This window comes from Heteronotia binoei, chromosome 2 (assembly GCF_032191835.1).
Source record: "Heteronotia binoei isolate CCM8104 ecotype False Entrance Well chromosome 2, APGP_CSIRO_Hbin_v1, whole genome shotgun sequence".
NCBI classification, from domain to species: domain Eukaryota; kingdom Metazoa; phylum Chordata; class Lepidosauria; order Squamata; family Gekkonidae; genus Heteronotia; species Heteronotia binoei.
This window is the reverse complement of record NC_083224.1, coordinates 87,061,728-87,200,061: the sequence shown is the minus strand read 5'-3', so window position 1 is coordinate 87,200,061 and position 138,334 is coordinate 87,061,728. Positions and strand designations below refer to the sequence as shown.

General features: G+C 42.5%; 4 protein-coding genes and 1 non-coding gene across 12 annotated transcripts; 3 read left to right on the top strand and 2 right to left on the bottom strand.

Moving 5' to 3' along the window:
* Positions 1–14,488: 14,488 nt before the first annotated feature.
* ETV7 (ETS variant transcription factor 7) lies at positions 14,489–38,799 on the top strand. Its single transcript, XM_060233285.1, has 8 exons — positions 14,489–14,796; positions 18,874–19,003; positions 20,304–20,468; positions 25,129–25,251; positions 29,053–29,295; positions 30,950–31,092; positions 35,027–35,127; positions 36,837–38,799. The coding sequence occupies exons 1-8, from the start codon at positions 14,791–14,793 to the stop codon at positions 36,952–36,954; spliced, it is 1,029 nt and encodes a 342-aa protein (XP_060089268.1). The 5' UTR covers positions 14,489–14,790; the 3' UTR covers positions 36,955–38,799.
* A 5,530-nt stretch (positions 38,800–44,329) lies between these two features.
* NFYA (nuclear transcription factor Y subunit alpha) lies at positions 44,330–83,883 on the bottom strand. Of its 7 annotated transcripts, none has more exons than XM_060231500.1 (10): positions 83,722–83,879; positions 76,119–76,237; positions 74,978–75,064; positions 72,573–72,719; positions 61,176–61,307; positions 60,117–60,222; positions 53,927–54,093; positions 50,902–51,075; positions 48,527–48,628; positions 44,330–47,368 (listed from the first exon to the last, which is right to left on the bottom strand). In XM_060231500.1, exons 2-10 carry the CDS (start codon positions 76,191–76,193, stop codon positions 47,315–47,317), a joined length of 1,044 nt encoding a protein of 347 aa, XP_060087483.1. In that variant the 5' UTR covers positions 76,194–76,237; positions 83,722–83,879; the 3' UTR covers positions 44,330–47,314. The 7 variants fall into 7 exon arrangements, with proteins under 7 accessions (XP_060087483.1, XP_060087488.1, XP_060087484.1 ...); XM_060231505.1 differs by having other exon boundaries at positions 53,927–54,075; XM_060231501.1 differs by having other exon boundaries at positions 74,981–75,064.
* A 106-nt stretch (positions 83,884–83,989) lies between these two features.
* On the top strand, positions 83,990–102,546 carry OARD1 (O-acyl-ADP-ribose deacylase 1). 2 transcript variants are annotated; one of them, XM_060231509.1, is made up of 6 exons: positions 83,990–84,015; positions 84,671–84,742; positions 85,962–86,106; positions 93,223–93,281; positions 100,280–100,392; positions 102,004–102,546. In XM_060231509.1, exons 2-6 carry the CDS (start codon positions 84,710–84,712, stop codon positions 102,104–102,106), a joined length of 453 nt encoding a protein of 150 aa, XP_060087492.1. In that variant the 5' UTR covers positions 83,990–84,015; positions 84,671–84,709; the 3' UTR covers positions 102,107–102,546. The 2 variants fall into 2 exon arrangements, with proteins under 2 accessions (XP_060087492.1, XP_060087491.1); XM_060231508.1 differs by lacking the exon at positions 83,990–84,015 and adding an exon at positions 84,134–84,354.
* On the top strand, positions 85,580–85,650 carry TRNAS-GGA (transfer RNA serine (anticodon GGA)). The gene has a single exon. It is a non-coding gene; the product is annotated as a tRNA-Ser (tRNA).
* Positions 102,547–104,999: 2,453 nt separating the features above from the next.
* On the bottom strand, positions 105,000–131,373 carry APOBEC2 (apolipoprotein B mRNA editing enzyme catalytic subunit 2). Its single transcript, XM_060231499.1, has 3 exons — positions 131,036–131,373; positions 107,642–108,189; positions 105,000–105,170 (listed from the first exon to the last, which is right to left on the bottom strand). Exons 1-2 carry the CDS (start codon positions 131,161–131,163, stop codon positions 107,649–107,651), a joined length of 669 nt encoding a protein of 222 aa, XP_060087482.1. The 5' UTR covers positions 131,164–131,373; the 3' UTR covers positions 105,000–105,170; positions 107,642–107,648.
* Positions 131,374–138,334: the final 6,961 nt, after the last annotated feature.

The window sequence follows — 138,334 nt, the reverse complement described above, 5'->3', positions numbered from 1 at the left end:
AGCATTGGAAAAAGTCCAGAAAAGGGCAACTAGAATGATTAAAGGTTTGGAACACTTTCCCTATGAAGAAAGGTTAAAACGCTTGGGGCTCTTTAGCTTGGAGAAACGTCGACTGCGGGGTGACATGATAGAGGTTTACAAGATTATGCATGGGATGGAGACGGTAGAGAAATTCACTGCCACAGGAGGTGGTAGCAGGTACAAGCATAGCCAGCTTCAAGAGGGGGTTAGATAAAAATATGGAGCAGAGGTCCATCAGTGGCTATTAGCCACAGTGTGTGTGTGTGTGTAATTTTTTTGGCCACTGTGCGACACAGAGTGTTGGACTGGATGGGCCATTGGCCTGATCCAACATGGCTTCTCTTATGTTTTCTGTAAAGTGGAGGCCACAAGGGCAGTTGCTGATTTTGTCCATTTACAGGTTGGTGCCTGCAAAAGACCCTGTTCCAATGAGTGAAGCTGTCATGGTGAAACACAGGGGGACAGGTTGTCTTGCAGACAGGGTGCAAGGCCATGAAGGGTGATAGCTAATATGTTAATTTGTGCCCAGTAACTGATGGGCAGCCAGTGAAGTGTCTGTAGGATGGGAGTGAGATGAATGCTCCATCTAGCTCCATCTGTGGCATTCAGCACCAACTGGAGTTTCCAAAATGATTTTGAAGGGATACCAATATAGAGTGCATTGCAGTAGTCTACTATTGATGTTACCTGGTATTTACTTTGGATCAGGCAGCCTGATCAGCTGTATCATAAGGAACCATCTTTCAAGTTAGGCTGACTTGGAAGAAAGCTTTTCCCCCAGCAGCATTAACTTGCTTCTCCAGTAATAATGTTGGATCCAGTATAACCCCAAGGCTCTCAACTGAGTCAGCAAGGGTCAGCTGAACTCCATCAAACCTAGGGAGCACACTGCCACTCAAGGTCACAGCATCACAGTAATTGAACATAAGAAGAGCCCTGCTGGATCAAACCAATGGTTCATCTAGTCCAGCATCTTGTCTCACACCGTGGCCAACCAGTTCCTCTGGACGACCAACAGCAGGGCATAGAGGCCAAGGCCTTCCCCTGATATTGTCTCCTAGCTCTGGATTCAGAGGCATAGTGCCTCTGAATGTGGAGATCTCTACCTGAGACAACAAAGGCTCAGATTTCAACATCAGCAGTTGCTGAACTACCTTGAACAATGGTATGGTTGTGAGCTAGTAGCAGTTGTAACATTTCTTTGCCATCACCACTGCTTCATAGCTCTTCCAGGGGGTCTATAGCATAATATTTCAGATTCAGTACAGGTTCACCACCGGTGTCATTCTAGACTTCTCCCAGCCCTCTTCAGGACACCCAGTTCCATGGTAAACTAGGAGGCCAGCTTACGACCATGGTGGGAAGAAGAGAAGCAACTTTGTCAATAGCTTCAAGGAGCTTCTCATTTTACATTCCCACTGCAGCCTCAGCTGAGCATGTATTTGAAATTCTAAAATCCCCCAGGACATTCTGGAATCCAGTTGGATTCATGACCCTCCATGGGCAGATAATTTTAACCAGGCCTCCTTTCATACAGGGTGTTGGAGTCACATTCACCTTGGCTTTAAGTAAGTGGTGGTAAGATAAGGCTGCTAAGCCCCTATTGGGGGCAGGTTTCCCCCCAGTTTGATGGCCTTCAGTCTGCTGGCACAGAGCTGGCCGGCAGGGGGATCCCTGCCCCCAAAGAACTCCATCAGTGCATGATGTGCCCAATGCGATTACATCACTTGGAAGTGACATCATCATGCTGGGCACATCATGTCTGGGATGCTCTAGCATTCGGGTAAAAATTCTATGGTACCCTGCCAAGACCAAGGTAGAACTTGGCAACCCTATAGACCGTGCTGCAAATTGAATCTTTGACATCCAAACCAGGCCAAAACCAAAATGAAAATAAAATATGTGGCTTCTTTCACCTGTTGGGCCCATAAGAATTTGACAAGAGCCCAAGTCTGTCAAAGAGACTGAACCAGAAGGTAATCTTGGCATGGGTATTGAAGTCCTCCAAAATGTTTGGTCTAGGAGTCTTCAAACCACATCTGCCAACTCATGAAGTGTACTCACTCACTGGGGAACTAGCTCTTGGAATGCTGTGGAAGTTAGGCAGTGAGCATTCTGGACAAGAAGAATGGCTAATCTATCCTTAGTCCCTAATATAAGGAGCACACAGTCAATACCAGCAAATAGTTTGCATAAGAAGTCTGCGAACTCATGGAGTTAATGGAAGGACTCATGGAGGATAATAGCCACATCTTCCTGGTGGATAATTGTGCAGGGTTGCTGGAGAACCCTGTGCCTGTGCCTTGGTCGCTGCGGCCCGGGAAGGGAAATCCCCCTGCCAGTTTTTGACGGCGCGCCACTAACAGCGTCGGGCAGGGTTAAGAGCCTGGGGGTGCTGTTGGAGCCTTCACTGACAATGGAGGCCCAGATAGCAGCCACTGCCAAGTCCGCGTTTTTTCATCTTCGGCGGGCGAAGCAGTTGGCCCCCTTCCTGGAACGTGACGACCTGGCAACAGTGATTCATGCTACGGTCACCTCGAGGTTAGACTACTGTAATGCCCTCTACATGGGGCTACCCTTGTGCCGGACCCGGAAACTGCAGTTGGTGCAGAACGCTGCTGCCCGGCTGTTATTAGGGCTCCCAAGATGGGAGCACATTCGGCCGGGGCTCCGGGATCTGCACTGGCTGCCAGTAATATTCCGAGTCCGGTACAAGGTGTTGGTTATTACCTTTAAAGCCCTATATGGCCTAGGACCTGTCTACCTTAGGGACCGTCTTTCCCCACACGTTCCCCAGAGAGTACTACGCTCGGGTTCACAAAACCTGTTGGTAGTCCCCGGGCCAAAGGAGGCCCGTCTAAAATCCACCAGGGATCGGGCCTTCTCAGTAACGGCACCTTATTGGTGGAACCAGCTGCCGGAGGAGGTGCGGGCCCTGCGGGACCTAGGGCAGTTCCGCAGGGCCTGTAAGACAGCCCTCTTCCGGCAGGCCTATAATACTGACTGACAAGGAAATCTTTTGGATGGAACAAAATGCATCTGTCGACCGCCGGTTTTTATCTATCTTGCTTTTATTAATTTATGGTTTTAATTTTATTTGTAAGTGTTTTAAATTGTAGTATTTGAATTATCATGTTGTAAGCCGCCCTGAGACACTTCGGTGCGAAGGGCGGGGTATAAATCCCAATATAAATAAATAAATAAATAAATAGAACAGCATAACTAGGGGGTGTTAGCTGGGACAGACACACAATGTCGTTTTCTTTCAGTCATGTTCCTATTAAGCAAGCCAGGTCAATTTCTTCTTCCAGCAACATCTCATAGAGGTGGGCAGTTTTACATTTTGCTGATCTGTTGTTGCACAATATTAGTGTAGATGCGGGGGTGGGGAGGGCCCTGATATCATCAGCTCTTGGAATGCTGTGGAAGTTAGACAGGCAGTATTTTTTGCCAAACACTGGCCATCTTTGATTAATCCAAGTCTCATAACTACCAGCTCCTATTTACACTGAACAGTGCATTCCTCAAACATCCTTTTCCAGGTAAAGATTACTCCAAACTACTGCTAACAAAGCACCACAACAACTCACATTCAATATTCTAGTATCCACAGAGAAGCCATACAAGAATCCAGGGCATGATGTGCTGGAGATAGAGTTATTCAGCAGATATTATGGTTCCTGGTTTCCAGGTAAGTAATTGGTGTAGCTCTTCCATTTGAGGGACCTTCTACTTGTTGCATAAAATGCCTGAGTGTCACGTTCTCAGGGTGCAGACAGGCGAGAGTACAAAGCCAGTCCAAGGTCAAAGTCCAGGAAGTCAAACAGGGGCCAAGTCACCAAAGCAAAATCACAAACGGGAATCAGAAGTCAGTGTCCAAAAAGGGTCAGGGTGCCAAGGAATTCAAGCAGGTGAGGATCTGGAATCAGGAAGGAGGATGGATGCAAGTCAGGGAAACGACTTGTTGCTTCCATGAGGTTACCAGGTCCTGGGTGGGAGTTATATGGGAGCCTCAATCAGCCTGCTTCCTGGGTGGCAGTGACTTCTAGAACTCAGGGCTGAGAGATCTGAAGCATCGGAGTGCCTCATGCCTTCGCTCTGAAAGTTATTTCCAGAGCCTGCTTTGAACTCTTGAGATGGGAGGGGGAGAGCTTGGAGGAGATTGATTGTCAACAGCCCGCACTAGTGCCTGGAATGTGGGGAGAGTGATTGATAGGACAGCTGCTGGTTGTTCGACTGAGGAGCTGGTTTGCAATTCTTCCAGGTCTGTTAACCCTTCCAACTCCCCCTCATCAGGGCTCATGACACTGAACCCTAACCCGGTGCCCCAGGCAAAGAGCCAAAGGCAAAAGAGTCTTTGTGATCTGGTCCTTGGCACAAGACCTCCTGTTGAAATGGGCATCTGGAATGAGAAGGGCAGAGGAAACCAATGGGGGGGGGGCTTTCCAACAACCCAACTGTCCCTTATTCCCAGATCAAATGAGGAAATGGCATCTTAATAGTTACTAGCACAGCAATTCTTCTAGAGAGCAAGATCTCCTATTTAAATATGTACCTGGAATTTAGCATATTTAGGAATGAAAAATAACAATATTTTTTTCTATTAAAAAAATTGCAAGTATACCCAACCGCATAGTCCCCAAAAGAGAGGGGTTGTAGCTCAATGATATAGCATCAGTTTGGTGATGAGAGACAGTTTGGTGTAGTGGTTAAATGTATGGACTCTTATCTGGGAGAACTGGGTTTGATTCCCCATTCCTCCACTTGCACATGCTGCAGTGGCCTGGGGTCAGCCATAACTATTGCAGGAGTTGTCCTTGAAAGGGCAGTTCCTGTGAGAGCCCTCTCAGCACCACCCACCTCACAGGGTGTCTGTTGTAGGGGAGGAAGATAAAGGAGATTGTGAACCACTGAGACGCTGAGATTTGGAGTGGAGGGTGGGATATAAATCCAATATCATCATCATCTGCTTGGTAGACAGAAGGTCCCAGCTTCAAACAACAAAAGAGAATCATGGATATAAGGAAAAGTATATGAAGAAAAATTCCTTAAAAATAACTAAACTATGAACTATAAAAATAATATAAATTTATTATGATATTATTAAATCTAATATCTCATGAAAAACTCTAGAACAAGGGTGTCAAACTCATTTGTTATGAGGGCCAGATCTGACATAATGAGACCTTCTATGTCAGACTGGGCCATGTGTGTACCCAGGGCTTTTTTTTTGCAGAAAAAAACCAGCAGGAACTCATTTGCATGTTAGGCCACAGCCCCTGACACCAAGCCAGCCGGAACTGCGTTCCTGCTAAAAAAAAAGCCCTGTGTGTACCTATTTAAGATTAGGAAGCGGAGATATAAACTTTATAAAGAACACAGACAAACATAATTAAAGGGTTTTTTTTGTTTTTTAACATCTTAAAACATGCTTAAAACTTTACCACTTATTGGTCTTAAAGTTTCGTTCTTTGTATCTCTCCTGTGCAATCCAGAGAACTAGGCAAAGGAAGCTCTGCCTCTTCCTTCCCTCCTCAGGGGACAAGGAGGGGGAGGAGCTTCAGCCAATATAAGGAAGAGAGGCTTGACTGTGCAACTGCAAGCCGTGATGCAGAAGGAAGTGAGAGAGAGGGAGAAGGAAGCAGATTACATCCAGTTGCTCAGGGGACTGATAGGAGCCCTCCAGGGGTCACATGTTTGACACCTCTGCTCTAGAGTGCCACCACAAAAGGACCTAAGTGCTTATTAAAGAACTATATCTATAATTCATATCCTCAAAATTCTCATGTACTCTTATCATAATAAATTTATATTAATCATCATACCTTTTTGCTTTTTTATTATTCTTTTTTGTTTTTTTGTGTTTCACAGATTTAAGGGTCAGGTGGCAGTTTATAAATATCTGGGGGTTATGATTCATGCCTCAGGAACGAAAAATTGAATATGTCTCAAATTCTGTTCACAAGTCCGTCCAAGCCATTGTTAGATTCTTCTTTACAAAAGGAAGACAATTTATACCAGCAGCCCTCAAATTATAATGGTACCACAACTTATGTATGGGACCGTGCTGGGCCCAGTTCATCAAATTTTGCCCCCCTTGAGAAAATCCAATCTAAATTTTTAAGAGCCATTTTTTGTTTCCCAAAGAGTGTTTGTAATGCCATGCTAAGGCTGGAAACTGGTTTGTTAAAAATAGAGGCTAAAGTAAGCCTCACCTCAATCAACACTTGGCTTAACCTTAGCCATTGTCCCTCAGATATCACATATTTAATTCTTAAGGATAGGTACTGTTCTGCCTGGCTTAGGGCTATTCAACAGAAGGTGGCTATACTTGGCTTTTCACCTGAGTCTTTACAGATAATGGCCCTTGACCAAGCAAGGGCCATAGTCAAGCAGAGAATATTAGACACTGAGAGACAGAATGATATTGCCTAGGTCTTGAGATTTTATACTCCTCTCCAAAAGAGATATGTAGTTTCCCCAGCCCCCTATCTATCAAATCTGGTGATTCCATCCCATAGAAGAGCCTTTTCTATGGCCCGATGTAATACTTTTTCTTCTGCAGTCATAGAGGGTCGTTATAAAAAGGTGCCTATGGCTGAGCGTGTTTGTCTGTGTGGCACAGGTTAAGTAGAAACTTTCGAACATACTCTGCTTGTGTATAGTCTCTATAAAGAAATACAAACCAAATTTATCCAACCTTTACTGGTGAGATTTATGGGTCTTCCGGACTCTGAATTAAGGAATATACTTCTGGCAGATTCTGACTCCCAAGAAGGCTTGCCAATCCCCATGTCCCAACGGGGGTTCTTCTGCTTTCCCAGGCTCCCTCCCACCCCCAGTCAGCTGGCCGATGGGGCGAAGCCCCGCCCCTAGAGGACCATGTGCCTTTCCACCTCCGGAGGCTTCAGTCTCCGATTGAAAGACTTCCTCTTGGGATGGTGTGTCTGTGTTACTTTGAAGAAGGTGGCAGCAACTCGAGGGTAGAGAGGCCAATGCCTCGCTTCAGAGTCGCCAGAAACATGTGGGGGGGAGGGAAACGTCTGCTGAGCACTTCATTATTCCCTATGTGGAGATCGATTCTCATAGGGTATAATGGGGAATTGATCTGGAGGTTTCAGGGGCTCTGGAGGAGCTGTTATTTGAAGTAGAGGCACCACATTTTCAGTATAGTATCTAGTGCCTCTCCCCAAAGTACCCTCCAAGTTTCAAAACGATTGGACCAGGGGGTCCAATTCTATGAGCCCCAAAAGAAGGTGCCCCTATCCATTATTTCCTATGGAAGGAAGACATTTTCCTATGGAAGGAAGACATCACAGTCCCTTTAACTGTGATGGCCAGAACTCCCTTGGAGTTCAATTATGCTTGCCACACCCTTGTTCTGGCTCCGCCTCCAATGTCCCCTGGCTCCACTCCCAAAGTCTCCTGGCTTCACCCCCAAAGTCCCCAGATATTTCTTGAATTGGACTTGGCAACCCTACTCCCAAGTTATACTTGCTTGCTCCAGATATTTGGCTGCAGCCTTTAGAATTCGCGAAGACTACACGAAGGAGTGATAAAAATGTCCCTTAGGCTTTGCATTCTTCTTCCTTTATTTTCTTTCTCCCTCCCTGTCAAGAATGTTATAAGGTCCTCTCTCCCCTTAAATACCTCCTTCTTAAGTTCTTATATATTATACTATAATACTCTCTTTGGCTGTGCACTTTCTGTATTTTATGTAAATTACCGTATTTTTCGCTCCATAAGACGCACCTGAGCATAAGACGCACCTAGTTTTTAGAGCTGTTTGTGTGAATTTAGAGGCATTTGTGTGAATTTTTTGCAGTATTCGCTCCTTAAGACGCACACACTTTTCCCTCCACTTTTTTGGGGGGAAAAAGTGAGTCTTATGGTGCAAAAAATACGGTAGTTTGTTTTGATCTATGCTGGCCATGGGCCATAATAATAAACTGAAACTAAACTGATTTAAGAGTCATGCCATCTGGTGATAAAGTATTTGCTTATACAGTGCAGATTGAAGACTAAAACATCAAGCTAAAGGCTACATAGGCTAAAGACTGTACAAAAAATCTATGAACCTCTGACTTAAAATGTGATCTGTGAAGCATAGTACCATCCATTTAAAGGAACCTTAATTGGACTGTGTCTTATAAAACCTGTGCATATTTAGTACTTGATGTATAGGAACCTTTATATTCCATTATGATATACTGTCTATGACTCAATGAGAGTTTTGAGAATATAGATTATATATAATAATAATAATAATAATAATAATAATAATAATAATAATAATAATAATAATAATAACAACAACAACAACAACAACTTTTATTTCTATCCCGCCCTCCCCGCCTAGGCGGCTCAGGGCGGCTAACAACAACTTACACATTAACATAGATAATAAAACTTTAAATTTAACAATTAAAATTAAACATAAAAACCAGTCAGTTAAGTTAAAATACATGATTTTCATTAGACTAAATATATATGAGTATATCTGGCAGCGATAGAGCTGTTATGGCGCTGGTTCTGCCAGTTTAGGTAGTCTTATGGATGGCGGTTCTTTAATAAGCACTTAGGTTCTTTAATAAGCACTTAGGTCCTTTTGTGGTAGTACTCAAGAGTTTTTCTTAAGATATTAGATTTAATAATATTATCATGATAAATTTATATTAATTTTGATTGTTCATAGTTTAGTTCTTTTCATATAATTTTTCTTCATATGCTTTGCCTTATATCCAGGACTCTCTTTTGTTTCTTGTGTTTCACACATTTAAAAATATTGTTACCATGGCAACAGAGATAGGCAAGCATTGTAAAAACCCTCCTGGCAGCTGCTTGAGTTGTCCAAAACTGCACTCATTTTCAGTGGTCAGAGTTTACAACATAAGCAATAGGAAACTACTATAAAATATTATTATTGTTTTTCTCTGCCTGCTGATCCCTAAATTAAACCATTGTTATCAACATATCTAATTCTCAACATGGCCAAGTCAGTGGGTCTTATGAAAAATTCTAGAGTGCTACCACAAAAGTACCTAAGTCTGGAGACTGAAGCCACAGACAGATCTTTCTACAAACTTGAGAAACCCATGGGTTTGCTGGAGGGGGGGGGATCTATTTTAAAAACTACATTGGGTGGGTTAACTTCCTACCAAGTAATACAAGCAGCACCTGTAGCTTTAAGAAATGAATGCACTTTATAGCTGTTGCCAGGCAACTACAACAATATTGGCATCCTTCAAGCCTTGGTTTCTGGCAGTAATTGGCAGGGATTCTTCTACAGCTGTTTTGGCCTTTTAGGAAGGAGGCAAGGGCAGAATGGGAGTGAAAAGGGCCCTGCTATACAATACAATTGTCCCACCCAGCCTGGGCTGGGACTGCGTGGGCCCCCCCCACGCTTGCCAGCCATTCCCCCCCCCACCGACACCCGGGGAGCTCCCTGCGTCGCTGCCAGAGGCCTCCACAGCCGCCCCACCACCTACCTGAGACGCTGATGACACAGCGACGCCCCTAGCAGCACCCCTCAGTCAGCGCGCTCACCCGTGGGTGCGCAGAGTCCGGCTGATGCAGAGCGTCGGGGGCAGCTGGGGCCGGGAAGCAGAGCCAGAGCCCAGCAGCAGTAGAGGGAGGGGCCAGCAGGCCGAGCCATGGCAGCGCCAGCCACCACACCCCAACACTCCATGGGGGCCATGGATGACCCAGACACTCCCGAGAGGCCAAGCCCCAGAACGCCCCTCCTTGGCATCCGGGCTTTTGAACGGGGGTGGAGCCATAAGGGAGTGGGACCTAGGGAGCGGAGAGGGAACAGGCAGAGGCATAAAAGGAAGGGAGGCATGAGGTCGGGGAGGAAGCTGGCTGGTAGAAGGATGGGCTGCCTCCTGAGAGAGAGAAAGGAGCCCATACACAGCCAGAGGGGTAAGGGGGCCTGAGGTGCTGTAACCTGGCTCCCACCCCTAATTCTGAGACCTCAGGGGGGCACTTGCACAAGGCCCAAAAAGGGCAGACCCATCAGGGGGACGACGGCTGCACCTGGGGACCATGAGAGACGCCCGGGGCGTGACAACAATACTGAAATATCGTGGCTCTCTTTAATATGGAATAAATATTACTACAACCCAAAGGACCTTCAAAAATACATACATGTGCCTTTAACTGTAAAAATTTATCCCTTCTCACTAATCACCAACAGTGCAATTCAGTTTAGTGTTATATTGTTCTAAGCCCAATGATTAACTAAGAATGGGGTAACTGTGTTTAGGATTGTCTGTATGATACCTTCTGAACCGCAGGTTTTGGCCAGGGATTTTCAACATTTTTTTTGTTAGCTTTAGGGCCAACTCTACCATACAGGTAAACTTATACATATTAGGCAGCTCACAGCTAAAATAATAAGAGATTCTTGCATAGCTTTCAGCTTGTCTGGGTTTTTGTACAAATGCAGTCCAGAATGCCCTAACAGTGGATAATTCTCCATTTGCCCATGGATATTTTGTTTGCCCTGCTTCCTAAGAACAGCAAAAGGCCTTTAGCAACCCATCTTGAGCATCTAAAGAAAATAATGTCCCAAATTTGAGTATTACTAAGTATGAAGGGTTGCTGCTACTTTTGTCCATTTAAGGAGTGTAGCAGGATTGATCTGAGGAAAAGAGATTCATAGTTTTCTTCTGGATAAATGGAAGTGAACAAAACTCTCCCAAGAGAACCAAAAACAACTGCCATAGTTTCTAAGACAGGACACTGAGTTTAAGCTAGAAGATAAGGTAATTAGCTTCTTCTAATCTTTGCCTGTTTTTCTCAAGTTGCACAACCAAGTTGGTCCAGGCAAAGCTGCAAAACCAAGATTAAAATTCATTTAATACCTTTTCTTATGGCCAGCCAAATTGAAACAAAACATTGTGCAAGCTTTGAGTTCCTCAGAACTCTCCATAAAGCTGGATGTTACATTTTTTTAAAAAAAGATAGAAGGGTGGGGCTGGAGGGTAGGGTTGCTCTCTGTTGAGACTGAGAGACGGCTCAGCCAGTGGAATGTGAGGTGAGTTGTTGGCAACATATCTTGCCTTTTATATAGAAAGATATGAGAGGTACCCTGCTGTAGGGGAAAGCCCAGCAGGAACTCATTTGCATATTAGGCCATGCCCCCTGATGCCAAGTCAGCCGGAACTGCAGTCCTGTGCATTCCTACTCAAACAAGGCCCTGCCTGCTGGATATAAGAATGATGAGTGTTGGCTATTTTAATTCAAACAAAAAGGGGTAACTTCACTGTAAGAAGTTTAGGAAACACTGCTGTAGATGGAGGCACCATTCAATTTTAATTTTTTTAAAAATTTATTTACATTTATATCTTGCCCTTCCCAAATGGGCTCGGGGCTGTTCACATCAGAGATAAAAACTACAAAAATAAAACAAAAATCAAGTAAACCAGTTCACAATTAAGAATCAATTAAAGTTAAATAATTACAGTTTAAGATGGTGTCCGTTTCAAAGACCTAATCCCTGGCTGAACAATAAATACATAAATAGATTATAATAATCAAACAGCCCTGATTGGGCCAGTATGTGGCAGGAAGGTCATATTGATAGTCATGATGCCCACTGCCTCAACTTAAGGCCTGGCAGAACAGCTCAGTTTTATAGGCCCTATGGAATTGTGACAGATCCTGCAGGGCCTGTATCTCCAATGGGTGTCTGGTGCCTCTATCTGGCTCTAATTGAGGCTAGGTGGACATCCTTTGGGCCAGGGACAACCAGGAGATGCTGCACGGCAGAATGCCCATTAATATTTGTTCTATGTGGTCCAGGAGACCACAGTGGCATTCCTAGGCACATAATCCTGTGAGTTATAAGGCTAAGAAATTGCATGCCAAATTACATTACTCAGCTATGTAGCAACAAGTGTGGGCCTGTGAGTCTTGTGGGGGGAATTCCCTTTCCCCCTACTTTCTTGCTGGGCCCAGAACAACTCCCAAGTTGTGCTGCTCTGGCCCATGTGGCTTCTGGGCTTGCACTGTCACTGGCCCAGTGCGGCTCCCAGGCTGCCCTGCTGATGGGCCCAGTGCAGTTCCTGGGCACCAACCCTGCCACTACTGGCCTAGTGTGGCTCCCAGATTCCTCTGACAACTGCTGGAGGTAGGTGCATTCTCTGCAGTTGCACAGAGAATGCTATTTTACCTTGGGGGCAATTAACACCTCCTGTATATTCTAAGATTTCATATTGTTCAGCAAATTTTTTTTTTGGGGGGGGCAGTTACCCAAGTTTGCAGAAAAATCTGCTTGGGGTAGGTGTGGCCCCAATATGTGGATTTAGGCATCCACAGATGGAGGCCACACTTGCAAAATAGAAATATAGATTTAGGGTTGCCAATACCTAGCTGGGGGCAGGGGATCCCCCAGTTTGGAGGCCCTCCCCTGCTTCAGGGTCATCAGAAAGTGGGGGGTGGGGAGGGAAATGTCTGCTGGCCGCTCCATTATACCCTAATGGAGACAGATTCTCATATGGTATAATGAAGAATTGATCCGTGGGTATCTAGGGCTCGGGGGAGGGCTGTTTTTTGAGATACAGGCACCACATTTTCAGCATAGCATCCGCTGCCTCTCCTCAAAACACCCCCCAAGTTTCAAAAAGATTGGACTATGAGCCCCAAAAGAAGGTGCCCCTATCCATTATTCCAAATGGAGGCAAGGCATTTAAAAGAAGTGTGGCCCCTTTACATGTGATAGCCAGAACGCCCTTTGGAGTTTGATTGTATTTGTCATTCCCTTGCTCCCAGCTCCACCCCCAAAGTCTCGTGGGGCTCCACCCACAAAGTCCACATATATTTCTTGAGTCAGATCTGCCAACCCTAAGAGAGTACCATTTTTCTGACCTTGATAAGGTAGGTGGTATTTTCCACACAAGGAGAGCATTCAAGCACTAAATTGGGGGCAACTGAAATCAGGAAAATGGAGTGAGTGGATGGATTAGCTCTCCTGCCACTGCTGCTACAATTTATTTTTTTAAAAAAACCTGCAAAAGAAGCCCATCTCATCAAGATCTCCGGGAGTAATTCAGCCTAATGGACATTAGAACTCCCTCCCTCTCTGTCTCTGTCTCTCTCTGCACTGGTAGGTATAATGGACATGACTAGCAGGAGGTATCTAGCACTCTTATTTAAAGGAAAGGAGCAGCATTCTTACGGGGAAAGTTAGTGCTAGACATTTTTAAGGATAACACAGATATGGTAAGAATCACTCTCAGGGGTGTCGAACTTGTTATGAGGGCCGGATCTTCACCTTGTCAGGCTGGGCCATGTGTGTCATAAAATGTAATGCCAGGAGGGGAGATATAAACTTTATAAGGGACACAAACACACACACTCAGCCTAATCTACCTCCCTGGCTTGTTGAGCCTCAGCCAACAGAAGGAAGAGAGGCTTGGCTCAGTAGCTCTCGTGTGCAATTGAGAGAACCTGGCAAAGCTAGCTCTCCTTCCCCCACTTCCTTCCCAAGGGAGGAGCTTTGCTCTGTAGCTCCTGTGTGATTGAGTAAGCTTGGCAAAGTTGTGAAGCAGAAGGAAGCAAGAGAGGGAGAAGAGAGTAGATGACAGTGAGTTGCTCAGGGGCCTGATAGGTGCCCTTCTGGGGCCTGATTCGGCCCCCGGGAGGCATGTTTGACACCCCTGCTCCAGATATTATATGGCTTAAAAAGTAATAGAAAAAATCCTGAGCAGGAATTGGCCATGCTGAGTTAATTGAACTTCCAAGTGCAAAGTACAGAGCAAACAACATTAGAAGGGTGGCATATTCACGCACTTTTCTCTGGGGTTCCCAAATCTTCACTTTAGCTATACCACGCTGAGCTCCTTGTTTGGTGTAGTGGTTAAGTGTGCGGACTCTTATCTGGGAGAACCGGGTTTGATTCCCCACTCCTCCACTTGCACCTGCTGAGATGGCCTTGGGTCAGCCATAGCTCTGGCAGAGGTTGTCCTTGAAAGGGCAGCTGCTGTGAGAGCCCTCTCCAGCCCCACCCACCTCACAGGGTGTCTGTTGTGGGGGAGGAAGGTAAAGGAGATTGTGAGCCGCTCTGAGACTCTTCGGAGTGGAGGGCGGGATAGAAATCCAATATCCTTCTTCTTCTTCTTCTTCTTCTTCTTCTTCTTCTTCTTCTTCTTCTTCTTCTTCTTCTTCTTCTTCTTCTTCTTCTTCTTCTTCTTCTTCTTCTTCTTCTTCTTCTTCTTCTTCTTCTTCTTCTTCTTCTTCTTCTTCTTCTTCTTCTTCTTCTTCTTCTTCTTCTTCTTCTTCTTGTAAGAAGAGCCGTGTGAAAGTAAACGAACATTCTGATGGATCCGAGGAATTGGGCTGTCACGCACCAACCTCTGATGCACTTCAGTATCTTTCAAATACCAGCAGAGTCATCGCTGGTGAATGCTTTCCCTCCGATAAGGGGATTGTCTGGTACTCGAACCTTTTTTCAGGCAGCTTCCTGGCCGTGGCGCTGATTTCAGCTCGCGCTGGCCTCTGCCAGACTCTCAGTGCAAAATAGGCGGAAGCTGGCCGGCAGGCTCAGCGGAGTGGCGATCCCCTTGCGGTTATTGCTGTTTTGCGGTCCGAACTCCTGCCGCGCTCGGATCCGGCTAGTTTCATTTTCGTTTCCCGGAAGGAAGGTCTCAGAGCCCTCGCTGCTCGGCGGTTGCCCACTAGCAGAGCAAGGGGCTGGTGGGGCATTGGGCGGAAGAGTGCGTGGCATCCATAAGTTCCCAGCCTCTTGGAGCAGAGGCTCCACCTGTCATGCAGGTAAGAACTGATCGGAGCCGCTGGAGTCGTCAGTGGGCCCCCCCTCCCCCGCCAAGCTCGTTTCTCCTCTTCAGTCTCCGTATGAAACGTCGTCCTTAACCCCAACAGCACTCTCGCCTCTAGCCTGGCGCTCTTCGTTTTACCTGTCGCTCCCCACTCCCCAACTCACGCATATGTTTGAAGCTCTGCTGTCTCCTGCGCGAGCCCAGATTGATTCCTCCTGTTTGCCAGGTACTGTAACCGTGGTCTGCCTGGCAAGCTTAAACCTCTAGTCCTTTCTGAATTGTTACAGAATGTACACACTCTGGAATTCCCCATAGTCATTTCACAAGGAGGAAAGTTATAACGCAGCTGCTAATGAACTTTAAGGAGTTGTGGGGGGTGGGGGGTGAGGCACTTGAACCCTTTAAATTCCAGGGTTGGGGGAAAGGCACTCTTTGGTGTCTTGTGAAAACACCCATTAAAAACTATCAAGTTTATTCACAATCTTGCTTAAATTTTAAGGGTATTTTCTCAAGTGACACAAAGGATGCATGTTTGTCCAGAATGCATCATTTGTAAATGCCGAGTAGAAAGCGGAGAAGAGCTGTTTGGAAACAATTCGGCATCCTGCATAGTACAGATTTTATATTCAAATTACAGATGAATACCAACTTAGTTGGCCTAACCTGGATGGTCCAGGTTAGCCTGATCTAGTCAGATCATGGAAGCAAAGCAGGTTCTGCACTGGTTAGTATTTGGTTGGGAGACCATGAAGGAAGTCCTGGGTCTATATGTAGAGAAGAAGATATTGGATTTTTATCCTGCCCTCCACTCCGAATTTCAGAGTCTCAGAGCGGCTGACAATCTCCTTTACCTTCCTCCCCCACAACAGACACCCTGCGAGGTAGGTGGGGCTGAGAGTGCTCACAGCAGCTGCCCTTTCAAGGACAACATCTGCCAGAGCTATGGCTGACCCAAGGCCATTCCAGCAGCTGCAAATGGAGGAGTGAGGAATCAAACCCGGTTCTCCCAGATAAGAGTCCACACACTTAATCACTACACCAAACTGGCTCTAGAGGAAGACAATGGCAAGCAACCTCTGTTAGTCTCTTGCTTTGAAAACCCTATAGGTCTTCATAGGTCAGCTGTGATTTGATGGCACTTTACACACACACACACACACACACACACATACATGTGTTAGTTCCTAACAGTCACAGGATGTCTTGCAACCAAAGGCCAAACTGTTAGGCAAACAATTAACAATTAATACTATGTAACAAAAAAGGAAAAATGGTGCTGCACTGCTTTTCTTTGATCATGAGTTTTGTGTGAGTGTCAGTAAAAATATTATACTCCATTTTTTTAAACTACTTCAGCAAAATACTTCTGAAGTAACGGGAGAATATGTATGACCATCTTTCGCTTTTATTTTCACTGTAGCCAGGCCCATATGTGGAGAATGAATCAGAAACACTTTTTGTGCTTTTGTCAAAGCAGGGCTTACAATCTGATTCAAACTGAATTTTAACCACTAACTCTATGCAATTCCTGCCCCCTACCCACAAACTGTCTTTAAAACACAGGCAGTTTGCTTTGGAATATTTTCATTGGTTTCAGTGTTTTTACTTAAGCACAAAGCATTTGAGATTGTGACGTATGTTGCACACTCAGGATTATAAATTTGATAATGCATACATAGTCCATCTCTGTCTTGCAGAGATAAATGATCTATTAAATTATGACTGTATATATGTACAGATCTGAAATTTAACTGTGAACTTCCCACTTTCCAAGTATGGTTGTCTTCCTTAAGCCTTTTTGGAGTGTGAGTGAGAAACAGCCCATTTTTGAAGAGCTACAGGCAATGTTCCCTCTAAGCTGCAGAGTCTTGTGAGCAAAACTTCTACTTTGTGAGCTACTGGTATTAGTGAGCTACTGCATAAATTATTGTGTTCTGGGGCCATTTTTCCTGAGCTAAGACAAAAATGTGTGAGCTGGTGGCTAAACATCTGTTAGCCAGATCACGCTAACTCAGCTTAGAGGGAATACTGGCTACAAGACCATATTTATCTCAAGATAACACTTAAGGGCACAACTGTACTTAAATGAAGAACACTGATACATTTCCTAAGCATGCTTATTTGGGAGTAGGTGTCATTCAGAGATTTCAGATAGGCATGTTGGTCTCAAGACAAATCCCAAAGCCATGTAATAATTTTTATTAAGATGAAACAAAATAACACAAAACATTGTGTGAATGTTTTAATTCTCCAGAATTCGTCATCAGGTTGGATGTTGGCGTGAGGAGATGTGTGAGGGGCAGTCAGGGTCAGCGTTGGGGAAGAGACCACTTAAATTTTTGTCACCATCACCCAGTACCTCAGGCACACAGAATAAAATTTTGTAAGAAATAATGAAGCCCCAAACCTTTTTATAATTCAAAACCAAAACAGTATGTTTATTAATTTACAGAAGGCAAGGAAGGAGTAAATAATAATCATTGGTTGGTTATTTAAATCAGTTGGCAGGCAGAAATTCAAACAATAAAAGATCTCCTAACACGAGAGATATAGGCAGGCTGAAGTAATATCAAAATATACACGCAGGATGATATTGTAAAACAAATAACAAACAGGCAGGCAGTGTTTCCTTTACGCTAGAAAACACTCTTATTCAGAGAAAGATGTTTAAGATTATGCTCAGGCTTCTTCAGTATAAAAAATCCACATACTCTTTGTCATTCACTCAGAGGACTCTCAGAATTTGTGACAAAAAATATCCCCACGCAGGTTCTCTCCACCAGTGTACAGGTACACTCCAGACGTTGAGTAATACCTAGGACTAGCACCATTGAGTGCTAGCACACAAGCCCCTCAATTCCCTGTGTTCAGTCCCACACAGCTAGTATCCCTGTCTGACTCCTGGGATTTCTTCACAGCCACAAGATCTCTAGCCTCTCTCCCAGTGTGTTTGTGTATTCTTTATTTGAACCAGGAGTTTGCCCTGTAGCACTGACAGAACATCTCAGCAGAGCCTTCAAGTTTTCCTTTGCTGTAGTGACACAGTGTACACAACTCAGAGAGTTTCTTCCCTCAGAAAGAGCCTGGTTTTGCCCCTTCTCACAACAAAACTCTCAGACAGAAACTAAAATCCACTAGTTCTATCTCAAGGAACTGAGCAGACAAATTGCTCTTAGTTCCTTCCTCAGTCGTTCTCCAACTGAACTCACTGAGAATCAGGGCTTCTTTTGAGCAGGAACACACAGGAACGCAGTTCCGGCTGACTTGGTGTCTCGGGGTGTGGCCTAATAGGCAAATGAGTTCCTGCTGACCTTTTCCTGCAAAAACCCTGTGTGAAACAATGGTGACATCATGGTTAGGGTGTGGCCTAATATGCAAATACGTTCTTGCTGAGCTGCTTCTTCAAAAAAAGCCTGCTGAGAACTACGGTAACTCAGAACTAAACTGTGAGGTGATTTCCCTCACTGCTAGTCTACTTCCAATTGATACATTCCATATCCATGGTAGTGGCTTAGCCAATCAGAGTGAGCTTTACCACTCACCCAGGCTAACTGCTTTTGTCTATCACAAGATGTTACAGACCATAACCTTGAGGTTCTTTGTCTGTACTGGTTTAGACTGTCCTGGAGACTTCAGGCAGCTTAGTCTTAGTAGCATAGGATATTATTTATTAATCATAAGTAGCTCTCAGTAAAGACCCCTTCTTGCTGTATCACCAAATGAAATAGCCACATCCCATAAACAACTGAGAACAGAGAGATAAAACATGGTAGTCCTTATGAATATTAATCTCTACAGTATTGCTAATATAAGGACTACCATGTTTTACCTCTCTGTTCTCAGCTGTTTATGGAATATGGCTATTTCATTTGGTGAAATTCATACTGGACTCCAAAAAAGTGAGATTCACTTATGACCAAACAGGTATAGGATTTTAAGTCCCATTAATTTCAGTGGGAGAGATAGACTTTCTTGATTAGCTCCATGATGCCTAAAAATGTCTAATCCTTGTGCACTGGGAATCCAGATTGCGCTTTCTCTCTCACACACAACTTTTTAATTTTTTTTGAAGGGTGAAGTGGCAGCCAGTTCTTCAAGTCCAGTGACAGCCTCTATTTTGCCCCAGCATCAGGAGTCCACATCTGCGACAGTGTTACAGCCACTCTATGAGAGGCAAGTCTGCACATTACCGGGCCATCTCAGTGAGTACAAAAGGGATCATCTAAGGGACCACAGATCTGTACAAATTAAAACCTCAGTATCATTTCTTAGATGCGTGTATACTATTATGCATCAGTTGATTTTATGTTTCTTTGCATTGTATAGTAAACTGTAATAATAAGACATAAAAGAACTTGGGTTGATCACATATTGTCAGCTTCCCTTACAGGATTGTTGTGATGATGAAATGAGAGAAGATAACAACGTAAGCCACTTTGCGTCCCCACTTGGGGTGTGGGGAGAGACAGCACATAAATGAAGTAAACTCAAAGTGGCTTACAGCATTTTCACCTGTTGCCATTTTATCCTCACAACCACCTTGTGTGGTAGGCAAACTGAGAGTGTGTGACTAGCCCAAGAGGATGGCCTAGTGAGTTTCTGTGACAGAGTGGGCAAACCAACCAGCGTGGTGTAGTGTTCGGAATGTCAGACTAGGGTCTGGGAGATCCAGGTATGAATCCCTACTCTGCCATGCTGTCTGTCAATAACCTGGGCTGCTTGGCTGTATACTTTCCAGTGAGTTTATTACAGCCCCTGGAAGGAAAGTAGCAGGAACTAGCAGGAGCTCCCTAGCAAAAAGGCTAGGGAGAGGCTTAAATGCCAGCCCCTGCCAGTCTATTTTGTTCATCTCTTAGCTGCTTCTTCTACACCAGGAGATGAACTTAGAGTGTTTCGTCCAAAGCTGTGTTCCTAATCTATTGTAAGCTATCCAGGAGACTGATCAAAAGTTGGGGTCAACATACTGTAAATACTCTCGCCTTTCATTTTTTTTTAAAAAAAACCCACATTTTTATTTCTAGATCTTATTATTGCAAATCTGGTTTTGGAAAACTGTAGGAAGGCACTGCACTAGTGAAATTTCAGAAACAAGAGCATGAGTGGGGAGGGGGCTGGATGGGATGATTTCTAGTGGTTGGGGTGGGGTTTCGGTTCCCTGATCCATTTTTATAAGGAAATGCAGTGAAATGCACTCAGAACTTTTTTCCCAGTTAGGCATGGGTTTGATGTATGTTGCCTTCGTAATGGCATAGATGTTAGATACGTAATAAAAGAAAAATCAGCAGTCCTTGCACAGGAATTGGGAATTGTCTTTTTAAAACTACCAGACAAGGATATAATTGAGCCTGGGTGTGTACGTGTAAAATATGAGATAAAAACTTTATAACCTGGGCTCATGGAAATTATCTGCTTTCTGTCATATGTTTTGCTTTCAGTGTTCTTTCTGCACCAAAGGGGTTGTCTCATTATTTTAATCTAAATTTCACATGCTTTGTTTTTCAGGAATCCAGCCCTCATTATGGAGCAAAGATGATGTGATTCACTGGTTGAGATGGGCAGAAAAGGAATATTCACTGAGGGAATCAGATGAAAGTAAATTTGAAATGAATGGAAAAGCTCTTTGCATTCTCACCAAAGAAGATTTCAGATTCCGGGCTCCTAATTCAGGTTAGAGATGCTGCTACGAGTTCCTCAACTAGGCAGGGGTGGGCCCTTTTTATACCTGGATTTTTTACAAGAGAACTAGAAAAAGTGCATTTCCAAGTCTAGATTTCAGTAACAGTCAGAGTGTGGTGGCTTAATACTGTTCTTTCATTTGCTTTTGTAAGCTCCTAATTGTGAGGTTAAATTATAATGGATACTCATTATAATGGCTGAGTAAGCAGCTGCCCTGAGCCTGCATTGGCAGAGTGGGCGGGATATAAATCCAATAAAATAAATAAATAAATGGTGTAAAAAATGCCTCAGATAATTCTGTGTGTACGGAATTGTAAGTTAATTCTATACACACAGAATTATCTGAAGCAGTTACACTGAAGTCCCCCTGAATGAAATGAGATTTGCCCCTGAGTAAGCAAGCATACGCTTGACCTAGATGGCCCAGGTCAGCCTGCTCTCATATTAGATCTTAGACTATAAGCGCAGTTGGCACTGGTTAGTATTTGGCTAGGAGACTGCCAAGAAAGTCCATGGTCGCTATGCAAAGGAAGGCAGTAGCAAACCTTCCCTGTTCATCTCTTGCCTTGAAAACCCTATGGGTTGCCATAAGTGGGCTGCGACTTGATAGCACTTTCTACCCACCAAGCATGCATACAGTTAGACTATGCCACTCAGGCCTAGTTAAAAGGTGTATTTTAGCTTTGCTCCTGGAAGAAAGTAAAATAGGCATCAAGAGGGAGGGCATTCCAGACACAAGGTGTCACCACAGAAAATTCACTATCTCTAGTCCTCATCTGCCTTATCTCTGAAGGTGGGGGGCACAGAGAGCAGAGCTTAGCTGATGAGCTGGATGGTATGGGAGGAAACAGACCTTTTACTCTGGCCATAGGCCATTTAGGATCTCCAAGGTAAAAAAAACACCTATAAATTGTGTTTGGAAACAAAAGGGTAATCAGTGGAGATCTTTTGGCATAGGATGATACCATCTCTGTAACCAGTCCCTGCCAGGAGCCTTACTCTCAGGTGGTACCCTCTTTCCTGCATTTGGTATTAGATAATGGACTAGCATATCCTGGGGTTGGAGGGTGGGAAGAGAATATACTTCTGCACTTGCCATCATTTCCCACATGGTCGGGGGTGGGGGGGGAAAGCACCACAAATTTAGTTGAAGGTAAAGACATTGTAAAAAGAATGACATAGACTAGCCATTGGAGTGCACTAGATTCTTCTGAAAGGCTGAATATGATTTCTGGATGGCAGTGGCCATTCAACCAAGAGTGGCAGGCTGCTGACAAAATAGTTTGTAGGGGCCATCGCCAGCTGGCCAGACTAAAGAATTATTGCTGATTGGAATGCTCTGAGGTGTCCAAGGAATGCTGAGAAATGAATGCATTAGGAATTGTACAATCTCAGGAACATCTAGGGAACTTTCCAAAGATCTCACAAACAGCTCCCCCAGGTTACTCGGTCTTTCATCAATCGCCGACTAGCGGGCGGCGGGGAGGAGTGGCGCTGTTCATACGTGAGGCTTACTCTTTTAGGGTGCTCCCGGCCCCAAAGATCGAGGGTATTGAATGTGCCGGTCTGGTGTGGGAGGTTGGAGAGGGGTTGGCGATTTGGCTGGTGTACCATTCGCCTAGCGCACCGGCCAACACCTTACCGTTCCTGCTTGAGGCTGTGGCAGGCTGGGCGTTGGAGCACCCAAGGCTGGTGATCCTGGGTGACTTCAACGTCCATGCTGATGACCCGGCCTCTAGTCGGGCGATGGACCTAGTGTCATCCATGGTGATGCTGGGACTCTCTCAACTCATTACATCTCCCACCCACCAGGCCGGGCACATGTTAGACTTGATCTTTTTGGCCAGGGTCATGGTGGATGATATAACCACAGTAGCGGTGCCATGGTCGGACCACCTCGCCCTTAGGGCTCATGTGGACGTTCCACTCCAAACCTGTCTAGGCGATGAGCTGATTATGGCTCGCCCGCGGAGCCAGATGGACCTGGAACGGTTCCAAATGGCTCTAAGGGATCCCTAGCCCTATGGCAATTCCCTCGATGACCTGGTTGAGATTACACCTCTATGCCCTCTGCGACCTCGGACTAGGCTGGCTCCGTGGTATACCCCAGAATTACACCAGCTGAAACAAGGTCTTAGATGGCTAGAGAGGCAATGGCGGTGTACTCGTGACGAAGCGACTAGAGCATCTTATAGGGAGTTTATGAGGTCCTATGAGGTGGCAGTCTAGGCCACAAAGAAGATGTACTTTGCGGCTAAGATTGCGTCTACAGATTCGCGCCCAGCACAATTATTTAGGATAATTCGGAATCTCACCACACTGCCACAAGGCAAGTCAAATGTTAGAGAATTAGAGATAGGGTGTGAGGCTTTTGTGAAATTTTTTGCAGACAAAGTCCAATCGCTCCGCCACGACTGCCCTGCCATATTGGATGCAGTATGCGAACCCGAGGCTCTGTGCCTGTCTTCTGCTTTGATCCTGGATGGTTTCAATCCATTTGGCTTGGAGGAAGTTGACAGAATCCTCTCTACTGCACATCCAACAACTTGTGATCTGGACCCGTGCCCCTCCTGGCTAATTAAAGCCTGCCGGGAGGAGCTGAGGTCCTATACGGGACATCATAAATAGATCTGTTTCGGAGGGTCTTTTTCCAACCCCTCTGAAAGAGGCAGTGGTCCGCCCCCTCCTGAAAAAGTTTACGTCAGATCCGGCCGAAATGGCACATTACCGGCCGGTCTCAAATTTGCCCTTTTTGGGTAAAGTTATAGAGAGGGCTGTGGCGTTGCAATTGCAGAGTTTTCTGGATGATGCTTCCACCCTGGATCCGTTCCAGTCCACCTTCCGCCCGGGCCGTGGGACAGAGACAGTATTGGTTGCCCTCATGGATGATCTCCGGTGACATCTGGATCGAGGCAGTGTGGCGGTATTGCTGTTGTTAGACCTATCGGCTGCGTTAGATATGGTCGATCACCGGCTGCTGACCCGCCGCCTCGCCGACGCAGGGATCCAGGGGTTAGCTTTACAGTGGTTTTCCTCGTTCCTTGAGGGTTGGGGACAAAGGGTGGCGATTGGGGGAGAGCTGTCCCAGAGATGCCTACTTAATTGTGGGGTGCCTCAGGGGGCAGTTCTCTCCCCGATGTTATTTAACATCTACATGCGCCCCCTTGCTCAGATTGCCCGGAGATATGGGCTGGGTTGCCACCAGTATGCTGATGACACCCAGCTCTATCTATTGATGGACAGCTGAGCTGGCGATGTCCCTGTAAATCTGGACCAGGCGTTGCAAGCCATGGCAGATTGGATCAAGTTGAGTGGGCTGAAATTGAATCCAGCGAAGACAGAGGTTCTTTGTCTGGGTCGCGACGTTCCAGAGGGAGGGATCTCCCTTCCAGCTTTTGACGGTGTGTCACTGGTACCAGTGTGCAGGGTCAGGAGCTTGGGAGTACTACTGGAGTCGTCCCTGACGATGGAGGCCCAGGGGGCAGCCACTGCCAAGTCTGCCTTTTTCATCTTAGACGGGCGAGGCAGTTGGCTCCCTTCCTGGAGCATCGCGACCTGGCAACAATGATCCATGCAACGGTCACCTCGAGGTTAGACTACTGTAATGCCCTCTACATGGGGCTGCCCCTGTACCGAACTCAGAAACTACAGCTAGTGTAGAATGCAGCAGCCAGACCGTTAATGGGACTACTTCGGTGGGAACATGTACGGCCTAGGCTGCGGGAACTGCACTGGCTGCCAATTGTGTACCGAGTTCGTTACAAGGTGCTGGTTATTACCTTTAAAGCCCTATATGGCCGAGGACCTGCCTACCTTAGGGACCGCCTCTCCCCATATATTCCCCAGAGAGCACTGCGATCTAGTTCACAAAATCTTCTGGAAATCCCTGGGCCAAAGGAGGCCAAATTAAAAACAACTAGAGAGCAGGCCTTCTCGATACAGGCACCCCAATTGTGGAACCGGCTGCCGGAGGAGGTGCGGGCCCTACGGGATCTCAATCAGTTCCGTAGGGCTTGCAAAACCGCCCTCTTCCAACTAGCTTTCTAAAAAGAACCTGGTAGTAACATCAAGCCATCTTTGTATATACTGAGATTGTGGCACTATTAAGTTATACTGGTTTTAGACTATTTATTTAATATATTTAACCTATGAATTGTATTTTAACTGTATTATCTTGTTTTTATTGTTATAACATGGTTTATACCATGTCCTGTAAGCTGCCCTGAGATTGCTTTGGCGGGGAGGGCGGGGTATAAATAAAAATTTATATATTATATCATGGGGTCCTTCAGTACTTACAATTCTTCATCTGCCAAGAAAAAAAATTATTCTCAACATCCTCTGATGGTTGAAACCATAAATGAGAATATCATGGGCATAAATCTACCCTGAATGCATCCTGAGGTGTAAGTGCTGGTTTCAGTTTCCCTTATATATGTGTGAGATCAGGGAATGGGAATTCTGAACAGAAGACATGCACCAGTTGAAAATTTCTGATTGAATTCAGCCCAACTGGACTAAAATAAAATAACATCACAAAATGGGGGAGGAAGTTCTCCACACGTCTGTTAGAGGATGAAGGCAGTTATTACTAGTTTCAAAAGGATATCTATTACTAGGAATTGGTCTATCCTTGTTTCTTTTCCCACAGGAGATGTTTTGTATGAGTTACTCCAATATATTAAGACCCAGAGAAGAGCGCTTGTTTGCAGCCCTTTCTTTAACTCTCCCTTTAGGGATACAGACCATACACAGACCCAAAGGACCTCAGACGGTGAGTGCTGTGGCTTCATGGAAGTCGATCTCATGGCTCCAGTGGTGTGCCCTTTCTGGGGGAAAAAATTGAATAGCAAAATCTTCTGATGCCGGAAATGGAACATGATTTGATTTAGCATCTTTATTTTTACTTATATTTATTTTTACATATCTATCTATCTATCTATCTATCTATCTATCTATCTATCTATCTATCTATCTATCTATCTATCTATCTATCTATCTATCTATCTATCTATCTATCATCTTCCATCCATCCATCCATCCATCCATCCATCCATCCATCCATCCATCCATCCATCCATCCATCCATCTCTTCAGCTTATATCCAGCCCTCCCTGCCGAAGCAGGCTCAGGGTGGTTTACATTTCATAAAAGTCACTTAAAAACCAGTAATGATATAAACCTCAATAATAAAAATAGTATTTGGGTTAAAAATAACGATGAAGAAGATACAGGGTTGTGCACTATTGAATGTATGGAGGCTGCATTCTCCATCCTGATTTATGTTGTTGTTTGTTTAGTTCTGTTGTCGTCGTGATGGTTGTTGGCTTTGTTTGTATCTCATTTGTGTTTTTTGGGTTTTGGAGAGAAAATAAAAAGAATAATAATGCAAGAAAGCTTTGTCAATCTTAATAAAAATAAAAATAAAAATAGTATTGAGTGCTATTTTGATCTCAGAGAAGAATAGGTCCTAAAGTAGCGATTGTGCATTTGAGGTGTGGCAGATAGATCTGTTGTTATGGGGCCAGATGGTGTAGTGTCTGTTGTCATTGATCTTAGGTAGCAAATGCCTGGTGAAAGAGTTTTGCAGGTCCTGTGGAACTGTGCAAGCTCTTGCGGGGCCCTAACCTCCTCTGGAAGTTCATTCCACCAGCACGGAGCTACAACAGAAAAGGCCCTGGCTCTGGTTGCCTTGAGCCTGGCCTCTTTGAGAGCAGGTTTTGCAACCCTAACTGAAGTGCTCTCTGGGGAACATGCAGAGAAAGACAGTCCTGAAGGTATGCAGGTCCCTGGCAATATAGGACTTTAAAGGTGATAACCAGCACCTTGAGGAGAATCTGGAACGCAATAGGTAACCAGAGCAATGCTTTCAGCACAAGTTTAATATACTCCTTTAAAGGAAGCCCCATTAACAACCTGGTTGTAGCATTCTGCACTAGTTGAAGCTTCCAGGTTTGGGACAAGGGCAGCCCCATGTAGAGGGCATTACAACAACCCAGTCTTGAGGTGACCGTAGCATGGATCACTGTCACCAAGTCGTCGTGTTCAAGAAAGGGAACCAACTGCCTTATCAGCCAAGGTGATAGAACTCTGATTTTGCAGTGGCTGCTACCTGGGCCTCTATTGTTAGAGAGGGATCCAGGAGCACCCCTAGGCTTTTAACCTTTGGTGCCAACATAAGTGGCACTCCATCGAAGGTCGGTAGAGAGACCTATGGTCCCATAGTCCCAGCCCACAATGACTTAGATACAGGACCTTCGTCTCTGTTGAATTCAATTTCACTCAACCCAGTCCGAGCCATCCAGCCATGGCTTGTAAGGCAGTGGACAGATCTTCTTGGGAGGAGTCAGATTGGCCACCCATCAACAGATAGAGCTAGGTGTCATCTGCATACTGATAGCATCCCAGCCCAAACCTCTGGGCAAGGGGGCGCATGTAGATGTTAAATAACATTGGGGAGAGGACTGCCCCCTGTGGCACATCAGGTGTAAGTGTGTCCTCCAGGATAGTTCCTTCTGTATTGCATGTTAACTTTATGACCCAAAAGCAACAAATACTTGAACTGAAATATTTGATTAGGAAGAAAATAAATCAAGTGTGATTTAAACATTATCTTCAAATACATTGTCTTTAATCACTCAGTGGAATTTGTGTTGTGGAGTGCCACAGTGTTCTGTTCTGTTATCCATGCTCTTTAATACGATGAGGCTGCTGATTGAGATTACCCAAGGCTTTGGAGTTGCAGATGACACCCGGCTCTATATTTCATTATTCATCCCTCCAAGTGTAGCTTTCTTGGTTCTGAACTAGTGCTTTGAAGCTGTAGTCACATGGCTAAGGCAGAACAAGCTGAAGGTGAATCCAGAAATAATGCTGGTTGGGAAGGCTGATATTGTAGAGAGACTGAATCCACTTGTCTTGGATGGAGTGACATTGCCATTTTCAGAGCAGGTTGAGAACTTGGGGTGCTCATGGACTCTGCCTGAGAGTCAGCTTGGTGTAGTGGTTAAGTGCTCTTATCTGGGAGAACCGAATTTGATTCCCCGCTCCTTCATATGCACCTGCTGATGTGACCCTGAGTCAGTCACAAGTTCTTACAGAGCTGTTCCTCTCAAGAGCAGTTTCTGTCAGAACTCTCTCAGCTCCACCTACATTACAGGCAGTGTTCCCTCTAATCTGAGTTAGTGTGAGTTAGCTCACAGATTTTTAGCTTCCAGCTCACACATTTTTGTCTTAGCTCAGGAAGGATGACCCAGAGCACACTAATTTATGCAGTAGCTCACAACTTTGATGCCAGTAGCTCACAAAGTAGAATTTTTGCTCACAAGAATATGCAGCTCAGAGGGAACATTGCTTACAGGGTGTCTGTTGTGGGAAGGGGAAGGAGATTGTAAGCCACTCTGAGACTCCTTCAGGTAGTGAAGGGCAGGGTATAAATCCAATCTCTTCTACTGCTGCTTGAAAAGCAGGTTAGAATGGTGGCCAGGAGTGTTTTCTCTCAACTTCATCTGATTTGCTAACTCTCTTATATCAGGACTCAGCTGATCTGGCTACATTGATGCATGCTTTTGTAACCTCATAGTTGGGTTACTGCAACATACTCTGTGTGGGGCTGCTTGGGAAGACAACTCAAAAACTACAACTGATCCAGAAAGCAGCAGCCTAACTCTTGTCTGGGGCTAACTGCGGGGAATGTATGTTGCCCATTTTGAAACAGCTGCATTGACTTTCAGTCTGTTTCTGAGTTCAATTCAAGGTGCTGATCAAGACCTTTGAAGCCCTTCACAACCAGGGACCCACATACTTAAAGGACTGTCTCCTTCCATATATCCCTGTGTACTAGCTATGGTCATCAGGCAGCCATCTGTTGGCTGTCCCATCAGTTTGTGATGACACTCTAATTTTAGCACTCCTACATGTGCTGCGGACATGGCTGTCCATCTGTTTCAGCAGAATTTAACTGTCTTCTGTGGAAGTAACTGGAGCTCCTCATTACTTAATTCCACAGCAGACTGATGATTACAATGTCCCTTCCACCAGATGGCAGAAAATTCATTAATAAGAATTCCCACTTTGGTTTTGATTTGACCAGCACAGTCAGGTGAATTCATAACTTTATTTTTATCTGGATTATTATGTATTTGTGGTTTTATTCTCTCCCCTCATTTTACAAACCAATAAGCCTCACATGATATACTTTCCCACAAACTTCCCAGGCATAAACACTTGAAAAACATTAATTACAACTCTGAATTTGCCAAGCTTGCCTTAGTGTATAGGCAATGGCATTAAAGTTATGAAAACGATTAATCTGTAGAAATGAAGCATTCTCCATGGAAAAGCATTTTTTAAAAATATACCCCACACCTCTGTTCTTTTCCACTTGCTTCAGTGGAAGATGCTTGTGATGGTTGAAAGCACAGCTGTTAGTAGGATGGATCTACAGGATGGAACCCATGGTAATTATGCTTGGTTTGCACCACATGAATCTATGATTGGTTTGAATCTTGGGTTTACTTATTTTCTTGGTGTTCCATTGATTTATAATATATTAGATGCACTGGTCTCCTCACAGGCATGAAGGGCAAGTTAGAAGGACGCCCAGCAGTTGACCATCCACTGCCTATGGAATGTTTTTTTGTTACAATGAGACATCCAGGCCATGCAGAACGATCTAGATCTTCCATCAACACCTTTTATGATCCTGGGGCAATTAATCTTTCACATCAAGATTGTAGTACAGAGGTCAATTACAGCGCAAATGCTGTATGCTCTTTTCCTGTGACATCACCAGTGCCAGTCAGTGGTAAAATTGCAGGTAGGACTGGTCTCTCCATCACCTTCTAAGTTATCTTACATGTGGCTGTCTGACAAGAAAAGTGAATAAACAATATTTGACATTTATATGGTATTTTTCATAAGTCTTCAGATATTGTTGCAGTAATCCTTACAATAGCCCTGCCAGGTGGGTTGATCCACATATAAGAGTTAGAGGGCAGGGGCTGAGAGCAAATGGCCTGCCTATGGCTGAGCAGAGACTTGAACAAAGGACTTATAGCTCACAAGCTAAGATATGAAACCATCAGAGCCCAACAGCTGAGGGTCAGCTCATGGTACAAGTGGCTATTTGGAGCATTATGATGACGGGATGGTGGTGTGGTAGCCTTTTCACCTGATGGACCCTGGCTTTTGCCCTTCTAGCCATCCTCCCTCCCTCAGGCTGTAATCAGAGAGGGTTTTAGGTACCCTCAGGAAGCACTGCCTCATCCTGATTGTTAGGGACAGGGCAGCACTTCCAGAAGATATGACTCCCTCTGATTATTGCTGAAGTGTGGAGAGGAAAAAAGTGGCCAAGAGTTGCTGCTGTAAGCATAGTAGAGATAAAGGCTTTAGATATTTAAAAGCTTTTATCTATAATCTGTGGCTAAAAGACTGTCTTTTCCCTGCCTTCCTTCCTCTCCCTGGCTGTAATCAGACTGCCACCTCTGGACCAATCTTGGAGGCGAAAGTGCCTGTCTGTGCCACCTTTGCTGGAAAAGCATAAGAAATGGCCCAATTAGGGCAGCCAAATTTATTTATTTACCTCATTCACAGACCGCTTTTCTCACTGAGACTCAAAACAAATTGCAGAATTTAACTACACAATAAAAACAGTGATACACATAATAACCATGCTATAAAGCTGGCTCCACCAACTCTCTTATGAAACTGTCTGGAGAGTGTAATGCAGGGCATCAGTTCACATCAGCAGGTTTGGATATGATCAGAATCCAGAACCTATAAAGTCCACAGAAAATGTCAGCATCCCAGTCTTCTAGTTTCAAAACCATATACCAATTTTAGACCAGGAAAAAAGCTCAGTCATGAATTCCATACGAAAGCTGTTTTTTTTTCTCCCCAGAAGTTTGTAAAAGGTCCTTTGTATAAATAAGGACTGCATCTGTAATTGTCACCACATTACAGTGGAACTATATGTCAATATGGAAACAGAAAGATGACTCCCATGATCTTCTGGTGGAAGGAACCTTCTTGTGCTGGGGGAATTCAGTGGATCTAGTCCATACATCCCAAACAATCGTTTTTCTTACAACAAAAATGTGGGGAGAATTAGCAGGCAGGAAGGGGTGTTCAACAAGCACAAGAGGGATTAAGTGCTTCTCCCTTTCACGGATTCTTCCCTAAATGTTTTCCCCTCATCACTTCAGCAAACATGGGTTCATATGCTGAGGCAATGCCTGGTCATGCCATCAGTCCCCCCCCCCCCAAAGGGTAAATATTTTACTTCTCAAATGCTTATGGAAGCAAGGGCTGCTCCAGGCTGCGTAAGTGTATGTGCATCATGTGTACCAAGCCCTCCCTTTGTCAATCACTGCATGGTATGTGCATTCCTCAGCTGTGTTCACCTTAGGGACCACAGAGAACTGTCTAATCAAGGAGCACTGATTCTCTTTAAGTCTCCTTTCCTTTCTCAGACTGCAGGTTACTCTGGGATTATGTCTATCAGCTCCTCTGTGACAGTCGATATGAACCATTTATCAAATGGGAAGATAAAGAGGCCAAGATCTTTCGAGTTGTTGACCCCAATGGACTAGCCAGGCTTTGGGGAAATCACAAGGTACCCAAAAAGCAGTTCACTGTGAACTATTTAAAAACAAATTTTCAAGTTTTGGAAATGTTACTGTTGTAGTCAACTCAAATGAAGATGAAGTTAAAAAACATTCCAGTGTTGTCAAAATTTTTCCTGTTTTACAATCAAACAAAGGATTTTGATGTTAAAGTAACATCTGAATGCACTGTTCAGACCATGTTTGTGCCATGTACTGTCCCATTCAAAGATGTTGTTGCTCATAACAAATTTCAGATGAAGTTACTGGCGAGTTTTCTGCTTTCTTGTTTCTTGAAGTGAATTATCACTTTAAAATGCATAAACTGTGATTCAATCAATGGAAGCAATAGTTCCTCATATATTTAAAACCAAGCATCTGCTCAAATTTATGAAGTCTGAAATTGAAGTTTTCAGACAATTTTCATCTTAGACCAGTAGCCAATGAACTACAGTTCTGTAGTCAGATTCCACTGTATTCTTTCTTTGATAGCATCCAGGGGTGGAATTCTAGCAGGAGCTCCATTGCATATTAGGCCATACCCCCTGATGTAGCCAGTCCTCCAAGAGCTTACAAGGCTCTTTTTTGTAAACTCTGGGAGGATTGGCTACATCAGGGGTGTGTGGCCTAATATGCAAAGGAGCTCCTGCTAGGATTCCACCCCTGACAGCATCTAAATGTTTCAATTTATAGTCTAAGAAAAGCAACAATCAGTATTACAGTAATTATCTTTTGAACTTGCAGAACCGTATGAGCATATTTTTAATGTTTGTTTATTTCAAAAACCCCAGAAAAAAAGAACAAGGGGAAAAAATCTCAAAATCCAGTAACTAATTAAACACACACACACACACAGTTGAAAAAAATCAGCATTGGCAGATTTATGCACAAGTTTCTATAAACGATCACCAAATATCTAAAAATAAGTCCATACATAGTTGTTATCCATAGGCCATGAGTTCAAATATTGATAAAGTTGTTGTTGGAATTTGCAATGTTCTAAGTTCCAGTCATTATAGGGTATAAATCTGCAATTCTTCTTCTACTGTTTACCTTTTTCTCTATTGTCTTCCTGACCTAAGAAGAGGATCTTGGCTCCATGACAATAAAGAAGAAGCCTGGGAAAAGAACTGTTTGTTTGTGCTATTGGTCAGCTAGTCAGGTGACTCCTTTGTCTAGGTAGTCAGAGGTCAAGAAGAAAGAGGAAGTATCCTTACACTTTGCCATGTGTCTTTCATAGAAATAGGATGTAGCTCTTAGTGCTTTCTTGTTTTCCATCCCAGTTCTCCATCCCTGTAGAAATAAAGTTATGATTTTGCTTTTATATTAAAAGGCTCTCAATCTCATTTTAATCCAACGATCCACTGAACTGTTTTCTCTTAGTGATCCTATAATGTTCATAGCTCCTCAGCAGTGTAAGGTGGCAGTTCTCTCCCGGTTTAGATGTTGAAGGCCTGTCAGAATAGTTCAATTTTGCAGACCCTGCGGAATTGAGAAAGACCCTGCAGGGCTCTTATGGCCTCCGGGAGGGCATTCCACATTTCTGGTTCTGCCACCCAGAAAGCCCTAGCCTGTGTGGAACACAGCCTGGCCTCCTTTGGTCTGGGGATGGACAGCAGATTTTGTGGCCCTGAACGCAATGCTCTCTGGGAAACATGTGAAAAAAGGCGGTCCTGAAGATATGCAGGCCCCCGACCATAAAGGGCTTTAAAGGTCAAACCCAACACCTTGAAATGGACTCAGAACACAATAGGCAGCCAGGGCAGCTCTTTCATCACTGGCCGAATATGCTCCCAACTTGGGAGCCCCATTAACAGCCATGCTGCAGTGTTCTGCACTAGCTGTAGTCTCTGAGTTCAGCGTGAAGGGTAGCTCCAGGTAGAAAGTATTACAATGATCTATTCTCAAGGTGACTGTAGCATGGATTACCATAGCTAAGTTGTCATGCTCCAGAAAAGGGGCCAGCTGCTGTACCCGCCAAAAATGAAAAAAGCCGGATTTGGTAGTGGCTGCTACCTGGGCCTCCATTGTCAGAGAGAACTCCAGGAGCACTCCCAAGCTCTTGACCTTAGGGGCCGGTATCAGTGGCATCCCGTCAGGAGCCAGCAAAGGGACCTCCCTTCCTGAGCCACCCCGGTTCAGATAGAGAACCTGTGTCTTTGTTAGCTTCAGCTTCAACCGACTCAGCCTGAGCCAAGATGCTACGGCTTGAAGAGCCACCCATCAATAGATAGAGCTGGGTGTCGTCTGCATATTGGTGACATTTCAGCCCATACCTCCTGACAATCTGGGCAAGGGGGCGTATATAGATGTTGAATAACATCGGGGACAGAACTGCACCCTGTGGCACACCACATATAAGTGGGTACCTTTGGGATTATTTTTCCCCTATCATCACTTTTTGTCCCCGACCTTGGAGAAAAGAGGCCATCCATTGCAAGGTGGACCCCTGGATCCCCACATTGGTGAGGCAGCTAGACTAGGCAGTAGCTGATGGTCAACCGGGTCAACCGTGACTGACAGATCTAATACTAACAGTACCGCTGAGCCGCCCTGATCCAGATGTCGCATGAGGTCATAAATGTACATAAGCATCCTCAAAAAACAGTGAACATTCTAATTTCCAATACAGAATTGATATTAGTAATAATGTCCTTCCAGAGGAATCAAAGACTGGACACATCCAAAGCATATCTTTAAGGGACACAACCTGTGAGTAACAATACCAACAATTAGACATTTTACTCAGTCCTTTACTAAAGAGGCACTGTGGTGTCCAATATATCTTAAACACAATTTTTTGCTGAATAAGTTGCAGCCTAAGATCCAAAGGAGACTCTGAGACACTTAATGCTTAAATATTGCCATTCAACAGGAGATGACAGACTTATCTAGACCTCAGCTGAGAAAATTACTAAAACTCATCATCATAGTCTGTCAAATGGTCCAACAAAAAAATCCCCCTATCATTCCAAGCCTTCCATAAAATAGATATCTTCCCAGTTTTTAGATCTGGATTGGTCCATAATGTTAATTGAGTGTGTGAAAATGGATCAAATTGATATTGTTGACATTACACAGAAGGAATAGGTTCCACTCTAGCATAGACCCTAGTACATTCCACTTAGAGAGGATAACCAGACAAGAAGCTTCTGAAAGAGCCCAACATGGACTGTCCAACTGTGAGGAGCAATCCCAGTAATTAGTACAAGTTAACAGATATGCCTCATGATACAAACAAAGATCAGGAAAACCAAATCTTCCTTTAATAAATGGGAGTTGTATCCTCTTTAAAGAAATTTCAGGCAGTAAGGAACCCCTTATAAATTTCCAAAATAAAGTATTAATTTTATGACTATACCTACAATGTATAGTGAAAGAAATTGCATGTACAATCCTAGGTATACTATTCATTTTGAGTGTATTTACATATTGTCCCATAAAGAGAAGTTTATGGTGGACCATCTGTCCAAAGCAAAGATATAGTTGTTAAAATTTAGCATAATCATACTTGTAATATCTCTAGAAAATTATTCCAAGATATGTAATGACCTCTGGGCACCACCAAAAATATCCATGAGCAATAACACTCAATGATATATTGTTTCCCAGTGACATCAACTTAGATTTCATCCAATTAATTGAACATACAGACAAGTCTTCAAAGGTAATAATCATATTCATTAATGCAGTGGTTCCGAAGAAACAATAAAAGGCCATCTGCATAAAGAATAATTTTAAATTCCAAAGTGTTAGATACAAAGCTATGGATATTATTATTTTGTCTGATGGCATAGGGGAAAGACCTTGTTTAGTACCTATCTCAAGAGGGAATGATGTGGAAAATATGCCATTCAACACCCTGGATCTAGGAGATGCATAGAAAATTCTAATCCATTTCAAAAATTTGTGAGGAATTTTCCTGTGCATTTTGTTCTTTGTCAGAACCGGATGAACATGACATATGAGAAGATGTCAAGAGCTCTGAGACATTACTATAAACTCAACATAATCAAAAAGGAACCAGGACAGAAACTTTTATTCAGGTAAGGGGAAAAGGTGAGATCAGGGAGATACTGATTAGGAAAGAGCATGTTGGCAGAACAAGTGGGAACTCTTAGATAGGGAAAGAGGAGGAGTCTCAGCACACCCTACCCTGTTGCAAAGAGAAGTTCCAGGAACAGCAGACAACAGTGGCAGTTACCTGCCAGTCCCACATGTCCAAATGCAAACTGGTTGAATCAGAGGCCGTTCCTTGATGAAAAATACAAGGAACAGTGGTCAGGAGCTGACATCAGAGACCGTTAGTCAGGTGATTTGAGCCAAAACCTTCATCCCCTTTAAAGTTTAGTATATGCATGTGTGAACCTCCTAAACCTTGTTATGACTTGGATTAAAAATGTGAGGTCCCTCTGGACCACAGTGGCCTGGGAGTCGAATGGGAAAAAATGGATTGCTATTTGGAAGCAATCAGGAACCCCATGGGAGGAATCTGGTCATGGTTTATCCTGGTCAAGGACCAGGAGTCTGGTTTATTCTGGTCATGGACTGTAATAAATTTTGATTGATTGATTGAAAGGGAGGAGTCATCTGGGACATGAGCCAAACTACAGCATACAGTAAGATTACATTGTTGATATTGTGATTTGCCTTGTGTTTCAGCAAAAATGGGAGGCTGTAAATACAGTAAATAAATCAGCTACTTAAATAGTGTTGGATTTTCTCTACTAATCCAGGAAGATTCAGGATACAATCCTTTATCACACCAACTCTGTGATATCAAAAGATTCAGATTCTCTTTGTGTTCTTCAGAAATCCACAAACAATTTAAAATTCCTTTCAGAACAATTGGGTTGAAATAAATTTTTCAATTTGTGTTTATATTCATGTACTTGAGTACAGTTAAGGCACCAGGTCTGAAATATGTCAAGTATTCACAATTCAAAGAGAACCGGTAGCTTATTCCAATGTCGTATTTGCGTATCGTGCTGGGATAAACAGTGAGAGGCAGTTTTAACTTGACAAACAAAGCTATTTGTTCTGCAGATACTAAACCGGATTTATTTTTCAGGAGTTGCCAGATCTTCAGCATTAGAATCACAGAGTTGGAAGGGACCTCCAGGGTCATCTGGTTCATCCCCCCTGCACAATGCAGGAACTTCACAAATACCTCCTCCACATACATACATCCCCAGTGACCCCTGCTCTATGACCAGAAGATGGCAAAAACCTCCAGGATCCTTTGCCAAACTGGCCTGGAGAAAAAAAGTGTCAATCACCATTTCCTTGGGCATGTAAGAAAGGGTCACATGAACTAAGCAGTGATGCATCCCTTCCTGCCCTCCTCATGATCTGCCTAATTCACAGAATCAGCATTGCTTTCAGATAGCCATCTAGCCTCTGTTTAAAAATCTCCAAGGAAGGAGAGAAAGTCTGGTTCTAATGCTTTCTGGTTTTCTCTTTACTGTTTACAGATGCTGTTGCCAAACCAGGGACTAGGAACAGAGTTTAAAAATTAATAAATAAAATAAATACAGGATATATTTTACCAGTGTGGCCTCAGCTTAGCATCTGAATTTTTTACTTAACAGTTCATTAACTATTCCCATTCAGTACTCTACAGTGCAGAATTAAGTATTTGTATATGTATATGTCTTCTTCTCCCCAGTGAAAGTGTTATTTCAGCCTATGCAAGCATTGGATCATGAAAACATTACTTCAGAAGCTCATTGTGCCAATTTTTGTTTATTTCCAGATTTCTGAAAACTCCTGGAGAGATGAAATCTGACAAGTCCAATAAATTTGACCAGCTGGACAACGAGGAGCAGGAAGGGGAGGATTGGAAAGAAGAGGGGTTGGAAATCTCACCCTAGCCATGCTTAGCCATAGTTGTTACCAAGAGGCTGTGTTGTGCAGTGGAAAGGCTTGAAATGACAAAGTGAAGTAAAAGATGTCTACTACAAACAGATAGTAGTGGTCAGAGGATTTCTGTTGTTTCCTAGCTGACCATCTACTTTGAAAGTGCTCCTTGTGAGTTCATGTTTATACATAAGTAGGGTATTTGGGTCCAAAAAGACTGTCCCAGGAATTAGCTCCACATTCATACCTTGTGCCTGGGGATTTTACGCATCTCAGAGATCAGTCGATTTTAGAAAATAGTTTTTTAAAATCATAGCAAGTTGTACAGTTATGCAGCCACCCCCACAAACCTTTGTGCCCAACTGTAATGAAGAAGAGCAGCATCAGGACTGGCATGAAAAGGCACAGGATGGCCAATGTTAGCAATTGCAAAAGCTACCTATGTGCATTAATTAGGCTGTCAGTCTCATATTTGGTTAGTATAGCAGAGTTTGCTCAGTAATAGAAGCAAGATATTGTGTGCAGTAAAATAAATCTCCCAAGAAGTATATTGCCACGAGAGGAGATCCTGAGCTTTTTGCTTGTCATCTTTTTCTTAAGCGTTTACTTGCTTTGGTTTATCACTAGAAGAAGAGTTGGTTTTTATACCCCACTTTTTTCTACCCAAAGGAGTCTCAAAGTGGTTTACAATCGCCTTCTCATCCTCTCCCCACAACAGACACCCAGTGAAGTAGTGGGGCTAAGGGAGTTCTGAGAGAACTGTGACAGGCCCAAGGTCACCCAGCAGGCTTCACATTGGAGGAGTGGGGAATCAAATCCGGTTCTCCAGATTAGAGTCTACTGCTCTTAACCACTACACCACATTGGCTCTCATACTTCATACTATCATGTATATGGTGTCACCTTTGTTGTTTTCATTTCAAGAGCCTTACAATTGCTGTCTTTGCTATCCAGAGATCCACATCTGATTGCATGCCACTAGTTCCAAATGATGACTGGTGATCTTAAATGAGGATGTATCAAATGACGCATGCAGCAGGTTCACAGATAAATTGAAGCAGGTGCCCATCTGAATTTCATATGTTACCTTTGTGTACATAAAGCTTGTTTCTGCACATGGATCTACTGCTGTTGGATCCAGGATGCTGAATCTGTGGAGACTTTGGTTTGTTCTGGTTAAGGTTTCTTTACAGGTTACAGGGCACCTGCACAGGGATGCAGTTGTGGAGAAGGATACTGTTCCTGGGGCAAAGGGAACCTTTGCTTATCATCTAAGGCCAGGGTGGTTTGAAAGTCCCTGACTTACTGATCCATCTTGGATTTGGGGAGCTCACTATACTTCCCTTGCCCTTTCCTTGCAAACTAATTTAGAAGAAAGGGATCTCAGAAACAGCCCAACACCAAGCACATTTCCCTGTGCATAGTATGACCAGTCAGTCACAGAAGTCCTGTTTATCCATATTCTGATGCCAATGCCTGCGATAGCAACACAAGCCTCACATGTGCTTTGCCTAGAGCTGCTTGCAAAAGTCTCATATGCTTATTTGTGAATCACTTGGCTTGTGCTCAGCAGGGCAGAAACAGTTCAAGAAGCTTGAGAAATACTGTTCTGAGGAATGAATGCTAATCTTTTACTTGAATTTTAGTGACTAACTGAATGTATGACATTCTTGCATTATATTGAAGAATTTTGCTGCAGGAGGAGGAAATGTAAGTTGTACCAGGTAGACAGTAATGAGGTTTGCTGTGTCTATTTTTTCAAAATGGATGATGCTGTAAAATAAAATGAACATGAACATAAAAAATGGTTGATATTTTGTAAAGTGTCTTCTGAATTTGCAAATAAATTCGTAATTTATGCAGAGAGGATTTACTGTAAGTTTGCTGTTACTCTGTTTTTTTAGAACCTTTGCAGAGGTGAGCAGTGAATGTGTGTGTGTGTGTTAGAGATGCACATTTGGAAATTTATAGTCTGTGTATGTATTTAAAAAATAATCAGTATTTTTCAGATATATTTGAGTATCCAGACCAGACCTATATTCAGGTTTCCCGAAATACCAGGTTTCAGAATACCAGGTTCTGAAAAAATAAAGGAAAATTTGGAGAAGGTGGTATAAGACTCTGAAGCCTGTTTTTCTACATTTTACAGGTTTCGCAGGCAATGGGAAGGAGGCAGCACTCCCAAGCAATGGGATCAGAACTGCCTAATCATGATGATTCTCGTACAGTTCGTCATGGTTTTCTGAGCATGGGCAAAGAGGATAAAACATGGTTCTAATTTCCAGGCCTAGATTTTCTAGAGTAGTGTTGTTGTTTGCTTCTGCTTGTCTGGTTTGTGCTTTGGATATTTGCTGCCTGCTGCTGCTGCTTCTTCTTGCTGCCTGGGCCTTCTTCTTGTTCTGGACATCTTCAGGACTGTTTTGCCCACAGTGCACTTTGTTTTAAAATATTTTTTGAAATATTATTACGGGGGCTGTGTATTTTTTGTTTTTGTCTAGGCAGGTGTATTTGGGAGGGGGAGATTATCTCTTCCTTTTTTGGTTCCCTCTCCTGTTTTGTTTTATGCTGTTTTTAAAAGGGTTAGTTGGGTTAGATGGGTTCCCTTTTCTTAGCTTTTTAAACAACTGTTTTTAAATTAAAAAAAAAACATTTAAAGGGTTTGTGCTTGGGGGATTTTTCCAATTTTTACTGTTTTAAATTGTTTATTTCTGCATTCTTCTGATTCTGGTTTTAGAGTTGTTATTCTATAGCTGTTTTAAAGATCTTCCAATTTTATGTTTTGGGGGAGTGGTTTTGTGTAGTTTTGGGGTGTTCCTGTTGGTTTTTAGATTTAAATTGTTCTAGCAGGTTCTGGGGAAAATTTCTGGATAGGTTTTACTAAGTTATCTATAGGTGAGGGTTTAGATTTTTTTTTTTAAATCAAAGTTAGGGTTTAGTTCTCAAAAAATATGTAGGCTTTGGTTTGACTAACACAAAATAAATCAGGTGATTAAAAACAACTAATTGTGTGTGTGTGTGAGTGTGAGTGAGAGAGAGAGAGAGAGAGAGAAAAGTGCTGTCAAATCAGTGCCTTCCTCTGCAGAATCTTCCTTGGTGGATTCCCATCCAAGTACAGCTTCTGAGATCTGATGAGATTGGACTATACCATGCTGACTTCGCTCCCATTTGGAACACAGGATTTACTTCTTAAAAAGTATTATTCTGACCTTGGCTTCAAAATAATTGAAGCAAGGTGCTTAGGCATGAGGTGCATAATAAATCAGGCTTGGGTGGATGCAGTGGTGAGGAACTACCTTTCTGAGCCCTATCAGTTATGTGCCACAAATCCACTCAGCTACTGGGCCAGGAAAGAGCCTAGCTAGCCCTCTCTTTTGTGGTTCTGAGGGTCCTCTCAAGTCCTCCAGCAAGCATGCAGAGTGACTGTGTCCCCCCCCCCCCAGATGAGTGTCATGTTGCACCACTTACATCTCCTCGGAGAGCTGAGAAATTGGTCAGATCATCCTCCTGTTCCAACTACCTAGCTCTTGACTTTGTGATTCAGTGAAGTGAGCCTATACTTGTGCTTGCATCCTCTCAGTCTGTGTTTGGGAATCAAGGAAAAACACACTTACCGGACTTCTAAATCAGAAGCAGAAACAGCATGGAAGTTATGCAGTTCGATTGGCACTATAATATCCACATTCGAAATTGTATTTCTGTTTTTTTTTTAAAGTCCTACTGAACCCTAGTTGCTGTGCAGCAAGAAGGGGTGTTGGTGGAACTCAGCACCTCTTGGGGCAATTCTGTGCAGAAAATAGATATGGTGTGCCAAAAAATGCCACTCTTGCCACTTTTTAAATTCCACCTCCAATATCCTTGGAACAGGCGATGTTAGGAAAGTGGGCAATTACCACAAAACACACAGAACCCACAAAAACACCTAAAATGAAGTGCATGTGTGCTGAATGGGTGCTCTTTTTCTTCTTTTTGGGAGTGGGAGGGAACAGGAGTACCAGTGCTGAATGGCAGCTCCAGCTCCTGAGGAGCCTCCTGTGAGCCAGTGATGGTATAAGCTGCAAACTACAGAGAAAGAACTGTCTTCTTGCTTTCTGTGGTCTTCCTTGGGGAATTGATGTTAAAGTGTTTTTCTTTGTATCGGTGCCCTGCCAGGTCTGGCTGGCTGACTTGGTACTGACTTGCCTGGTTGAACTAGCTTGGATCCTCTAGTTTTAACAAATGTAGTGCTGGGACTAAAATTAGTAGTCACATTGGACTGTAATTTTGTCACATTGGACTGTAGTTCTGTTGGGATTCTCTGGTTTGATGCTGGTTCTGTGTGCATTTGGAGGCTTTTGGCCAATGGTTGCTCTTGTGAGTGTCCCTCTTGACTTCTCTGCCCTGAAGAAAGCACATGTGCAGAAAATGCAAAAACTTTCCTCCTCCTCAACAGTGGTGGCTAGGAGCCTCACTGGGCCCAGGAGTAGTGGCAAACTGGCAGTGATGGGGTGGGAACTGTAGCAGGCCCAGCTTCAGGGTGTGGGCTAGGCAGCATCAGTGGTAGCAGCAATGGAGAGCTGCAGTGGGTCCAGCTGCAGAAATTGGAAGCCTTGCTGCACCTGGGAGCAGCAGCGGTGGCAATGTGTGCGTGTGGGGAGAGAATAGCAAGAGGGACAAGGGAGTATCCTGAGTCCCACATGTGTATTCTAATAGTGATATTGGTCAGAGCTGAGGATACTTAAATCCAGAGACTGGACCAGTGAAGGGCCAAGATGAATCTTTTGACATGCTTGAAAAGTGCCCAAGTTTGCAGGAAAATAATCTCTCTCAAAACCCCAAGATGATAAAAGAAGTGCCTGTAGCTTTTTAAAAAGATGCCCTTAGTGGCCTTTGCTGGACAACCATGACAGGGCCAGAGCCAGTTTGGTATAGTGGTTAAGAGTGAGGACTCTAATCTGGGAGAGCTGGGTTTGATCCCCCACTCCTCCCCATGCACGTGCTGAGTGATCTTGGGTCACAGTTATTGAGAGTGCTCTCTCAGACCTACCTACCTCACAGGGTGTCTGCTGCAGGGAGAGGAAGGGAGATTATAAGCACTCTGAAATTCTGAGTGAAGGGCAGGGTATAAATCCAATCTCCTTCTCCTCTTCAGAGTTAGGTTGTCAGTAAAAAGAAAGAGGAGACAGGGTGCTGTTCAGGAATGTTTTGGCTTTTGAAGTACCTACTGGGGCCAGGCCTGGCGGAAACCACCGGGCCACACAACTTGCACACCGCACCTAGGTCTGGCTACTTGCTAATGTTCAGCAGCCTCATGAAAGCTAGTGTGTAGTGAAATGTCCAACTAGACTTTGAACAGCCACTCTGCCCTGACATTCTGAGTTATCTTGGACATTATACATTCTTAGCCTAACGTAACTCATAGGCAGGGCCAAGACTGACTGCTAAGAGCACCAGGACACCTCCTGGCAGTCCCGTATCCCTCCCACCACCTAGGCCAGCCTGCCGTCTGACCAAAGGGCTGAGTTTGACCCAGGAGAGGCAGCATCCAGTCAGCCCCCCCCCAAGAGAGGTGAGATGGGGGGAAGTGGTGGTGGTGCCTGGCTCAGCCCAAAAGAAGCAAGGCTGGAGGGACAGCTTGGCTGAGCCAGCTAGACCCCACATAGGGTTGCTAGTTTCCAGGTGGTGGCTGGAGATCACCCAGAATTACAGCTGGTCTCCAAGTTACAGGTATCAGTTCCTCTGGAAGGTTGACTCTCTGGCATTATATCCTACTAAGGTCCCTCCTCTCCCCAAACCATATCTCCCCCAGATTCCACTCCCCAAGTCTTCAGGAATTTCTTATTTCAGAGCTGGCAACCCTAGCCCTGTGTGAGGTGAAGGAGGTACCAAGCAAACCCTCCAGGTTTGCAAAAAAGTCTGAAAACATTAAAAAAAATTACAGAGGTTTAAATCCCCCCAAAGCATTATCTGTGCATGTGCAGACGTTGCCCCTGGGAGCCATGTCATACTCAGGGGTGGAGGCTTGGCCCTGCAGCAGAGGCCAGGAGCTGTGCTGGGACCACTAGCGATGGTGGGGGGGGGGGGGGGGGGGAGGACAGGGAATGACATCAGTTAAACTGGGGTTGTGCAGGGTGGTGAGGTAGACATTTTCCCCAAGGTTGGGTTGGGTGGACTTGGGAGGGAGTTCCCTTCATGACTTTTAAAGGCCTGACGTTTTACTAAACAGTGCTATTGAATATAAAGCAGGTGACTTGTCTGAAGGTCAGTTGTGTAAGCTCAAAAAGCTGTGTGCACTCTTTCAGTAACACATACTGATCCAATAAAAAGATAGTGTGCATCTTTTTCCATTTGAACTACATGAGAATGCTTAAAAACATATTTCAATTAGATTAAAACACTGTACAAAGCAACAGGACAATCTTTGTATCAAAGTAAGCAGCAGTTTGGATAAGGCTGTACATTCAAGACTTTCCAACTTTGAAATCTAAGAATACTTTTTACAAACTTTAAAATCCATCTATATTTTATGGTTTGTGGGATGACAAATCACAAAGGCAAGAACAGGTCACAATCTATAAAATGGATATATCCCCCATCTATCAAGCTGCATTTGTAACCCTTCACAAGTCAGACACATGATTAATGGCAAGATCATTTACTAGGCTCCTGTAAATATTAGATGTTGTATCAAAGTAGTATAGATATTGCAACTCTCAATACTGAGCTTTGATAGATATCTATGTTTTAAAGGACAGAGAGGGAGAGATTAATATCACTTACTCCTAATATCAGAACAGCTACTCAGCTCAGAAAATAAATACAACTAAAGGAATTAGTCACACTGACACTCCATGACAGAAAATCCTGTTGTGTACAGCCTTTGATAAACTGTACCACTCCAGACTGTGTGTGGGATTTTCATACTTCAGGTATTTTCCCATGCAAAATCTTCTCACAGAATCCTTGTCCTTGATGTATGTAATCATGTAACCTTGTCCTCACTCTGAAGTGGTGCAGTTCAGGAAACATTTCACCACTGGATCCAGCTGATCAAAGCTTGACTGGAAAATTTCATATGGAATGGAAGCAGAGGGCAACTGTTCTATTAAAATATTCTGCCTTTTCCCAAACAGGCTTAAGACAGTTTACAGCAAACATGCATTTCAGCATCATGGACAATTAAAATTCATCCCATAGACAATACAGCTAGCATGACTGAAAGGCTCTTGGGGGGCACAGCCTTGTGTTTCATTTGAAAAATCAATAAGGGGAACTTCCTCACCTCCTTTGGCAATCCATTTAACGTTTTGTGTTTAAAAATGAGAAAAGCCTGTACTCAGGTTACAAAAGATGACCCCAGTTTGGGTTCATTACCAAGTGAACAGCAACTACTATACCAAAAGCCAATGGGCATATTTTATAAATGTTTTATTGACTGAATAGTGTACACAGTACTTACAGTTGTATCTATTAAAGACAAAATACACTTCAAAATGCAGCATAAAAAATTATAAACTTTTGAACTATATACAAACTTTGTCTTACATTACACAAATATCAATGCCTCCCATTCACAACCCCCCAAATTAATTTCTTTACATGCAAAACATTTGAAAAAATTTAGCATCACTTGTGGGCTGTGACTCCACCCCATGAATGTCAGCCCTCTTTAAGTGGGATCAATATTCCAATGTTTTTAATGTCAAAAGAATGTATACTTTCCTCAAACTGACTACAGCCTTATTCTACCTCCAATTAACTATTTCATGGTTTGATTCTTCACTTCCAATCAGTTTGCTTTTGGCATTGTTTCTGCTTTTAGGTTTTACTTGGAACAGAAAATTTTGCAACATGTTGCAGTACAAGGCTCTCAATATTAACAACTATTCTGAAGAGAGGCTGACCTACACACATGAAGTCTAAAGCCACTGGTAAATAGATCCTATCAGGACATGTACACCATTACAGAAAAACCTAACCACAGAAATTTTCTACAGATCAAAAATTAAAGAGGTGTCTGTGCATAATCTACACATAGATATCACAAAGAGCATTTCTGTTGTTGAATGTGGGGAAGGATAATGATGGCTAAGACTTTTTGAAATTGCAAATGTATTCTCTTAACTTCCCAAATTTGCAGAGACAATCTGACAGACAAGAGGGGGAAATGGAAAAGCAACAATCTAAAGTATATCCCCTTCCATGCCCACCACTATCTCAGAACGTACCAATGCTCTTAATATTTACAGCAATGCTGAAGAACAATCATTCCAAACAATATATTCATTGTCCCTTAACTAGGACAGTTAACGTAATTCCGAAACTGGATATTGTGAAAACCAGCAAACAGAAACTGCGGTCAAGTGCTGTAGCCAGCTAAAAAATGCCATGGTGGAAACCCAAGATGCATTGAGAACCAATAATGAAAAGGAATTAACAGAAAGAGATTTAAAACAAACAAAAATAAACATGCAACTTGCATGCAAGCTTAAAGATGGACAGGAGCATGAAATAAGATTTTTTAAAAAATTGCTTCCAAAAACATAAGCAAGGCCAATGAATTGTTACAAAGCCACACTGTTCAACCTCTACTCCACATGCAGAATTGTATCTGGTATTGTTCTCTTGTTGCGTTAGAAAGCAAATACAACTTATCCAAAGCTTGACCATGGAATAACTTATCATTAAGAAATGAAACTGAAGCTTTAATAAACTGAGACTAAAGGAATGTCAATTCTTGTCTGCAGTTTTCATTGGCTGTATTTCATAGTTGCCAGAAAAACTCTAATTTGAGTGAATTAGGGGTAATCTTTATTGACTTACCAGTATTAATCACGTCCTTACCCCTGAATTCTAGTTTCCATTATCAGCAATGAAAACAAGGGCTTATAGAGGCCACCTTCTTCTAAATTTAGACCAATGCCTGCTTTGTATCATTTAACCTTCCAATGTTGTCACGGCCTTCCTACAGAATTCAGTAGTCAATGATCAGACCCCTTCTTCCCTCTGTATCTCAACTGCTTTGTAACTGCTTTCACTTCACACTTCACCTCTCATCTTTCTGTGATGGCCTGTCTCCAGTTCTGTGTCAATTGTCAATCATGGTGAGCAATGCAGGTTTAACATATGACTGTAAATACATAAGTACTAAACACAGCACCAGACAAACCACAAAACACTAAGTATGTAATGATAATGGGAGAAATTGGATGGTGAGAGAAACAACTGCATGATGCTTGTCAGAAAGAATCTCAGCCTATCTCCAAAAACTGAACTATGAACTGTGAAAACAAACAGCATTCTCATGCTCCTTAACATAACTAATTACCAGGCAGTTATAACCTATCTAAAACAGCCATTAAAAACAAAAATAAAAAGAAACCCATCATAATGGAAAATGGAAGGCTGCAGAAATGTTAAGTGCCAGATTTACAAAGAACATTACATAAAAAGCTTGAAAGGATTGCCCATACTAGTTCTCTTGTATTGAAAAGGATATAACAAGTTACAGTTTGATTAGGGCAATGGTGCAGGTATCTCATCTATCTTGGAGAAATAACAGCATCAACAAGACAGCCAATTTGAGTATCTGGGAATAATCACTGCCTGCATTTCAGAAGACCAAGTCAGTAATCTCTAATTGACTGAAACAAGATCTCAACTCACACACATTGCCATTCCCAATACCAGCCAGATTTTTGCTACTCCCCATTCCCTGGGTCACAGCGCAAACCCCTCCCTCAGAACATGAATATATCATCTCAGGTCTTATTACTTTCCTTGTACTTTGAAATAATATTTTGTTCTAGACAGATCATTGATGACAATTTATGTATGATAATTACTTCAAGAAAAACTTTCAGTATCTTATTGAAGTTCCACCAGAGTTCAATAGGAGATGCTACTACAGTGTGTTGCCAGCAAATATGAAGTCCAAGGCTATGAGGTGCAATCAAAAAGACTATATGAAGGAAACAAAGTTAAGGTGTAGGCCTCTCAACTACAGGTATTAGCTGCTCCCAATATCAGTCACATGATTGAAGAGCCATGGCTTCCAAATAGCTTAAAAGGTAGCCCTATTTCAACAAGCCAATTATTGCTGAGGCTGTGGGAGTTTCACACTGGGCTGCTGTCAAGGATGTTAAAGGCCTAAAAAGTGAGACTTTGAGCTCCTTGATCTGAACTGAAAAGGCATATACCCAAAGTTAATAGTTGTTTCCATACACTGAGGCCCCGGCAATTAAAATCCTAAAACCATTATTGAGACCATGGAATTTGTCCTGAAGAAGAGAACAGGGTGTGCATATGACAATTTCCCCATTTATAAGTTTGTCTGCTAGGTAGGACAGGCAACAGGAGATGCAGTATTTGTCAGGTGCTTTGTTCAATAGCTGATTGTTAAGATACTCTAATCATCTGTGTCATTGCTTCTTCATTTGCTTGGGATGGATCCTGTACAAAAAGGGAAAAATATAGGTTTATAACCTGCAGTCTTCTTTATTATTTATTTATTTATTGCACTTATATCCCGCCCTCCCCAAACGGGCTCAGGGCGGCTAACAAGTCACAATTTGATGACAATTCACATTATGACAAAAAACATGATTCTTCAGATCATGTTTTAAATACAAACTATAAGATCCCTTACTTTAAGGTAAATGCACAACTATTAAGTAACAACTATTTCTATTTAATGCCAGTACTGGAGGTTAAATCTTGGCTAAGTATTTTTCCCCCTTTCTGCTCAAATTTTGTGAAGTAGTAAATGAATATTCAAGTTCTGCACTAAGAAAATTCTAATTCTGTGTTCAGAATAGAGGGGTTTTGAAGGGTCCATGTTCTGCTTCCAGCATAAAAGATGGCTAGTCCAACTTATAATGTTCAGAGAGTTGATGGAGAAACTGACTTCCAAGGTGATATTATACATCATAGTTATTGCCACTTTTTGCTCAGTTTTATTTTATTTATTATTTTTGATTTATAGCCCGCTCCCTCCTGAATGGGCTCTGAGTGGGTAACAACAGTCAATAATACAAGGTTAAAATCAGGTACATATAATAAAATATGCAATCTAAAAACAATTAGGGTTTTTTTGGTATGCTACCTTGGTTGGTGGGAAAGATGGCATATAAATATTTATTTATTTACTTTAAATTTATATGCCGCCCACTCCATGTGGACTCTGGGTGGCTCACAGTCATAATACAACAATAACCATACCTTATAATTATAAAATCAAAACACATATAAACAATTTATAATTTAAACTTAAAAATGGTGCTATAAAATTTCCTACATAGGCGGTCCAGCTTCATTTTAGTTCTTAATTCTCTGTAATTGCTCTATTAGGTGTCTTACAGATGGATGGTAATATTTAGCGGCAGCTCCTCCCACATTAGTTACTGTAGGCCTGCCAAAAGAGGTCAGTTTTACAGGCCCTATGGAATTGGGAGAGACAAATAATAACCCAGAAGATTCTATAATAAGCAGTAGGGCAATTAAGGGCCCACCTACTGACAACAGGGCCTTTGGCATATTTGGGGAGAAGGCATAGACTCCCAGATATGATTAGATCTACTAAACAAACAAACAAATAAAAGTTTTGCTTACCTGCATATGAGGGCTATCCTTTTCTTTTGGTGAGAAAAATCGTCCACCTTCTCCCCGCTTCCTTGCCATGGCATGACGATGGCGGGACTCATGCAGGTATTTCTGCAAACAGGACCATATAATTGAAAGAATGAAAGGAATCTTCTAAGCCTTGCATGTTAATATAGACCATCCACTTTACCATGTGTCACAAGCAGAGAGTAGGCACATGAGCATGTGTCCCACATGAGGAACAACAGAAGGGCAGGCCAGGATACCGGGCTTGGCAGGAAGGGTGAAAGAAACAATGTGGGGAAGGAGACAAAGAAGTAAATGAGGCTCTTCTGCAAATCTCTGCAGCTTTTTCAATGTGCAATTGGGCTGGCCCAGCAGCTGGACCCTGAATAAATGGGCCACAGTTTTCCTGCGGAGAGACTGCCAGGGGGAGGGAAGGAAGGAAAGCGGAACAGAGAAGGGGCAGATAGAGGTTGATTGACTGGTGAGTAGGAAGGACAGAACCAAGCAGGAAAAGGTGAGAGGCTATATGGGCTTACAGGGGGAAAGAAGGGAAGGGTAAGAAGAAATAGGGAGAGGAAAATAAAATGACCCTTTGAGGGTGTGAAGCTTTTGGTTTCACCTCTAGCCATCTAAGCCTACAGAACTAGGGGTGTGTTAACCCCCCCCCCTGCTTTTTTTGGATTTGGGACCACTTGACCCCCAAAATATCATTATGTCCTGATATTCTCAAATCTTAGTATCTGTATGATATTGGGAATTGGGAAATAACTGAGATTGCCAAATTTATTCAGCATTTTAAAATGCCTTCCTTTCACTATCTGGGGTTGTGCCACCTTGGTGGCACACCTCCACAAATGAAGGGAATGCCTTCTACAAGCTGTACCATGGCACAGCTCAGCGATACAGCTGGCCTGGATAAGAGCCGAAAACCAATGGCTTTTGTTTGGGCCAGCTATATTGGTAGTTGAATAAGACTGTGTAATCTGCATTTGGCTGAATAAATACCTGAAAATACCAATAAGGGAGTTTTTTGTATTTATTTAGTTTGGTTTACATTGAGCACATGCCCCTATATGCAACTGCCTACATAGCTAGTTCCCAATGGGAGGGGTGAAGGAGGCAAATGCAATGCTTAGAAGAACAGCTCGGCTATCTAGAGCTCCCCCAAGCAGTAATTTGAATGGTCATGGTACTCCAAAGCAGCCACTTGTATTGCTTGTCCAGAGAACTGGCCCTGCACAAGTTTTCTTTACCCACATGAACTATTCCATCTCCATTCGCTTCAAGAAAGGTTTTAGGAGAGAGAACCTTCCAGTTCCTAGATCCTGGGTACCAGGAGTGATGCCTATATGGACAAACTGTTTAGCTGACTCCCTCAGATGGTGGCCTCCTCCTGCACCACCACCATTCATTTTGTCAGATGAGGGGATGGGAGAGCCTAAAGCTGAGGTATACAGATGCTTATTCTTTTCTGACACTAGCAAAATAGAGATTGTTTCAGAAGGTAGCTATGGTGGTTTGCAGTAGAACAGCTAGATTAGAATGCAGTAGCACCTTAGAGACCAACAAAATATTGGGTGAGATTTTAAGAGTCAAAGCTCCCTTTGACAGGTGGAAAGAGGCATGCCACAAAATATGAAGAAAAAGGGGATGTAAGATTTTAAGCAGAGATTTTAAGAAGAGATGTACAGACAGAGTCGGGAACAGGGAGACTGGAAATGGAACAGGAAGAAGTTTCCCCAAGAACAACCCCAGGAACCAACTTTCAAGGGGCTGGAAAGGGAGAGAACATGGCTAATTATCTGCATCCCTAAATATCGTCCACTGATAAGACTGCTGCATCCTGCTTCCATGCCGCAACCAGATGTTCACTATAAAGATATACTACCCAAGAGATACTTTTTCCTGAGCCTCACATATCAAATGGCTAAAAATCACTGGACTCCAAATGGTTCCTCTCCATGACATACTAGGAACTTCCATACTAAAATAATGATTTATAGGCTCTGACCACTGGGTCCTTTAACCTCTCATAATATAGCCATTAAAAGAATTAAAATAAAAGATGGAAACTATTTGTAAATGTTTGCCAAATCTGAGTCAGCATTTATTAAAAACAGGTAAGCAAAACTTGAAATATTATTCCAAATGGTCTCTTATTAGTGCCTCATATGGCAACTTTAATATTTCCCATGCTTGCTGGAAATGCCTATGCTCTGTATTTACCATTGTTATTTGCTTTCTTTATCAGACTGATAGGTCACAGACATCTGTAATAATCATCCTTTATAGTTCCAGTGGATGAATTAACTATTATAAACAGGTGGTTGTGAGGACATATGTACATCTTTTTCAAGTATATTAAATTGTAACCTCACCCTCCGCTCTTTAGGGATTTTCCCTTCTGCTTCCAGCTTGGCTCTTGCTTGCCGCCTCTTTAGAATCCGGTGATACTGTTTAGCATTCACATACAGGGGCTCCTCTTCAAGCATCTCTGCTCCAGGCAAAGGTATCCTCTGGATAGCTGGCACAGATCCAGTCCCTGGCACCATCTGTATCAAAGCAAGAAAACGCGTTACATGAATGCATTTCAGCTGAGTACCAAAAGCAGTTTTAAACATATATGGCTCTTGGAAATCCAACCTCTATGTCTACTGAAAAACAGTCTTGCAGTTAAGGGTTTCTTTAACCTCTGCAATAAAAACTTGGCAGAAAATCATACTGTCTCAGCATTTACTATACCAGATTTAATGCAATTCTACTGGGAGCCCACACACAGTCCCAACTCAACCTTGCTCCAGCTGTTCAAACAGAGGATAGGTGAGGCCCAGATTCATCCACACATGGAAGGCAAGAAGAGGGAAGTGGCTGGGACCCAGGCAGATTGTGCTGACACAACCAAAAATAGGGCAGGAGTCAACCAGAGGTGGGAAAGGGTGTGGTCAGAAGGCAAGGCTGAGCTCAGACTTGGGGAAGACCAGAATGGGAGAGGCTAAGAGGAAGCCCTGAGCAGCAAGGGAACAGAGTGGGGCAGGGAGACAGGCAGCAGTGGAAAGAGGCAGGAAAGACTTCCCTTTCCTTTTATAGTCTCCCAGATGGAAAGAGACTGGAGACAATCCAGGCGGGAAGCAACAGACAGAGCCCAGACCAGGGAGAGAAGAGAGCATGGAGAGCCAGTCTGCGGAAAGAAGAGGACCTGGATGTTGGAACCCTCTCTCCTTCCCAATTCTGAGGCTGATGGGCCAGCTGCCTCTTTGGGGGCAGGATGGTGGACTGCAGGGAAACCATCTCAGAAGTGGGGAAACCTCATAAATTCCAGATACAAATTACAAGACAGAAAAACCTTCTTCTGGTTTTGATTCCTTGTCAGAGAAATTCCTTATAAATAATACTAGTAATAAGGCACGTTATGGGAAGAAATACAATGGGTGCTAGAAATTTGCTATGGGTGAGTTTCATGGCCTTGGGGGGAATGGGGTGGGAAGTGAAGGATAGAGAGAGACAAGGTATGTCAAGAAGGCAGCTGTTGGGAAGGGAAATGAAGAAAGTGGGGAAATGTGGTGTAGGTTACTAGGGATGGGGACAAAAGAGATGGGGGTAGATTGCTTTCCATCTCCTCCCCCACTCCCTGCAGGCTGTATCTAGGAAAAGTGCAGTCTTCCTATGCAGTGGAGATCAAAGCACCTTACATCATTCTCCTCTTCCCCATTTTGATCTGAACAACAACCCTGTGAGGCAGGTTAGGCTGAAAGTCTGTGACTGGTCCAAAATCACTTTTAGCTTCCACAGCAAGAAACTGCATCTGGCAGACCCTGCTCTAAAGTGCCAACTGCCATCTCACACTGGCTGTTATAGGGAGGTGACCTCAGCAGGGTATAATGACCCAGTGTATCATTTTCTCCAGGGGAACTGATATCTGCCCATTTGGAGAGCAGTTGTCCTTCTGAGTGATCTCCATGCCTCACCTGGAGATTGGCAACAATGGTCCCCCAGGAGGAACTGGCTGGTTTGGGTGTGTGTTTAGAGCCTATGGCATTGTACCTGTCTGAGTTCCCACTTTTCCTCAAACCCCACCCTCTCCAGGCTTCACCCCTCAAATCTCCAAGAATGTCCCAACCTGGAGTTGGCAACCCTCTCTCCTTCCCAGCCAACCATTCAACTACCTTTATCTTTCAGCTTTTATCTCCTCCCCCCCCCCCCAGTCTTTCTCCACAGTGGGAACCAAAGCAGCTTACATCATTTCCCTTTCCCCCTGTTGATCCACACAACAACCCTGTGAGGTAGGTTAGGCTGAAAGCCTGTGTCTGGTCTGAAATCCCCGAGTCAGCTTCCACAGTAGGAACCTGGGTCTGGCAGACCCTGCACTGGAGTGTTGTCATGTCACAGCGGCTGAAAGGCAGGAGGAGGTTGAAGATATCCTGGTATCACAACCGAACTCCAGACAACAGATCTTTCCCCTTGGAAGAAAAAAACTACTTTGGAGGGTGGGCACTATGGCATTATATTTGGCTGGGGCCTTTCCCCTCCCCAAAGCCTGGCTTCTGTACAATCCACCACAAAATCTCCAGGAATTTTCCACCAACCTGGAACTGGCAGCCCTAGTCAGGACTGGCCCCAAAGGCCAAAATAGGTCTGGACCTCCCCCACTTTTACCGAAAAAACCAAGCTAGCCTGTGGGGTTGCCAGGTCCAACTCAGAAAATACCTGGAGACTTTGTTAGTGGAGCCAGGAGACTTTCCCATCCCCGCCCCCCAAATAAAAATACAACAACGCAGTTCCCCTGAATACAGCCTTAATTTCTTTGTCCCCCAGCAGCTCACTGCACTAAGTAAAAGTGAATACACACACACTCTCTCTCTCTCTCTCTCACACACACACACACAAAGCAGCCAAATAAACACTGTTTGTAAACACACACTTGTGATCTCACTCAATTTACTCACCGGAACTAATGAATGTAACCATCTGCTGTATTTCAACCAACTTCTTAAGATTAACAGGAAAATGAAAGCTGAGCAGCTCCAAACAGACAGGTTCTGCTCGCTTCTCTTCCTTTTACACACTCACCAGGAAGACCCAGGAGCCCCCAGCCAACTGGGGAAAGGCTTTATGTGGCTGTTTTCCTCCTACTCCCACCCTCAGCCAATGGAATGTAGCAGACCTTGACTGATAGTTTGATGGGCCAAAGGTTGATACAGCACTTTCCCAACCAATCAGGATGCTCCATTTGGCTACCATGAAAGGGGGTGTGTGTGTGTGTGTGTGTAGATAAACAAATAAGTTTCCTAAACACATACACTGTTGCCTAAGAACAAACTGAGATTCCTCTCAGAAGACTGAACAAGTTATGATTTATTCTGCAAATAAACCTGGGGTGGGGTATAAGAAAAATTTGGTACGCACCATCACCATTCCACCTGAATTGACCACATTTCCAGCAACAGGCAGCGTCACAGTTACTGTCCCTTGTCCACTGCTGGTTGTATTTGTGTTGGCTCCCGTCTGAACTATCTGGGCTCCAGCCAAACTGGCTGCTGGGATGGTGATCATGCCTGTAACAGGGACTGTAACTTTAACAAACAAAAATAAAACAAAAAACATACACAGAAGATGAAGGGAACATAATTAGTCCCACTTCAGATTTTATTCACTCTCCCCAGAAAGGCAATCTTTAAAGACACTTTAAAAAGATATGAAAAAACTGGCTTAACAATCAACTTGTGAAGACCAAGTGTCCTTTATAGGAGTTAAATTAGCCCTCTTATGGATTGATATGTATTAGGGAGGGACCTCATATTAGCAAAAGATCATATGCCATGCATGAGGAAGGCCCAAGGTTTAATCACTGGCATTTCTGATTAATAGAAACACAAGAAATTGGTGTTGGGAAAATAGACCTTCCTCTTCATGAAGCTTTGGAGAAGACTGTAAGCCTGCGGAATATTTAGTTAAATGTACCAATGATCTGGCTTCATTTTTAAAATATTAACTGGGCAGAAGGAACAGGCAGTTTGCTGCCAAACTTATTCATAAGGGATTTGGGATCAGGGATAACTAGTAAGGCAACTAATTTGTTGATGACACAAAATTATTCAGAATGGTAAAAATCCAAGCAGAATGTGAAAATGTCCTAAAGAACTTCCTCGTAGTTGGTGAAATGGCAGATGAGAATCGGTGTACATCTGTGCAAAGTGGTACATGCTGGGGGAAACAATCCTATTGTAATTTTTACATCAGTGGGATCTGAACTGGTGGTAATCAGTTAAAGTCACGATAATCAATTAAGCACAGAGTAAATGGTAGTTAGCTATACAGTACCAGTAAAAAATCCATCATTTTAGTGATTTCTAGAAAATAACGAAAATAAAATTGCTAGTATCACCATGCCCTATTACATACATCTATAATGTAACTACATACATTGGGGTGACCAATAATCACAGAATAAGAGCACTTTCACTATGATAGTATTTATAGCTTTCAATTGAGAAAAATGTGAAAAAGCAAAGGATATGACTCATGAGAACCTTTTCTCCCTCTCTCGTAATACTGGAGAGCTTTGAACCACTCATAACAAAAAAGTTCTTACTCACACAATTCATAATTAATTTACAGAACCCCTTACAGATGTTATGAGGAGCACTGACTCAGAAAGCTTTAAAAAGGGTCTAGACCAGGGGTGTCGAACTCATTTGTTATGTGGGATGGATCTGACATAAATAAGACCTTGTTGGGCCAGGCCATGTGTGTCATAAAATGTAATGCCTGGTAGGAGAGATATAAACTTTTTCAAGGAAACAGACAAACACACACACTCAGTCTAATCCACCTCACTGGCTTGTTGAGCCTCAGCCAACAGAAGGAAGAGAGGCTTGGCTTAGTAGCTCTGCTGTGCAACTGAGAGAGCCTGGCAAAGCTAGCTCTCCTTCCCGCACTTCCTCCTCAAGGTAGGAGCTTTGCTCTGTAGCTCCTGTGTGACTGTGCAAGCCTGGTAAAGCAAGTTGTGATGCAGAAGGAAGCAAGAGAGGGAGAAGGAAGCAGACAACAGTGAGTTGCTCACAGGCCTGATAGGAGCCCTCCGGAGGGCCTAATATGGCCCTTGGGGCTGCATGTTTGACACGCCTGGTCTAAACAACTTCAGGCAAGATAGGTCTATCAACAAGTATTATTCATAATCATAAAATGGGGACTCTATATTCTGAAGCACTGTACCTCCAAATCAATGTTCCCTCCAAGCTACAGAGTCTTGTGAGCAAAAATTCTACTTTGTGAGCTACTGGCATTAAAGCTGTGAGCTGCTGCATAAATTAGTGTGTTCTGGGGTCATCATTTCTGAGCTAAGACAAAAATGTATGTGCTGGAGGCTAAAAATCTGTGAGCTAGCTCACACTAACTCAGCTTAGAGGGAACACTGCTCCAAATACCAGTTGCTGGAGAACAAACTATGGAGGAATACTGCTGCATTTATGCCTTGCTTGTTCTTAGTATTCAAGCACCTTACTCTCAGATTATACTTTTCTTACTACACCATTTTAGCTACTTTGGTACAGATCTTGAGTTTTTAGAGCTACAGAGAATAGGTACTCCTGCCCCAAAGTTATATTCCTCTTCCTTATTTAGAACTGAAGCTAGTGTGGTGTAGTACCTAGTATATCAAACTAGGCCACTGGAGACCCAGATTCAAATCTCCATTCCGCTACAGAAGCCTGCTCGGTGACCTTAGGCCAGTCACCCACTCTCAGCCTAACCTATCTTACAGGGTTGTTGTGAGGATAAAATGTAGGAGAAGACAAGGAGGTAAGCTACTTTGGGTCCCCACCTGGGAGAAAGGTGATATATAAATAAAATTATTTTATTTAAAACACTTGGCCTCCCAACTAGAGATGTGAAGGCCCAGAAAAAAACTGGAAAAATTGAAGAAAAAAAAGATTATGGAACGTTTTATTTTAACATGATGAATAAAATATTTTAAGACAAGGTGTTCAAATATTTTCCAAATCATTTCTAAAAACATGTATGGTATCAGATTATTCTAATTTCTGTGCACTGGGGATAAGCAATTCCTAGGTCCTGCCCATTCACTGAAACTTAGTCCTGCACTCCCTTGTATATACTTCCTCCCTTTTAAATTCTTTTTATGAGAATGAGTTACTTTTTATTTAATACTGTGGAGAAGAAACATGAATAACTGTTACTTCTGGATTTTTAAAACTTGTTCTGTGGAGGTTTTTTGTCTGTTCCACATAAACTAGTAAACAGTTCAGGAGATTGTTGCTCCATTACAGATAAATATTATTTAAAAAGTAAATTCTGTTTTGAAATAATTGTTTGGATATACTATATTTTTAATATGCTAGTTGTGATAATTTCATGTCAAGTAAAATTGTCCATAGTAATATTTTATGTTTCTAAAGTAACAGAATGACTTTCAATTTGGAAAACAAAAAAGAAGTGCTAATGTAACTTTGTTTTTTTTTTTCAATTTTTCCCAAAATTTCCATTTCCCCCCCCAAAAACCTGGAAAAAAACTGGGGTTTTTCCCGAGGTTCAAAATTTCTGGAAATTTTACATCTCTACTCCCAACCTGTTAGTGCTATCAAGTTATAAAACCATTAAAATCAACTTTAAAACAGTGTATTTATAATAACAGAAATTAAAACAAGAAGGTGGGTCAATAAGGGAACACCAAACAAAATAGAAAAGTCTTCAGCCCTGGCGAGAGGGTTCCACAGTTTGGGGAGGGGGATGGCTCAGTGGTAGAGAATCTGCTTAGCAAGTAGAAATTCCCAGGTTCAATCCCCGGCATCTCTAGTTTAAAGGATGAGGCAGTAGGTGATGTGAAAGACTTCTAACAAAGACCCTGGAAAGCAGCTGCCATTCTGAGTAGACAATACTGATTGTGATAGACCAATGATATGATTCAGTATAAGGCAACTTCATTGATTCTACAATAGTTAGGTGGATAGGGAACTTGTTGGAGAACTGCACTCCAAGAGTAGTTGTCAATGGCATTTCATCTGAATGGAAGGAGGTATCCACTGGGATGCCACAGGGCTTGGTTCTGGGCCCAGTTCTTCAACAGAGGCATAACATCCAGATCACAAGATGTCATAGTCCTGCTGTACACTGCATTGGCCACACCTGGAGTATTGTGTGCAGTTCTGGAGGCCTCACTTCAAAAAGGATATGGACAAAAGGGAGTGGGTGCAGAGGAAAGCGATGAGGATGATCAGGTGCCTGGAGACCAAGCCGTTTGAGGAATGGCTAAGGCACCTGAGAATGTTCAGTCTGGAGAACAGGAGGTTGAGGGGGCACATTATTGCTCTCTGTAAGTATTTGAAGGGCTGTCACTTAGAGAAGGGCAGGAAGCTGTTCCTATTGGCAGCAGAGGAGAGGACTTTAAAATGCCTCCAGTCACTAATTCAAGATTACTACAGCCTCCCTGAGATCTGCAGAAAGCAAAAGATAGAGCTGACGGTAATCCACCTATTGGTGACAAGCCAGGCCAAATCTCCTGCTGACCTCACCAAGTGGTTTCACATAGATGTTAAAAAGCATTGGGGACATTACGGAACCCTGCAGGACCCTAAAGGCCACCTTCTGAAACCTACTTTCCAGGCAGGACTGAAACTGCTACAGAACAGCACCATCCCCTGTCCCAACCCAAAAAAGTAGTCCCAGAAGGATACTATGATCAATGGAATTGACAGCTATTGAGACAAGAATCAATATAGTCCATCTCCCAAAGCAGGCTATCCATCAGGACAACCAAGGTTTTTTCAGTCCCATAACCAAGCCTGAAACCACACTGGAAATGAGCTGAACCATTTGCTTCATCCTGAAATACCTGAAGTTGCCACTCATCACTTGTTCATTCACCTTGCTCAAGAAAGGCAAATGTGAGACTGAACAAGGTATTTAAATCTCCTGGATCCAGAGTAAATTTCTTCAGGATGTATCACTGCCTGTTTCAAGCCTGGGGTAACCAACTCTCATTTGTTGTCTCCCAGTCTCAGTCAATCAGCCCCCTCCGTGTCAAGTTCTGTCCAGCACTCATTAGCTCCACCTCTTTGATGTAAATCAAATTAGGCTTTATTTAATGATGAGCATAATCACAGCAAGGACTGGTCTTGCTAGAACTGACCTCCACAGGTCAGACTATACCTTTATATGTTACTGTCACCAAGGCCTTTTTTCTAGAAAAAGCCCAGCAGGAACTCATTTGCATATTAGGCCACACTCCCGTACACCAAGTCAGCCGGAACTGCATCCCTGTGCTATTACACAGGTAGTAAGGCATGAAAATTAGGAGGTGTTGATAATTCAAAGATAGACACTCTCCCCCCACAGTTCAGACAGTTTTCTCCAGAATCAAAAGTTAGTAATCTTTAGCTAGACAGAAAATGGATGACCTTCGCCACTTGTGAGAGGAATGCTTGGTGCTAGCTAGGGCAGAAAGACTACTTATAACAATGTAACAAAGAATGTAGGCATACAGACAGAGCCAAAGCAAATGTGTGAAAATGCAGGTTACATGATCTCATGGCAAGACCCAGATCTTGACACTCTGCAACTGTGTGTTTTTACGCTACAAGTTCCTATAGAACTCCTGTAAGCTGTCTCACCATGGCCTGTGAAAAAGATTTTGTTTTTATACAAATGAGAATTTATAGAGGTGAACCATATATGACTGATAAGTGATACGAACATACATTCAAAGTAATGCAAGCCTTTGGCTTCTTCAGAAAATCTAGAACTGTCAGTTTCAGAAAGAGAAAGAATGTGGTATTTCAGGAAAGCGGCACTTGTGAGAAGCCTCATAAATGCCACCACAGGAGGGGGAAAATGGTTGCCACAGGAATGGGCAGGGGAAATGACTGTTGCATTGGTAGGACCAGGAAAATGTGAACTTTCCCATCCCCACAGCAGCCAGGCTTTGCTGCGATCTTTCCCAACATTTTGCAGTGAAGTGGATTCTAGGAAAAATGAAAACCTGTGGAAAACCTGGAAAGGGCATGAATGTTCCACAACACTGTGGGAAAACAAGAAAAAACCTGCTTCCCAAACGAACCAGACCCAGAGGCAAACAACCCACAGGGAAATGTTTGACTTGGTATGACCTTCAGCATGTCACTTACAGAACCATTCTAAACTGAGTCACACTTTTCTAACCACAGTGACTTCCATTCACATAGTGTTTAACCATGCTTAGCATTATGTTGTCAGTCTCCCCTAGTTTATCCCCTCTGCCGGCTTTTCCTGAATGCTCAGTCAATGCATAATCCCACCCCCTCATGGATGCCAGTATTAGACTCAACCTTTTAGCCTGAAATTAAACAATTTCTGATTGCAAATAAATAAATGCCACCACAACATAAACACAACACACCTTACAATGTGTCCACAAAGTCTTTCAATGCAATACTAATTTCACTATCAACATAATATCACTGCACCAAAGAGTTACAAAAATAGTCACAAGAATGTATGAGTTTTATTTATCTTGATATCTAGAGGCAAAAATCAAACAGTGCATACTGTTTTGAAAATAGTCGATATTCCTTTGACACTCTATGGCATGTGGAATTCCTACCTTGTTGAAGAATTGTTCCATCAGCATTAACTGGCTGATAGACAATTGTTTGGCCCTCAGCTGTCTGTGCCACCTGCTGACCTTGAACGGCAATTTGTGGCTGGGTCTGACGAACACAAAAACATCCCATCAGAAAAAAAAACACTAAGCAAAACAAGACTATAATACCTTGAGATTTTCTAATGTTCCTTAAAAAGTACCACATTTCTTTTTCTTGATTAGATATGCTCAGACAAGCACTATTGCGCATTTCGTTTTACTTTAGTTCTTCATTGACCCAAGTAAAATCTTTGTGTTTTCTACAGACACATTTTCATCTCTCAGAAATGGGGGTTTCCAGCATCTTAATTTGTTGTTTCCTTCAAAATTACAACTTTGCACCCATACAGGAGTAGATGTAGGAACCTTAGACAAAATCATGAAGAAGCTAGAATGAACAGATAAAATTAGGTAGGTGTTTACAATAACTGAATGTACAGGAGCACTAACAAACTGGCAAGAGGATAACAGCTAGGTCACAGTTTGCTGTCTCTGGCTGTGATAATTCTGAATTTGTATAGCTTGTCCATTCTTAATCTGAATAGGTTAGAACAGTCGTTTTGGGGTAACATAAAATTCTCTTATACATGTCTTCAAGTAGAGAATAACAGACAACATGATGTATTATGAAAGTGCCATATCTTCATATGATTACTGGTAGAAGTTCCCGCAGCACTAGTGATCTGAATGCATCTCTGAAAAGACTTCAGTAAATTGCAATGATCTGACAATTAAAAAACACACCTGAGCCTAAATTTCAACAAACATAAAAGACATTATAATGGGGGGAGAGAGATTAGGACTGGGTAACTAATATATGTAAAATAATAATATACTTTCCTCACTAGGAAGATTGTAGTACAGATTAATATAGCAAGGTAAACAAACCACCTAGATAAATGGAATATTCTCCCCAATATATACATGAACCAATTAAATAAGTTAATTATATTCCTCGGATGAAGACCAAGCCTTTCAAAAATGTATACATAATTCAATTAAGCATTTTAACACTTTTACCTGTGTCTGGCCAGCAGTAACTGCCGTTTGGGGCTGCTGGATGATGATTTGCTGTGTCTGGCCCTGCTGACCTTGAACTTGCACAGCTTGTCCACCCTGAATCTGAATCTGACCAGGCTGAACCAACTGAATCTGTGTTGGGGGAAAATAATTCAATTACCTTGCAAAACCTCTGTACTTAATATTAGCATTATCTAAATCATTATCCGATAATCTCAAATTTCAGATGCCAAGGAAAGTTATCACCAAGACCATTTAATTTCTAAGTGAACAGAATGGAGGACTGAAACTTACTATAAAAGGTCCTTCTGCTTAGAACTTGGAAGACATAGATTTTTTTTGATGCTTCGGGGTACTTCCAGTATTCTTAGAGCAGGGGTAGCCAAACTGCGGCTTGGGAGCCACAAGCAGTGTTAAGGAATTCTGGAGTATAGAAACCTTTCCAATGACTCCCATTCCCATCAGGTTCAATAAAAAGGGTAGGGGGGAATGACAGACAAAACCTCATATGAGAGAGAGAGAGAGAGAGAGAGAGAGAGAGAGAGCGCTGTCCCAAAGTTAATGGGGCGTACTCCATTAACACAACGGTGGTGTACTCAAGATGAAGCGACTAGAACATCTTATAGAGAGTTAATGAAATCCTTTGAGATGGCAGTCAAAGCCACAAAGAAAACTTACTTTGCGGCCAAGATTGCATCTGCAACTTTGTGCCCGGCACAATTGTTTAGTACAATTCTGACTCCTACAACACTGCTGCAAGGCAGGCCAAACACTAGGGAATTGGAGATTGGCTGAGAGGCTTTTGTGAAATTCTTTGCAGATAAGATTTCGTCGCTCCACCATGACCTCCCCGCCACATTGGAAACAGTACGTGAACTCGAGGCCCCGTGCCTGTCTTCTGGACCAATTCTGGATTGCTTCGACACACTCAACCTGGAAGAAGTTGACAGAATCCTCTCCACTGTACGCCCAACAATCTGTGATCTGGACCCTTGCCCCTCCTGGCTAATTAGAGCTTGCTAGAGGGAGCTCAGATATCCTATACGGGATATCGTAAATAGATCCCTCTCAGAAGGGCTTTTTCCAACGCCTCTTAAAGAGGCTGTGGTCCGCCCTCTTCTGAAAAAAACCTACATTGGATGTGGCTGAATTGGCACACTATCGGCCGGTCTCGAATTTACCCTTTTTGGGTAAATTTGAGAGGGCAGTAGCGTTGCAGTTACAGAGTTTTCTGGATGATGGTTCCATTTTAGACCCCCACCAGTCCGGCTTTCACCCAGGTCATGGGACGGAGACAGTGCTGGTCGCCCTGGTGGATGACCTCCAGCGGCATCTGGACCATGGTGGCTCAGCGGTACTGATGTTGTTAGACCTATTGGCTGCATTCAATATGGCTGACCATCGGTTACTGATCGCCTTACCGATGCGGGAATTCAGGGGTTGGCCCTGTAATGGCTTTCCTCTTTCCTAGATGGTCGGGGATAAAGGGTGGTGATTGGGGGGGGTTAACTGTCCCGGAGGCACGTGCTTAATTGTAGGGTGCCTCAAGGGGTGGTGCTCTCCCCGATGTTGTTTAACATCTACATGCACCCCCTAGCCCAGATTGCCCGGAGGTATGGGCTGGGTTGCCACCAGTATGCTGATGACACCCAGTTCTATCTACTGATGGACGGCCAGCCTGACTGTGTCCCAGAAAATCTGGACCTGGCATTGAAAGCTGTGGCAGGATGGCTTAGACCGAGACAATTGAAGTTGAACCCAGTGAAGACAGAGGTCCTTTGCCTGAGTTGTGGTGGTCTAGGCAGGGAAATTCCCTTACCAGCATTTGATGGTACGCCACTGACAATGGCGCACAGGGTCAAGACCTTGGGAGTGCTGCTGGAGCCTGCCCTGACAATGGAGGCCCAGACAGCAGCCATTACTAAATCTGCTTTTTTCATCTTAGGCGGGTGAGGCAGTTGGTCCCCTTCCTGGAGCGCGGCGACCTGGCAACAGTGATCCATGCACTGGTAACCTTGAGGTTGGACTACTGTAATGCCCTCCACTTGGGGCTGCCCCTGTGTCGAACCCAGAAACTACAGCTAGTGAAGAACGTGGCGGCCAGGCTGTTATTGGGGCTTCCCAGGTGGGAGCACATACAGCCGGGGGTGCGGGAACTCCACTGGCTGCCAATAGTATACCGGATTTGTTACAAGGTGCTGGTTATTACCTTTAAAGCCATATATGGTCTAGGACCTGCCTACCTTAGGGAACGTCGCTTCCCACATGTTCCCCAGAAGGTACTTTGATCTGGGTTTCAAAATCTATTGGTAATCCCCGGGCTGAAGGAGGCCAAATTAAAGGTCACCAGAGAGAGGGCCTTCTTGATTGCAGCCCCCCACTGGTGGAATCAACTGCCAGAGGAAGTGAGGGCCTTGCGGAACCTTGCCCAGTTCTGCAAGGCCTGCAGGACCGCTCTATTCCAGCTGGCTTTCAATTGACAAGGAGCCTATATTGTAGAAAACTGAAGAAATACTGTCACCACTGAAACATATAACATTAATGTGATTAGCTCCAAACTAATTTTTATTGTTTTAATTATAGAATGTGTATTTTTATAACATGTATTGTTTCTAATTGTTTATTGTGATTTTATATTGTGAGCCGCCCTGAGCCTGCTTTGGCGGGGAGGGCAGGATATAAATCAACTAAAATAAATAAAATAAAACATTTATTAAAATTTAAAAAATAATCCAAAAACCTTCCAAACCTATAAGATTCTAGTATGCAGAATATAACATTAATTCAACATCCAATACTTAAATATTGTGCACAAAATTGAAGCCCCATCTCTTCAAATAACAATCTGTATATTTTCAATGGTATTCTCTGTGTCAAGGGGGGGACCATGGAGACACATCGATGTTATGACTGCAAAGCTGAAACAAAAAGAAGTCAACAATTCTTCTACAGCAGAGTGCACTGACAGGACAGGCTTGAAAGAGAGATGCAAAGTCCTTTGTGGAAAAGAACCAAACAAAAATTGCTACCAAACAGGAATTGGCACAATCTCACTTGGAATTCCACCACATGTGCTGCTCCCGGATGCTGAGAAGGAACTTAATGCAGGCTTATTCTCAAGTAAGCATGCTTAGCATTGGGACCTCAGCCAGTCTCTGCGTGCTGACCCATACGCAGGCAACTATTTCTGCCATGTGTGAAGAGGGGAAAGAGGAGGAAATAGGCAGGCTTGCAAGCTCTTCTCCTCCACCACAGAGGTCTCCCAGAGACCTAGAATAGGGAAAGAGAGCCAAGGGAGCCACTGGAAGAAGGGGCACAATTAAAGAGGGTGATGCAGGATTCCCTTAGTTTCATAGCTCTTGCAGGAGCTGTATTTACTAACCTTGGTGTCAAGGCAAAGAGATGCATAATGATGCAAACGGTGGTCCGTGATTTATATGGTACATGTGTGTATCCTTCTCTCACTGGAGCCAAAAATAATTCCCTCTGCTGGTCTCATGGGGACTGTTATTCCCAGCTTTTTAATAAAAAGACTCTTTTTAGCAAGGTCATGTTGTAAAGTGCATACATATGTATTTTATCTTTCTGTGCAGAGAAAGTATTAAGAGTTTTAATAAAGATATGTGTGTAATATTTGTTCATGTCTTGCAGCTTTCAAACATCTGATGTTTATTCTACGTGGCTCTTGCATTAAGCAAGTTTGAACACCCCTGTCTTAGAGGAAGGAAACTAATTGCAGACTGTTGTCTCTGCCTAAAGGAAGTGCTCAACAAATCCCTCATTTTGGACACCTGTAGCCATGTTTTGAACCATCAGAAAAGACTACCATCAGGAAATGGCTACCCTAACAAGAACCCTGTTGAGAGAGCCAACAGGTTTCCACAGGGTAACTAACATACTGTAAGTTTGCTAACGAAAACACAGAGAATATAGAAAACCCCCCAGCAGAAGAGAGATCACAAGTGAGAAAAGAGCAATCCATGCCTGCCCATGCATATACAAGGTGGAACAAAACGATGTTCCCTGAGTCTCAGGTAGTAGAAACTTAATGAGTTCCAATGTTCCATGGGCCCAGAAAACATAATGTTAATGACTGGAACATTATAAGGACACACAATTAAGGACAGAGTCAGTGCCAGTTACTCATTGATTTTATATATATAATTTGCTGAAGCCTATTTTGCCCAAATGCTGTATGGTCCAGCGTAACAGTATTTAATCTGTAGTGCCAAATATGTTGAGACTAAAGCCCAGGTTGCTGACTTATACATTCCAAAAACAAAGCATTTTGTTGAAGGCAGCATTTATGGCTTAGTTCTGACAGAGTAAACACAGATGCCCCCTGATGCATGAGGAGCATGTTGGTTATATGAATGCACATCAATACCACTTGCTGATAGTCACCTCAGAAAACATTTTGCGCCCTTTGTTATGGGCTGAAGAATAGTAAATATGTAGAGCTCTGAGTAAGTCTGGAGTATGCTAATCCTCTACTGGCTAAACTAGATTGGGCAGTAATATGGTAATGTTAGTTCCTGAGTCTTATGAAACAGTGACCACCAGTGACCACCTTAGGAACAAAAATGGAATGTAAACAAAGCATCACTCTATCCTTGCGAAACACAAACCACCTTGGTTTAAGACAAAGTATTCCCAATTCTGACATACATCTTACTGAAGTGAAAGCCACTCAGAATAAGACTTTGAGTGTGAAAGAGAAGAATGAGGCACCATAGCTTGCTTAGCTCAAAGCCTCTTCCAACGAGGCCTTCCAGGTACATTCATTTGTTTTAGTTTCTGTGAGAACATCACAACCCCAGTGACCTATTCTGAAAAACCATGGTTCAAAAGCATTTATTTATCAATTGCCAAGCACCTAGGCGGAGCCATGCTGGATCTGAATGGTGCATTGGACCCTGTGTTAGGAGATTTGCAGAGACTGGGACCTTCCAGAGTGGCAATATGGACAATTCCACCAGGTTGGAAAACCCTGGCTTCCTGGGCCACTGTGTTCAATGTGCTCCTCTCCCACTTTAGTTTCTTTATCAAACCTGGAGTAGTGGGGAAAGGAAGAAAGTCATATAATAGACCCAGAGGCCGGGTGTCCTGAGTCCAACGATTTGTTCTAAATCCAGGAAAGAACTGGCTAAGCTGTGTGTTCTGAGGAGATGCAAACAGGTCCCAAAGCATTTGCAGATCATCAAGAAAACCCAAGGACCCAATTTCCACTCCCCTGGTCCAACTGTTGCCTGATGAGCCAGTCCACCATTGTAAATGCCACTGACGTGCTCTGCCATCAGAGGCAGAGCGTGGTGAACAGGCAAACAGGATCTCTGCTTTCATTTGCAGCAGCAAGCACAATACTGATGTGGGCTTTGGTAGTGGTGGTATCCGCGGAGATTCTGAAGTCAGTTCTGAAAGTGAAGAACCACCAACATGATCACCCTCAACTCCAGATTTCTGCTTAGAGTTACTCTGAGTAGGACCAGATATCCTGCTCCTGACCCAGAGAGCAGTGAGCCTCCCAACCATGGAGACTTGCATTTGTGCTGCTGCTGTTTTTTTCCTTGAGGAATTTTCTATTGAAAAATGACACTCCTAAAATCACCATTGAGATCTCTGGTCAGTTTCTTTCTGACTTGCCTCTTCATAGAGATCAGGTTTTGAAAGCAGAATCTACTGCCTGCCCATTTTTGGACATGATTAATTTCCATTTTACTTTGGGGGGGGGGAATTGTATGATGTTTCCCCAAAGCATAAAAATCTGAGTGGTAATGAGATTTTCTTCCCAAAACAGATCAAGAACCTGAACTTCCTTGAGCTCTTAGTCAAGGTTCTGATCAAAGATCATCTAGGTACAGATGAAGATGGATTCTCAGGTTTGCCACCACTGCACTATTAATTTTGTGAAGATGCAGGGTGCTGGGCCCAAACCAAGTGCTGGGCCTTTAACCACTGCCATGAGTGAAATGCAGATACTACCTGCAGACAAAGATGGATACCTGTAACCAGGCCTCAGTCAAATCTGAGGTGACAAGAGAGGAGGTCTTACAACTGATAGACAAATTAAAAACTAATAAGTCACCAGGTCCGAATGGCATACATCCAAGAGTTCTGAAGGAAATCAAAGTTGAACTTGTGGATCTTCTGACAAAAATATGTAATCTTTCATTGAAATCTGCCTCCGTTCCTGAGGACTGGAAGGTAGCAAATGTCACCCCCATCTTTAAAAAAGGTTCCAGAGGAGACCCAGGAAATTACAGGCCAGTCAGTCTGACTTCAATACTGGGAAAGTTGGTAGAAACCATTATCAAGGACAGAATAGGTAGGCACATTGATGAACACGAGTTACTGAGGAAGACTCAGAATGGGCTCTGTAAGGAAAGATCTTGCCTCACTAACCTGTTACATGTCTTTGAGGGGGTGAACAAACATGTGGACAAAGGAGACCCAATAGATGTTGTTTACCTTGACTTCCAGAAAGCTTTTGATAAAGTTCCTCATCAAAGGCTCCTTAGTAAGCTCAAGAGTCATGGAGTAAAAGGACAGGTCCTCTTGTGGATCAAAAACTGGCTAATTAATAAGAAGCAGAGATTGAGTATAAATGGGCAGTCTTTGCAGTGGAGGACGGTAAGCAGTGGGGTGCCGCTGGGCTTAGTACTGGGTCCCATGCTCTTTAACTTGTTCATAAATGATTTGGAGTTGGGAGTAAGCAGTGAAGTGGCCAAGTTTGCAGATGACACTAAATTGTTCGGGGTGGTGAGAACCAGAGAGGATTGTGAGGCACTCCAAAGGGATCTGTTGAGGCTGGGTGAGTGGGCGTCAACGTGGCAGATGAGGTTCAATGTGGCCAAGTGCAAAGTAATGCACATTGGGGCCAAGAATCCCAGCTACAAATACAAGTTGATGGGGTGTGAACTGGCAGAGACTGACCACGAGAGAGAACTTGGTGTCGTGGTAGATAACTCACTGAAAATGTCAAGACAGTGTGCGATTGCAATAAAAAAGGCCAATGCCATGCCGGGAATTATTAGGAAGGGAAATGAAAACAAATCAGCCAGTATCATAATGCCCCTGTATAAATCGATGGTGCGGTCTCATTTGGAATACTGTGTACAATTCTGGTCACCGCACCTCAAAAAGGATATTATAGCATTGGTAAAAGTCCAGAAAAGGGCAACTAGAATGATTAAAGGGATGGAACACTTTCCCTATGAAGAAAGGTTAAAACATTTGGGGCTCTTTAGCTTTGAGAAACGTCGACTGCGGGGTGACCTGATAGAGGTTTACAAGATTATGCATGGGATGGAGAAAGTAAAGAAGTACTTTTCTCCCTTTCTCACAATACAAGAACTTGTGGGCATTCGATGAAATTGCTGAGCAGTTGGGTTAAAACGGATAAAAGGAAGTACTTCTTCACCCAAAGGGTGATTAACATGTGGAATTCACTGCCACAGGAGGTGGCGGCGGCTACAAGCATAGCCAGCTTCAAGAGGCGGTTAGATAAAAATATGGAGCAGAGGTCCATCAGTGGCTATTAGCTACAGTGTGTATATATGTGTGTATATTTTGGCCACTGTGTGACACAGAGTGTTCGACAGGATGGGCCATTGGCCTGATCCAACATGGCTTCTCTTATGTTCTTACTGATATCAGAAAGCCTTGAGACTGAGTGTCTTTGTAATATTCTTTAGGGTTTCCATCTTGAACCTCATGTATTTGACAAATCTGTTGGTGGACTTGAGGTCTAAGACTGCACTACTTTTTGAGGATTGTGAAGTAAACCCCTCTGTATTTGTGAAGCAGTGGCACTGGCTTTACCATCACCTGTATGGAAAGGAGATTTTGTATGATATCTAGAGCTGATCACCTGTGGAAAACCAGGGCTGAAAAGAACTTGTTTGGCATAAGAAAAATAAACTTGAAGTATCTTTCACCCAATGATAAGAAAAGGACCGAGCTCAGAACTGACAGAAAAACTGTAGGCAGTCCCCAACTAGCTTGTCCCTTGCATTACACACTGTGCTGCTGGGTTTTATTTGAACTAGAGAACCGTCCAGAGATTAAGATCCACACCTGTAATACTTCCTGTTCCTATGTCAGGAATAACATTTGAAACAGCTCTCTGAATTGGAGACAGCTCTCTGAATCCAAAGACTGAAAACAAGAACTTTTAGAATGTTCATCATTGTGCTTGGCTGAGTAAAGGCAGATATCTTTTTATCTTTGCTCTCAACCATGAGTTCACCCAGGTTATCCCTTCTGTAAGCTTAAAAAATGTCAAAGTGGCTTTGGAAGATACATCCATGGCAGGCTGTAAACCATAAATATCTACAGGCCACCACAGCCAAGGTAAGTGCCCATGAAGAAAGCTTCATGGCATCTAAGCTTTAATCTGCTGAGAAGGCTGCTACCTGTTCCAGTCTATTCAAATAATCTGATTGTCCAGCATTTAAGTTTGCAGAAAAACTAATGAGATTTCTCACCCGCTTCAGAGAAGCATTGTCAACTAGAGAGCTGGCTGCTGCAGCTTTAATACCAAAGGCAGTTGCTTAATGTATCCTCCTGAGAGTGAGTTCATCTTATGGTCTGTGGGATCCTTCATGGATCCTTTCCCATCCTTAGTGACTGCTGCACCTGAAATGAAAAATCGGCCTTGGTGCCATTTTCTGAGCTGCCTAAATTTGCGCTGTGGCTTCATGACAGCTAGAGCCTCCACTGGCTTAAGCTGGCTGACTGCAGTTGGTAAGACCTGCTTTCCTTCTGACTTGGGCAGAACAGCTTTCACAGCCTGATTCGACAACACCACAGCCCCAAGGCTATTGCAACAGAGTTTGCAGCCCATGTGACCTTGGCTAGACAGCCACTAGACAAGCCATTACCAGTGATAAAAAGGGTAAGGCATTTGATTTTTGTTTTTCTGAAGGGGAGGAAGGAAGGTAAGAATGAAATGAAGGCTAGAAAAAAGAAAGGTGTTTGCAATTACAGGCTCTAAAATGGATTTTTACTCTGAGTTTCCTTCTCACTATTAGAAGAAGATATTGGATTTATATCCCGCCCTCCACTCCAAAGAGTCTCAGAGCGGCTCACAATCTCCTTTACCTTCCTCCCCCACAACAGACACCCTGTGAGGTGGGTGGGGCTGGAGAGGGCTCTCACAGCAAGCTGCCCTTTCAAGGACAACCTCTGCCAGAGCTATGGCTGACCCAAGGCCATTCCAGCAGGTGCAAGTGGAGGAGTGGGGAATCAAACCCGGTTCTCCCAGATAAGAGTCCGCACACTTAACCACTACACCAAACTGGCTCTCCAGTAAGGCATGAAACAAAACCTATCGGCAGCGTTCGATATGGTCGACCATCGGCTTCTGGCGTGCCACCTTGCCGACCCAGGGATTCAGGGGTTGGCCTTGCAATGGCTTTCCTCTTTCCTTGACGGTCGGGGACAAAGGGTGGCGATTGGGGAGGAACTGTCCCGGAGACACACGCTTGATTGTGGGGTGCCTCAAGGGGCGGTGCTTTCCCCGATGTTATTTAACATCTATATGCGCCCCCTTGCCCAGATGGCCCGAGGGTATGGGCTGGGTTGCCATCAATATGCTGATGACACCCAGCTCTATCTGCTTATGGACGGCCGGCCCGCCTGCGCCCCAGAAAATCTGGACCGGGCGTTACAGGCAGTGGCTAGGTGGCTTAGGCTGAGCGGGTTGAAGCTGAACCCGGCGAAGACAGAGGTCCTTTGTTTGGGTCGCTGCGGCCCGGGAAGGGAAATCCCCCTGCCAGTTTTTGACGGCGCTCCATTAACAGCGTCGGGCAGGGTTAAGAGCCTGGGGGTGCTGTTGGAGCCTTCATTGACGATGGAGGCTCAGATAGCAGCCACTGCCAAGTCCGCTTTTTTTCATCTTAGGCGGGCGAGGCAGTTGGCCCCCTTCCTGGAACGTGACGACCTGGCAACAGTGATTCATGCTACGGTCACCTCGAGGCTGGACTACTGTAATGCCCTCTACATGGGGCTACCCTTGTGCCGGACCCGGAAACTGCAGTTAGTGCAGAACGCTGCTGCCCGGCTGTTATTAGGGCTCCCAAGACGGGAGCACATTCGGCCGGGGCTCCAGGGTCTGCACTGGCTGCCAGTAATATTCCGAGTCCGGTACAAGGTGTTGGTTATTACCTTTAAAGCCCTATATGGCCTAGGACCTGCCTACCTTAGGGACTGTCTCTCCCCACACGTTCCCCAGAGAGTACTACGCTCAGGTTCACAAAACCTGTTGGTAGTCCCCGGGCCAAAGGAGGCCCGTCTAAAATCCACCAGGGATCGGGCCTACTCAATAACAGCACCTTATTGGTGGAACCAGCTGCCGGAAGAGGTGCGGGCCCTGCGGGATCTAGGGCAATTCCGCAGGGCCTGTAAGACAGTCCTCTTCCGGCAGGCCTATGACATTAACTGACAATGTAAAATATCTTGGATGGAACAAAATGTATCTATAGGCCGCCGGTTTTATTCTATCTTGTTTTTATTAATTTATGGTTTAATTGTATTTTAAATGTTTTAAACTGAAGTTGTTTCAATTATTATGTTGTAAGCCGCCCTGAGACACTTAGGTGAGAAGGGCGGGGTATAAATCTTAATATAAATATATATAATATAAATAAAACTGAAGGACTTGGACAACACTTGCCATAAGGCAGAGACAGAAGTCTCCAATAAATTCCTGCCTCTCCAAGAATACTGGAAGTAGCCTATGCATCAAATCATGTCATCCAGTTCCAGAGGAGAAAAATCTGTCAAGGTAGGCTTGAATAGCTGTTCTTCCCCCCAAATTAAAAGGGATGTTCAGTGTCATTCAGTTTCCACTTTCATTTTTAACATGGTAAAATTTGTAATAGAGTTTTATCCATCAGTTTTGCATTACAAAAATTTCTCTTGAATATATTTCTATAGGTAAGAGATGAAATTTTTAGAACACATCAGTTTCTATAAGGTAAAGCACATTTTAGGTTTCTCTACCTGTAGTGCTTCCAGAACAATGTTCATGGTGCAAAAATGTATATTATACTGTGATAAGTTTAAAGAATCAAATGTTACTCTGTGAACAGGTCCTGCTCTGTCTAAGATGTCTATTAGCTGATGCCATGTCATACTTATGTAAGAAGCACTTTATCACACCGTGTATAACTGGCTTATGGAATTCTCAAACAACAAATAGATGGCTCTTAAAAGGGACTAGAAAAATTCATCAGCCATTGGTCTATCAACAATTATTAGGAAAAACAGTTAAGAATAGAATTTCTGCATTCAATAGCACCAGATTCCTGGAACATCAGATGCTGGAAATAAACATCAACCATGCCATGTTGGCTTATCTGTCAATCTATACTTCACGGAGTTGGGCATACAGACCTGTTGCAGTCCCTGTGATCCTGAAACTGGAACTTGCATAATAGTTTGACCTTGGCTCCCTGGTACAGCCTGTACCATGATTGGCTGACCAGTTGATGTGATCAGTTGACCTCCACTCACTTGTACCATCAATGGCTGACCCTGCACCTAAAGAACAGGAAGGAAAAACAACACAATGAAATAGAAATCCAATACGCTACCTGCGTATCAGGTACTGACTACGTTGACTGACATTATATAGACAAATCAAAACGTAACAGTAATGAAAATCATGCAGCAGCCTGAACTCAGACATATTTTTTTCTGGGAACTTTCCACTTTGCCCTTTCATCTACCAAAAATGCCAGATAAGACACTGGCCTCTACCTGGATAAAATATGGAACAAAAAAGTATGTACAACTAGAGTCCTAAACCCCTGAAATTAATTCACAGTTCACACAGCTTAGTAAGCCATTAAACTATTTAAAGCTCCTTAAGAGTAGTATCTTAAAAACTAACAAATCAAGGACTTTTAACTGCCATCTTCCAAAATCCTTCTTTGTACCCCTTTTCAGCTGAGGAACCTGAGCAAACTGGAAGCAGAAGAGAAAGAGGCATATATATAAGATGGAATAGGCATGCTATAAGCTTGGAGACGCGCTTTACATATCTGTACAGAATTCACAGTTTGCAATATGACTTATATCAAGGCACTGAAGCTTCCAGGCAGTTCATACAGCAGTTACTGAATAGGTAATTCCAGATTCTTGAAAAACTGAGATCTAAACACAATGCATCCATTAATCTTTCAGATACTGAGTATTGCATAAACACCCCTTCCTTTTTTCTTTCCAAGTGCACTTTGGCCTCCATAACAGCTATATATTTTAAAAACAAAGCTTTGCTATTAAAAAAAAATTGAGAAGGGTGGGAGCATGCAGATGTACTGCACACTCATGCATGCCAGCTGTGCAAAATAAGCTATGGCCTACTGGCCTTACATAAACATTGGTATCATTAACAGAGAGAATTTGCCCTATGCATGGCAAGGTAGATTTGATTTAGAAAATACATAAGAAATTCAAAGCAGAACGGAGTTTTAAAATGATGAAATATGAGAGACAGTTGACAAAATCTACTCCTACAACAGCCAGCTCTTCCTTTCTTATTGTCTGCAAGGGGGCAGTAGACATTAAAGTTTTCCATGGTGCTTAGAACATAAAGAGAGCTGAAAGAGGAGCTCAGTGTTAAATCTAGACTAAGCCAACATAATACAAGGGAGTCTTCTTTGGTATTAGCTCACTGGATATTAATTCATTATGTTCAGAATTACTGACTTTTACTTAAGAAACAGATACCAATTTAGCAAGAACTTCTTCATCAAAGAGTGATTAACACATGGAATTCACTGCCACAGGAGGTGGTGGCAGCTACAAGCATAGACAGCTTCAAGAGGGGATTGGATAAACATATGGAGCAGAGGTCCATCAGTGGCTATTAGCCACAAGGTACAGATAGAGCTCTCTGTCTGGGACAAGTGATCCTCTGTATTCTTGCTACTGGGGGGGGGGGCAACAGTGGGAGGGCTCTAGTGTCCTGGCCCCACTGGTGGACCTCCTGATGGCACTTGTTTTTTTGGCCACTGTGTAACAGACTGAATGGACCATTGGCCTGATTCAACATGGTTTCTCTTAAGTTCTTACCCCCCACTTCCTGCAAAATAAACTACAACAAAGCCCTGAGTAATCTGAAGAAATGAAGGTTAACATAAATCATAACATTAATCCCTGAAAAAGTAGAATATACCTTGAACAGCCCTGGCACAGCTTACAAAATGAGATGATGCTCACGATGACAGCCATTTCACAAGCGCACAAATCAGGGTTTGAAATATCCCTTCCCAACGGATTACAATTCTTTTTAAAAAACTGAACATTTAAAAACTATTTTAAAAACTGAAAAATTAACATTTTTCTGACGAATGTAATACAAATAACACCATCTAAACTGCATTAATAAGATTTTAAATTTCCTTGGGTTTCTTCAAATAAAATCTGATTGAGATGGGAGAACCAAGCATGTACTACATGCCATTGTTTAGGATTTCCTTCACAAAAACTGTAAAATGCTATCTCTTATTCCTTTGTTCCTATTCAAAATAAGGATTTTCTAACTTACAACAACAGAAATTTCATGGAACATCATGCAGTACATGGAACACTGCATGCAAATCAGCTCCAACCATTCTGTTAATTGTACTGTTATCCATCTACAGTTAGCATAAGCCATAGCAGTTGCAAAGCATTAAAAATGCCACTACTCTTCCATTCCTATTTCAAGCCCCGGTGCAAACACAGCATTAGACATGAAGTGATGGGGTGATTCATGCAGTGCTCACATATACATACAACAGATAGATCACCACTACCTGGAGGGTCTGGACTTGCTGGCCTGAGGCAGATGCCACCTGAGCCTCAGTCTGCAACTGGACAGCAGTGACACCACCCTGCTGCTGGGAACAGGAACAGGAAGAGCTTGAAACTTTGGAGGAGGGCAGGAAAAGCTCAAAACAAGAAACAGTCTTGCCACTGGCAAAAGAACAGGCCCTGCTTGGCCATTCTTGATGTGACAACCACTAGTGCTTGACTTGAGCTATAATTACAAACTAAAGACAGAACAGATACGGCTAATATCTCCTTATTAAAATCTGGAAACTTATCTTTTGCAGGTTGTATTAAGATCACAAATAAATAGCTAATTAGAGGCCAATGAAGTCCAAAGAACAACTCCGAATAGCCTCTAATAGGATGGCACCTAGGTCAATACAATGAGCTGTTAGGACTTCCCTCAGAAACAAAAAACATACCAATCTTAGAAAACAGAGGTAGGATAAGCCAAGCAAAGGAAATAAAGTAACACCTATCAGCTTGTAACACCTCATTCAGATCTGTATTATTAATATCTATACTGCTACACAGATTCTCACTGAACTGACCATTTTGCTCATATACACAACACTTAGATCTAGTTCAGCAAACTAGATCTAAGTGAGTCTCCATACTGCTACACAAGAAGAAACACAGCAAACTATACTAAGAGTGATTGATATCATGCCTCATCTGCATCATAACTGCCTGCTCCAAAAACTGAGTTATACAGAAAATAAAATAACTGATTTAATGGTGTTAAGGTTATCCATCTGCATAGGTGAATTAATTAATCCTTCAAATTTCTAGGCATTCCAGGATCTCTTTTTCAAACTATCCCACATCCTCATAAAAATAATCTATTAGTTTACACAGTACTGAAGACTATAACCATTTTAGGAAGTGGGACAAAAAAGCAAATCCAGCACTCAAAATGCTTTGCAATTGCATACTGCAGATTGAGTAATTATGGCACATAATCTTACTATTAAGACAGACAGGGAATTTCTAATATATTCAGGAAAAAGAAAGCTCAAGATAAAAAAACAACCAGTTAAGCAACATGTATTCTCATGGGCTTCTAAAATGGAAGAGAATAACCAAAACCTTCAGTTCACTCTCACAAGTAGCTTCTCACACCTGTTGCTGAATTTGTCCAGCTTGTACAACTATCTGTTCCGTTGAGCTACTGCTGTTTGCTGTGTATTGCTCCATATTTTTTCCACTGCCAATCGTCTATACGAGCTTCAACTGCAATCCTAAAAAGAAAGAAAAAATTATTCCTAAAGTTGATTAAAAATTAAGAAAAGTGAAAACAGTCAATTCTTCTGTTTAGTGTATCTTAACAACAAAGCCAGCCTTCCAGTTATCTCATTAAAAAATGTTGAATAAACTTTAAATAGAATACATTTTCAAACTCTTCTGTAGCGTTCAATATTTGTTACCAGAACTGTAAAAATTATTCTGTAAATGCAACTAATCTTTCTTAATATGGTGTGCTTTATGTTATTTCTTTATAGATAGGAGCTTAGTCCTACCAACTATTTGGGATTTTGACAGTTAAGAGTTTCAGAGATAAAAGACTGTATCTGAGGTTAACTATGCAAGAACATCCACAGATCAGTCTACAAATTCTGTCTACACTGTATGCTACAGAACATTGCTCCCAAAATCTTATTCTTCTTCAGAAGTCATCTCAGAAGTCAAGAAAGCTAAAGATCTGCTCATTTTGTTGCTTAATGTCTAGAAAACATACAAAGCAACATGCAGCATATGTGAGCTTGCTCCTGCTTTGAAAGCTAGCGATTAGCTGCCCTCTGGCTACTACTATTCTTCACAGATTACCGTAATTTTCAAACGCAGTTTCTAAAAATTGACACCAATATTCAGATTCCTCCCCTCCCCATATCCAATAAAAGCTCTATATCAAATGCTGAGCAATGGATAGTTGTCGTTTATCACTTATCACTCAACAGACAAAAGGAGTACAAAATATTTTGCAACTGCTAGAGTTCTTTTTGGATCTCTGTAAGAGAATATATGTCCAAATGAACTTGCAAACAGTGTAAGATATAATGCCTCCTGAGATTAGCATACAAAGGACACTCCAGAAGGATATGTGCTATTGTGTCAATCTTACCTAATGGCCAGGGGCAGAATCATTCTGAATAAGGTGAACACATGAACCTATCCTTCCTAACTGATGAGGAGTGAGCATTTAGTCTGGCCAGAATGAATGCCTTTAACAGACTTTGGGAAGACAATAGATAGTTATAGGAGGGAAGATATTTTGGAGGTGGAATACCAAAAACTTGGGATGAACAGATGAGGCATGCTCTAAAGGCAGATCTTTGGTGATCAATTGATTTTACATTTCTCATCAAAGCAAATACTGCAAGAAAACCCAGGATCTACCGTATTTTTCGCTCCATAAGACGCACCTGAGCATAAGACGCACCTAGTTTTTAGAGCTGTTTGTGTGAATTTAGAGGCATTTGTGTGAATTTTTTGCAGTATTCGCTCCTTAAGACGCACACACTTTTCCCTCCACTTTTTTGGGGGGGAAAAGTGAGTCTTATGGTGCAAAAAATACGGTAAATAGTGTCCAGGTTAACATCAAGAGCCAGCAGTTTCTCAAAGACAGTCTCAAACCACATTGAGCAGAGATGATGGATCAGAAAGGGTAACCTTGGGACAGTCAGGAAGAGGGCCATCAGGTTCATTTTGGGGATTCAGATACTGTCTAGTGCAGGTAAGTTACCATATCTCCAAGAATAATCTATTATGTTCTCAGAATGGATAAATCATCCCCAAAAGATGATTCAAGAATTACAGTGGGAGGTGATAAGCATTGGGATACCTACCACAGGCTCGGTACTAGGTCTGGTGCTTTTAACTTGTTCATTAAGTTGGAAGCAAGCAGTAAAGTGACTGAGTTTGTGGATGACAAGACTGTGAGGCATTCCAGAGGGATCTGTCAAAGCTGGGCAAGTGGGTGTCAATGTGGCAAATTAGGTTCAATGTGGGCAAGTGCAAGTAATGCACAGGGGAGCCAAAAAATCCTAGCTATTAACTATACATTGATAGGGTCCAAACTGGTGGTAACTGACCAGCAAAGAGATCTTGCAATTGTGGTAGATAACTTACTGAAGATGTCATCTCAGTGTGTGGCTGCAATAAAAAAGGCAAATGCTATGCTGTGATTAGGAAGGGGACTGAAAACAAATCAGCTGGTATCATAATGCCCCTGTATACATCCATGGTGCCTCATTTGGAATACTGTGTACAGTTCTGGTCACTGCACCTCAAAAAAGATTATAGCATTGGAAAAGGTACAGAAAAGGGCAACAAATGATTAAGGGGATGGAACACCTTCCCTATGAAGAAAGGTTAAAAGGTTAGGGCTCTTTAACTTGGTGAAATGATGACTGAGAGGTGACATGCCAGAGATTTACAGAATTATGCATGGGATAGAGAAGGTAGAGAAAGAAGTACTTTTCTCCCTTTCTCGCAATACAAGAACTCCTGGACACTCGAACTTATTAAGTGGTAGGGTTAGAACAGATAAAAGGAAGTACTTCTTTACGCAAGGAGTAATTAACATGTGGAATTCAATGCCACAGAATGGTGGCTACAAGCACAGATAGCTTCTTCAAGAGGGGGCTGAATAAATGTATGAAGCAGAGGCCCATCAGTGGCTATCAGCTACAAAGTATAGATGGAACACTCTATCTGGGGCAGTGATGCTCTATATTCTTGGCGCTTGGGAAGCAACAGTGGAAAGGCTTCTGGAGTTCTGGCCCTACTTGTAGAACTCTTCATGGCGTCTGGGTTTGGGGCACTGTGTGACATAGAGTGTTGGGCTGGATGGACCACTGGCTTGATCCATCATGGCTTTTTATGTTCTTATCTTGCAGTTAAAGATTTCTCATGAAGATGAAAAACTGAAGAATAGCAATATTTGAAGGCCACCATACAAAACCAACCAATACAAGACAACACATACACCATACTATAGTCAATTAAGAAATTCTATGAAATAAGAAAAATCCCCTATGCTTGTTTTATATGGCCTGCTAGTTGCTAACCTGAGTTCTTTCTCCTCACCACAAACTAAGACATCAGCTGGGAAAGAGTACAGTTTGGACATGTGTAGAATAAATTACATAAGCTAGGACTACTTGATGTTATGTGAATGACAGTGAGTGTGGAAGCTACTGAAGTAGGGCTTCTTTCTATGTTACTTGGGTTATATCAGAAACATGACAGGAGCCCACAATGCAGCTCCCTCAGGGTAGCACTGGCTTCTCCCAAAACTGAGTCACATCTGGTATACGAAGAATTCACTATGGACTCCACTCACAAAACAGCATGTAAAGGAGTTGCACTGCAATGGCTCCAAAGCTGTACAGGTAATACCAGAATGAGAACTTACTGATTCTGTGCTAATTTTTCCCTCTGTACTGTCTCCTCCCAAACATCCATGCCATTGTAACCAAACTCGTATTTGCAAATTATTCTACCTCTCTCCCCACAGCTGCTATTTGGATGTCATACAGAGCTACGGGGAAACTGTAAGGCAGGTAATGAACATAAGATGGTAAAAGGCTGCAGTCAGCAGAAATCTGCTTCATGACAAATAACATCTGTATTAGTTCCAGAAACAAATAACATCTGTATTAGTTCCAGAGACTATACTCTACTATGCTGCCTCTGTGTCAATGTCTGTAGTTAAGAATGACTGAAAAATAGCCTCCTTAACAGCCAAATTCTTAGAAGGCGGGTTAATGTCCTTAAAGAGTCAACATGGACTCAGGTGGGGCTAGTGCCATGCGCACTTGTTTCCAAGACTGGACTGAAGTTTCTGGAAACAGGGCTGTTTCAGCAACATTTTTCAAGGGTAAGCAAGTGGTTTATAACCTCCTATTGCTTGGGTCTTATGAGACAAAAGGAAACAAGGCATAAAAGGTGTAGAAGTTGTGAATACCTGGATCAATAAGGCAGCATTCCAAACAGATAAGAATGCCTACGTCACTGCTCCTTTTCTGCCATCTTTTCCAAGCCTAATTGAATATGCATGCATCAAATCCAAATGAAGGTACAAAGATATTATGGGTGGTGTCTTCACAACTGTGGAATCCCCTCCCCTTTAAGACATACACAATCCTGAGCATCTTCTAAAAGAAATGCAAATCTTTTGAGCTGGCTTTTCATGGCCATGTTTAGAACTCTTAAAATATGCAGGTTTCAAATGATAAATTTAATCTAATATTTTAATAAGGGCTTTATTTTGGTTCTACCTTTTATAAATTACAATGTGCCCAAACATTTGCAACATATTAGAATGGTAGGTATAATTTGTCAGAATTTATTTCTATTAACTAAAGAAACTATTTTTATAGCCTACTAAGGCACTGATTTCACACAAATTGTACTTTAAATACAGGAAAATATGGTGAAAAGTTCTTACAGGGTTTTTTGTTTGGTCTGCAATTGTTTTTACATAGCTCAGTTTTAAATGTATTCCAAAGCAACTTACTGAAGTCAATGCGACATGCTTGCATTTTCAAGTATGCATAACATTAAAAAGGTAAAGGTACTTGCAAGCACCAGTCGTTTCCGACTCTGGGGTGACATTGCTTTCACAATGTTTTCACGGCAGACTTTTTATGGGGCTGTTTGCCATTGCCTTCCCCAGTCATCTACACTTCCCCCCCAGCAAGCTGGGTACTCATTTTACCGACCTCGGAAGGATGGAAGGCTGAGTCGACCTGGAGCCGGGTACCAGAACCCAGCTTTCGCTGGGATCGAACTCAGGTCGTGAGCAGGGAGCTCAGACTGCAGTACTGCAGCTTTACCACTCTGCGCCATGGGGCTGTTATGCGTAACATTACAATAAGACAAAAAAGAAAGATATACTGACACTAATTTGCAACACAGCAACTTAAAATGTAGCTTCCAGAGTTAATAAATCTACCACTTTGATAGGAAATTGCTGTTTATAATTTGAGGCATCAGAATACATTTCTTGGTTTAGCCACAAATGTCACTATTTTATTTTAGCTACCATCCTTAAGGATTTTCTTTAAATTTCAACACCGTTTCTGAACAAGAAGAAGAAGATATTGGATTTATATCCTGCCCTCCACTCCGAAGAGTCTCATAGCGGCTCACAATCTCCTTTACCTTCCTCCCCCACAACAGACACCCTGTGAGGTGGGTGGGGCTGGAGAGGGCTCTCACAGCAGCTGCCCTTTCAAGGACAACCTCTGCCAGAGCTATGGCTGACCCAAGGCCATTCCAGCAGGTGCAAGTGGAGGAGTGGGGAATCAAACCCAGTTCTCCCAGATAAGAGTCCGCACACTTAACCACTACACCAAACTGGCTATGAACTAATGAACTAATCAAATAGATTATTCAAGTCTCAGACTGGTAAAATCATCTATTCATAAGCATTTATGGTTGATCGTCCTATAAAAAGAACAATTTCTGAAAGTTTTTCTAACTTCAACTACAATCCAGATTTAACTAACAGAAAATACAGCCCATTTTCACATAATTTAATTTCAAAAGAGGAATTATTACTACGTTGCACTCCCTTTCTTCAAGCTGCTGAGCAGTACACAAATCAAGTACATTTTTGAAACTTTACATTCAATACAATACCAATTAATCCATATGAGAGCGACACTACCATTAATTTCAACTGTGGCAGGTATTTTTAAGCTCACGTTTCAGAGGGGGGAAACTGCACAAGCGAATTCAGGAAAAAAAAAGTCATTATACCATAACCAATGCTCCCTCCAAGTCAGGGGTGTCGAACTCATTTATTAGGAGGACCAAATCTGACACAAATGGGACTTTGTGGGGTCGGGCCATGCGTGTCATGTAATGTGAGGTAGTGGAGATATAAACTTTATAAAGGACACAGACAAACACAATTAAAGGTATTGTGTTTTAACTTAAAATACAAACATGCCTATAACTCTTGCAATACTTTGTTTAAAACGGAAAGATAGGAAAATAGTGAGGTTTGGTAATGCAATTTTAAAAATAAAAAATCAAGAAAAAGCACAGCAGAAACTAAAAATATAAAATGCACTGAGCCTAGGAAAACAATGAAATGGCATTGCAAGCTTCCCCCCTCCCCCCCTTGGTCTACTCAGATCAGCAATGGGTCTCCAGTGTAATATCTCCCTTTGAGAGAGTACTCACTAGGCACCAGTTCTCAGATCCATTCAGCAGCGACAAAGCACCAACCCTTTATTTTCAAGGACACAACTCCAGGAAGCATGAGCTTCAGCTGGCTATAGGAACTCTGAAAAGTGAAACTGATTTCCATTCCATTTAAACACACTGCAGCACAAAGTTGCAAAGAAAATGGGGAATGCATTTTCCATTAAGGTCTCTGGGCCCTACCTCTCTGGGCACAGAAACTTTAATGGAAAATCCACACCACATTTTCTTTACAGCTCTGCTTCCTGCTGCAGCTGGTAAAGACAAGGCAGAAAGAACAGGGAACTTCTGCAGCCTTGGAGCTTCAAATGGTGAGGACAGGAGGGGGAGGAAGGGGAAGAAAGGAGCTCAGCAGGGCTGATTAAAGCCCTGGGCAGACCGGTTCTGGCCAGTGGGCTGGACATTTGACACTCCTGCTCTAGGCTGTGAGTAAAATTTCTATTTCGTAAGCTACTGGCATTAAAGTTGTAAGCTAGTATTTTAGCTACTACATAAATTAGTTTGCTCTGGGGTCATCCTTCCTGAGCTAAGACAGAGATGTATGAGCCGGAAGTTAACAAACTACGAGCTAGCTCACACTAACTCAAGTTTAAAGGGAACACTGTCCCCAACCTTGCATTTCAGAAAATGTCAGATTACTCTTCCTTATAAGAAATTTGATTAACATTCTTATCAACTACTTTTTTACTTAAATAAATTTAAATCTGGTCACAGAGTTGGTTTCTATGATTCTAGTGTAAATATCAATTTTAGGACAGGGCTGAACCAGGATTAACGGTCTAGTGTGGAATTAGTCTCTCAGTTCCTTAACGACTAAAGGATTTACTGCGATGCTAGTCTTCCAAAGCCCTATCCCAGTATGTCAGATGAAGGTTTTCAATATTTGTTGTCATTAAGAAACATTACAGGGAGAAAGACCGCATTAAAGATATAAGAATTTGTCGTAAGTAACATACAGGGCTCACTAGGGGCACTGAACTCTACGGTATTCATTTGCTAACCACGATTTCTACACTGCCCTGAATAACAGTCCTAAAACTGACCTCGCTACAGACAAGGTAACAAACCCCAAACTGGGAACAAACGCCTCAGTCTGGAAGAGGCCGACTACTACTCCTTCCTTCCCGAGAAGCCATGAGGAAACTTTTCTACAGGGAGCGGCCCGCAGGTTCCCTTATTTTCCCTTTCGGTACCCTCGCTCTCTTCTATTCAGTAGTGTCTAGAGGGCATTTCTCACACTCCTTGGAACCTTCTCACAGCGGACAAAGGGCCACCATACTAGACAGCCTTGCCAATACTCCACCCCCACCCCGGGGCAGCCCCGCGCGCTGGCCAGCCACCCCATCTTCACGTAAAGTCCGGGCGCTCGACGGGCCACAGCCACTAGCTGCCCCAGCGCTCGCCCAGCCCTAGCCCCGCGCGCGGCCTTCTGACTGGCCACTCGGCCCCGCCAATCCCGGCTCTTGGGCCGGCGCTCGGGGGCTCCATATTGGCTGCTCGCACTCACCGTGCCTTGCTCCCCCGGTTCGGGTCCCGCTCTGATTGGCTCCGCCACCGGTCCCCGAAACCCAATCAGCGCCTCTACTCAGCCGCCGCGCAAAATGGCGCCCAACCCCCGACGCCCAACAAAGAGAAGACGAGGATACCATGGCGCAGGCGCCGTACGAGAGCTCCTCCCGCCGAAGCTTGCGCTTGTTTGAAACTCAGCGCGCATGCGCTTGGAGTCTTAGCGCTCTCGTGCGTACTAAGCAATCCTTTACTTTTCACTTGAGGTAGTTTCTCTACGCATGTGCAGCCGAGGGTAATTTTTTTAAATCCTTTTTTCTCCTACGATAATACATAGCCCTTGCGTATCTCCCGCGAATACTTGGGCTGATACCATAGAGGTTTACGCCTAGAAAATCATATGCGGAAGTTACGACTTTGTTCTTTTTTTTTGGAAGGAAATAGGATAAATACTAAGCATAGAAATGAGATACCTAGAAAAAGTTAAAGACTTGAGGCTAAACGAAAGCTTTCTTTTGGACAATATGGGTGGGAGGTAGGCGTTGCTTATTCTGCGCAGTGTCGTATTATGGACGCTAAGGTTTCTGGGGGCATTGCTTTGAACAAGGGAAGCGTTGTGTTGTGGAGTCGTCAGGTACAGAGTTCGTTATCTGGGCTTGAAAACCTAGGGTTACCAGACCTTTGTTCTTTATCCCCGAGCATTGCAATCATAGAAAAACTTCGTATTTAAAAAGTTCAGTAACAGAAAGAGTACCCAGAAGGAACAATGCCCTCCTGTCCCAGCACCCCACTTCTCAATGCGACCCTTTACGTTTTAGTTCGTATTTATGTGTTTGGGGTGGCATCAGCTGTCTAGTTCGTCTATCCAAAGACCATTATAACGCACTCGTTATTTTTTATTGTAAAACTTACCCAGTAATATGTATGTTCATTTTGTATTTCCACCTCAGTTTTTTCATCTCGGGAACTTTCAAGGCTTCCTCATCATCATGGCTAGTATGCGGTCTGGAAAAGAAGAGAGAGTGTGTAGTGGAGTATTTTTATATGCTGCAAAGCATTTTATCGGTGTTACTTGTAGTTCCTGTTTCTGTAGAAGAAAATGGCTTTACTCTAAACATTTGGTATTATGTAGTTATGAAATTGTGGGACTTCAGTTTTGGGATTTGGTTCGTTTTGTATAATAAAGATGATGGCTCTAGCCTTAAGGGCTTACCTTGTGGTTCTCGTTCATTTTGGTACACCACAAATAGTGCTTAATATCCTTGAGTTCTGATATGGTTTCTTCGAGAAATCTGTGCTCTGTTCCTATTCCAGAGACCATTTAACAGCATTGTTCTGACAGTGCTATGGGGAATCTTAAAAGTTTTCAAGGTAAACTTCACCCATCTCTGGCACAAGTTGTGATTGCCACCTACAGTATTGTTCATGAAATGTCCACATAGCCACTGATAGTTTTCCCAGTATTGCTGGAAAATAAATGCATTTGGGATTTTCTTGTCACCAGCACTGACTGATGTTTTGGATAAAAAGATATCCTTTCCCATGCCATGTCTTCTACATCTGCTTAACTGGTTATCAGGAGGGCCTATTTTTCTACAAAAAGCTGCTTATTCGTTCAGTTTCTTGTACATTATGAGTTTTAACACAGTGGTCAGCGACCTCTGAAGTAATAAGCATTCTATCCTGCTCTTTTCCAGGGTGTTAAAAATACTGCCTGAACGTTTTATAAAGTGATATAAATAGCAAAACCACTTAACCAGTTTACTTCAAGATAGTGTGCCTATGGCTGCAATTGTTTGTTTATCAAGAGTAACTTCCACTGAGCACTTTGTGCCTTGACTTTTTTCTTAGCAAAAAAGGGACAGTGGCTCAGTGGTAGAGCATCTGCTTGGAAAGCAGAAGGTCCCAGGTTCAATCCCTGGCATCTCCAAAAAAGAGTCCAGGCAAATAGGTGTGAAAAACTTCAGCTTGAGACCCTGGAGAGCCGCTGCCAGTCTGAGAAGACAATACTGACTTTGATGGACCAAAGGTCTGATTCAGTATAAGGCAGCTTCAAATGTTCAAATGTTGTGTTGGAATTCTCTGTTAAATGAAGTTGGCAATTTCCACAATCCTATGTATTACTTGGAATGCATATTGCATCCTTAAGCTATAGCAGTCTTTATGATGGTGCTATCAGTTATGTTTTCTAAGCAAAATGATATTTCTCTCATTAAATATGATTTCTGTTTTGTAAACCAGATCAGGTATGTGAAGGGAGACCTTTTTACCTCTCCTGGAACAGATTCATTGGCTCACTGCATCAGTGAAGATTGCCACATGAGTGCTGGCATAGCTGCCATTTTTAAGAAAAAATTTGGTGGTGTTCAGGAACTCTTGAGCCAACGTAAGTGACAAAGCAGTGCAAACTTAGAGCTGTTTATAGAATGTTAAAAATGTTTTTAATTAATAATTTTTGTGGTTTTCCATTTATGAATTTACTAGATATACAAAAACAGTAATGAAGAATCATTAGTAAATACTTTTTGCATAAAGTAAAGATAATACTTAATCATTATTACTTAAGAGGAACTTTGACCTGTAAACAAAACAAACATTAACTAAAAATAAATCATATCTAAATACAAATAATTTTTCAAAATTATATTGTATTTTATTAAATATCCAAGTACCACACTGCCACAACCTTTTTTCATAATTTTAGGGGATAAATTGGAGCAGGAAACAAAAGTCATTTTTGAAAGAATGAAATAGTCCCATCTTTTTATTAACCACTGTTGGATCGTGGGTGGATTTTTATCTAACCATTTTGTTGCAATCAGAGTTTTGGCTATAGATAATAAGATAGAAATAAGATCTTTCTTTGAATCATATGTGAAGAGTTGTCCAGTTTTCCAAAAGTACCACTTCAGGAGTAAAAGGTAATGTTATGTTTGTAATGTTCTTTATTTTATTATCTGGTTCCAGAAGGTTTGTATAGATTAACATAACCAGTAAGGTGAAATCTGATTATCCATACGATGCATATATGTAGGTGGTAAATACCATCTGAATGTGAAAAATGTTGTTTCTTTTTTAATCCTCTGATGCTTATGGGTTAAGTACAGCTACATAGAATTTTACTAAAATGAAGTCTTACCTGTGGTCATGGTATCAAAACCATACTTTCCTGATGAGTTATTCTGGATCATTCCATTGTAAGGGTAGTATTAAAATACTGGCATCTCTGATATTGAACTCTTCTAAGTGGTAATGATTACTGATTATTTTGGAAGCAAAGGCAAGGTTTGGGATTCTGCATATGTTTGTGTTCATGTGAATAAATAAATGGACAGTCCTGTTAGTTTTACAGTATTGACAAGTTCTCTCTCTTTTCACATTCGAGTGAGTTCATCCTCTCTGTTGCTAACCACTGAAATACCATTATATAGGGCATAAACTGGGTGAGGAGCCAAAATCCAAACCTAACTTTGCCTGGCTCAAGGCTCTCAAGCCAAGGTCCATCACCTATGTGTTCACTGAACAAATCTGTGAGCTTTGGGGCATGGCTTGGAGCAGCTCAGAAAGCAAAGCCTAACCACAAAGTCCCACCAGGTAGTGGTGGGAATTGTGATGTTTTCCAGTCTTGGAAACATGAATAGGGACCCTCAAAGCTTGACAGGCAGTGCTTCCTACCAATAATGGAGTTCTCTTCCTATTGCTTTTGATGGAAGGGGACAATGTATATAAGTGTTGAATGAGTGCACATTCCCTTTGTTGGCAGGGCACAGTGGTTTGGGATGGAGAGGATGCAAAAGAGCTTTGCTACTGGACATGAGGGGTTGTTTAGCTTACTCAGTCAGGGGCTAGGGGGCTTAGCTTTGCCCTGGGTTCCTTTGTCATTATTCAGTTTTTGTTTGTTTGGTGTAGTGGTTAAGTGTGTGGACTCTTATCTGGGAGAACAGGGTTTGATTCCCCACTCCTCCACTTGGCAGCTGCTAGAATGGCCTTGGGTCAGCCATAGCTCTCTCGAGTTGTCCTTGAGAGGGCAGCTGCTGTAAGAGCTCTCTCAGCCCCACCTATCTCACAGGGTGTCTGTTTTGTGTGTGTGTGGGGGGGGAAGGTAAAGGAGATTGTAACTGCTCAGAGTATAGGGTGGGGTATAAATCCAATATCTTCTTCTGTCTTCTTGTTTGATACAAAGGGTGGGGAAGTATGGATTTGATTCCTCTTTCATATAGCAAACATTTTGGTTTAGTGGGAGTATGCTGCAGTCAGCTTTTTGGGGGGTTCCCTTTCCTTTTAATTATATCCCCTCACACACTTTGAGTTGCAGTGCAGGGACTGATCTTTGGGATTTGGGAAGGTGGTTCAACTCAGTTCTCTACCATTTTATCCACTCAACACCCACTAGTGTTGTGGGCCAGCCAGGACTCAGCAACAGCAAAGACTCCTCTGAAGTCATGAGCCAGCCAGGATCCAGCAACAGCAGGAACTCAGGAGAGGAAGACTCCTTGGGAGAAGGAGAGCCTCAGAACATCAGCTCTGTATCAGCAGAAACCAGTGAGCAAGAAGATGAGCTGCAGGCTTGTCAGTTCACAGCTGACAGCTGATGCAGAGCCACTGGCACCTTCCAACAGGTTCCAACAGAAGCAGCCCAGGTGGCTGTTAACAGCCCTCCAGGTTCACCCACACCCTTTGAGTGCTGGAGACAAAGGTTTAGAATGGAGCTCCAAGAGAGAAGGCAAAACGCACATCTCCTAGTCTTATGCCAGCTGCTTGCTGCTAAGTAGTTGCAGGGTTACTCCCAAGCATCTGGCTGCAAGTGACCCTTCCAGTAGACACCTATAAAAGCTAGTCAAGGGAGGAAGCAACAAGTCAACTGCTGACTCAGCGACTACAAGTCTGGATTCTGCTTTTCTTCTGTTCCTGACTCTGACCTTGTTTTCTCTCCCTCTCCTCCCCCCCCCTTGTGAGTGACTTTGGACTGCTAAAGCATGCTTCTGGACCACACTCTGAACTGCTCTCTGGTAACTGACTTTCTGGACTGAATCTTGACTCTGGTTTGGATTCTGATTGGCTTGTACCTAGACTCTGATAACTAGGTTGCTTTTTGTTTAGGGGTGGTGTGTGTTTGGCTTTAGTGCCCATTGACTTTGCTGCTCTTCATTTGACCACCACCCCTCACAACCACTTTTTCTCTTCTCCTTAGTTCTTGGTATTACTGGGTCCTGGCTGGCTCATGACTCCTGAAAAGTCTTTGCTGCTGCTGAGTCCTGGCTGAACCACTTCACTACTGTGCAGGGAGTGGACACAATGACAGACAACTGCGTTGAAACTCCCTCCCAAATCCCAAAGATCAGTCCCTCCACTGCAACTCAAAGTGTGTTTGTGTTGCTTCCATATCTGATCTGTGTTTGTTAGCCTGCCTCCCTGCACCCAGCTTGCCTTGGGGGACTTATTCCAGAGTTACTGGGGCGCCTTCCCTTTACTGCCAATTTCCATTTCAACCCTCCCCGAAGATGTTTCTATTTGGGAGCTGATCTGTGTGTCTAGAAGTGCTGGGGTGTCTCCTCTTTACTGTCAGTTTTCTATTTCAACCTCCCTGATCTTGTTCTACTTGGGGGGGGGGGGCATGATCTGTGTGTCCAGAGTTACTAGGGTGACTTCCCTTGACTGCCAGCTCTCCCATTTCAACTGCCCCCCCCCCCGACTTGCTTGTCCTTGACTTGGCCTCTGTGTGTCCAGAGATTTCCTGCGGTCGCCTTCCCTGCCAGCTCTCCCTTTCCAAAGCCCCAACACTGACCTGCTTGTTGTTGGGGTGGCATCTGTGTGTCTGGAGACAGGTTGGAGTTACCTTCATTGCAGCTCTGTCTTTCCAAAGACCCACCACTCAGCTGCTTGTCCTTGAGTTGGCATCTCTGTATTCAGAGACTTCCTGGGATGACCTTCACTGCCAGCTCTGTCTTTCCAAAGCCCCATCTGATTGCCCTTGGCATGGCATTTGTGTGTCCACAGATTAACTGGGATTACCTTCTCTGCCAGCTCTTGATTTTTAAAGTCCCATCACTAACCTGCTTCTCTTTGGGGTGACGTTTGTGTGTCCAGAGACTTACTGGGATGACCTGTCCTCCCCAGTTTCTCCAGAAAGCATTTTCCTGGGGGCATGTTCTTTGACAGGCTTTAACTCACCCCCCCCCACCCACCCACACAAGTCCAAACTTATAGAGTATGTGAGGGGCATCTTGGGGAGGTGTGCCATGGATTTGGTGCCTCTAGCTCACACAGGGTTTGTTCTGTTCACTTCTGGAACTGCACCTGAGAGCTCTCCTACAAGCACTTTCCTGGGGGCACCTTGTTTGGTGGTCTGTTACTTAGACCCCCCCCAAGTCCAAACCACACATAACTGGTAGGGCATGTTGGGAAGCATCCTGGAGAGGTACACTGCAAGTTTAATGTCTGACTCTCAAAGGGCTCATTTTATACACTCCTGAACCCACATCTGACATCTCTCCAAAAAGCACCTTCCTGGGGGTGCCTTCCTTGGGTTTCTGTGACTTGGACCCCCCATGTCCAATCTTCACCAAATTTGGGGGCAGGTAGAGGAGAGTCAGCTGGAGATGCCCTGTGATTTTGGAGCCTCTAGGACAGGGGTGTCAAATTCATTTGTTATGAGGGCTGGATGAGACCTTGAGGGACTGGGCCCTGTCGAGTTAGGCCGAGCCATGTCAGGCCGGGCCATGTGTGTACCTATTTACGATTAGGTAGCAGATATAAATTTTATAAAGAATACAAACAAACACAATCTGTTTGCAATCTGAGGTTCGCAAACCAGACTGGTAATTCACAAACCAGTTCGGGACATGGACCAGTTGGGGTCACAAACTGAACTGTGGTTTACCAGTTCATTCCCACCCCTAGCAGTATATTGTTTCAAGACTGGAACCTAAATCAGATGTTTCTGTGTTCACATCTGATTGCTTTTGAGAGTGCTGGTGTGCTTGTTAACCAGGTGGAAGTCTCCATGTAAGGAGAAGACTTGCTGCTGTGATTTGTGCAATTTTTATGGTTACTTTCAGCTGCTGCAGTAGTGCAGATTGCAGCAGCTGTATTCATAATGATATATGGAGATAGTGTTTTACACAATTGTACATGTTCCTGATTTACTTTGTAAGCCTGCTGGTAGCCTTCTGAGTTGTGCAGTGGTTGTGGCATGGCTTGGAAAACATCTCTTTAAATGGCTTTTGCAAGCTGTGCAGTCACCACATGAGTTGCAAGTGTATTGAGAAGGCGTTTAAATTCCTTCTCAATTCACTTGCAGGTAGCAGTGGTGTGGCTTGCAAAAAAACATTTAAAGTGATCCCTTTAAATGACTTTTTCAAGCTGCACCACTGCAGTAGTCGCAGCATCAGGCCCATAGCCACGGGGAGTCCCGGGGGGCACAGCCCCTCCATTCAACCCCCCCTTGAAGCTCTGTGGCCCCTCCGTTGGGCTAGACCCCAGGCAGACGCTGCCACCCCCCCCTGCTGATCAGTGGGTAAAACTTGCACACTGCCACCCCCTCTCTTCTGCTGCTCCGCACCCACCATCCCCTCCCCCCCCATGGCACAGAACCTCCTCCCTCCCTTTTTCACACACCCCCAGACTTGAGACCAAAAAGAGCTGGCAGGCAAGCAAGAGGGTCTCTTTCCTTCTTTCCCCACTTTTCCTCCTCTTTGCCTCCCTGTGGGTGCCGCCGCTGCCAGGTCCACTTGAGAGGAGTAGCAGCGAAAGCAGCAGTGCCATCTCTGGTGGGGGCAGGGAACATGTCTTTCTAGTTCGTGTGGGGGGAGAGAACAAAAGAGAACAACACTGAGTGAGAGAGCACGAGAGAGAGTGACAGCAAAAGCGACAGAGAGCAAGAGAGTGACAACGAGTGAGAGAGAGAGCATGAGAAAGAGCGACAGAGAGCACATGAGAGAGAGAAAATGAGAGATAGAGAGCAGGAGAGAGTGACAGTGAGAGAGAAAGCATGAGAGAAGGAGGAAGCACAGCAAAAGCGAGCAAGAGAGAGTGCACAGGAGAGAGAGTTGGGGCCCAGCAGCTGGCCACTGGAAGAAGCAGCCAAGCCCCGTGGCTCCGCCACCCAAAATTTTATGCCCTGGGCCCCCCCACCCCAAAATTTCTGGCTACGAGGCTGGGCAGCATGGCTTGCAAAAACCATTTAAAAGGATCCCTTTAAATGTTTTTTTGCGAGCTGTGGTACTGCTGTGCCTTCTGAGTTCACTCTGAGTTGCGCCACCACCATGGCACAGCTTGGAGAAGATATTTAAAGAGACTTCTCCAAGCCCCATCGCCAGCACCAGTGCTCACCAACACAAACCACACAAATCTAAACCAACCTGGGAGTTTCATGGGGGTGGGATAGCATAAACCAAAATTTGTGAATCATAAACTGGGCCTGGTTTGCAATGAATTTCAGTTCGTAATTCAGTTTTTGCACACCCCTAGTCTACCACAATCAACTCCTGGTCTTGTTTTACAGAGGGAATAGAATTTCTCCATCTTCTGCCTCCAATTATTTGGTTTCTGTATTGGCCATCCATTGATGTCCATGTATACAATTGTGTGTTCATTTGCTTGAAATGTTTTTGCAATTAACAGCTTGTCTTCACAGAATTGTGTGAGTCAGTCTCCTGCTTCATTTTGAATTTTTAGCCCAAGTGTTCCAACAATATTGGATTCTACTTTGTTTTCTTTTTTCGTGTTCCAGTCACCTATGATTAAGCACATCTTGTTTATGTGTATGATCAATTTCTTCCTGAACACTTGCATAAAAGATTTCAGTTTCTTCCTCTTCATCATCCGTAGTTGGGACATAAACAGATAAAACAAGTACTAACCTTCTGAATTAATGAATGTGTATCCTGTGTCTGCAATTTCAAAGTATTGGGCCAATGGAACAGGATTCCATCATTATCCAGTGAGCTTCAGGTTTGATATTTGATTTTGTGTATTTTGTGGAATGTGCTTTTCTATGCATTCTCTTACCATTAGTTGATTTTTAGTAGCCTGTTAATTTTACCAAGGTGGAAAATATTGCTTGGTTAAGAAGATGTGGCATGCATACATTATAATACAGTTTTCAGAATGAACTCTGTAAGTACTTATATGTTTAGAGTTTATCCTTCAACTGCTTTAGTAGCTCTGTTCATTTTATAAAGGCAAGACTGTGTAAGAGCTTGGGAAATTAATTTCTGTAATAATTATTTTAATATTTATTTCCAGATAAATCTCTTAGACCTTCTGTGTCAAAGAAAGTCACACGGCTGTTATTTCACGCACACACATGCACATTCATAGCTATATATTCATATATAGTTGCAAAGATTTGTTTAGTGAATCAGAGCACTGTAACATTGGTCCAGTATGGTAGTTTTCCCCACAGCTAGCTCAGGCATTGTTGAAAAATAACATACATTTCTTCAGTACTTTATGAAAACAGTTAATTGCAACATTTTAAGCTTTCTTTATTCCACCTTAGGAAAAACAACTGGGGAGGTTGCTGTTCTGAAGAGGGAGAACCGATATGTGTACTATTTGGTAAGAGTCTGCTTGAGGCGGAGGGGGGATAGAAGTGTAATAAAATAAACAGGCACACAAATGAGTCTGGGCAGGTGAACTGATTATAGTAGTGATAGATCTATATGGTACTGCTGCATTTTCATTTAAGAGTGGTGAATCTCTCCACCTCAACATACATAGGGGTTTAATGTGGGGAGTGGGGTACAGAAGAAAGTGAGCTGTTGCCTGCAAGTAAGTTCTTGTGGGGTTCTCAGTGTGCAACTTTGCCCAGCCCAGTAGCCAGCACTGGTGGCTGGTAGGAACCACACAGAGTTTTCCCGGGGAGAGGCTGCAGGGAAAGGAAAGAGGGAAAGCGGAAGACAGGGCAGATAAAAGTAGGTTTGATTGGTGGAAAAGAGAAGCTGGTAAATAGGGTTAAAACAATTTTATTGGTAACATGGTAATAAATTTATTTCTTACATCTTTAAAAACTTCTTTTATCTACCCCATATATTACTTTCTACCCACCCTTCCCCCCATTACTTGACCCCCACCGGTGTTATTTACTTAAAATGCCAATATTTAAAGGTACCCTTAACTATTAAAACAAAAAATTATATTCTTCTTTTTAAAACTTAATCATTATCAAAAATTGTCCAATGTGTTTTTATTTTCCACTCTTTTTCTACATATCTTCTAAACTTTTTCCACTCCGTCTTAAAAACTTCTAAATCATAGTCTCTTAATATTCTTATTAATTTGTCCATTTCACTCCATGTCATAACTTTTATAATCCAGTCCCATTTCTCTGGTATTTTTTCTTGCTTCCACAACTGCGCATATAATGTCCTAGCAGCTGAAAGCAAGTACCAAATTACAGTTCTATCTTCTTTTGGAAATTTTTCCATTTGTAATCCCAATAGAAAAGTCTCTGCAACTTTCTTTAATTCATATCCCAAGATCTTAGAAATTTCTTGCTGCATCATCTGCCAATACTTTTTTGCTCTTTCACAAGTCCACCACATATGGTAGAAAGAACCTTCATGTTTTTTACATTTCCAACATCTGTCTGGCATCTTATTGTTCATCTATGCCAATTTTTTAGGAGTCATATACCACCTATACATCATTTTAAAACAGTTCTCTTTAATACTACGACACGTCGAGAGCTTCATAGAATTCTTCCACAAGTATTCCCAAGTTTCCATCTGTATTTCTTTATTTACATTAATTGCCCATTTAATAATTTGAGATTTCACTACTTCATCCTCCGTAGACCATTTCAAAAGTAATTTATATATTTTTGAAATTAATTTTTCATTATCTCCAAGTAGAACTTTTCCCATTTCTGTTTATTCTTTTCTTATTCCTTCAGTTTTGATATCGTTATCCACCAAGATCTTTATTTGTTGCATTTGGAACCAATCGTATTTATTATTCAACTCTTCAGCAGTTTTCAATTCTATTTTGCCACCTTGTATTTTTAATAATTGATTATATGACTACCACTTTTCTTCACCTATCTCAGCCATTATTTTTATTACTTCAGCTGGCACTATCCATAACGGTCTTCTCTCATCTCCATATTTCTTATATTTCATCCATGTATTTAGCAAATTATTTCTTATATAATGGTGAGAGAAAAAACGGTCCATCTTCTTTTTTCCATAATACAAATAGGTGTGCCAGCCAAATTTATTTCCGTGACCTTCCAACACTAAGAGTTTTTTGTTTAACAGCGTTATCCATTCTTTCATCCACACTAAACAAACTGCTTCCTGATATAATTTTAAATTCGGTAGTTGAAATCCACCTCTCTCTTTTGCATCTGTCAAAATTTTCATTTTAATCCTTGGTTTCTTCCCAGCCCACACAAATTCTGAAATTTTCCTTTGCCATTTATCAAATTGTTTACTATCTTTCACAATGGGAATAGTTTGAAACAAATACATTATTCTTGGTAGACTATTCATTTTAATTGCAGCTATTCTACCCAACAGTGACAAATTAAGTTTATTCCATTTTAACATATCTTCATCCATTTTACGCCATAGTTTCTCATAATTATTTTTAAACAGATCAGTATTCTTCATTGTTATCTCCACACCTAAATATTTTACCTTGGAGGTGACTTCACAGCCCGTTAGTGTCTGCAATTCTTGTTGCTTATTTATTTGCATATTTTTGCATAGAAGTTTTGATTTTTCTTTATTAATACAAAGTCCTGCCAACTCCCCATATTCTTGTATTTTGGCTAACAACAAAGGTGTGACTTGTATGGGGTTTTCATTTATAAACATTACATCATCTGCAAATGCTCTGTATTTGTAAGTAAATCCTTTTATTTTTAATCCTTCTATTTTTTTTTCTTCTTGAATCTGCATCAGTAATATTTCAAGAGTCATTATAAACAACAATGGGGAAATTGGACAACCTTGTCTTGTACCTTTGCTGATTATCATATCTTCTGTAAGATCTGCATTTATACATAGCCTTGCACGTTGTTCAGTGTATATTGCTTTATCATTCTTATAAAGCTTTCTCCCAGCTCCATTTTCTCCATTACTGCAAACATAAAGTCCCAATTTAAATGGTCAAATGCTTTCTCTGCATCCGCAAAGAATAATGCTACTTCCTTTTCTGGATGTCTTTCATAATATTCTACAATATTTACAATAGTTCTGATATTGTCTCTTATTTGCGTTTTGGGAAGAAACCCCGCTTAATCTTTCTTTATAAAATTTATCAAATGTTGTTTAAGTCTTTCCGCCAAGATTCTTGTATATATTTTTTAGTCATTATTTAATAGCGAAATTGGTCTATAATTTTTTACATTCGTGACATCTCTATCTTCCTTAAGTATCAACGAAATAACAGCTTCCTTCCATGTGTTTGGTATTTTCCCTTTTGTTCTTATCGTGTTCATCAACTTCTGCAATTTCGGTGTTAACTCATCTTTAAGGGTTTTAAAATATTTAGCTGTATATCCATCTGGCCCAGGTGCTTTTCCGTTTTTCATTGCATTAATTGCTGCTTCAACTTCTATTTTTTCAATTGGATCATTCAAAACTTTTCGCATATTTTCAGTTAAGGGTTCTATTTTTATCTTTTGTAAATACTCATCCATCTTTTTTCCCTTTATTTTAACACTTTAAACAACTTGGCATAGTACTTAAAAAATTCTCTTTTTATTCCCTCTTGGGTAACCACCTCTCTTCCATCTACCACAATTTTATTAATAATTTTACTTTCTCTCTTTTTCTTCATTTGCCAAGCCAAATACTTTCCAGGTTTATTTGTTCCCTCAAAAGATTTCTGCTGCAGTCTTTTCAAATTCCATTCCAATTCTTTATTTCACAAATGTCTCATTTGCGTTTGTAATATTGTAATTTCCCTAATAAGTTTCTTTTTCCCTGGCCTTTTTCTCAACTCCCCTTCGTTTTTCTTTATTTCATTTTGATTGTCCAACAACTGTTTTTCTTTTGCTCTCTTATCTTTATTCAAAGTAATCAATATTCCTCTCATTACTGCTTTATAGGCATCCCAGACCCTGTGAAATTCTATATCCTCTGTCATTCATTTGAAAGAAACCTTTCGTTTTATTTTCTAGATATGTCACTATTTCTTTATTCTGTAGCAAATCTTCATTCAATCTCCATCTTCAATCTCTATCATTTTAGACAATTTTGTAATCCACATTATTGGGTAATGATCAGCCCCAATATTGGGTAAAATCTCTATTTTCCTTGTTATAAGACCTAAATCTTTAGTGCCCCATGTCAATTCTGGAAAAAGTTTTGTGTCTTGCTGAATAAAAAGTATAGTCCCGAACTTCAGGGTTAAATTTCCTCCATATATCTTCCAAATTTTCTTGTTTGACCAATTCAAAAAAAGACTTTGGCAATTTTCCTTCTTTGCTGTTATTTTTTTTCCCCCCAGACCTGTCCAATGAGTTCTTAACTGTTCCATTAAAATCTCCCATTAACAAAACTTGGTCATAAGTCAGTTCATCAAGCTGTTGTATAATGTCTTTTAAAAAAGCATCCTTTGCGCCATTAGGCGCATACAATCCCAATAACAACTTTTTTTTCCATTTAATATTATCTCTACTGCTACAAATCTTCCATCTTTATCTTTAAACACTAATTTTGACTCCAATTCTTGTTTAATATAAAAAACCATTCCCCTTTTCTTCTGTTCAGCGAATGAAAAAAATTCCACTCCCAATTGTTTGTTCCATAAAAATTTATAATCCTTTTGTTTAATATGCACTTCTTGCAAACAAATTATATTACAATTTTGTTTCTTAATCCAATGAAATGTTGCCCTTCTTTTTTGTGGTGAATTTAGTCCATTAACATTCCAAGACAGTAATTTGTAATCCATCATGGTGCAAATTCATTATTTTCTTGAAAAAAATCTATGCTTATCCTGTGCATTTGTAATTGTGATTCTTTTTCCCTGGAGTTCAAAACTCAAACCTTCAGGTATTATCCATCTAAACCTCATTCCATTGTCTCTCAATTTTTCTGTCAACTTTTTATATGTTCTTCTATCATTTATCACTTGCCTTGGCAGTTCTTTCATGATTCTCACTCTACTGCCTCCCACTATCAGTGTCTTTTCAAAAGTTTTATTCATGATTCTTCCCACCATTTCTTTTGTCATACATGTTTTTAGTCATACATGTTTTTAGTCTCTTCAGGGTTTTCCTCTAAAAATTCTGCAATTATTTTTATTATAAATTCCTTTAAATCACCATCCTCCTTTTCAGGTACTCCTCTCAGACGTATCTGAGTCTCCATCAATTTGCAATCATGGATTGTCAAATTTGTATTGCAGTTTCAACAAGGTGGAATCATATACATTCATTCTGCCTTCTACCTCCTGCACTTTCTTAGATGTTTCCTCAGTTTCCTTTCTGAGATCTTCCATGTCTTTTCTAATCTCTGCAATAATTTCTTTTTTCGATTCATTTATCGTCTCTCTCACCCCTTTCATCATTCTGGCCTCCATTGCCTCTAGTTGGTCCTGCATTTTTTCTAATGAAGTAGCCCTTGTATGGGGCTGCTTGTGTTCAGATATTTAAAAAACAGCGAAAATTTGGACCTCACCAATTTCCAATTCGACTATCAGGTTCAAAAGAGTAGGACTTGCCCTTTACAACAAGCCCAATTTCACCGTCCTCGGAGCTCCCAAAGTCAAGATATTTATTTTTAAAGTTTTTAAATCTTCCAAAATGGCGGCCGCAACTTTTTACTGCTCCCTACAATTTTTTTCCCCTTTTAAAAACGTCCAAGGTCCACACAAATAATATGACCAATAGTATTTATCTTCTTACCCTCTTCTCAGTTAACTCCAACATTTTTTAATGTCCCGAATTCTTTAAAAACATTGTTTTGTTTTTGACCTCCCAGCAATGGCTGCTGATGTTTCTCAATGGTATATATTCCTAGAGTAGGTTTTCCTTCCGCTACTTCCTGCTTTTGTTGCCACGAAGTCTCATTCACACTGGTAAGGAGATCTCACGATACTTGACGTACTTCCTGTCTTGCTTAAATGTGCTGCAGGTCTGTGACGATGTGACGATTGTTGCTCTTTTTTCAAAACCGCAAGTAGACTAAACCATAAATTCCTTTCCACTTTTTAGCTCTTTTTAACACTATCCTTTATATTTATAAAGTCCAAATTTCATCTCTTCCTCCCCTCTTCTTCCAGACTTTCTAGATTTCCTTTCCCACCTTTTAAATTTACTCCATTAAGCTGTAAAAAGTTCCAGAATGAAAGTAATCTGTACCTTCTCTTCCAATTATCCAAGTTCTCACCGGTCTTTCAAAGCTTTAGATGTTTAGCAGAGTCCAAGAAGGTTAGGATCCTGTCGAGCTTATGTCAAATAAATGACTCTGAAAGCTTCTGCAGATGATGAAAATGCAACTCTTCCCGGAGACTCCTCAAAGCCTCAAAGAAGCCCCCCCCCCCCGGACTCCCTTTTAGCCAAGGTAAATCTCCTTAAAGTTTCCTGTGCATAGCTTGGACTAATCTCTAACAGAGAAAAATAGGCAGTAGGCATTGAATTGCCTTCTACTACCCTGAACAGAAGCTCCAGCCTGCTCCCGTTATGAGAAGCAGCTCAGCTCGACATTTTCCTCCCCCGGAAGTCAAGAGAAGCTGGAAAATAGGACAGGCTATAGGGGCTTTTAGGGAAGGGAAAGAGGAAATAGTGTGTGTGGGGGGGAACAAAATGCCCCCGTGGAAGTCCTTGGGGGACCCTTGCTTTATATTTTTAGGTTTGAAATCTTATCAGAAATCACAGATCAGAATACTTAATTATGGAATTTCTCTTTTCTTTTTTTCTTGGTAAAGCACAGGCTTCAGTGTAGATATAGCTGTATGATGCAGTCCTTAGTGAAGTTATACCCATCTAAATCCACTTACATCAATGGGCTTAGAAGCGTGTAAGCACTGTTAATGATAGTATTTTCATGTCCACTGACTGATACAATTTAAAAATACGTAACTTTATAGACTCTGTCCAAATTATAGCAAGCCCTAGTTCATTGTAATAATTTATTCCAAATGATAGCAAAAATTAAGAAAAAAAGATAGTTTTATACTCTGCTTGTCTTTACGTTAAGGAGTCTCAAAGCAGTTTACAATCATCTTCTCTTCCTCTCCCTACAACAGTCACCTTGTGAGGCAGGTGGGGCTGAAAGTTCTGAGAGAAGGTCACCCAGTAGGCTTCACATGGAGGCATGGAGAATCAAATCTGGTTCTCCAGATTAGAGTATCACTCTTAAGCACTACACCATGCTGGCTCTAAATGACACAGGATATAGTATTTGTGTGATCTTTCCTTGATTCGTTGTTAGAAGAACACTGGATAAAAATATGACTATGATAAAGGACTGTTGCTATCTTTAAGTCTTAATACAGTTGAACTCAATGGGAATTTCTTGTAAGTACACATAGTTTCCTACTTCAAAGGAATCCAATATAAAAAGTATCTAATCCATGCTTGACCTTACACTTTTATTTAGATTACAAAAAGCAAATACTTTCACAAGCCTACATATGACAATCTACGGAACAGTTTAGAAGCTATGAAAATCCATTGCCTGAAGAATGGTGTAACTTGCATTTCTATGCCCAAGTAAGCATAATGATGCTTATTAACTGGAGGTGTTCAAATACTCATTTTAATGTTATGTGCAACTGGAATATATGAGATAAGGCAAAGTTCATAGTAAGAGGCAGGTCTAATTGTTTCCTCTTTTTTGCTCTAGATAAGAAATTTCTGTGGTATAAAAAGTAGCAGCATGAAAAATCTACATGCAGTAGTTTTAAGAAAGCTATTAGAAGTCATTAATCAGTTTATTTACAGTTTCTTTATGTGTGGAGTGAAAGACTTTTGTTTCTTGTTTCTTATTTCATTTTACCTTGTGGTAGGCATAATTCACATATAGCAAACCATCATGAGAGTAAATCTTGGAAACCCTTGGGTTTGTGAACTCCCTTCTTCCCTTCACATAGTTCAGAAATTACTCAGTTCTTGATGACAAGTCACAGTTTGTCATTTTGTCCAAATTGTAAACTATTAAGTTATTTCTTCCCTTCAAACCACAGTTTAATCCTTGTTGGGAAACAAGAAAACACATTATAGGAAGAAATGGCAAAATAATTTCCAAGCTATGTAGAATGGGTTGGAACGCATGAACCTATTTCCAAGGCTTGTTCCCATAATGACAGATCATAGATAATTGTTCTGTTACTCAGACAATGGAATAAATGTTGTTGTGAGTTCCACACAGAATGCTGTATTTTCTAAGAACCAACCTCTGACCATCTTTATGGTCCAAACAAACAAAAAACCTCCTGTGGGGGGAAAAGCCAATAGCTGATATTGTTACAGCCAGAGCCTGGAAAATTGTACTAATCTTATACTGAGAAATATAAACTTTGATTTAGTGATGTTTCTAACATGCCAGTGATATTTTAGTTTGCTGACTTCCTTAGTAGCTGAAGACATATTTTATAATATTACTGAATTCACCTTTTTAATTTAAATGTGATAACTGTCATGCTGACTATATTACTTGATATTTTATTGGCTCTGAATTTTCTATCATTTTAAAATTTTTGTTGCTCCTTATTCTTGTTTAGATTATTATATTGCTTTTTGATTGTATATTGTTTTATTATATATATCTGATTTTTAACCTTGCGTTATTGACTGTTGTTAGCCACTCAGAGCCCAGTTGGGAAAGGACGGGCTATAAATTGAAAATAATAAATAAATAAATTTTAGTTTTGTTTTAGATCACAGTTGACTGCTGTTTTAGATTATTGTTGTTTTACATAAATTTACATTTTTTAATTTTTTTTAATTTTTTTTTCATATTAGCCATGTTGAGTATTATTTGTAATAGAAAGGTGGAGTATACCATTATATAATAAATATATAAACATAGACATTGTGGATTCTATTCTATGGCTACTTATTATGTACTATGTGTGGTAACATCTGCACAGTTTCTGATGTGAGATTTCGATTACAGTTATTAACGTGATTTACTTGGAAGTAAGCTTATGGCATTCTGGAATAAACAGGGTTAGAAATATGAGCAGGGGGAGTTGTCAGAATGTTTCTTTGGTGATAGATCTGATAAATATCATATTTTTATAGTGTTTTTGACACCTGCCTGTGTACTTTATAGGAATCTCAAGAAAAATGTCCTTGATGCTTTGATTCTTTATTTTTCAGAATTGGGTGTGGACTTGATCGCCTGGATTGGAATAAAGTTTCATTAATGCTTGAAGAAGTATTTGAGGATACAAATATTAAAATCACAGTTTATACACTTTAAGATAGCATTCTTGAGACAGTTGTTTCGTTTTTCCATTTGTTGTAGTTTTGTGTTTGTAACTGATTTGGTATAAGATGGTGGGCTGATCATAACTATGTTTTCTTCCACTCTTCCAGACATTTCTTATCACTGCTTTCTTCCACTCTTCTATACATTTCTTATCACTGCTAATGTTCAATTATATATAGTATTATGTAAAATGCATAGTTAGATTATCTAGGGATATACTCTTAGTATTATAGCCAACCACCATGTGTCTCTTTCTACCATTTGGCAAATGATGCAACTATTTTTTTTTTTAAAAACGTTTTTACGTTACTGTGTGTGGTTAATTTTTTCACTGCAATTTGTTTCAAAATAATATGGAAAACTATGACACTTCAGTAAAATATGAAAATGTATTTGCTGTTCTTTATTTTTACATAAATGTTGTTTTCAAACATAAGTGATTGTTTTGTAGAAGGAAGGGCTGCAGTATCTTGTTTTGCATATATGAGGGTTCATGTGTATTTGCAATTCCTCTGAAATTCATGAGGTATTCTCCATATGCTGGTACTCCTTGTGTATGTTGCTGCAGAGATGAAACTCTTGCTCATAGCCCCTGTGTTACAGTCATTTGTTTCACAAAGCAGATATTCACTAATAGCAATGAAAAATAGGTGCTACATAATTTAATTGAGCTACTATTAATAACGTTCTTTAAAGTGACCACTATATTTAACGTGGGAGTTTTCCATGTCTTGCCAAAATGTAGCCTTATCTCTTTCTGCAGCACTTGATCTTGTAGTATAACCTCAGTTCTTTCAAGGTCATTTCTGAATTGGTTTTCAGAGGTGCACAGAAAATAAAAGTTCCTGCTCAGTATGCTAAACTAAATATTCATCTAAAACGTTTCCATTGTATCTGAAACTTTCTGTTGTATCTGAAAATACATGTATATGCAATATTTTTATTTATTTATTTTATTTATATCCCACCTTTCACCACAGTGGGGACCCAAAGCAGCTTACCTGATTTTCCTCTCTTCCATTTTATCCTCACAACAATCCTGTGAGGAAGGTTAGGCTGGAGTGTGTGACTGGCCCAAGGTCACTCAGTAAGTTTTAATGGCAAGAGTTGGGATTCAAACCTGTATTTCCCAGATTCTAGTCCAACACTTTAACCACTACACCACACTGGTACACAGTTGGTATATTTACTTGTATAGCTGTATGCCTTAGAGTAACTAGGTACCACAGGAAGGAAAACTTCACGTGAATCTCCCCTATATTGAGACAAACCATTGGTCCATCAGACTCAGTATTATCTACCCATGCTGCCAGTGACTCTCCAGGATCTTGAACAATGAAAAGTGCTTTCTAGCAACTATTGTATAAGATACTTTGAAATGCCAGAAACAGAACCTGGGACTTCTACATGAAAATTGTTTGCTGTACCACTGAGTCACAGCACTTCCTTGTACATATGGAGATGCACTATTGAGGATATTCTACTACTTCTATTATTCTTTTATTGAAATTGTCAAATCTATTGTGGCTGTCCTCAGATTCTTGGATTGCCATGAGTTTTGTGACTGAGTATCTTTAAAATTCTGAATCAGTTGCTTTATCAAGGGGTCTGATGAACAGTTACATATTCCTTCTCATATTCTAAATGTAAAAGTACATTCCTTCTCATAGGCCATGAGATGAGAGCCTATTTGGACAAGAGCAAGGGCTTATGGGTGCATACCAGAGTTTCTCACACATACCCTGTAGCTGTCCCTCCTCCTATTTCAGAAGCTGGTTCTGAAGCTTTCCTGATTCTAGAGAGATAAGTGTGGGGAAAGTCATTTTTGAAAGAAAGGATTCGAATTATGATATGCCTGTTTAGACTGGAGCTATAGTTTTATCTCTAGAGTGTTCATATTCTTAAAAGGTGGCTTTATTTCACTGTTGGCTTATATGAGACTGAGATGTAATTTTTTTTCTCTCAGTTCAGATTTGCTAGACACAGGCCTCAGATTCAGTGGGAGCTCACAGGAGTGCAGCTCCTGAACCTTTCTGAAAGTTCCACCTTCTCCTTCCCACCTTGTCCATTGAATAGTAGGTGCCAGTAAGGTTAATATTTGAAGTGGTAGTTATCCTGTATTTGGAAGATTTGAACAGGACTGAGCTATGGGTCTGAATCATTTGTATGTTGGACAAGCTGCTGATTATGAATGGCTGCATTGCATCAATACAGCAGCAGCATTTTACTGCATTATTTTAGCCCTCATCTCTGCTTTGTGTTCGAAGTGCACAATCTTAGTATATTTGCAACTTTTTCATATCAGCAGCTCTGCCTTGAAGTGGTTACGTTCACTTTCTGGCCACATTTTGGCCACATTTTGACACACAAGTGTGCTTGTAGGATAAGAAATACACTGTTGTAATACCCTATCCACATGCCTGTGTTCAGGGAGCAAAATGGGAGAGACTTCTCTAACTCTCAAGGGTAAACAGTCTAGTCAAAGACGTTCAGCAAAGGCTATTTGTTTTATTTTCTTATTTGCCTGTTTACAGTATGAATACTTGTGATCAGAGATTCTGAGTATTACCTCTTACATTTGTTACAGAGAAGTTAACCAGAATATTAAGCCATGGATTTTAGTTATACATGGTGGAAGAAAGAACAACACTTTTTTATATACTTAACTGCCATTACAAAAAATTGGTATTGATTAAAAAACATGTTTCCTAAACTTGTTCAATATGCGGTATTGTTTTAAAAGAAAGCTTTTTGGTGTAATTTTTTTCCCACTGAAGTTTTAAATGATGAAAGAACTTTGCACTGCAGACCTTTAACTTCATTCCAGAACAGAATACTTTTGCTTTTCCAGCAGGGCAGCCTTATAGACAACCAAATGCCTCCATGCAGCATGATAAATGTATTTTTAGTCAGCACGACAGCATGTTAACTAGAGACGTACAGTAGTATGTTCTGCTTGAGAGTGAGTCTGGGGGACTGAAGAGAGTAGTCTCAGATGTCAGAGTATATCATGGTTGTCTCTCCATAGGACTGGCAGATCTTTTACAAGCAGGCCCTGGAGAAGAGAAATTGAGACTTTGGATTATTCTTTTAAAATGTTCTGGTGTTTTACTATTCAGATAAGCAATGTGTCCTGCAAACTGAATTATATAGAATTATTTCCTCTAATGGAGGTGTGAGTCGTTTGGTTTTCTTTCTCTTCACTCCTTCAAAGTACCTAAAATAAATTCCATGTGGCACATTTTATGTAGCTATAGAAAATTACATTTAGTCTTGTCTTACATTGCATCTTTAGACATGCTCCGTGGCAGTGGACATGACAGTTGGTATTAGAAGACTTATTTTATACTGTTGGATTTGTATTTGAACAGTGCTATGTGCCTGTTCCTGCACCATTAAATTGTGAAAAGCAAATGCTGTGTTGCCTGCTTTAAATTGATGAGATTCATGTCACTGAATTTGTACTGCAGGGAAGGCACCACTATTTGAAACGTGCATTTAAATTAAACCTGCTACATAATGTATTTAAACAACCAGTATAAATAGAGCAGGAGATATAGCTGGGTGCTATATATGCTGGTGCACATTTTAAAAAACTGCTTCTATGAACATAAGAACATAAGAACATAAGAGAAGCCATGTTGGATCAGGCCAACGGCCCATCAAGTCCAACACTCTGTGTCACACAGTGGCAAAAAATGTTATATACACACATACACTGTGGCTAATAGCCACTGATGGACCTGTGCTCCATACACTGTGGCTAATAGCCACTGATGGACCTGTGCTCCATACACTGTGGCTAATAGCCACTGATGGACCTGTGCTCCATATTTTTATCTAAACCCCTCTTGAAGGTGGCTATACTTGTGGCCGCCACCACCTCCTGTGGCAGTGAATTCCACATGTTAATCACCCTTTGGGTGAAGAAGTACTTCCTTTTATCCGTCTTAACCTGTTTGCTCAGCAATTTCATCGAATGCCCACGAGTTCTTGTATTGTGAGAAAGGGAGAAAAGTACTTCTTTCTCTACTTTCTCCATTCCATGCATTATCTTGTAAACCTCTATCATGTCACCCCGCAGTCGACGTTTCTCCAAGCTAAAGAGTCCCAAGTGTTTCAACCTTTCTTCATAGGGAAAGTGCTCCAGCCCTTTAATCATTCTAGTTGCCCTTCTCTGCACCTTCTCTAAAGCTATAATATCCTTTTTGAGGTGCGGCGACCAGAACTGCACACAGTACTCCAAATGAGACCGCACCATCGATTTATACAGGGGCATTATGATACTGGCTGATTTGTTTTCAATTCCCTTCCTAATAATTCCCAGCATGGCATTGGCCTTTTTTATTGCAAACGCACACTGTCTTGACACTTTCAGTGAGTTATCTATCATGACCCCAAGATCTCTCTCTTGATCGGTCTCTGCCAGTTCACACCCCATCAACTTGTATTTGTAGCTGGGATTCTTAGCCCCAATGTGCATTACTTTGCACTTGGCCACATTGAACCGCATCTGCCACGTTGACGCCCACTCACCCAGCCTCAACAGATCCCTTTGGAGTTCCTCACAATCCTCTCTGGTTCTCACCACCCTGAACAATTTAGTGTCATCCGCAAACTTGGCCACTTCACTGCTCACTCCGAACTCTAAATCATTTATGAACAAGTTAAAAAGCATGGGACCCAGTACCGAGCCCTGCGGCACCCCACTGCTTACCGTCCTCCACTGCGAAGACTGCCCATTTATACTCACTCTCTGCTTCCTATTACTCAGCCAGTTTTTGATCCACAAGAGGACCTGTCCTTTTACTCCATGATTCTCAAGCTTTCTAAGGAGCCTTTGATGAGGAACTTTATCAAAAGCTTTCTGGAAGTCAAGGTAAACAACATCTATCGGGTCTCCTTTGTCCACATGTTTGTTCACCCCCTCAAAGAAATGCAACAGGTTAGTGAGGCAAGATCTTCCCTTGCAGAACCCATGCTGAGTCTTCCTCAATAACCCGTGTTCATCAATGTGCCTACTCATTCTGTCCTTGATAATGGTTTCTACCAACTTTCCCGGTATTGAAGTCAGACTGACTGGCCTGTAGTTTCCCGGATCTCCTCTGGAACCTTTTTTAAAGATGGGGGTGACATTTGCTACCTTCCAGTCCTCAGGAATGGAGGCAGATTTCAATGAAAGATTACAGATTTTTGTTAGAAGATCCACAAGTTCAACTTTGTGGTATGTGGTATGTCAGTTGGGCCAAATGGTGAGGCTTGGCTTTCCATGTTGGAGGAGCTATGTGGGATCTATTGTATGGAAAGGGCTTTCTGCAGCAGTTATAGTTCCCATGTAACTTACAAAGCAGAACTAAATCTGGATGGTCTGAAACTAGGAAGGAACATGCTATAAATGTTTGTAACCATCCTGTGCATTGTCTTAAATTTTCGTCTACTTACTTTTCATTTGTCAGATTATGAGAAACTATGTCATAAAGAGTCTTTTAAAAAGTAATATACAGTCCTTAAAAATCATATACGTACTTGAACCTCATTGCAAAACTTCAGCAAGCTTTTCTTCATAAAACTGGAAGTTCTCTTGAATGTCCTCCCAGGGCGCAAATGCCTTTCCCTCCTCACCCTCCTCCTGCTCTACAAAATTCTTCCAGACATATTCAAAGTCTTGAGGCTTCATTATCCTCATTTTGCAGCCTGCTGCCTTCATTTTCTTCAGGGCAGCCTGGATCTCAGGCTCCTCCCACATGAAGAGACGGCCAACCAGGATGGAGAGATGCAGGTTCTTATTTTTCTTCAGAGCTGTAGTTATCCGATCAGCACAGGCCACACAGGGACTAGAAGAGACATACCATGTGACACTGTAGCGCAGACCAGACTCACATGTGGGCAGGATGTTATTGAAGAAGGCATCTTCTGCATGAGCTGCTGCATGTTCATCCTCCAGGTAACCCTGTAAAGTCTTCGACTCCTTGCCTTGAATCTCTATGATGTAACACAGGAAGGTCTTGTTTCTTCCGGAACTGTATTCTACATTTCTGAACTGGAATTTGAAAAAGAAGGCTGGTAGCCGTTCTCTGCATAAAATAGTGGAATTAAGGTTTCAGTTTTGTTGTTCAGTTTACAGTTGTAACATGGCTGTTAAAACAGTTCTTATATATTTTATAATAGGGCTTTTTTTGAGCAGGAATGCACAAAAACAATTCTGGCGGGCTTGGCATCAGGATATGGCCTAATATGCAAATGAGTTCCTGCTGGGCTTTCTCTACAAAAAAGCCCTGTGTGAAACAATGGTGATGTCAGGGGGTGTGGCCTGATATGCAAATGAATTACTGCTGGGCTTTTTCTACAACCCCCTCCCTGTTTATAATAGTGATGCCTTTCAAGAAATAATTTTAATGCCAGTTGTATAATTTTAAGATAATTTGATAATAGCTGATCAGTAATTGATCAACATTTAAAAGCGCTATCCAAGCAGCATTCATACAACTTCTGAACATCTCTCGCCTTGAAAACCCCATGGGCTGCTATAAATCAACCGTGACTTGATGGCAAAAAAAGTTACATCTAAGCCCATTGACCTCAATGAACTTGGGATGATGTAAATTTTTCCTAATGTGTGCAGTTTGGTGTGTAAAGTCCACTAATCATTTCAGGTAATTTGGGGGGGGGGGATGGTAGAAATTGATGGGAAAGTTTTTGTATAATGGCAGGAACTTATTCATGAAGAGCCTGAGGAAATTAGTTGTAACTTGTTACTGCTGTTACCAGCTTTGCCTTCAGTTTCCTCAGGTAGGTGGTATCTGATCTGATTATGCAATCCCTGCTGCCTTCTATGTTCTGCTCTTTGTGCTCTACTTCCTTATTTTTCTACTTCATTAAACAGTTACAAGCTCTGTACACCATTTTAAAGTTGTCTTTATATTGCACCTGTTCACCCATTTATTTTGATACCCAATTAATCTTATTTGTTAGCAGAAACTAAAAACTTTGCTATGTCATGATCCAGATGTTTTCTTCTGTCTCCCTGCCCGTATGGAATATTGTAAGATTCACTGGGGTAGGTATACACAACTTGACAAACTGTATATACTCAGTTAAAAAACTATCTCAAGGAGTTTTTTATAGGAGGAAGCTCAGTCACCATATGGCAAGGAGTAGATGAAATAGTGAAAACATACTGAATACTGAGTTAGTGGCAAGTTAATTCTCTCCTACATATCTAGAGAAAATAAGCATTTTCATGTCATGAAGACGTTCAAAGCCAGCCACTACTTCCCTTGGCACTCATTGAGCTTTTTAGAAAAAGGGTGGGGTCATTTTAAGGCAGGGCTTTTTATTAGCTGCCCTCATTCAAATGAATGTATTTTTGTTGGCAGCAATTGTAGCTTTTAAAAACAGCTCCCCACTCTCCTAAAAGGCCTTATTAATAAGGAAAACCTGAGAGAAATTTAGATAACACGTACACCCAGACAACACAGTCACTGGACCTAACAGCATTAATTACACCATCTCAGGCTCATTCACCTGCTCATCTTCCAACATTATATATGCCATTAAATGCCAACCATGCCCTTCAGTTCTCTACATAGGGCAAACAGAACAAACCCTCCACCAAAGGATAAATGGACACAGATCTGACATCAGGAATTACAGAACTGAGAAACCTGTGGGGGAACACTTTAACCTTCCAAAGCATTCAATGGATGACCCCAAAGTAGCTGTTTTATTGGTTTTTCATCTCATTACAGATGCTAAACTCACTCTCAGAACTTCAAGAACAGAATGGAGAGGGGAATTGCTGAATTACAAACTATTATGAAACTTGCAACAAGCACCTCCCCAGGACTGAACAGATGTTTTGTTTTTTGTTTTATCTCATTACATATGCTAAACCCACTTTCACCAAGTATGGTGATATATCCACAGTATTCCAATGTATTTCTCTTTTAGGATAGTGTATCAGTATAATGCTTTTGTATTGACATACTCAAACAAGGGATATTGGCTGTTTATCTCATTACATATACTAATCCCATCTTCCACTATATTTTAATGCATTTTTCCTAATAGCAAACTAGAATGATGTATATATTTATGTTACATGTTAAAAGGTAAATTAGTTGGACAGGAAAAATTTCTGGGAAAGAAATGCCTTCTTTTTGATCCAGGTTTATTAGCAATAGAATAATTAACAGGCATTCTCACATTCTGACATGTTACTGTTTTATGGTTTCCCACACTAATGCAACCCAGATCAAAGGTTTTCTGAATTTGTTAATTTTACTATTCTGCTATTGGATCTTCTTCGTGGTCTCTGTGCAGTCACACATGTGGGTCTTGCCACAGGCAATGGATCCATACCTCGGAGTCTTCAATAACTCGCCTAGAACGTTTTTTGGTGCGCTTTCCACTCGCTCTGGGGAGCAGGCATCGACTGCGCATGCCTGGAGCGAGCGGGAAGCACCATTCCCACTCAGTTTCTTCCTTTCTGCCGCCCGGATAACACCTACCTTGCTGCATTCCTCTCTCTCAGCTCGTCCTTCCCTCATCTCGTCTCTCCTGTTGGTATCGTATTTCTCCCTCATTCTAGATTTTTCTTCTATCATTTTCGTCCTTATAATTTTTTTTTTAAAAGCCCTTACTCTGCGCATTCCTTTTCCTTCTTCTCCCCTTCTTCCCCTCCCCCGTCCGGAGCGTATGGAAGGGAAAATCACGTTTACAAAGTGTCGGAGCTGTGGATCTAAAATCTCCACTTCAGACGGACATTCCTACTGTCTTTTCTGCCTGGGTGAATCTCACAGAGTAGATACTTGCCCTCACTGTGCCAGTTTCGGTAAACAGGCGCGAAAAAACCGAGCGGCCAGAGTTTTCTACTCGAGAAGTCTCTTCGGGCTATGCCCAGCTCTGATTCGCGGCCTCCCCCACAACGAGCGGGAGATTCGGCTGCGTCGGCTGCTCTTCACGCTCATAAGAAGCATAAGTCCGACAAGAGACCACCCAAGCACTCCGACACCGGCCATAAGGCTTCAAAGAAGTCTCGCCATACTGATTCGTTGGCCTCGACTCCGAAGAAATCCCGCAATCTGATACGGTCGACTCCCACGAATTCCCCGAGGGCTACCACTTCGACAGTTGTAGCGACTTCGATGGCGTCAACTCCCTTATACTCAGCTCCGATCGTGCCACCAGAGCTTTCGGCGCCCTCCGACGTCATTTGCGAAATGCCTCAGCTCATGCCTCACTCCCCAGCTGCAGTTGAGGTTATACCAATCCGATCTCGCTCGCCCTCGGTCCATAGCGTTGTACCATACGACATCCTCGAACCCGACCCCCATTCAGATCCGAATTTGTCTTGGGAGCATCACTGATACGGGCTGGATCCTTTCGAGACATCTGTGTATCTCTACTATATAGAGAGTCCTCTACTCAAGTCTCCACCCAACATGTTCGATCCCGCTCTCCAGTTCGATGTCGTGATCTCTGCTCATGCTCTCCATACCAGGACTATTACCATAGGGGCCGATATGATCATTCCTCGCTCTCCAGGTCACCATCTCCCAGACTCTGCTGGGTTTACCATCATTACTCCCATTCCCCTTCTGAGGAGAGTTCCCGTCGCTCTACGTACCGTGAATTCGATGTTGACCCCCACATTCGTGACGTATCGACACCTCGAATCCGAGACTTGGAATCTCCTCGGTACCGTGAGTTTTCTCAAACCCGAGACCACGCATCTCCTCAATACCATGAGCCTTCTTGTTCCAGAGACCAGGAGTATCTCTCTTCTCGGAACCGTGAGACCCTTCGACTCCATGAACCTCCTCGATACCGGGAACCGTACAGAGAGTCTTTGATGCCTCGTACAACCTCTGCCACCTTATCTGCTGCATCGGCTTTGACTTCAACTGCCGTACAGGCTAAGCCTTCCAAGGAACGTGCGTCCACCTCTGCACCTACCAAGCCTCCGATTTCGCCTGCAACTGAGGAATCTCATTCCGAAGTCGGCAGTTCTGACCCTTCCGACTCGGAGGATCCTCCTGCTTCGGATTCGACACAGCCTGCCTGTCTCTCCCCATCCGATGGTTCAAAGGCCTACCTTAACTTGATCACCACCATGGCTGAAGCCCTTAATGTCACTCTTCCTTCGGACTAACCTAAAGTCTCTGACATCGTCCACGATCTTGTTCAGGTAGATTTTCCAGCAGGGTCACTTCTACCTATGTTGCCAGTACACTTGGATGGTTTGCGTGAGGCCTGGGACAAACTTTCGATCCCGCCTATCTTGAAGCGCTATGACTCCCTCTACAGGGTGCACACGCCTGACTCGAAGTTTCTAGCCTCCCATCCAGCTCCAAACTCGATAATTGTCGACTCAGCAACGAAGGCCAAACCATCTCGGCACCCTACTCCACCTGATCGTGAGGGCCGGAAGCTGGATACCTTGGCTCTTAAGATTTACAGCCTTGCCTTCACCAACTCCAAACTCAATAATTACCTGGCTTATTTTGCGACATATACATTTAACCTTGCCAACCAAATTACTCCACACATTCCTTCCATGCCTGAAACTTCTCAGAAAACTGTGTCCAATCTAGTTTCTGAGCTATCACGAGTCTCGTAGCAGCAGATCAACACTGTCAGACATGCTGTTTCGCGCTCGTTTAGAGTTTTTGCCTCATTGGTGGCTTTGCGTCGTCACACCTGGCTGAGGACGACCAACCTACAACCCAACGTTAAGCAAAAAATCAAGGACAGTCGACCATCAGTTGCTAAAGCGCCGCCTCGCCGACATAGGGGTTGGGGGGCTGGCCTTGCAATGGCTTTCCTCCTACCTCTCTGGTCGGGGACAAAAGGTGGCTATTGGGGGTGAGCGATCCCAGAGGCACACACTTGATTGTGGGGTGCCTCAGGGGGCAGTTCTCTCCCCAATGTTATTTAACATTTATATGCGCCCCCTTGCCCAGATTTTCCGGAGGTTTGGGCTGGGTTGCCATCAATATGCAGATGACACCCAGCTCTATCTGCTAATGGACGGCCGGCCCGGCTTCGCCCCAGGGAATCTAGATTGGGCTCTGCAGGCTGTAGCGACGTGGCTCAGATTGAGTGGGCTGAAATTGAACCCAGCGAAGACAGAGGTCCTTTGTGTGGGTCGCGGTGCTCTAGGAGGGGAAATAGCTCTCCCAACCTTCGACGGCGCACCATTGAAACCAGTGCGCCAGGTAAAGAGTTTGGGCATTTTACTGGAGCCTTCATTATCAATGGAGGCCCAGATAGCAGCCACTGCCAAGTCAGCATTCTTCCACCTGAAGCGGGCGAGGCAGTTGGCCCCCTTTCTGGAAAGCCGCGACCTCGCAACAGTGATCCATGCAACGGTCACCTCAAGATTGGACTAATGTAATGCCCTCTACTTGGGGCTACCTCTGTGCCGGACCCGGAAGTTGCAGCTGGTGCAGAACACGTCGGCCAGGCTACTATTGGGGCTCTCGAAATGGGAGCACATACGGCCGGGGCTGCGCGAACTGCACTGGCTGCCAATTACCTACCGAGTCCAGTACAAAGTGTTGGTTATTACCTTTAAAGCCCTATATGGCCGAGGACCAGCCTACCTAAGGGACCGTCTCTCCCCATATGAACCCCAGAGGGCACTGAGGTCAATGGGTAAAAATAAAGTGACCATCCCTGGGCCGAGAGAGGTCAAACTTAAAAACACCAGAACACTGGCCTTTTCAGCCGCGGCTCCGGCACTGTGGAACCAACTTCCGGAGGAAGTGCGGGCCCTGCGGAACCTTGACCAGTTCTGCAGGGCCTGCAAGACCGCCCTTTTCAGACAAGCCTATGCTGATAACGACTGCTGAGTTGCTAAGAATAAAGAACCGCCATCTATAATACGATCACGGAACTATCTAAACTGGCAGAACCAGCGCCAAACAATTTTATTGCTGCCAGATATATTTAATGTAATTTGAATTATGTATCCTAACTTAATTAACTGGTTTTTATGTTTAATTTCTTTTTAATTGTTAAATTTAAAGTTTTTATCTATTTATGTTAATCGTGTGAAATGTTGTTAGCCGCCCTGAGCTGCCTAGGCGGGGAGGGCGGGATATAAATAAAATCTATTATTATTATTATTATTATTATTATTATTATTATTATTATTATTATTATTATTATTATTATTACTCTTTGATGGCCTTGACCTTTTCCATGCCTCTACAGATGAGGTCCTGACATCCGTAGATGATGGCCGCAAGAGGGCAAAGCGCCTTGGAGTTTCCCAGCCAGCCTCTCAGCAATTCAATCGACCCAAGTCTTGGAGACCGTCCTTCCAAAGGCGTCAGCGCTCTCCTAAGCAGTCCGATTATTGGAAGAGGAAGCCTTCCCAGCAAAAACAACCCTTCCAACAAAGGCCTCGCTCTCAGCCTACAAAGAAGTCTGCTCAACCAGCCAAGCAGTCTCTTTGACTCCCCTCTACATCTCACTCCACAGCTGAACCCCTGCTATCAAACACATCTTCTCCCGTTCTATCCATCCTGGGGCTCAATCACCACGGACTCTTGGGTGCTCACTATAATCCGTCTAGGGTACGCAATCGAGTTCGTTTTGCCACCGCACCACCACTACTTCACCGTTACTCCACCCTCCCCTCATCTCAAACAGGAGATTCTGGACTTGCTCCAAAAAATGCCATAGAACCTGTTCCTCCTCACCTTCGGGGGATGGGTTTCTACTCACGATATTTCCTGGTGCCCAAGCGGGACGGGGGCAAACGACCCATTTTGGATCTCCGGAGACTAAACAAGCAGATAGTCTACAACAAATTCAGAATGATCTCCATCCAATCCATCCTTCCTCTAATTCCGCAGGATTCCTGGTTGGCATCCCTGGATCTCCAGGACGCTTCTTTCCATGTGACCATCAGGCCTCAGCACTGCAAATATCTTCGTTTTGCCATGGGACATCATCACTTTCAGTACCGTTCAGACTGTCCACTGCGCCCAGAGTGTTTACGAAGTGCATGGCGGTGGTGGCAGCTGCGCTGCGCCTTCGCGACATTTGTGTTCCCATATATAGAAGACTGGCTGCTCATCGCTCCTACAGCTCCTCAGCTGGCGAAGAATCTCAAAACAACACTATCCCTTCTTGCCTCCCTGGGCCTGTGTGTGAATACTGCCAAGTCCCACCTCACACCAACTCAGGACCTACAGGTCATAGGTGCTTGTCTCTGCACATCCCCTCATCTAGTTTCCTTCCTGAGGATCGTGCCTGTACCATTATGTCCCTGGCTCAGGAGGTCATGCATACTCCAATGCAACCAGCAATCACCATTCAACGTCTTCTACGCCTCATGACTGCGACAACCTCCCTTTTGCGATTCGCAAGACTGCGCATGCGGCATCTCCAGCTTTGGTTTGTTCGTGCCTACCATCCGCACGTACAACCACAGAACACCATCCTTCATGTGCCTCAGAGGGCTCACCTCTCCCTTACCTGATGGACAGTAGCAGACAATTTACTTTGTGGAACGCCCTTTGTTCTTCCTCCTCTGTCTGTCATCATGACTACAGATGCCTCCAAGTGGGGATGGGGAGCCCACTTAGAGGACAAGACTGTCAGAGGTCCGTGGACTGCACCCGAGAGGGCTATGCACATAAACTGCCTAGAACTCATAGCTGTTCACAGGGCTCTTCAATCGTTCCTTCCGTCTGTAACCAACCGACACGTCCAGATCACCACCGACAATATGGCCACGGTCTTCTATGTCAACAAACAGGGCGGTACCAGATCTCTTCGTCTGTGCCGCATAGCCTTCCTTCTTTGGGAATGGTGCATTCAACACAATATTTACCTGACTGCCATTCATCTTCCAGGGATAGAGAATGTCTTGGCCGATTCTCTCAGCAGAATTCGCATAGACGACCACGAATGGTCTCTCAATCCTTGCTACTTGCATCGAATCTTTGCATGTTTTGGGACTCCCAAAGTTGATGTTTTCGCTACGAAGGACAACATGAAATGCCCCATCTTTTATACAAGGAGAAGTAACGATGCTTTCCTTCACAACTGGAAAGGTCCTCTTCATTACCTTTTCCCACCAACTCCTCTGATCACCCGATCTCTGCTCAAGATTGCTCGGGACGGTACAGACTGCATACTGATAGCACCATGGTGGCCACGACAACCGTGGTTCACAAGACTCCTTCAAATGTCTTGTCACGCTTATCGCTGCCTTCCCTGGGCAGGCGATCTCCTCACACAGGGTCATGGCCAGGTCTGGCACCTCAACCCACAAATTCTACGTCTTATGGCTCGGAGAATTTGGCCACATCCTTACCACTGAAAGTAGCCGAAGTTATCGTGAATGCTCGAAAGCCGTCTACCAGGCGTTCATACCAGTGCAAGTGGAAGCATTTCTGCTCTTTTGCATCCTCCCATCATCTTAATCTTGAGTCTGTACCTCTTCCTTTGATCCTGGAATACCTCCTGTCTCTGCAGGTGTCACGTCTCAGCTACTCTTCTTTGAGGGTTCACCTTTCAGCCATTTCTGCTTTCCATGAGCCTATTGAGGGTCAGACTGTGTTCTCCTATAGACTGTCCAAATCCTTTCTCAAGGGCATGTTGCACCTTCACCCTCCCATTAAACCATTTGTTCCTGGTTGGAGTTTGTCATTAGTTCTTTCACAACTCATGAAACCTCTGTTTGAACCCTTGGCTACCGTGGCCCTTAATCTTCTCTCTTGGAAGACTGCCCTGTTGGTCACTCTCACTTCTGGCAAGCGGGCCAGTGACTTATGTGCCTTCTGCTCTGACTCACCTTATACAGTTTTTCATAGCAACAAAGTAGTCCTGAGAGTGGACCCCGCTTTTCTACCCAAAGTCGTATCAAAATTTCATCTTTCAACTTCTACTTCGTTACCTTCATTCTTTCCTAATCCCAAGGATTCTGGATAAAGAGCTCTACACACTCGTGATGTCAGAAGAGCCTTGTCCTTTTATCTCTCTCGTACACAACCGTTCCGTAAGGACCCTAACTTGTTTGTGGCCTAAGGTAATCCTCATAGAGGACGCAAAATTTCTACCCAAAGATTCTCTAAATGGGTATCCATTGCAATCCGGTTGTGCTACGAAGTTGCTAAGCAACCTTTACCTGAAGGCCTTAAGGCTCACTTGACCAGAGCGGTCTTGACCTCCTTGGCCTTCCTGGAGGACGTCTCCTTTGAGGACATCTGTGCTGCTGCATCATGGTCCTCGCCATCCACGTTCATCTCGCATTATGCCTTGGACGTTCGTGCCAGACGGGACGCCTCCTTCGGCCAAGCGGTCCTCAGGTCCATCTTCCACTGAATTCACCCTGGTGAGTGCATTCTTATGTAGTGACTATTAAAATGTTTTTTCCTTGCCAGCACCCACCTTCCTTTTGACTTTCAGCTGGCTAGTCACCCATGTGTGGAACTGCACAGAGACAACGAAGAAGATAAACAGGTTGCTTACCTGTAACTGATGATCTTTGAGTGGTCATCTGTGCAGTCACACATGCCCACCCAGCCTTCCCCTCTGCTGGCTTTTTCTGCCTTGGTTTTTACCTCTGTAGACTGTCAGTAGCGGCTGGAAGAAACTGAGTGGGAATGGCGCCTCCTGCTCGCTCCAGGCATGCGGAGTCGATGTCTGCTCCCCAGAGCGAGTGGAAAGCGTGCCAAAAAACGCTCTAGGCGAGCTATTGGAGACTCTGAGGTATGGATCCATTGCCTGTGGCAAGACCCATGTGTGTGATTGCACAGATGACCACTCGAAGATCATCAGTTACAGGTAAGCAACCTGTTTTTTTTTTAACTTTGTACCACTTGGCATTCCAAACCCCACCAGCTATATGTGGCTCTGCTTACTGTACCTCATTCCTCGTCTGAAGAAGTGTGCATGCATACGAAAGCTTACGTTCTGAATAAAACTGAGTTGGTCTTAAAGGTGCAATCAATTCCTATTTAGATAACAAATGTCACTAAGAGATGACATTTGTTATCTAAATGTCACTATTTAGATAACAAATGTCACTAAGAGATGAGATGTCTCTCATCTCTTTGGTAGCTCTTGCATTTTTTTGCATTTTGCTGTTATTCATTGATCTTATTGGCCACGTGATCCTATTTCAGCTTGATTCATGCATCTTGGCCCTCCCTAACGGCTTCCCCCCACCCTCTTTCCTGTAAGCAGGACTTGAGGAGATTCTATTCCATTATTTGCAGGGCTTTTTTTGAGTAGGAGTATACAGGAACACAGTTCTTGCTGGCTTAGTGTCAGGGGTGTGTGGCTTGATATGCAAATGAGTTCCTACTGGGCCTTTTCTACAGAAAAGCACTGCAAAACAATGGTGACATCAGGGGGTGTGGCCTAATATGCAAATGATTTCCTGCTGTGCTTTTTCTATAAAAAAGTCTTGATTATTTGTATCTGAAGAAGTGTGCTTGCATACGAAAGCTTATACTTTGAATAAAACTTTGTTGGTCTTAAAGGTGCCACTGGTCTCAGACTTCATTCTACCAAGAATGTTTCCCACTCAGAATAGAGACAGTTTTGATCTTGATAAAACTGGTCATCTTTAATCAGCATCAGGCTGCTTCATTTGTTCATTGTAGAATAAATTGAGGTAAAGAGAGACAGAGTGATGAAGTTTGTGACATGGTCTGGGTTGTTGCAATAAGGGAAATGAATGTTCAGGAGTAGAATTATCTTTCTGCTTCTGCAAATTTGCTTGGTTGATCAATAACTTGACTCTGAATAAGGAGGTTTCATGTGTTCAGTATGGCTGCTATGTGATTCCTTTGCAAAGCAAAAAGGGATGTATTGTATTTGCTCCTGCCTCTTGTGGCAGCCATTTTGATATGGCATTCATGACTCCCTGAAAAATTCCAGAGTTGACTGCAGGCTCAAAACAGTTGAAGACCTGTTTTAAGTTGTACATGTAGAACAGAGTTGATCTTAGGTACATGTAGAACAGAGTTGATCTTAGGGTTGCCAAGTCCAATTCAAGAAATATCTGGGGACTTTGGGGGTGGAGTCGTGAGCAAGGTTGGAACAAGTACAATTGAACTCCAAAGGGAGTTCTGGGCACCACATTGAAAGGGACTGCACACCTTTTCAATGCCTTCCCTCCATTAGAAATAATGAAGGATAGGGGCACCTTCTTTGGGGGCTCATAGAATTGCGCCCCCAGTCGAATCCTTTTGAAACTTGGATGGTGTTTTGAGGAAAGGCATCAGATGTTATGCTGCAAATTTGGTGCCTCTACCTCAAAGAACATCCCCCCCCCAGAGCCCAGATACCCACGGATCCGTTCCCTATTATTCCTACGGGAATAGTTCTTCACAGGGAATAAAAGAGTGCCACTGAACATTCCCCCCCTCTTTCTAAAGCTTTCTAAAGTGGGGGGAGGGCCTCCAAATCGGGGAATCCACTGCCCCCTCCCTCTCTCTCACACACACACGATTACTGGGTCTGGTTCCTCCACAACTTTACTTGCTCTGAAAAGGAAAGCAAAACAAACGGAGGGTATTTGCTCTGACGAAACTGCTGCTGACCCTTCCCCATGAAGCACTTCCTGTTTCCTGCTCAACTTTAAAGGCACACATTTTTAAAATGGACCTGTTTGCAAGTTTCTAAACCTGCCAGGAGCTCTAGAGGTGCATGGTGACTTGGGGTGGGGCTTCCCCCCGCCGGCCAGCTGGCCTGTAAAACCGGGGGATCCCCCACTGGGACCTGAGAAGTGGGAAGCCTAGTTGATCTCCAATGTAGTTCTTCAGATGTGATCTACTATTAGCCTTTAGCCCTTTTAGTTGTGGAGTTGTTTTCAGCTGCTACTTTCCCATAATTCTCATAAATCTAGAACAAAAGAAGAAGATGATGATGATATTGGATTTATATCCTGCCCTCCACTCCGAAGAGTCTCAGAGCGGCTCACAATCTCCTTTCCCTTCCTCCCCCACAACAGACACCCTATGAGGTGGGTGGGGCTGGAGAGGGCTCTCACAGCAGCTGCCCTTTCAAGGACAACCTCTGCTATGGCTGACCCAAGGCCATTCCAGCAGGTGCAAGTGGAGGAGTGGGGAATCAAACCTGGTTCTCCCAGATAAGAGTCCACACACTTAACCACTACACCAAATTGGCTCTCCAAAAGTACTACAGACTAGTACATTTTTGCCATTAATTGTTATTGTTATTATCCACTAGCCAGGTGATTGTTTTCATCATAGCTCTGTCTACTTGATTATACTCAAGGCTGAAGAAGTTCATGTTTTAAAAAGCAAAAATTCAAAATGGTCCTGTAGCACTTTGAAGATTTTTATTTCTGTACTTAGTCTCTAAGGTGCTTCAAGACTCCTCTTTATTTTTGCTACAACAGACTACTATGACGACTACTCTAGATTTGTAAAAAATAGTTGGTCTTTAAGGTGCTGTAGCTTGGTTTGTTGTCTTTACAAAAGTAGCAACTAATATTGCAGCTTTTCTGGAATCTTGCAGAAATTCCACTTTACCATTAAAACTTATTTGTAAATGACTTTTAATATATACCAAGGCATACTGAATCAAAGAAGCCTAAGATTTTGTGGCTCTTTTAACTCATTGAAAAATTTTGCTTATTGTGGATACCAGTAAAACCAGTGTACATTGTGTAAGTAGTGCAACCATCTCTTTTTTAAAATTCTGTTTAAATCAGATAAATATTATTAAGGTACCAATGTATGGGTAGATTCTAAATTTCTCTGCTAAATAGACATTAACAGATCTTGCTTCAAGGCTGTGTAATCTCTGACCTTAGCAATTACAAATTGTACCAGATGGCTCCTGCACCCTGCCATTCTGAAATACTTAGTTATTCATCATTGAAAGGGCAAAGGAAAAAGAAACCTCACATACCATAAATCAGTACAAATACACACATCTCTGGCACACATGGCTTTCCACAGCACATTTATACAGGAAGAGATTGTGGATGCAGGAATGCCTCCTGAAATTAACCTATATGTGGAACTCTAAGCTGTCAACACTGCCTGATACTCACTTTTTCCAAATATGACTAGCAGTTGGCACTGCATCTCAGCTTTTCAATATGGGACATGCAGAAATTCAAAGTACTCTGTCATTTTTGTGTGTGTTCAATATTTTCTTTTTCTCTGCATAACACATGGGGATTATGAGGCCTATCTTCTTGTTTCGAATATGTTTATGCAAGATCTGTATTTATAAGAACATACTTGTTTTTAGAGTGTTCACGATAACTGATGCTGAGGATCATTCTGTTCTGTGGACTCAGACTAGCAAGGGTCTGCCCCCCCAGACTTTTAAGAAGGAATGCATCTTTAAAAGTTCAAGACCTAAGCAGTTTCTCTATCAACTTCTTCTTTAACTTGATTGATATCAGAATTGGAGCCACAATGTCACTTACTGCAGGGATATGTAATCACTATTTGAAAAATTATATGTGCTTAATAATGTACTCTGGAGAACTGATTCCCTAGGAGAGTTCATATTGTCTAGGACATTATACGTAGATCTTTTGGCATTTTATAGATTTCTTCATATGTAAGACCTGGCTTTCAGTGGTACCAAATGCAAGACTGTAAAAGACTTTCAAAGCAAAAAAAATAATAATAATGCATTAGAACAGGTGTGCTGAATCTTTCTGAGCCTTCTGCTTTTGGAATTCTGAAACAGTATAGTGGTGCAGCTGTAAAATGGTTACTGAAGGAGGGGCAGCCAGGCATAAAGTGGCTGCCTCAGTTTACAAAATGATGTGCTGTGATGGCAGCCACTGCCAAAGCAACATTTTTAAAAATCTGCACAGTCCATCTTATCTCTGGTGCCTGGTGGCCAATCAGAAGCCCTGGGCAGGAGCCACTTCCAGCCCCGCCCCTACTTTCTAAAAACACTTGCTGGACACCAGGAAAGGCGTCTGTTAAAGTATTTTATTACACTGCTAAGAATTTAAGCAAAGATTTAAGATTCTTCCAGTGACTTGATTTGAGAGCCTAAGGTTGATCTGCAATATTTTAGGATGCTTCCTTTCTCCCATCCTTGATCAAAAGTTTGTTCTTTAACCTGTGATTACTAAACAACCTTTTCTCAGTCAAGCGTCTGTTCCATCCTTATCTCCCATGAAAAATGTCTAAAGGACTTGTTTTCCTTTTCTCTCTAGAAAGAATATAAGATGTACTCTGAAAGGAAAATAAAAGTGAATTATGTTTAAGGATGTAATTGGTGAACTTTCTTTTGGAATGCTAGACTGACCTTTTGTTGGTTTTATCCTATAAAATAAGAACTTTGAATCTTGTTCAGTATGTCAGCTACTCTCTTGCTGGCATCAGAATGATCATTCAATTATACTGCATGCTCTGATAGCCAACCTTAAATGAATCTTTTTCTCTCCCCGATAAGATCTCAGAAAATGGAGGTGGTCTATACTAGTGTTTTGAAAACTCCCACTGGCACCATGGTGGTAGGCTTCACAGTCCCCAGGTCCCAGCTGGGGATCCCCCAGAAGCCCCACCCCAACAGCCACCATATGTCTTTTCCACTTCAGAAGGCTAGAAGAAGCTTGGAAACTGCTTGCTTTTTGGAAGGTGTGCATGCCTTTAAATTTGTAGGAGCCAGGCTGAATGGGGGCGGGACAAGCTGGCAGAACAACCTGGCTGCTCCCAGTAAACTGCTAGAAAGGAAGGGAAACCAGCACAACAAACAGGGGTTGTTTTAGATTCCTTTCAGAAATTGTTTGCACAGTAACGTAGAGAGTAAAGAGTAAACTAGAACCGTGGGTTTCCCTGTGTTAGTCTGAAGAACTTGGGTGAATATTCAGCAGATGGTTGCATTCAACAACTCTGAGTAAATTGCCTCAGTAAGATCACAAAAGTGTGAGATTTCAAACTGTTTATTTTGGCTGCTCTATGTGTAAGAGGGGGAGATGTGCAGCTGCTGGGGACTGAGGAAATGAAGACTATCATTAGGGGAACTGCACTGCTGTATTTATTTATTTTAGGAAATGTGAAAGTCTTCTGGCTCCCCCCCCTCAAAGTCCCCAGATATTTTCTGAGTTAGACTTGGCAACTTACATGGTGGCGCACCCCTGTGTGACAATCCCTTAAGTAAATTTCCCAAGTTTGTGTAAAAGTAACATCTGTTATAGCAATTTCTGATCCATGATAGGACTTTGAATTTCTTATTAGTGTTTGTCCATACTTAAAGCATATTTTTAAAAATTAGTCTGAACTATTGATGTAAAGATTATATATGGTTGTGATTATATACAGCTGTAATTAACTAAACGTGTGTGATTTTTTTCAGAGCTTGCAAATTTAAAAAGTGGATGAACAAACATATGCAAGGGGTTTATAAATTATGTGCCCCAAAAAATCAAATGATAGAGTTTCAAATGTATATTTAAAATTGTAATAATATGTACTGCTTTTCTAAGTACTCAAAGTAGTCCCTAAATTCTCAATAATCCTTACAAAATATGTACTAAGTGGCCTAAGAGGCTGAGGCTGACAGCTATACTCTGGTTATCTCATGCCACAGTAGAAGCACCTGCAATGCTGAGATTTCAACCAGGAACTTTCCAGCTCATTAGTCTTTCTAGAGGAACAATAGATATGTTATTGCCATTGGCTTGCTTACATCTACCTTAGAGTTTCATTCAAGGTTTCCGGAAGCAATGGTTTCTGTGCTTGAGTGCCATGTGTAGGTTTGGGTTGGAATTATACATTTTTTCCTACTATGTTTGGTCATCTTTTTGGGAGGGCTAATAGTGTATGTTGGACAGCCACTTAAAGGAACATCTAAAGCCATAAAAAAATGAGAGTTCTTATTTTATGGAGGGAAAAATGAGTCTTGATGGTGCTTTGAGCAGCTTCATAAAACAAGTGCAAATGTTTTGTCTCTTTTTCTCCCTGAGAAAATGGCTGCTCTTCATGAGCATTCCTGCTTTCCATTCTTAAATTAGCATCTGTGTTTTATAACCAGAGGCTGGTGTTTGCGTCATTAACCTAATTTGTTGTTGCCTTTTATTATCATAATAATTATTCCAGTTTATCATGGATAATATTTGCAGTACATTGGCATCTGTTATCTGAAAGGAAGCCAAAATTTCCTGCTTTAATTTTGTTATTGTAATCCTTTTCTAGCCTTTCAACTGTGATTCCCATACAGAGTCTGCTGATAAATTACAAGGGCTATAGGTAGGAAGGAGAACCAACTGACAATTAGATTTAATATAATCCTAGTTAGTAGATTTAGACAAACATGGCATACATGCTGTAAAAGGACTTTAAAAATACTCTGTGGATTACAAAGCAGTTTTTTTTTAATTATAGCACTGATAAAGCAGCACCATTTCCTTTTGTAAACAGCCATCTGAAAGTACTGCAAAGAAAGTTTTGGTTTTAAATATTTGGGAGCTATTCTGAAAAAGTGTACTGTGATGAAACTTTCTGTTCAAAAAGGAAGAATGTGCTCTTTTATTTAAGGTGGGTAGCTGTTGGTCTGAAGTAGCAGAACAAAGTTTAAGTCCAGTGACACCTTTAAAACCAGCAAAGTTTTATTCAAGATATTGTTGGTCTTAAAGGTGCCACTGGACTCAAACTTTGTTCTTTTATTTAAGTATTTTTTACATCAATACTGCTGTAAATTGAGTGTTTTTCCCCCTTCATTTACACAACCCTTTTCAGGCATCTCTTCTCTTCTGTACTGTAATCCCTATGAATTGCAACACATTACTTGGGTGTGCCATCAGAGACAGTATCCCTGGGTGAGATGTCAGTCACCTCTTGTGCTGAAGATGTAACACTTCTTCCCACATGAGATGCAGCCATTGCAAAGTGAATATTGCAACCCAGACTAGTGGTTGCCAGCCATGTAGTGCTAGTTTATGTACACAATCTAAAGGCACTGATTTAATGGCCCTGCACACAAATTGGTTTGCACTTTACTAGTACACTGATTAGCTGCCAACCATATGGGAGGAGGGAGAATATTCATGGCAATTATGCTAGACCAAAATCACATGTGCATTGTGAAGTATGGGAAAGCTGAAATCCAGTACAAGCACTGTCCTGTTTCACATGCAAGCCCAATGAGCTGCTTCTGGATAGGAGAAAGTTAAAATGTGAAATAAACCATTTCCAAATGTGAATGACTGTATGGGAAATAGAACATAATTGTGACAACTTGGATATTTACAAATATAAAACACATTCTTTACTGCAAAAATCAATATACATCATCGTTCTGAGTTATTAAACTGCTTAAGGACAAGGCATCACTAAACATAACACCAGTCGTACTTGGTGGAAATAAACATCACCAATTTCGGTGGCTGTTTCTTCCAAGTAAGTATGTTGAATATTCTGACCTGTTCTTTGAAACTGCCGTTAACAGTGTAAGGACACAACAGCATCATGACACTTTGCACAAATGATGTTCATAATTCCTCATAATATTTGGGTGGAGGAAATAATCTGAATAGATCTGAAGAACCAATCAAGTCACTTTTGAGTGTGGCTTCTTAATGAAGTTTGAGAAATAATGACAGGCATCCGCATGATTGTGTTTGCTGATGCTAAGGAGAAGGGAGCAGGATTTGCACTTGTGTTATTGCATGTTTAGTGCTGCAGTTGTTCATTGGTAATTTAATTCCAGAAATATGCAGTGTAAATGAATGTATCCATATAAATAATAAAACTGACATGCATACTTTGAGAAGGCCTTAGCTGAAAAAAGGGGTACGGGGTATTCATAATTGTGAAGACCAATCAGATTCCCAGCACTGTTTCCATGGCTTGCACCTGTTTGGGGCAGCATTAAACAAGAAACCTTGGCAAGACAACATGAAAGTTTCCTAATCCAAGGATAGCAACTGAAATGCTCGAACTTCATGGGGCAATTAGGAAAAAATGTTGCTATGTTTGGTGTTTTTAATTCTCCTAATTAACTAGATGACTATCCTCATCAGACTGAAGCTTGAATAAACAGAAAATCAGAACTGGTATTCCCCTTTATGATTGAAGTCTTGCAGCAATTCCTTTCTATGGGTACAATGTTTTTAAAATAATTGGAGGGGCATCCTGCTTGCCTTATGACAGATGTTTAAAGTTTTGACAATTTCCAGAGGGATAGTTGTGTTAACTGTGTCTTTCTATGCTTACATCCTCCTAAACTCATTGAAGGCAATGGGTTTTTAAGGGTGTAACTCTGCTTAGGTTGGCACTGTTAGTTTGTTACAGGAAATACATGTCCACTGCTATGGTCACTGTGAAGTCCCACAAGGGGTACTGCACCTGCACAAACATGCCACAGTACCAAGTGTGATTGCACAGTTGATGCCTTGATGAAAATCAGTTTACAGATAAATTCAATCATTTTTATATTGTCTAGTGATAATTTTTGTCTAGTGATAATCCTTGTAGGGTTTTCAGTTGGGATTATCTTTTCCCTAACATAGTCCTAATATAGGAAGGAGACGATAATCTAATAGGCATTACTGAAACTTGGTGGAATGACACAACTTGGAATATTAGGATTGAAGTATGCAACATGTTTAAAAGGAATAGACAAAGAAAGGGGGAGGGGTAGCATTATATGTAAAGGAGGTATATACTTGTGAGGAAATTTGTGAATCTGAGCATGAAAATTCAGTTGAGAGTCTCTTGAGTAAAAATAAAAAGTAAGAAATAATAGTGATATTATGGTAGGGGTCTGCTATAGACCACCAAGCCAGGCAGAGGACTTAGAGAAGATGTTCCTACAACAGACTGCAAAATTCTCAAAGAAACACGATCATGGGAGATTTCAGTTACTCGGATATCTGTTGGAAGTCCAACTCTGCTAAAAACAAAAGGTCAAATAAATTCTTGACTTGTTTTACTGACTACTTCATTTTCCAGAAAGTGGAGAGGGAAACGAGGTGATCTGCTTATCTTGGACTTAATTCTCACCAACAGGGAAGAAATGGTTGATAAGGCGAAAGTAGTGGACACCCTGGGTAATATGAACCTATGAAACTGCCTTATACTGAATCAGACCCTTGGTCCATCAAAGTCAGTATTGTCTTCTCAGACTGGCAGCGGCTCTCCAGGGTCTCAAGCTGAGGTTTCCCGCCGGCTCATCCTCCCAGGACATCTCACTCAGCTTGTCGATGATGATGGTCTCCTCCCCCAGGATCGAACTCACCGCCACGCTGCTCTTCGCCGCATCCATAGTGACCATATGATTTTGAAATGTACAGTCTTGGGGAAGGGAAAAGCTGTATGTAGTCAGATGTATAGTTTGGACTTCAGGAAAGCAAATTTTGGCAAAGAGTTATGCTGGGTTGAATCCCATGACCAAAAATACTTAAGAAGGGAGTTAAAGAGGGGTGGGAGTTTCTCAAAAGTGAAATATTGAAGGCACAATCACAAATGATTCCCATGAGAAGGAAAAAATGGGAGCCTAAAGAAGCCAAGGTGGCTCCATAAACAGCTTTCTAAGGACTTGAGGGCCTTATAACCAAGGATGAATATATATAAATAACCAGTGTTTGTAGAGAGAAAGTTAGGAAAGCTAAAGCTCATTATGAGCTGAGGCTAGTGAGAAATGTTAAAAAAGACAAAAAAGGGTTCTTATGTTCAAAGTAACAAAAAGACCAAGAATATGGTAGGCCTCTTGCAGGGAATGGAAATTGACATTGTAAAAGGTGATGGAGAGGGGGCAGAACTCAATTCCTGTTTTTCCTCAGTCTTCTCTTGTGAGGGAAGTAGTGCTCAACATGTCAAAAACACAACACATGATGAGGGAAGGAAGGAAGTTGCAGCCTAGGATCAGCAGAGGGGTAGTACATAAACACTTAGTTTATTTAAATGAAACTGAGTCCTTGGGTCTGATGAACCGCATCCAAGGGTACTAGAAGAATTTGGGAATATAATTTCTGAGCCTCTGTGCATTATTTTTGAGAATTCTTGGAGAACAGGTGAGGGGTGCCAGAAGATTGGAGGCGGGCAAATGTTGTCCATACCCATCTTCAAGAAAGGGGAAAGGGAGGATCCAAGTAACTACTGACCCATCAGCTTGACATTTATACCTGGGAAAGTTTTGGAACAAATCAAGCATTCCGTCCTTGAGCAATTAGAAAGCATGGCTATAATTTCTAAGAACCAGCAAGGGTTTCTCAAGAACAAGTCATGTCAGTCTAACCTTATTGCTCTCTTTTTAAAAGTTACTGTCTTGCTGGATCAGGGGAATGCTGTAGACGTAATTTATCTTGATTTCAGTAAGACTTGTGATCACATATTATTCTTGTATAGGAGCCCTATGGTGCTGAGTGGTAAGCTGCAGTACTGTAGTTCAAGCTCTACTTATGACCTGAGTTCAATCCCGGCAGAGGCTGGGTTCACGTAGCCGGCTCAAGGTTCACTCAGCCTTCCATCCTTCCGAACTCGGTAAAATGAGTATCCAGCTTGCTAGGGATAAAGTGTAGATGTCTGGGGAAGGCAATGGCAAACCACCCCATAAAAATCTGCCAAGAAAATGTCCTGATGTGATGTCACCCCATGAGTCGGTAACAACCTGGTGCTTGCACAGGGGACTACCTTTACTTTTTACCTTTAATGTTCTTGTAGACAAGAGTTAGTAAAATGTGGTTTGGATCTGTAACTTGTTGACAGATCGCACCCAAAGAGTGTTTTTTAATGGTTCCTCTTAGAGAGGAGTGACAAGTGGAGTTCCTCAAGGATCTGTCCTGGGACCTGTTTTGTTCAACATCTTTAGAAATGATTTGGATGAAGGAATAGATTTAGATGAAGAAATTGTTTATTAAATTTGCAGATGATACTAATTTGGAGAGGCATCAAATATGGTAGAATACAAAGTCAGGATACAGGATGATCTTGACAGGCTGGAAAACAAAACTAAGACAAATGAAATGAATGTTAACCTGGATAAATACAAAGATCTTCTTTGAAGTGTCTTGTGTTTTTTAAACCTCTGAGATGGACCTTGCTGAAGCGCAGTACCTAAGTGTGTTGCTGTGCAGACAACCACTCGAAGATCATAGGTTACAGGTAAGCAACCTGGTTTTCTGCATTTAGATAGGAAAAATCCAATGCATAAATATAGGATGGGGAAGATTTGTCTTGGCAGTCATATGTGCAAAAAGGATGTAGGGGTCTTAGTGGACCATATACTGAACTTGAGTCAGCAGTTAGATCCAAGTGGGCAGCTGTGTTGATCTGAAGCAGTAGAACAAAGTAGGAGTCAAGGTGCACCTTTAAGACCAACAAAGTTTTATTCAGAATGTAAGCTTTTGTGTGCTCTAAGCACACCTCATTAGATGAGGAATCAGGTACAGTGAGCAGAGCAACATATAGCTGGTAGGCAGTGGTTTAGAATGCAAAACAGTACAAATTTAAGATCCAATGACAGAATAGTAAAAATAACAAATTGAGCAAACCTTTGATCTGGGTAGCATAAGCATGAGAAAGCAATAAAACAGTAACATTTCAAAATGTGAGAATGTCTGTTAATCACTCTATTGTTATAAGCCTGGGCCAAAAAGAGTCAGCAGTGTAATGTAGCTAAAAGGCAAATGGACTGTCAACAAATATAGTGTCAGATCATGCAAAGTGATAGTATCATTTTACTCTGCTCTGGTTAGACCTCACCTAGAGTATTGGGCTCCACAATTCAAAAAGCTTCCTGGAACATATCCAAAGGAGGGCAACAAATATGGGGAGGGGTCTCGAGACAAAGTCCTATGATGAAAGGGTGAAAGAGCTGGATATGTTTAGCCTGGAGAGGAGATGACTGAGAGTTGAACTATCTTCAAGTACTTGAAGGGCTGTCATACAGAGGATGGTGCAGAGTTGTTTTCTGTTGCCCCAGAAGGTTGGAGCAGAACCAACGGGTTGTAATTAGATCAAAAGAGTTTTTGGCTAAGCATTAGGAAGAACTTCCTAACAGAGCGGTTCCCCAGTGGAACAGGCTTCCTCAGGAGGTGGTGGGCTCTCCTTCCTTGGAAGTTTTTAAACAGAGGCTAGATGGCCATCTGACCAATGCTGATCCTGTGAATGTAGACAGATCAAGAGAGGGAAGGCAGGAAAGGATGCATCAATGCTTAGTTCTTGTCCCCTCTTACATGCCCAGGGAAATGCTGATCACCACTTTGTGGTCAGGAAGCAATTTTCTCCAGCCAGTTTGGCCAGGATTTTTTACCATCTTCTTGAGGTATTTTTACCATCTTCTGGGAATGGATCAGGGGTCACTGGGTGTGTGTGGGTGGAGGTGTTTGTGAATTTTCTGCATTGTGCAGGGGGTTGGACTACATGACCCTGGAGGTCCCTTCCAACTCTGTGATTGCCACTGTGATTGCTCTTTGCTTGTGATTTGATTTAGGTCCCCAGATATGAACTTTAAAAATGTAGCTTTAGCTCTAAATTGAGTAACTGGATTAGATCATAAGATCTTCCCGACCTACTCAGTGATATTCAGACAATGTTCTCTTTTTTTCTTTAAAAAGGGCTTCTTCTGATGTAAAAGTCAAACAAATGCCCACTATTTTTACATGCTCATGTGAAATCTCACAGCAGGCAGCATCTGTGAACAGGTGAGAATTTATCTTCTAGAGGCATTCGAATGATCTCAGAATAAATGGATTTGACAGTGGTGCTGGAGCCTTCCCTGCTTAAAAAAAATTTAAGACTTGCATGCCAGAGTTTTATTATGATGCTCAGAATAATCTAGTTTTTTAATCCAAAAGTCTTACAAATGAAATAGAATTCTATTATTTATTTACTTTTGTTTAAAACCCATTTATTGTGCTGACCAATTATTACATGGTTCTGAGTGACAATCTTTTCTTTTCATGCACCTGCTATCATGTAATATGAGGTAACATAGATTTCTTACCCTGTTACAATTTCAAATGGTGGCAGCTCCTCCAGCTCCTTGGGCTTTTCTGCCTCCTCTGCATTTTCAGTGTTTTCAGCATTTTCACCATTCTGGGCAGGTTGGGGTTCCTCCTGTTTTTCAGCCATCCTGCAGGAATGGGGGTCCAGTGATCACTATAGAGGAAAGTAAGCACTGCCCTGCAAGCTTGTTCTTGGGCTGCAGAAGTGGAAATGTGACAGGAGAGGGAAAGAGCTGAAAGCTCCAGCCGTAGATACAGTTGTCAAGAACTATATATGGAACCCTAGCAGCAGCAGGGATGGAAGCAGGCTAGGATGACCCCAGCGCTCTCAGATGTCATCTCACCCTCACTTTCACTCTGGCCCTAGCCTCTGTCTGCCCCCTTTTATTTTAAATATGAAGTGACGAATTCAGTGTGGGCGGATTAGGTAGTGGGTGGAAAATGCTGCATGCAGAAGTGGCCTATTTATCCATGACTATGACAGAAGTCTGGCTCCAAGCAGAGCACGCCATTGTCCTGCATTCCAGGACTGACTAGGGTGCCCTCCTCCTGCCCTTGAGGAACCAGCCTTCCAGAATGAACAGGAAGAGGCAGGTATAATTCCACCACTTGTTTATTTTAAAATCATTATTGTTATTGGGTGGAGTTGAACCAAAGGTTTACTGGGGTCTTTCATTAAAACTTCCTTTAGATTCCTATTATGAAAATTCCAGCTTTCTTGATACCTGTTTCCAGAGGGAATGTACTGAAGAAACTGAGACCCAAAGCTTATTTAGAATAAACTTGGTATCATCTCCATACACTGAAAATGTTTTAAGTGAGATAAGATATTCAACGAATATAAAATAACCCGAACCTCCACTGATTTTGGCATTGTCTGTGTCTTTATCATATGACAGGATATATGTCTTGTCTTGAAGATTTAGGCAACATATTGCAATTTAATGTCAGTTTAAAAGACATATGTAATAAATGGCTTCTGTCTTTTGAGTGATCATTCCAGGGGGGTAGTCTGCAGCACAACAAGAAAGGCGGCACCTTAAATACTAACAATGACTTACACTCGAATACATCCTGTAGTCTCTAAAGAGTGCCACCAGATGCTTGTTTTACCTGTTGAGTGATCTTTTAAATTTTTGCTGCTTTCTGATCTGATTGTAAATGCTTTGCTCAGGTGAAAATTACAGTTAAGGGTCTAGGACAGAATGCTGCTATAGTAGGACTGAAGATAAAAATGAATGTGCAAATGAAAATGGGAAGATGGAAACTGCACTGCTAACTAGATGAGTTACGAAAGGAAGCCAAATGGAGAAGTGGGACTGAGTACTGGAGTGTGCCTTAGAATATGCATCTGGCTTTTTGGAGTAAGAGAAAAATGGATGAATGATTTGAACCGCAATGGATTTACATGTTGATCAAGACGATGGTGAAGGGTGAATGTGGGGCTTGCTGCATTTTGCTTATTAGAATTTACTAAGGTATGCATTTATTCTGGGAGGGAAAAGCAGAAGATAGTGTCTTTACTTTTACAACCATGAGTTTAGGATGTCTGCATTGCTGTGCATTAAGCTAAGCAAAACTTCCTGGGGATTCCCTGGAATGTTTTTAATGTTGGAAGTACATAAAAAGATTTTAAAATTTCATCAGACATTTAGTTCTTAATGTAAACTGCAAGGCAACATACAGGTGTATATGTGGTGTTTGCATAATAGCTTTGTACCTTTTTTCTTTATTCATGGCACAGTGCCATTGGCACTTGTTCCATTCTTAGCCTTATTTTTAAATGTGCTCCAGGTTTCTGAATCATGTGGGGTGATTTACAGTTGCATTTCTGTGTTTTGAAAGACTTCATTCTGAGGCTTGGGTGACTGCTGAAAAGGCTGAGTTGTGATAGCTGGGGAACTGCTGTATGTTTGGGTGAGTGGGCTAAAGGTGAAAGTGATTGATTGATTGAGAGTAATTGTTGATGATTGCTTAGGAGTGGTCTACTCCACCCTCTTTGCATTTTAAGCTGCGCCTTGCCAAAGGCGCGAGCCGAAGGGCGAGAGCTAAAGGGCTCTTGGCCTGTGGCTCTTTGCCTGGGGGCTTCCTAAGGACCGGGAACCCAGATCCCTGATTTCCTTGTTCTCCCAGTAAGGTAAGTTGACCTTCCAGAAGGGGAGCCACGTAAACAACAGCATTTAAAGAGGACTGTATATATATATATATATATATATATAATGAAGGTAGAATGCCAGCAGGGGGGTGGGGGCTTTCCAGTGTTTTGCACTGAGTGTCACATGTATGACTATCTGCCCACAGGACAGAAGTCTTGGGTGTGTGCTCGATGCAAGGAGCTCCTGGTCCTCAGGGAACGGGTTCGTGCCCTTGAGGCCGAGGTGACTGCCCTGGAGAAGCAGAGACAGTCAGTTAGGCAATTGGGGAAGACTCTCGGGGGCGTATTAGATGAGCCCCACTCTGAACGTGGCAGCCCCGTTGCTGCCAGAGAGCGTGAGGGTCGAGAGGGAACAGGGCACCTTGCTGAGGGCAAGGGGAATGCGCCCTTAGAAGGGACCTCTTCTTCGGTTGGTGAGCAGGTATCTTTTCGTGCCAAGGAACCATCCCTGGGCAGGGGGAGAAGGGGGGTCTTGGTAGTTGGTGATTCGATCCTTAGGCAAGTAGACAGCTGGGTGGCAAAACCGCGTATTGACCGTATGGTGACTTGCCTGCCTGGTGCGAAGGTAGCGGACATTACACGTGTAGTAGATAGGCTGATAGACAGTGCTGGGGAGGAGCCTGTGGTCGTGGTGCATGTTGGCACCAACGATGTGGGGAAATGCAGTCGTGAGGTCCTGGAGGAGAAATTTAGGCTGCTAGGTGGGAGACTTAAGGCCAGGACCTCCAAGGTGGCCTTCTCGGAAGTGCTACCTATTCCACGTGCAGGGCAGGAGAGACAGGCGCAAATTAGAAGTCTCAATGTGTGGATGAGACGATGGTGTAAGGAGGAAAGGTTTAAGTTTGTTAGGCACTGGGATGCTTTCTGGAACAAGCGGGAGCTGTACAAAAGAGACGGTCTCCACTTGTCTCCGGATGGAACCAGGCTGCTGGCGCTTAAAATCAAAAAGGTGGCAGAGCAGTTTTTAAACTAAATCTTGGGGGAAAGCCGACAGGAGATGGAATGTCTCTGGTTCGGGAGGACTCATCTCAAAGAGATGAAGGGTTGGCTTCTATTTTTCTACCGAGTAACGGATCAGAGTTGTCCACTGTGATGGTGACAAACAGTATGGACTGTCTGCCAGAGTCTCGAGGCGGCAGGACAGAGGTGGCGGGCCTAGCTTGCCTGGGAAATTATAAATGTTTGTATGCAAATGCTAGAAGTGTCCGAAGTAAAATTGGTGAATTGGAATGTTTAGTGTTGGGAGAAAACATAGACATTTTGGGAATTTCAGAAACTTGGTGGAATGAGGAGAATCAGTGGGACACGGTGATTCCTGGATATAAGTTATATCGGAAGGATAGGGAGGGAAGGGTTGGAGGTGGGGTGGCTCTGTATGTCAGAGAGGATATACGGTCCAGTAAGACTGAGGTCAGAAAATTAGATTCCCTTTTAGAAATGCTTTGGGTTGAAATAGAGGGCCCAAAAGGAAATTTAACTATGGGAGTTTATCGCCCACCAAATCAAAAGAGAGAGGACGATTATAATATGATGGAAGGATTAAAGATAGCGGCTAAACATAAAAACTGTGTCGTAATAGGTGATTTTAACTACCCGCAGATTGATTGGGTCAATATGTGTTCTGGTCGAGAGAAAGAGATTGAGTTTCTTGATGCTCTCAATGACTGTGCTATGGAGCAGATGGTCTCAGAACCTACCAGAGGTGGGGCGATCCTGGATCTGGTCCTAAGTAATGCCCAAGACTTAGTGAGAGACGTAAAAGTGATTGCGCCGCTTGGGAACAGTGACCATAATGTTATTGATTTCACCGTTTGTATAAATAGGGAGTTGCCCAAAAAGACCGCCACAACCACATTTAACTTTAAAAGGGTAAATTCTCTGAGATGAGGAGGCATGTGAGGAGGAAACTGAAAGGAAAGGTAAATACGGTCAAAACCCTTGGGGAAGCTTGGAGACTATTTAAAACTATAATCCTAGAAGCTCAGATAAAATACATACCACAAGTTAGGAAAGGCACAAACAGGTATAAGAAGAGGCCAGCATGGTTAACAAACAAAGTAATGGAAGCTGTAAAAGGTAAGAAGGACTCCTTTAAGCGGTGGAAAACCAGTCCAAGTGAGATTAATAAAAGGGAACACAGGCAGTGGCAAATCAAATGCAAGACTGTGATCAGGCAGGCAAAAAGGGACTATGAGGAGCATATTGCAAAAAACATAAAGACCAACAATAAAAATTTCTTCAAATATATTAGAAGTAGGAAACCAGCCAGGGAAGCAGTGGGGCCCTTGGATGACCATGGGGTAAAAGGATTACTGAAGGAGGATGGGGAAATGACTGAGAAGCTGAATGCATTTTTTGCCTCCGTCTTCACCGTGGAAGATGAGAAGTGTTTGCCCGCCCCAGAACCACTAATATTGGAAGGGGTGTTTAAAGACCTGAGTCAGATTGAGGTGACAAAAGAGGAGGTCCTACAACTGATAGACAAATTAAAAACTAATAAGTCACCGGGTCCGGATGGCATACATCCGAGAGTTCTGAAAGAACTCAAAGTTGAACTTGTGGATCTTCTAACAAAAATCTGCAATCTTTCATTGAAATCTGCCTCTGTTCCTGAGGACTGGAAGGTAGCAAATGTCACCCCCATCTTTAAAAAGGGTTCCAGAGGAGATCCAGGAAATTACAGGCCAGTCAGTCTGACTTCAATACCGGGAAAGTTGGTAGAAACCATTATCAAGGACAGAATGAGTAGGCACATTGATGAACACGGGTTATTGAGGAAGACTCAGCATGGGTTCTGTAAGGGAAGATCTTGCCTCACTAACCTGTTGCATTTCTTTGAGGGGGTAAACAAACTTGTGGACAAAGGAGACCCGATAGATGTTGTTTACCTTGACTTCCAGAAAGCTTTTGATAAAGTTCCTCATCAAAGGCTCCTTAGAAAGCTTGAGAGTCATGGAGTAAAAGGACAGGTCCTCTTGTGGATCAAAAACTGGCTGAGTAATAGGAAGCAGAGAGTGAGTATAAATGGGCAGTCTTCGCAGTGAAGGACGGTAAGCAGTGGGGTGCCGCAGGGCTCGGTACTGGGTCCCATGCTCTTTAACTTGTTCATAAATGATTTAGAGTTGGGAGTGAGCAGTGAAGTGGCCAAATTTGCGGATGACACTAAATTGTTCAGGGTGGTGAGAACCAGAGAGGATTGTGAGGAACTCCAAAGGGATCTGTTGAGGCTGGGTGAGTGGGCGTCAACGTGGCAGATGCGGTTCAATGTGGCCAAGTGCAAAGTAATGCACATTGGGGCCAAGAATCCCAGCTACAAATACAAGTTGATGGGGTGTGAACTGGCAGAGACTGACCAAGAGAGAGATCTTGGGGTCGTGGTAGATAACGCACTGAAAATGTCAAGACAGTGTGCGTTTGCAATAAAAAAGGCCAACGCCATGCTGGGAATTATTAGGAAGGGAATTGAAAACAAATCAGCCAGTATCATAATGCCCCTGTATAAATCGATGGTGCGGTCTCATTTGGAGTACTGTGTGCAGTTCTGGTCGCCGCACCTCAAAAAGGATATTATAGCATTGGAGAAAGTCCAGAGAAGGGCAACTAGAATGATTAAAGGGCTGGAGCACTTTCCCTATGAAGAAAGGTTGAAACGCTTGGGACTCTTTAGCTTGGAGAAACGTCGACTGCGGGGTGACATGATAGAGGTTTACAAGATAATGCATGGGATGGAGAAATACAATACAAGAACTCGTGGGCATTCGATGAAATTGCTGAGCAGACAGGTTAAAACGGATAAAAGGTACTTCTTCACCCAAAGGGTGATTAACATGTGGAATTCACTGCCACAGGAGGTGGTGGCGGCCACAAGTATAGCCACCTTCAAGAAGGGTTTAGATAAATATATGGAGCACAGGTCCATCAGTGGATATTAGCCACAGTGTGTCTGTATATATAAAATTTTTTGCCACTGTGTGACACAGAGTGTTGGACTTGATGGGCCGTTGGCCTGATCCAACATGGCTTCTCTTATGTTCTTATGTTCCAGCTTCCCGAAAATCTTAGAGGCAGCGAAGGATGTGAGGATGCGGCTAACCACAGGGATGGGGTACGGGTGGTCTTGTAGGGCTTTATTTATTGTGCATTTGTAGTCTACACAGATTCACACATCCCGGTTTTACAGGAGTGACTATGGGGGTCTCCCATACAGTGTGGGAGACTGGCTCTAGTACCCCCTGGGCCTCGAGGCAGTCCAGTTCGGCTTCGATTTTCGGTTTCAGCGCAAACGGAACCCACCTAGCCTTCATCCTTATGGGCCTCACCTAGGGGTCAAGCTGCAGTGTAATGGGTGGTCCTTTATAACACCCCAGAGCGCCATGGAAAACCTCAGGGAATTCCTGGCACACATATTTGAAATTGTGCATCTGAATTTGGTTCACTCCGACTTTTTCTATGCCCAGCGGTCTGAACCAGGCCAGTCCCAATAAAGTGGTGAGCTAGCGCTTCACCATAAGTATGCCCAACATCCTCTTGCATTATTTAAACTGCACACTAACTCTAGCCCACCTTTTAATCTGGACGGGCTTCTTTTGGAAGTCCCGCAAGATGTACCCCGCCAGCCGCAATGGCAGGCTGCCATGAGGACATGGTGTCTTAAGGGTCTCCTACGAGATTATGGAGATGGAGGATCCCATGTCCAGATCCATCAGGCAGGGAGCCCCTTCGATGTGAACCTACACTTTTACTTTATTGGGGGTGTCAAGGGGCAAATTCAGTACCTGGAGGCTGGTGGAAGCTGTGGTGCATGCTTCGGTCATGTCATGATGCGTGGACTGATGCCTCCCATTGGGCTTGGCTTGGCAAGCTCGAGTGATGTGGCCCAATTTCCCGCACTTTCTGCAATCCATGTTTCAGTAGGGGCAGTCACGGTACTCATGTGGGTCCCTGCACACTTTGGCACACTTTGTACTGGCTGGCTTCTCTGTGGTCCGTGGTTGAGCTGAAGGTCGTTGTCCATGGCATGGCTGGTGGTGGAGCTGGTGCACTTTTCCCCCATCGGAGCCGTCGGAAGCCAATGAGGTGGCGACTTGATATGCGCTTGTCATGGAACAGCCACTGTGGGCCTTTTCAAAAGCGGTTGCTTGTT

Bases quoted from the DNA above. Each gene is read 5' to 3' on its own strand.
- ETV7 (XM_060233285.1), top strand. The intron at 20,469-25,128 runs GTTAGAGATGCT...CTTTTCCCACAG, and splicing joins ATTCCGGGCTCCTAATTCAG to GAGATGTTTTGTATGAGTTA. The intron at 35,128-36,836 runs GTAAGGGGAAAA...GTTTATTTCCAG, and splicing joins GGACAGAAACTTTTATTCAG to ATTTCTGAAAACTCCTGGAG.
- NFYA (XM_060231500.1), bottom strand. From the start codon at position 76,193: ATGGAGCAATACACAGCAAACAGCAGTAGCTCAACGGAACAGATAGTT. The intron at 60,223-61,175 runs GTAAAAGTGTTA...TGTGTTCGTCAG, and splicing joins TTACTGCTGGCCAGACACAG to ACCCAGCCACAAATTGCCGT. The intron at 51,076-53,926 runs GTGCGTACCAAA...GCTTTGATACAG, and splicing joins ATTCAGGTGGAATGGTGATG to ATGGTGCCAGGGACTGGATC.
- OARD1 (XM_060231508.1), top strand. From the start codon at position 84,289: ATGGACGCTAAGGTTTCTGGGGGCATTGCTTTGAACAAGGGAAGCGTT. The intron at 84,355-84,670 runs GTACAGAGTTCG...TTTCCACCTCAG, and splicing joins TTGTGTTGTGGAGTCGTCAG to TTTTTTCATCTCGGGAACTT. The intron at 84,743-85,961 runs GTGTGTAGTGGA...TTTGTAAACCAG, and splicing joins GGTCTGGAAAAGAAGAGAGA to ATCAGGTATGTGAAGGGAGA.
- APOBEC2 (XM_060231499.1), bottom strand. From the start codon at position 131,163: ATGGCTGAAAAACAGGAGGAACCCCAACCTGCCCAGAATGGTGAAAAT. The intron at 108,190-131,035 runs GTAAGAAATCTA...TATTTTATGCAG, and splicing joins CCATTTGAAATTGTAACAGG to AGAACGGCTACCAGCCTTCT.